This window comes from Aedes albopictus, chromosome 2, assembly GCF_035046485.1.
Source record: "Aedes albopictus strain Foshan chromosome 2, AalbF5, whole genome shotgun sequence".
Lineage (NCBI taxonomy): Eukaryota > Metazoa > Arthropoda > Insecta > Diptera > Culicidae > Aedes > Aedes albopictus.
The window spans coordinates 371461239-371605417 of NC_085137.1; the positions used below are offsets into that span (position 1 = coordinate 371461239).

At 39.6% G+C, this 144179-nt stretch overlaps 1 long non-coding RNA gene across 6 annotated transcripts; it reads left to right on the plus strand.

Moving 5' to 3' along the window:
* Positions 1-24504: 24504 nt before the first annotated feature.
* On the plus strand, positions 24505-95965 carry LOC134288354 (uncharacterized). Of its 6 annotated transcripts, none has more exons than XR_009997914.1 (4): positions 24505-24641; positions 24732-24803; positions 24871-25109; positions 94965-95965. It is a non-coding gene; the product is annotated as an uncharacterized LOC134288354 (long non-coding RNA). The 6 variants fall into 6 exon arrangements; XR_009997915.1 differs by having other exon boundaries at positions 94982-95965; XR_009997917.1 differs by having other exon boundaries at positions 95085-95965.
* Positions 95966-144179: the final 48214 nt, after the last annotated feature.

A 144179-nucleotide genomic window follows, 5' to 3' on the forward strand; every position in this document is an offset into this window, starting at 1 on the left:
CGTGGAGGAAATCCAAGAGGGTTTTCTACAGGAATCCCTGGAGGTATTCCTGGAAGATTCATTGGAAGGATTCGTGGAGGAATCCCTGGCTGAATTTGTGGAAGAATCTCTGGTGAAAACGCTGGAGGCATCCTGAAAGAATTTCTCGAGAAATTTCTGAGGGAATTCATGCACGAATCCTTGGAGGAAACCTGGAGGAATTCCTGAAAGAATTTTTGTAGATTGCAACAAGGATTTTAAAAGTAATATTTTCTATCTAGGAATTCTGACTCAATTTATGGATTCTTCTAACATTGCTAATTGTCCAAAATCTAAATTCTTTCGCAACGACATTTATAAATTTTTCAATATAATTTATAATTTTCTGAAGAGATCTCTGAAGGAACTCCTAAAAATATTTCTACAATAGTAGGAACTACTGACGGAGCTCCTAGATTAATCTCTGAAAATTACTGGAGAAGCTCATACAGAAGTTCTTGAATAAACACCTGAAGAGCTCCTAAAGTAATTTAGACGGAACTTGTGAACTAATCTCTGAAGGAACTCCAGGAAGAGCAAAATATTTTTTGAAGCAATCTATGATAGAACTTTTGGAGAGATTCTTAACCGTTCAGGACGCGCGCCTGTTTGACACCAAAACTGGCGAGGTTTTTTGGTGGTGTTGTACTTTTTACAACAGCGCGCGTCCTGAAGGGTTGAGGAAAGTCATGGAGTAGGGTCTTGTACCATTTGGGCAGGTGTACCAATTTTGGGCACTTGCCGCTATAACTAAGTCAATTTCAAACCGATTGATTTGAATTTTTGTATAGAGTTAGGCACGTACAGAATCTACCTCTGTACAAAAATTCAAATCAATCGGTTTGAAATTGACTTGGTTATAGCGGCAAGTGCCCAAAATAGGTACACCTGCCCAAATGGTGCAAGACCCTAGGTGCTGATTGAAATTTCAAAGGAATCCCTATAAAAATCCCTGCAAGAACCCATGAAGGATTCTCTGAAGGAATTTCCAGCAAAATCGTTGAGGAAATTTCAAGACAAATCCGCGAAGGAACTACTGGAGGCATCTGTGTGGGACTTCCTACTTTCTGAAGGAACTCCTAGATGATTTACGAAATCAAACATTGGAGAAATCTCTGGGCAAATCCCTGAAGGAACTGCTGATAAATCTTTACAGAAACTCCATGAGTAATCCCTGAAGAACTCCTGAGAATACCCTAAGGGTCATGGAAGAATCTCTTAATGAACTCGTGGAACCATCAAAGACTGGCAGTCTCTAATAAGGATAGGGATACCATTCCTAGAAATCCGGAAAAAGCCCCAAAAGAACGGAACTCCTGGAGGAATTCCTGGAGCAACCCCTGGATGAATCCACCAATAAATTCCAGTGAAAATCTATGAAAGTACTTGTGCAGATATTCCTATACTGCCCAACCGCTATCAGTAACACTCGAATAGAGTAGACATTGGAGAAGATGGAGTTCAAAGTTGAAACTCTTGCTAATAAAAAAATTAATAGTTTTTTTTAATAACTCATGAGTTCAAAATAAATCGTTCGCCAACGTGTGACTGCTTTCACATAAAATGTTTAATGAGATAAAATCTTGGATAAAATAACTATTTCACAAATCCTAGAACAAATTAATTTTAAATATACGCCGTATTATTTTAATAATCCTTGGAGACTACGTGTCTCCATTTATGTTAGCTAATTAAACTTCAACAAAGCTGCAAACCTTGGAACATTCTTTTTGGTATTACCATCCCTTTGTTTTTGAGACCTCAGAGCCATCATTTCGTACTCTAGTGATTAGATACTCTTAACATATTAATTACACATGTGTATATAAATTATATAATGAGCCTGATTAAATTATGGGTGTCCTCTAAATATGTCTAATTTTCACTACTTTTTACGGCCAGATGGAATGGTGGAAAAATGGTGAGGCACTGCGCTATTGTTAATGAGATGTAAATATCAGATTCTACTCCAGAAACCATTAGAAACGACCGTATAATAACATTATTTACACAATCGACTAAAGATTACAAAAATAATACGGTTCCCGTATCACCTTAATCGGAAGTGCTATGTTTTCCGATATAAAACAACCGATACAGGCAAATGAAATTAATTCATGAAATAAATTAGTTACCTACTCTTACCTTTTCGTCAACAAATGGATCAAAGCAGAATGCAGCAACTTCGACTATGCTCAACCTAATTCATTGAACAGGACTATTTTTTTTACTTCCTCGTACTTAAAGTATCTTTGTGTAAATATTTCACAAGATATACAAATTTTGCAGTTCATTGCAAGAGGAAGGTCTCAGTTAACTGTGAAAGTGCTCATATAACATTGTCAGCTGAGAAGCAGGCTTCGTCTCAATTGAAACGTTACGTCAAGAAAAAAATAATAACCAACTCTCGTTTATCATACGTTCAAAACTGGAACCATAAATTTCTTTTTGATTTTATCATGATTGAAAAATTATTTCCCATTGTTTTGTTGGTTTTGATGCAACCCCAAATGGAGCTCCTGCAGACTACATGAATATTTTGAATAATACACTAAATATAGGTACATCATTTCAAATAATTGACCACCAGCTTGCTGAACCCTGAATAATTGAATCCCTGGATACCTGATTAAGGCTGATAAGAATTTCAAATAATTGAGACACTGTGAAAGATTTATTGTTCATGTTATTTAAATTTGTAGTTTATTTAAGCGAATTTTTTTTCTGCGCTAACTATTTTGCCACTATCTGGGGGAGCGACACTAGTTTTGCAAAGCCAAAAAACCTCAAAAAAAGCCGAAAAAAGACCAAAACAATCGCTAAAACCCGCATCATCACCAGACATTATTGCCTATTACCTGTTGTGATGAAGAATATGCTGCAGCGAAGCTATTGAACAATCCAGAAATCCAGATGAACTCCAATGCACAATCAGGACACCGATGACGGCTGCTTCCGCATCTTGGATGCATAATTTGCATACCGTAGGCATGCACTTTTGCCTTCAGGCGGCGCGGATTCAGTCACAGAGGACACTATGCCGTATCAAAATAATCGATGGATAATCCGAGTTGATTGACACGGGTGAAGGCTGCTTCCGGATCTTGGGTGCATAATTTGCATACTGTAAGTAGGACCGCGTTCCTAGCCCGGCGGCACTTTTATCTTCAGGCGACGAGGATTCACTTCAGGCGACGAGAAGTCACTTATCAAAAAAAATCGATGGGTAATCCAAACTGATTCCGATCCGTAGCGAATAGGCTGCATCCAAAGATTGCGTGATCATATTTTTTCTTCCTGGAACAATGTTTCAGCGGTTTCAGCCGGCACGGGCAATGTTGCTGGTTCACGTCACGGGCGGCCGGTTCGAAGACATTCCGCAACATCATCCTATGTATCCCATTTGTGTCCAGCTGGATTATAATATTATAATTATCAAGAATGCTTTTTCGCATAAACTCGCAAACAAATTTTCGCGGCGCGGAGGTTCGAACACTGAAAAACACACAAGTTTTGATAAACAAAACTGACAAGCGGCGCAAACTGAGTGGTAATTCGTGCATGTTCGTGCAACAACACTACACACGCTACGATCGGTTCGTCAAACTGTTCGCTCCGCCCACCGTTGGTTTGAGCAAAATCAAACTGGTTTGATTTTTGCCGACCAAACCGTCAACCGTCAAATCCGTTTGACGAACTGCCAAATCGGTTCGTCAAACAGCATCACACACGGTCAAACACAGCACCAACTCAACCACCAACCTGGGGGCGGAGTCAATGTTGGTCAAACCGTTTGAGTAGTGTGTAGGGTGCCTAACAACTGCGAAAGTTGTTACATAGGAATGACCAAAAACAGCCTACGAAAACGACTATCAGGGCACAAGTCAAACATAAACAAATTAGAGAAGATGCAAAACGAAAACCACACTAACACAGCCTTAACAGCCCTAGCAGAAACAACAACAGCGTTGATCAAGCATTGTATACAGAGCCAACACAAATTCGACTTAGACCGAACAGAAATTATAGATCACAGCAATAAAACTACCACACTCCCCTTCCTAGAAATGTGCCACATCACAAATACTAACCACACAGTAAACAAACGTACAGATGTAGAGGGATTTAACACTACATATGCTGCTCTCTTGCACAGTATTAAGAACCATTACGAACACAACAAGCATGACCGAATTAGACCAGAATGATGAAACTTTTCAACCAAGAGAAAGATTTCAAAACCGCTGCAACTAACAACAGTGAGGTCCAACCAACAGAAGACAAAAAGCGCGCAAAAATAGTACAGAAACCAATTTTAAATTTTAGTTTTCACCGCAGTTAGTGTAAGTTTAAAATAATTTCGAACAAAAATCCATAACGGAAACACTAAAGATTTATAAATTACAGCATGTACCAACATTATAAAACCCCGACAGTTACAGTTCGCCATAACCCCAAACCAAAAACGAATACTTTATTGTAAGTTAAAAAAGTGTAGTATACTTAAAATATTGTAATGAAACCAATAATAATTACAGTTTCCCCTGAAGAAGGCGCCATACCTGCGCCGAAACGTCGGGTTAAATAATAAAACTCGTTTTACCAATTAAAAAGACTGCGTTGCCGATAATCAAAACAGCTATAATAGTACAGTCGAACTCTCATCCAATTGAACAATAGATGTTTTACCCGGATTAACCGAAAGGCCATATTGGCGACACCAACCCTCAACTACCTGAAGGGCGCTTTGCATCAGGTCGAAAAGGGTGGTGATACACATATCAACTAACAATGCTAGGTAGTCGTCGGCAAAACCATAAGTAGGAAATCCGCTATTATTGAGTTGCCTCAATAGCGTATCTGCTACGAGATTCCACAAAAGTGGTGACACGACTCCCCCTTGAGGGCATCCACAAACACTCAATTTCCTAATCGCCACTTGACGCAGTGTCGAGAAGAGATGTCGGTTTTTGAGCATTCGGTGACTTCATTTGGAAAACGTTGGAGATATGCCATGACCCCGTGTGGCTTCCAATATGGCATCGAAAGGCACGTTGTCAAAGGCACCCTCGTTATCTAAAAAAATACCCAAGCTGGATTGCTTTTGAGCGAATATCTTCTCGATATCGTAAACAACCTTGTGTAAAACAGTCATAGTGGACTTACCAGATTGGTTGGTATGTTGGCTCACATGAAGAGGCACATTGGCCAGATGAAAATCACGGATGTGATGATCCACAATGCGTTCTAAGCATTTCAGAAGAAAAGAGGTCAAACTGATACATCTGAAACTCTTTGCTTTTTAATACGACGCACGACCCACTTTCGGAATAAACTTCACAGTAATATCCTGCCAGGATTTGGGACGATACCTTGTAGCAAAACTGCAAACAAGTTTTTCTTTTTGCCTTTCTCGTACACTAAGTGTACTGGAAAGGCTATATGTTCACACCAAAAATGACTTTTTGATAGGAGGCCCGGAGGTTCGAGTCACATATACCAATCAACTCAGCTCGACGAATTGAGGTGATGTCTGTGTGTGTGTATGTGTGTGTGAATGTGTGTGTGTATGTGTACAAACGAACTCACGTCACTTTTCGGCAGTAAATCTCAACCGATTTTAATGACCGACGGTTCATTCGACGCAGAATCTGGTCCCATTGTTTGCTATTGAAAATGGTTCGGATCGGTCCAGCCGTTCCGGAATTATGGCCATTTAGGCGCTCCGGATCGATACCCCAGGAAGGGGCTAGATATGAAAATGCAACAAACCCACGCATGCGACACATCAAACCACGGCATTTTCGATAATATGATGAACGGTAAGCAAGAAAATAGTCTCAGACCGTATCTGAACCGGCAATGTTCCGGAACCGGTTCCGAAGGTCCCACCAGAAGTGACCAAATATAAAAGTGAACCAAACCCATACATGCGACTCATCAAATCGCAGCTTTTTCAATAACCTGATGAACGGTTAACAGGAAAATAGTCTCAGATAATATCTGAACCGGTAGTGTTCCTGAACCGGTTCCGGGCGTCCCGCCGGAAGTGGACAAATATAAAAATGAAACAAACCCATGCAAGCGACACGTCAAATCGCGCCCTTTGGGATAACCTGATGAACGGTTAGCAAGAAAATGGTCTCAGATCACATAAGAAACTACCGGTGTTCCATAACCGGTTCCGGAGGTCCCGCCGGAAGTGGCCAAATATAACAGTGAAGCAAACCCAGGCATGCGACATATCAAGTTGCGGCTTTTTCAATAACTTGATGAATGATAAGCAAGAAAATAGTCTCAGACAACCTTAGATTCTACCGGTAGTGTTCCGGAACTGGTTCCGTATGTCCCGCCAGATGTGGCCAAATATAAAAGTGAACCGAACCCATGCATGCGACACTTAAAATCGCGGCTCCTTAGGCGACCTGATGAATGGTTAGTAAAGAATAGTTTTAGACCATATTTGAGACAACCGGTGGTGTTCCGGAACCGGTTCCGGGTTCCCTCGGGAAGTGGCCAAATATTATTTTTTTGCCTTTATTGACGAGATTTTTATCTCGAAGCTAGTTCATCTCGGGACCCTTCCCTTCACTTCCGAAGGAAGAACCTACGTTTTGTGAATATCCCACACACTAAGATCAGCTCGGTATTTTTCCCATCTTTTTACTGAGTTCTCTACAGCAGATTTAACTCGGTACGCTCGGTTGTTTCTTTTGCGGATATCCTATAAATGAGTTACCGAGCTCAGATAATAAACTGTCAAAAGTTACTGATACACGGTAAAAATCGTTACTGGTGAACGGTAAATACGATTACCGAGTGTACCGAGATAAATCTGCTGTTGAAAACTCAGTAAAAAGATGGAAAAAATACTGAACTCAATGAAAAAAATACTGAGCTGGAACATCTGAATCGTAGTGTGCAGGCCCTTGGCATGATAGTCTAGTGTTCTAACCATCAAACCAGGCCCGCTCCACCGCCAAATATTTAAGTGAATCAAACACATGCATGCGACACATCAAATCGCGGCTCCTTAGGTAACCTGATGAACGTTTAGCAAGAAAATAGTTTCAGACCATATTTGGGACAACCGATGGTGTTCCGAAACCGGTTCCGAGTGTTACGTGAGCCGTAAAGTGGCCAAATATAAAAGCGAACCAAACCCATGCATGCGACACGTCATATCGCGGATTTTCCGATAACCTGATGAACGGTAAGCAGTTAAGCAAGAAAATAGTCTCAGACCACATAAGAAACTACCGGTAGTATTCCAAAACTAGCGTTGGGTGCTTCGTCGGAATTCAAAATGAGAAAAATTAAAGCAAGTGATAGATATCTTGACATAACTAAGACGATCTCATCCAATCACACCATTTCAGATTCCTGAGGTGTAATAATGCAGAAAGATGGGTTAACGTTGTATGGAAAAATTAAAATTTAATCGTAATAACTCCGAACAAACTTTTTCAATTCTCTTTCGCGTCTAAAATGACTGCGTAAAATTTTTGTGCGACTGGTTGCTCCCTCACGCACTGTAATGTAGTTGAAAGTTGAATGGGATTCAGTATGAAAAATTTCAGTTACTTGCATGTTTTCGTCAAATTTTACATGCATCTTGTAGCCAATGATAATAAAATGTAGCGTGTGTAGAAGTGTGTAGAAAATACTTTGTCGAAAATCGTTAAGGTATCTGTGTTTGTGAAAAAGTTGTATCGTCTTGGTGCTGATCGGCCTCCAGTGATAGTGAAGGAGGTCAAGCTGTTAACTGAGAGGTCTCATATTTTTCAGCTCTGCCTATACGTTGAACATAACGTCGGAATATGTGCCATCAAAGTCAATTCAATGATGGCTCTGATAAAATTCTAAGTATTCTCATGATTCAGGAACATTTCAGCTCACGTCAACGGAAACGTCATGAGTACATATTCGACGAGAAAGGCACTATCACCACTAGGTGGATCAATCCGGGTTTTTCAAAACATGTTTGAAATTATCAAATCCCTTCTGAAGTAAAATAGGATAAATCCAATCTGCCCCAGGAGATTTGAAAGGAGCAAAGCTAAGAAGTGCCCACTCAATTGATTCTATAGTTACAATACTCCGAGCCGAAGCCAGGGCATCGTAACTACAAGAAAAGACATCAGGCCCATCCGAAGATGTAATATGCACACATCCAGGGAAGTGTGTGCTGAATAAGCATTCCAGAACTTCCTCATCAGAGGAAGTCAGATCGCCATTTGGCAAACGAAGTTCGTTCACTCGGAAATCCTTAGATTTCGTAAGGATTTTATTTAACCGACTTATTTCACTCAAACTGGAAACATTTGTACAAAGGTTTTTCCAGCCGAATCGTTCAGCAGACCGGAGAGCTTTCCTGTAGGCCTTGCGAGCCGACCTGAAAGCGTCTGTTCCAACTCTTTCTACATTGTTTCCTGAGCATCGCCAGATTAGATTTCCACCAAGGGGTTCCTCTTGTAATCTTCACAGACCGTAGAGGGCATGCTTCTTCAAAAGCTTCCATGGTGAGAGCCGTTGTAATGGCATCATCTAAATCACTTGGAGTGTCAATGGATGGTAAGTATACATCCATAAAATTTGGCCGCAACCAAATCGGTGAAGATATTACAGTTTGTCGACCGGGGATTCCTGAAACGCAAAGTTTGCGAAGTAACATTTAAATGTTCAATAAAAGATGTAGCGTTTATCAGATAACGTCATCTTTCCCGAATGGGATTTCAGTTCTCTGAAACTGCACTGGAGCTGCCGATGAAATCATTTGCCGAGAGGATTGAAGCTAGCTGGTAGAACTCAATTCAATCTTAATTTACGAAACCTACCATGTTGCTCAAATGAGGTTAACAATTTGCAGAATAAAATCGTCACTGTTTCATCGGAACATATGCTGATACTGCGAATCCATCTACTGCACAATGGGAAAAACAAATGTGTCAGGCTTCTTTTTGCTTGACCTCGTAAACACCCAAGGTATATCACATTCCCTAAAAAAGTACTTCGGGGAATCTCTTGAAGATTCAGAGAAAATATCACTGAGGAGTCCCTGAAAAGAATTCAGAAAATTTTCATGAAGGATCACCGAAGTAAAATCCATGAGCATCCCTGGAGGGATTCTCTAGAGAAATCCATAATGCACCCAAGAAGAAATTCATGGTAATTTCGTGTAGAGAATTAGGGTATGTGTGCCATCTCACGCTCCCATATTCATCCCATTCGAAAACAAGCGATTACGGCACCGATTGATTCCGTTCTTTTTGTTTTCATGGGTGCTCACTTCTAACAAAAATACAAAAATAAGAAACAAAACAAACAGCCCTTCAATCCTTTGTTTTTCGTAGGATGAAAATGGGAGCCACATGCTTAATAAGGGAACCAATACGCTATGAAGAAATCATGTCATTTTGAATTATCCAAGTAGGGGGATTAGGGGCATAATGGACACCCTAAGCAAATGAGTACGTTAAGCCTGTATAACAGAGTAAAACTTAACATATTATCAGTTGATTTACAACTTTAACTTGTTTCCTACGTCTTTCAATCATTTACTGTAGGTAGAATGTCTATATTGTGAAGAAATGATGAATTGTAAACCGTGTGTTTTTTGGGGCTGGCAGGAAAGGTACGGGGCGAAATGGACACCCATCGGGGCATAATGGACACCCCTGTATATTTTATGCTGTATCTTTGATAATATCGACCAGTTAAGTAATTTGCCTACGGAGATCAATACCACAGATATAATACTCCATCTTAAACGAGTTTACATAACATCAAAGTTAATTTAATAAATTTTAGGCTAAAATAATCGGATTGATTTTTTCCAAACTCTCTAAAACGCCTAACAGTATGCAACGCGCGTACATCCATTCGTAACTGCCAGTGTTCATTTCGCCCCGAACCGACTACAACATTAAAATTGCTATTTTAAGTAAATTTTGATCAAAAATAGAATACTTCATCCATTCCTGAATCTTCGTATACATGTAGAAAAGGTGACAATTCACTTGTTTTTATGGTGGACACACTCAAACACTCGCAATACCTTATTTGATGCTGCTTCGTAATTATAAGAATTTCACCATATGAAAAACATATTTCAATTTCAATGATATTTTGGTTATTTTGGTGCAATATAAACGGTACTTTTGAAAAATAGAACCATAACTTGTTCCTTTACACTAATGCATTAAAAATTTTACATAAAAGTCAACGGTTTCAGCAAAAACAGGGGTGTCCATTTCGCCCCGGGTGTCCATTATGCCCCTAATCCCCCTACAAGGCCCGGGAGAACACATGTGGGCCAACATTTTCGGCAAAATGGAGCCTACATCCCATTGAGCGTCATTACCCTTGCACGGTATAACTGCCTACATTCACAAAACAGCGATGACATGCACTTGTATAACTCGGGGAAGCGAGGCACTAAGGTGGGGCTTAGTGGGGATGATCGTTCGCACTATGTTCGAAGGTAGGCACAATGAAGCGGCAAATTAAATTGAGTGACATAACGAGCGATAATGAGTTGAGCTGATAATCATTTTCCATTTTCGATACCAGAAAACAAAAGGACTTAATCAGGCCTCTCTAATGCTTCCCAGGTGAACGGCGAGGTATCGGCAACTGGAATGAAGCGGAAGTGGGATTCGCGATTACGTGGCAGAATAGAGTATTGCCTTGATGATGACAATTTTCGCATCAATAGCAACGGTGCAAAACGTGGAGTATCTCATCGCTTTCATTAGATTGAAAGGATGTACTAAATGTTTCGGACGTTGAAGATTGTACTCCGATAATTTATTGGATTAAAAAAAAATACCAATCTTGTACCGTTCTATGGAAATTGGGTAATTCTCGCTGAGACCGGCCCATTATTTACACCTTGTCTTCAAAAATGTTTAAGGTGTCGATTTTCTGAAAGCCCTCGCCTAAAAAGTAAGAAAAACGCATTTGATTACTCAAATTGATGGACCCCCCGTAAGTTAGAGCCACAACAATTTTTGCAGACCCCTCGATTTTAGTCAATTGGTGGCTCACTTAAACCGTTATAACTCGAAAATTTCTCCAACAACCACCTCAAAACGAATTGTTGTTGAAAAGAGGAAATATAGAGCTACTATTTACAATAATAAAAAGTTGGGTCGGCCATATTGATTTTGGCCGCCATATTGGATTTTTATACCAAAACATTTTTTTCGCCATGAGGGCAACCACCGATTTTCAAAATTATTTATTGCATTAATTGAAAGCTGGGACATTTATACATAACTTATCGAAAAATTAGAGATGTCTTTTTCTTTTTTCAAAAGTTATCTGCAGTTTTGTAAATCAGGCCACGTTTTTTCCATACATTTCCATGCGCACCGACAACGACATGCAACAGCATCCGAATTTACGCCTACATGTATACATAAAGGCGCGTGTCGCAAAATTTGGCCAAATCGGAGGTTCGTTTCCGTTTTTGACTGTTTCTCAATAATGCGGGCATTGTTTTCATAACTTTTTTAGTGTTTTGAAAAGCATAAACCTTCAGCTTTCCATTAGTGGGTTCAGAATTCAAATTCGTGTTCGTAAACACTGCTAAATAACGCTGGATTTATGTAAACGGTCGGCACCGGGCCCAGTGCGCAAAACTGGCATGATTTACAAAACGGCAGATAACTTTTGAAAGAAGAAAAAGACATCTCGATTTTTTCGATATGTTATGTATAAATGTCCCAGCTTTCAATTAATGCAAAAATTCTGAAAATCGGTGTTTTGGTATAAAAATCCAAGATGGCGGCCATAATCAATATGGCCGACCCAACTTTTTATTATTAGAAATAGTAGCTCTATCTTTCCTCTTTTCAACAACAATTCGTTTTGAGGTGGTTGTTGGAGAAACTTTCGAGTTATAACGGTTAAAGTGAGCCACAATTTGAGCAAAATCGAGGGGTCTGCAAAAATTGTTGTGGCTCTAACTAACGGGGGGTCCATCAATTTGAGTAATCAAATGCATTTTTCTTACTTTTTAGGCGAGGGCTTTCAGAAAATCGACACCTTAAACATTTTTGAAGACAAGGTCTAAATAGTGGGCCGGTCTCAGCGAGAATCACCCAATTCCATTTTTTTTAATCTTTGTACCTTGATGATCTTGAGCTGTAGGAATAAATTTCCCAAATGGAGGAGAACGTGCCTCTGCAGCCTACCTACTGAAGCCATCCCTAGGTGCTACTCCAGGAACCAATAATAAGGAATAACAGGCATCTTCAGTATGTAAGTGTTGGTGATATTTTTTTTTAGAAGGGAATGACGCCTGCTTCGTCAAGGTTGCTCATTATGATGCAATTCGATTGTCCATGGTATATCCACCAAAGTGCAAAAGTTTATGAAAACTTTGGTATAGTTGAATAGCAGAGGGTCCACGTTTGGTGTATGGCGTTAAGATAATTGATTGATAAGAGGAATCAGACAGTTTCGGAGTGGATGACACGTGGTACAGTTCGCGAATCGCATAACTTGTAGTTATGATTTTATAGATGAACACTGTGCTGTTTAGTTGAAGGGCCTTCTACATACGATTCAGAAGTGAATATCACTAGAGTCTGCCATAGCTGTGCCATGATGATCTTTAAAAAAGGTTAAGGTGTAATACCTGGTTAAATGATCAAATATTATCGTTGGGTTAGCATGAGATCACAATCCTTTTACACTTCTATCCTTTATTTGAGTAAGATTGAAATGAGCACCATGCTGAAAACTGAGGGTTCCCCTATATTGAGTTTTTCTCAAGACTAAGAATATTGACTGCTGATTTTCGTTTTACAGGAGCTGCTCCGCGGCACTAAATCATTTAGGTTCCCACCTCACTGACTTGGAAGCCAATCCTCCACTTGAACTTCCCCGTTCTGCGTTGCCAAGGCATTGGCAAAACGTGCTCCTTAGCGTGGCACAAAATACCACAATTCAAAAAGTTCGATGGGCCCCCTTTTTATTTCGTTCTATATGACGCCACAAATTTTCAGCTAAATCCGTTAACATTTGGGCGGTGCTAAACACATTCGAAGTTTGTATGGAAGTCTATATGGGGAAACGTCTTTTTTTGAATTTTTCTCGTGAGCCTACAGCCTACAGCCTTACATGTGCCGAAAAACTTTGTCGAAGACCGCAAAGTCATCCGAAGCTGAGCTAAAAATTTAACCAGAGCATCGTGGCGTCATATAGAACGAAATGAGTAAGGGCTCATCGAACTTTTTGACGTGTGGTTTCTACCATATAAGGTAGAGCCACCCTAGTGCTCCCCTTCTGATGGATTTCCATTCAACTCTAATACATATAAAACCCTAATTAATCCACCTAGCGGTGATGGTGCCTTTCTCGTGCTTTAAAATATCCTTTCAACAAAACTCGAGCGACATGTTGATGACATTGACATAAATACAAAATGAAAACTGCTTGCTAAATCTACTCAATATGGATACTTTTTATATTAGCATAACATCCAATATTCAGAAAATATAAGACAACGATCCAAAACTCAAACCAAACAAGTGTCATGAAGCCGCAAAATTTTGAAACGTCATTTTAGATTTTCCGGTCATCATTTTATGACTCCGGATATCTACCCCAACTAAACTAACCGCCATCTTGAACATTGAGACACCATCTTGGATGTTCTGGTATTCATTTTTGGACTCTGCACCTAAAATTACATAAAATAGTCGCCGTATTGAATTTTGGCATGTCGTTTATGATTTTCTGGTTACCAGTTTTGGACGAAGACCGGCATTCTTCCCCATTCAAACTATAGTCATATTGCAGACCTTGTGAAACAGCGCACAGCTTGGGTTTTCTGATTACAAATTTTGAATTCTGGACATATTTTCATACAAAATATGCCCATAAGGCAGAAATAAAAATCCTATAAAATAGGCACTAACTTGAATACTGGGCCATTATCTTGGACTTTGGACCGCTATTTTGGATACTCTGGTGGACTCCGAACATATTTCCCATACCGAATACACTTATTTTACATAGTTTTAGAGCTCAAAATTCCTTAAAACAGCCACCATCTTCTGTTGACGTGATCAAATTCTTATTTTTCCACTCAACGTTGACCCATCCTGCTATAAATTCACACCTTAGGAATCTGAAATGGTACGATTTGATGAGATCGCTTTAGCTTTGTCTATATTTTGTTCTCATATATGAGAACTTAGACCTATTCGTCACTGTTGTTCATATAATGTTTATCAGGCCATTAAACAAATCCACGATTTAATTTTTCACATGAACGTTGGTTCTGCTACACAACAGCTAGTCTTTAATGTGATCTAAGGCTATTTTCTTGCTAACCGTTCATTAGATTATCAAAAAATCTGGGATCTGATGTGTCGTATGTATGGGTTTGGTTCATTTTTATATTTGGTAATTTCCGGTGGGATAGCCGGATCTGATTCCATGAGTCATGGACCATGACACTACCGGTTGTCCCAATTATGGTCTGAGAATATTTTATTGCTATTTATTCACCTTTACCTAATCACCGCGATTTGATATATCGCATGAATGGGTTTGCTTCACTTTTACATCTAACCACTTTCGAAGCCACAGCTGAACCCGCAATACTACCGGGAATCTAATGTGGTCTGACCCTATTTTTCCATCAGGTTGTCGATAAGTCGTGATCAGTCTTCGCTCTACTGCTCGTGTTGTGTGTAGGTTAGAGGTAACGATAGCGCACGAATGTAACAAAGCCGACTGACACCCGACTGCGGCAACGAAATGAAGGTAGTAAAAAGTGTCGAATGTTTACAAGACTGGTCGTGATTTAATGTACCGCATCCATGGGTTTGGTTAAATTTTACATTTTACTACCCGGATCTGATTCCGGGTAACTACCGGCTGAACCAAATATGGTCTAACATTATTGTCTTGTTAACTGCTCATCGGTTAACCAAAAACGCTGCAAAATGAAGGTGTCACATGCAGGGTTTGACCATTTCGACGGGACTCTCTGAACCAATTCCGGACCACTACCAGTGACGTAAGGCTATTTTCTAGATAACTGTTCATTAGGTTATCGCAAAAGCCACGATTTGATGTGTCACATGCCTGGATTATTTGGTTCACTTTTACATTTTTCCTCTTCCGGCCACTCAAAACCGATTCCGAAACACTTGCTGACCTTCATTAGGTAATCTAAAAAGCCGCTATTTGATGTGACGCATGTACGGGTTTGTTTCTCTTTCAGAATTAACCACTTCGGCGGGAACCCCGAAACGGGTTCCGGAACACTACTGGTTCAGATATGATCTGAGATGGTTTTCCTGCTCATTGTCCATCAGGTCATCGAAAATGCCGTGGTTTGATGTGTCGCTTGCATGGGTTTGGTACAATTGTATATTTGGCCACTTCCAGCGGGACGCCTAGAACCGGTTCCGGAACACTACCGGTTCAGGTATGGTCTGAGACGATTTTCCTGCTCATTATCCATCAGGTCATCGAAAATGCCGTGGTTTGATGTGTCGCTTGCATGGGTTTGGTACAATTGTATATTTGGCCACTTCCAGCGGGACGCCTAGAACCGGTTTCGGAACACTACCGGTTCAGATATGATCTGAGACTATTTTTCTGCTTACCGCTCATCAGGTTATCGAAAATGCCGCAGTTTGATGTGTCGCATGCATGAGTTTGGTTCACATGTATATTTGGCCACTTCCAGCGGGACGACTAGAGCCGGTTCCGGAACACTACCGGTTCAGATATGGTCTGAGATGATTTTCCTGCTCATTGTCCATCATGTCATCTAAAATGCCGTGGTTTGATGTGTCGCTTGCATGGGTTTGGTTCACTTTGATATTTGCCACTTCCGGCGGGACACCCGGAACCGGTTCCGGAACACTACCGGTTCAGATATGGTCTTAGACTATTTTTCTGCTTACCGCTCATCAGGTTATCGAAAATGCCGTAGTTTGATGTGTCGCATGCATAGGTTTGATGCATTTTCATATCTGGTCCCTTCCTGGGGTACCGTTCCGGAACACCTAAATGGCTATATCTCCGGAACGGCTGAACCGATCCGAACCATTTTCAATAGGAAACAATGGGACCAGATTCCGCGTCGAATGAACCGTCGGTCATTGAAATCGGATGAGGTTTACTGCCAAAAAGTGATGTGAGTTTTTTGTACACACACATACACACACACACACATACACACACACACACATACACACACACAGACATCACCTCAATTCGTCGAGCTGAGTCGATTGGTATATAAGACTTGACCCCTCCGGAGGCTCTATCAAATTTTCGTTTTTGGAGTGAACATATAGCCTTTCGGTACACCTTGGTGTACGAGAAAGGCAAAAAGGGAAAAGAGACAATATAATCGTATTACACCCTCGAAATATCAAATCTGCCCAGTTGTCTGACTTATAAGACTGGTCAAAGGTCGTCGGGATTCAAGTAACTAGGTATCCCTTCTTCAAATGGGGGAAGTGAAATCCGAGTGTACCTATAAAGTCAGCAAGCGAGTTCGGGTTCGGGATAGGTCGTCGTAATAAAATTTGATTCGATTTTGATTGGTTTATTGTTCCTGATAATGGGCACGTGGTGACGCTTTGTTCGTTCCGCATCTCCGTCGTCGTATGTGTTGGCTTTCCCGGGTAGGGACCGAACGAAGGGATGCGTAATGGTTTAAGTGTTATCACCACAGTCTACATGATGGCGACGGCTATACTTTCGACGGTTGTACGGGTGGATTGTTCGTCCGGAAGGGTGATGACTCAGTTGTTGCCCGGATGGAAGAGGAATATGACTTCTCGGAAGTCAGACTTATCGCAATTTAATGACCATTGCTACAAGGGAGAAGTTCATCAAACCAATGTGGTTTTCGCTTGAGTAATTGATTTCGTTAGTCTTCTTTGTGGGATTGCTTTCAATTTACTAATTGCTGGGGGTGCTAAGAGCTTCAAATTGATGACAGGTTTAGCATTTCATGGAGTTATTGTCTCCCCTGGAGATAAAAGGTTGTAGTTTGTAGATTTTTTGCACTTTTCAATGAAATGATTGCTCTATTCAGCGTGGAATCTATCCAATGAATAACGAATTCATTACACAAAGTCATTCGAAGCAATAAAGTTGGGTATCGTTATCGTAACTTCAATTACGAGTATGGTTTCGATCAAGTTCACAATAATGGCAAATAACGAACGAAGCTCGTACTCGAGATGACAATGACAACATTGACAAGCTCCGCTGCAACTACTCTCTTGTATGGCATTTTACTTGTGTAAATGTGTAGGGAAGAACAGTCAGTGATGAGACCTTGGGAACGGAAACTCAATAGCTATTGGCGATTTATGCGAAGGTCAGAATCACGGAATCCATTTCATAAAAATGAGAGTGTTTTGAGCAAATATAGGACGTTCTCGAGGTTGGGGAGAAGTTACAGCGAACCAAAATTTGTGGCATAGAATTGTGGACTCAGTCTTATCGGTGTTTAGCGAAATAAAAGATGTTAACTTTTCAGTTAACAGTGTCCTGAACTGAAGTATGTATGTATGTAGCTCTGATACTACACTTATCAGCCAGATAAATGACATATTTTGAGAAGAGATTTGTTTCCTTCCTCTGCTACATTAACGATGTCATTTCGTACGCTGTCCATTCAGGTGTTTGCTGAAGTACTGCTTCCACTATTCGATCACCTCAAACCCGTTTGTTGCACTGCGATGCAAAGTGTTTATTGGATGTGGTTGGTAAGATTCTGTTCTCCCGAATTCAAAAACAATGTTTTTACTTTTAAGGCGTCTGTTGCATTCTGTTAAACATCTGCTATTTTTCTAAAGTTTCAATAGGTTTTTTAAACCTCCCTGTTGACTACTGCCCCTTATTTTTATCCATAAACATTCATACAACACACATCATCGAGACAACCCCACCAGCAGTCATAAGAAGAGAAACCCAACTTTTTCTTCAGCTTAAGCACATGCAGGCAGACCCCAGCGGCAAAGTTGGAAGGAAAATGAAGAATGGTTGCAACTGCTATAAAACAACCATCAGCATAGCATTTCCGGATCGAGTTTTTGCCCCCCAGTCTTCGTCATCGTCACAACAGCAGCAGCAGCACCATTGGACGAGGATACTGCTGTACGGCGATGTCTTCTGGGCGGGCGGTGCTGCTTGGTTTTTCTAACTCTTGCTCATTTCTGATAAATGTTGCCTCACATAATAAGCGAACAACTAGAGGTAGGTACTGCCGGCGGTGTACTCATGTCGCGAGAAAACTGTGCGGTGTGAAGCTTGCATAGTTTTCTCATCAAACATTCAACAATATCGCGGAAAATATTTTCGCGAAAAAGATTTCCAAAGAAACACCGACTCTAGTCAAGCAGTACAACAACAACAACAACAGCTAACGGAGCAAAATCATCTTCAACTAGTTTCCGGAAGTCTACATACATGACTTGATGCTTTTCCCGTGCTCCGGGATGGAGAGAGTTGGTACCTCCAGGAAACAGACGATTGCAAGTTTGTGGCAGAAGAAGGAAGAAACAAGTTGGTGGGGCATACTTTACGATTTTTATGTCTGCGAGTGATGGTTGCTGCACGGTGTTATAAATAATATTTGTTTTATAGTTTTGATGCTTTTTCCCGGTGATGCGTTGAGGTGAACCTATTTGATTGTTTCTGGGTGAGGCATGAAGTTTCCATCATTTGAGATATTTTTGTCAATTTTTTTGAATCATCAGCAAACATCAATAATTATTGCGTTGTAAGGCCGCAAAGCAAAGCAAAGCAAAGCAAAGATAACCGTACACATCGTAGTTGCTACTCCGTGATTGACCAGAACAATCGAAGTTGCACAGAGATCCAATGAATGGTGCTTGGGACTAGCTACATACTCTCAATGTGCACAATTCAAGAGTTCGATATTTTAAAGTCAATAACGGCGCCGGTCACGTCCTTACGGTCATCGGGAAAGGGGGAGGATTGTTAGTTCGACAACCGTTGTTACTAGAAACCGTGGAATCCACAGCATCCCCACAGTTGTCTCGGGAAGGAGTATTTGTTAGTATGGTAGGGTAAGGTGTGGATCTTGGAGCCACCTTTGGTATGATCCACAAGTTATATGAAAATACACGACACGGTCTTTATCCCGATTATGATTTATTTGATCGCGATGTAAAGGTAATGCACATATGTCAACGATCGTTCTATATTGAACGCGTCACCGCATTGATCGTTTACTACCGTGAAAACCGGCTTTCCCACGAATGTTATCACGCGCTTCTGATTTCGCATTCAAAATTCGCGTTCCCATCTCCCTACCGAGAAAACCGACCGACTCACGGAAATAGTCGCGCTTTTCCCACAGTATTTAACTTAGAGTATACGGAGAATAAACTTTCAAGCTTAGATAGCTATTTACGAATTATGTATTTTACTAAGAATAGAGTAGTCCCATGTGTTACCTATGATCGACAGCCGTTGAGGCAATTGAGCCAATAATTTTAAATTTGCTCAATGATTGTTGTGAACTGCAATCACTTTCTTCTAACATTTTATCGCTTCAATATTAGGCCTGCACCAGAACTAGATAAGTATAATTTGCAGATATTACAGACTCCAGGAGTCCTGATGAAAACGCATTGGCGATATAACCCCAACTTCTTCTAGTACTTAAAGAAAAAAAAAAACTCGGAATGATCTCACCCAGTTCCATGTTGTCGGATGACCGCAACCACTCCTCAACTCGTTCAATTTTCTGCAATACTGTTTGCTACTAAGTGAGCATCCATTTTTATCACTTCACGAGGAAGGAAAATGTGCACCTGCCCCAAACACGTGTCACTTTTTCCTTCGAACAATGCCACCCGATCGCGGTCCCCATCGAAACCAGGGTATGAAATTATCGACAAATTGAGACGAAAATGCACTGGCCTGTCCCTGCATTATTATCTTCTTTTTGTAATAAAATGTCTTATCATTGAGTATAACACTTTCAGATGAGACTTTTGGTTTATTTGAGATTGCTTGCTTGTGAACAATAAGCGGCTGTCCATAAACCACGTGGTCATTTTTTTGGGACTTCTCAACCCCCCCCCCCCTCGCGTGGTCATTAGTCCATACAAAATTTTTTATTCGTCCATACAAAATGGTCATTGGCCGAACCCCCCTCTACCCCCCCCCCCCCCCCCCCCTCATGACCACGTGGTTTATGGACAACCCCTAATGCAAATAATTACAACAAAAACAACTAAAATCCATCCCAAAAAATGCCAAATAACTTATTTTTCCCATGATGAATATTGTTGGCTCCATAGCAACTTTTTCTTGTCTCAATTAGACCTTTCGAAAATTTACACAATGAGGAGAATGCTAGCCCCAAGCATCATCTGTTGGTTCTTTGTGTAAATGCAGACGTCCTTGCAATAACCAGGGAATGAAATTATCGATCACGATCGCGATCATAGAAAACTCGCTCACACGCATTATCAGCGAAAAAAGACATGCGATAAATTCAGGCAAGGATTTGTCGCTGGAAAAAGAATCGTTGAATTGCTCGGATGCTCGGGAAACGCCAATTTTCGTCTCAATTTGTCGATAACTTCATTCCCTGGCAATAACAAAGGAGCAACCGCGGGCGGTCAATCATGCTCATGCTCTCAATTAGCACATGATCATAAATGGCATGATTCTGGAACATTTCGAATTGACTTTTCAATAACTGAACATTTGATGCGACGGTCAAAGACGCTATTTTGAACTTGTGTAGCTGTTTTCAATGAATAATAACTATTTTACAAATTGAATGTGGGCCGAATATTGAGGACATTTTTTTCACTATGTTCCCAAATCTTTGCCCATCAGTAAAGTGACGTCAAAAACATCGATAAAAAGACGTCAATAACATTTATTGCGTAAGAACCAGAAAGAACGAATAGGAAAAAAGATTTTGTGTGCGGTGACTGTAAAAATGTAACACAATAATAGGGTTGCGTTGTTTTCGTTACTAAATTAAGAAAGAACTTTAGTTTAAATGATTTATTTAGAGTTTTTTGAAAATTTGGCTTCGAAAATGTAATTTAAAAGTAAAGATTGGTGAACAAACAGAGATAATACTTCAGCAGAAATATTGAAAAAATGAGATATTAGTGGTTATAGTGCATGGAAAGCAATAGGCCAACGTTGTATCCACTAATAGGCCAATTTTTGTACCATAGACCAACGTTGCATACCATCGCATCGAATCTTTTCAACTTAATTAGGAAAATTCTTGAATATTTACGTTAGTTTACTTCCGATTGGTGAAACATGCATTGCCTAAAGTGTGTAATAGGGTCAAAAATTTATTTCTAGAGCTATTAATTCATGAGTTATGGTCAAAATTGTCAAGGCGGCTTGCAAATTAGGCCAAGGAATGGTACATACACCCTATCTTTGCATGGTTGATGAAAATACATTGTAAACTTGGATGATTGTGATCAATTCACATAATAACACAGCGCAACATTTTTTTGTCTCAAGAGCAAACATATGTGTCTCTTGACAGTTTTTGGGCCGCTGAATCCGAATCCGGGCTCAGATTTGCTCCAGCACGTCACAATTTTGAATTCTGGTAGAAATCTCCGGAAGTTAACTATAATGAATCTCAGAGAAATTATTGGTGGATTTTCTGGAAGTATTTCTGGAGCAATCTGTCAACGTATTCATGAATGAATTTCTGTGGAAAACTGGAGTAACATCTAGACAGTTTCAAACTTAACGCGTTTATGTTAAATCTTTAATATTTCTTAGAATTTAACGCTGGTTAACGTTAACGCTAGAGAAGACTATGATAGAAACCTTGCTAAATTTTAAGACTGAATCCCAGGAAAAGCTGAGATTTTCGACTGGAAATTTTATGTTTTGGAACATTTGGCTTTATTAGTCTAGGGAATCCAAACAATTAAATTGGCATTGACCGACGTTTCGTATTATTTTGTTTTGCCTTTACCCTTGAAAAAGCCCTAAAAAAATTAGGCTGAAGCGTGGGCAATACCAATTTAATCGTTTGGATTCCCTAGACTGAGAAAGCCAAATCTTCCAAAACAAATTCTAAGCAACTTTGAAAGAAACCAATAGAAGATTTCCTAAAGGAATCTTTAGTCATAATCATAGGCGCCAACTTAGGGGGGGGGGGGGGGGGCAAGCATGGTTTTGCCCCCCCCCCCCCCAATATTTGACGATTTTTCGATTTTCCCATACAAAAATTAGAAAAAAAAGGCTTTGCCAAACCCCCCCCCCCCCCCCAATAATTTGGCCAAGTTGGTGCGTCTGGTCATAATTAGATTTTTTGAAGAAATCTCCAGGGAAACTTCTAAAAGAATCCATGGAAGAATCGAAAACTTTGGAAGAGTTTCTGAAAAAGTCGGCGGGAGATTTTCTAAAAAAATTAAAGAAATTATTGAAAGAATTATTATTTTAAGATTTTAGGAGATATTTTCGAATACTATTCTGGCAGAATTTCTTGAAAATTTCTTGGATATTTTCTGTAGGAATCTGAAGAAGCAGCTGAAGGATTATTTTCGGAATCTGTGGAGGAATTTTCGAAATTATTAATGAATCCTTTGGTAAATTTCTTGAGAAATCTCCCGGTAAATTTCTGAAGAAATCACAAAAGGATTTCTGAAAAAAAAAATCAGCAGCAATATCTGGAGCGTTTCAAGCAGGCTGTTCCAAAATACTATAAATATTATACTTCTATCTCCAAAGATGGAAAGGATAAGACTCTGACGGATGGTTTGGTTATAGACCGATATCCTTACTCAGTTGCATGGGGGAAACACTCGCGCGGATGGTTAGTCGTCCACTGTCAACAGATCTGGATAGGCATAAACGAATCCGCCCACAGCAGCAAGCATTCTGATGAGACTCTGTTTCGGATACGTTCTTTTCCGAATTTCCGTTTTTGGAAAAAGCGTCGAGTGAGGACCTGCACGTAGATGTAGTCTCATTAGACATGTCCAAGGCCTACGACATGACATGAAGACTCACTAGCAACCCTCAAGAGTTGGGATATCAAAGGGCGTATCCCAGCCAACACATGATCGCATATGATGTTGAATAGGATGCTAAAGTGGAGGCAATATGCGTTCACTTTTCACGCGGTTAAATGGAAACATGTACGCATATGGCCTCCACTTTAGCATCCTATTCTCCATCATATACGACTTTGTGTTGGCTGGGATATTAACTACGTAGCAAACTTCGCATTTTCCAAGTCTTGAATGCAGAAGCAAGACTTGAAAATTTTATGGATCAATTCTGGAAGAAATCCCTGGAGAAATGCTTAAAGCAATCCTTGGAAAAAGTTCATGATGAAACCCTTTGAGGGTTTTCTGACGAATCCTCGGAGGGATTCTTAGAGAAATTTTTGAAGATATTTTTCAAGAAATTCTTGGTTAAATCTTTAACCCTCCTAAGATGTTAGGTTATTCGCTCCACGATAGCGTAGTACACGTCAGTGTGCCTGTTTGGATTATGTTTACCCTAACATCCTATTAGGTTTAATGGAATACATGGAGATATATTACAAGGGTCCATGGAGATATACTTAAATTATCCTTGAATAAATCGCTTGGAGAGATTGTTAGAGATATTCCTGAAGGAATAGTTGCAATTGCAAGTTTACCGCCAGAAATCCCTGGAGGAATTTTTGAAAGAACCCATGGGGAGCGTCTTAAAAGCTTTTTAGTGGGCGATTGGAGTCTGGGATTGAGTTACGAGCCATGTATTAGGTATGGGAAAGGACGGGAGGGAGAGTAGAAAATCGGTCAAAAAATGTTACGCCATTTATGTAAATTTTTTTGGAGGAATTCCTGTTGGAATAAATGGAGGAATTTGTTTAGATGTATGGTAAATTACTCGAACAAATCCTTTGAAGAATTCTTGAAGTAATTTACAGAGGGTTCAATAAAGAAATTATGGCAGAAATCCTTCGAAGAAAATCCTAAGGGTTTTCCTGATAAAAAAAAATCATAGAGGAAATGATGATGGATTCCTTAGGAAAAAAAATCTGCATTGTTAAATAAATCTTTGGAACATCTTGCATAAAGACTGAACTAAATTTTTGAAAGGCAAAACGCTGAAAGAAAATGGCTATGCAATGAAAAATAGAATGAACGCAATGCCATTACACAATGCTTCAATTTATCTGCACACTGACTATGTAGCAAATACACACTGAGTGAAGCAGCTTGTAACCGTTCGTCGAATTAGCTTGAATGAAACTTAAAACGCGGTGGCTTTTGCGCCACTCTCGCGTACGAGAGACCACCGGTTCATTCCAATGTTTTGCCCGACTAAATTGATGACTCTTCACTCAAGGGCTTCTTCGAACGGCCGCTATCTTGAACAAAACCCCATCGATGGCGTTAAGTAGTTTTTACGCCATGTGCGATTTAAATTTGGCGCACTTGTATATAATAGTTTGTAAATTGAATAGACGACTGCTTCAATAGCAGGAAATTTACTTGACTAGAGAAATCGACTTGACTCCGTCACTTCATAGTTGAGTCGGCTGGAGAGCAGAAGTGAGCTTCGGCGACCTTCTCCCAGTTTGTACTGTTTTAAAGGTGTGTAGTGTTTATTAGAGTTATAGTTTAGTAAATTAATGTAGTTTGAAGTGGATTTGAATTTATTTGTCTTTGTTTTTCGTTTTGTAGTTATTTGAATAGTGGATTTAGTCGCCAGGGGCAGACACTCTGTTCCCTGAGCATTTGTTTGATTTTCAAAAGGTAATTATTAAAAGTGAATTCGTTTAGTGTATATTTTTTAATCTTGTGTCTCGTCTTTGGACATCAGCGTCCAAGACGCTTTTTATTTTGGGCTTTAAGCCTAGTGCTCGTCCTCGCCCGCCAGTAACTGGTAGCTAAACGGACTCAAGGGGAATATTTCCGGCCTACCTGCGTGCAGTTTAGGCACGATCAGGCAGAGTACCGGGCCGCCGACACCCCTCCGCACCTATAATCCGGCGAACATTAAGGAGAGCAACGTCGACGATTGGCCACGAAGAAGCACTGACACCGAAAAAGCCTGCGCAGGTACGTCGTTTTGAGTTCATGGCCATGATTCTACACACACACAAACACACACTTGACGAGCATTGTGAAAAATAATATACTTTGGACAAATTTAGTTGTTTAGTTTTCTTTGTTTCTTTTGTTTTTTGTTCCTTTTATTTAAATAAATTCATTTCAAACACTTTTTATTGTTCGGTTATTGTTGTTCATTCAGTTTCTAGTCTCTTTTGGTGTAAATTTCCGTTATAGTTTCAGTTCGTTCGTTTTTGTGTGTATAAATTAGTGCGTTTTGGGTTTCAGATCAAGTTAGCGGCCGTTCGAGAAAGCCCTCGAGATAAGAGTCGTGGATTTAGTCGGGCAAACCTGAAATGAACCGGTGGTCTCTCGTTCGCGAGAGTGGCGCAAAAGCCACCGAGTTTTAAGACTCTCGAGTAAATTCGGCGAACGGTTTCAAGCTGCTATCGAATAGAATTATGCAGGAGTTTATTTTTTTGGGAAAAGGAGATAGTTCAAATACCAAAAGTCTTCCAACGTGGTGGATTGTCTTTCATGATAAAAATTAAATGCTATTCTTTTATTTTGTCCAACGTTTCAGTCCATTGGAGACCTTCTCCAAAGACTTAATCGTTACCGTGTTCAGGCAAAATATGCGATCTTGGGCTTTTTTTTACTGTAAGCCATTAAGCATGGAAATACTTTTTTTAAGCCATCAAAAGGTAAATTGATGGATTAATATCTATATTATATTCAAGGTTGCAACCATTCATTTGCAAAGATTTACATTCATTTGCTATTATCTCAGTTCAGAGGCATGCTATCGAAAAACAATGTATGGATGAATTTAACCTTGTAGTTTTAGCTGAAAGTTTGCCGAATAACATTGGGGCCGCAAACGTATACCAAAGTCGTGAGCGAGCTGTGAAGGCAACTCTCCAGGCGGTGAATGTAAATTTCATTCACGCTGTGGAAAGTTGCCTTCACAGCTCGCTCACGACTTTGGAATGCGTGTGCGACCCCAATGTTATTCGGCAAACTTTCAGATAAAACTACAAGGTGAAATTCATCCATATATTGTTTTTCGATAGCATGCCTCTGAACTGAGACAATAGCAAATGAATGTAAATCTTTGCAAATGAATGGTTGCAACCTTGATTATATTAACAACTGGAGCATTTTATGTTTATGTGACTTGTATGGGAAATATCGTACCTAACATAAATCGCTTAAAACTATCAAATTCGATTGGGTAAAACAAAATATTTTGCATGACTCGTTAATTTAGATGTTAATTGACCAATTTACCTTTTGATTGCTTGAAAAAAATATTTCTATGCTTAATGGCTTGCAGTCAAAACAGCCCAAAATAGCATATTTTGCCCTATAAATTGAGCTCAAAGTTGTGTCGTGCTGGAGCAAATCTGAGCCGGGATTCGGATTCAGCAGCCCAAAATCTGTCAGAGATACATAAGTTTGCTCTTGAGACAAACCAAAAGTTAATTTTTGTTACGCTGTGTAATGGGGCTTCGAATTTGGGCAGCACTTTTATGAAAATACGGTTAAATCATATTACTCTTTAGGAAACAAAATTTCCTTAAGCTTTGTAAATTTTTGCATCAGTTGTACCAAATGATCAACGAAGGTATTCTAGTTCATTCGGAAATATCATGGGGATGATAATATTCTGTTTTGACATGAATCTAGAACGATCATTATCGTGACATAATTATAAGTCGAAATTAGCTGTTTTTTGGCACTTAGGGTAACATGTAAATAATGATTATACGCAACCAAATATGTAATAGTTTGCATAGACAAAGCGGTAAAAATATTGAAAAATATGTCGTTTGTTTTCGACTACTGTAATCAACTTTCCCAATAACTTTAATTAAACTATTTTTCTAGCATAACCCGCATAGATGCTGTTTGTAAACAAAAAAAAAATGTTTTTATTTTGCTTATACATTTTCCAGCTCACTTAAAAAAACCCAGATTTATCCACCTAGTGGTGATAGTGCCTTTCTCGTCGAATATGTACTCATGATCTATCCGTCGATGCAATCAATCTTGCCAGTGATCAGCCCCAAATTTCTGTGCTTTTGTAATGAACGAGATGGAGGAAATGCTCATAACAGCGATCTGGAACTGTACCACTTACGAATTTCTGAATCATGAGAATACTTTATTTAGAATATCAAGAATTTTATCGAAGTCATCCTCGAATTGGGGCACTTATTCCGACGTTATGTTTAACGTATGGGCAGAGCAGAAAGTATCAGCCCCCTTCACTGGAGACTGTTTCATACCAAGATGACAATTGCTAACCATAATTAAACTTTTTTCACGGAGATCACTTTGATAAAGTTTTATCTGCACACTTTATGCTATATTTTATTATCATTGATTACAAGGTTCATGTAGAATTCGTAATGTAGTAATTTGAGTTGCCAATGCTATATCACATTCAAATATCAACCACATAACAGAGCTCGCCCTCCAGTCACATCAAAATTTTGCGCAGTAATTTTAGACGCAAATAAAGATTTAAAAGAATGTTCGGGGCTGATGCGCTTAGATTTTAATTTTTCCATACAATGTTGACCCCCCTAATAGAAAAATGTGATACAACGTGCTTAACAACCCTTTCGGGCTATCATCTTCATCATTCAGGGAATGATACATTCATTCACCCTATCAGCCGTGTATAATACATTTTTATTAGGGCCATCCTACTGTAAATTTACGTCTCAGGAATCTAAAATGGTGTGATTTGATGAGATCACTTTAGTTTTTTTATAGGTTTTTGGTTCTCTTACACATATCCATCGCTTTCATTGATTGAGTTCATTTTCGTAATTCCACTGAAGAACCCAACGTTGCTTCTGCAACACCACCTGTGGCCTCTTATGTAGTCTGAGTCTGTTTTGTATTGCTTACGAGACCCCCGGAAATGATTCCGGAACACTACCGGTATATTTAAATCTGGTCTGAGTTTATGAAAACTGTTAATCAGGTAACCCGGAACTAAAAATACTACCGGTAGTAATTTCGGTGGACTGTGCCTATTTTCTTATTATCCATGCATCAGGTTACTGACAAAAAAAGTGATTTGATGTACCGCAAGCATGGGTTTGATGCACTTTTATACATGTCCACCTCCAGTGGGACACCCTTAACCGGTTTCGGAAAATTTACATGGTTCATTTTTACATTTGACCAATTCCGGCGGGACACCTTAAACCGGTTGTGGAACACTACCGGTAGTCTCTAACGTAATTTGAGCTGATTTTCTTGAAAACCGTTCATCAGCTTATCGAAAAAACCGCGATTTGATGTAGCGCATGCATGGCGTTCAATTCCCTTCTACATTTGACCATATCCGAAAGAACACCGGGAACCGATTCCGGGACACTACTCGTTTTCCCAAGCATGATCTGAGATATTTTTTCTTGGTAATCGTTCATCCGGATACCTTGAAAACCATTTGATGTGTCGCGAATACTTTTTTGGTTCTCTTTTACATTCGGCCACTTTCAGCGAGACACCTCGAACCGATTCCGGAACACTATCAGTAGCTAGATCAGTAGTTTCAAATGTGGGCTTAGCTTATTTTCTTGCTGATCGTACAAGTTATCGAAAAGGCCACGATTTGATGTTTCGCATGTATGAATTAGGCCACTTCCGGCGGGACACCAGGAATCGGTTCCGGGATGCTACCGATTCTAATATGATCTGAGACTATTTTCCTGCTTACCGTTCCTCGGGTTATAGAAAAACCGGCGATTTGATGTGTTACATGCATGGGTTTGGTTCACTTTTATATTTGACCACTTCCGGCGGGACACCCGGAACCGGTTCCGGAATACTACTGGAACAGATATATAAATATAGGTGATTTGATGTGTCGCATGCATGGGATTGTTTCACTTTTATATTTGGCCAATTTCGGCGGGATACCCGGAACCGGTTCCGCAACACTAGCGGTTCAGATATAGCCAGCGACTATTTTCCTATTCACCAATCATTAGGTTATAGAAAAAGCTGCGATTTGATGTGTTGCATGCATGGGTTTGGTTCGTTTTTATATTTGGCAACTTCCGTTGGGATACCCGGAACCGGTTCCGGAACACTACCGGATCAGATATGGTCTGAGACTATTTTCCTGTTTACCATTCATCAGGTTACAAAAAAAAAACAGTGATTTCATGTGTCGCGTGCATGGGTTTGTTTCACTTTTATATTTGGCCACTTCCGGCGGGACACCCGGAACCGGTTCCGGTATGCTACCGGTTTAGATATTATCTGAGACTACTTTCCTGTCTGCCGTCAATCAGGTTACAGAAAAAGCTGCGATTTGATGTGTCGCATGCATAGGTTTGGTTCACTTTTATATTTGGCCACTTCCGGCGGGAAACCCGGAACCGGTTCCGGAACACTACCGGTTCAGGCATAGTCTGTGACTATTTTCCTGCTTACTGTTCATCAGATAATCGAAAATGCCGTGGTTTGATGGGTCGCATGCATGGGTTTGTTGCAATTTCATATCTGGCCCCTTTCTGGGGTGCCGGTCCGGAACACCTAAATGGCCGTAACTCCGGAACGGCTGGACCGATCCGAACCATTTTCAATAGGAAACAATGGGACAATATTCCGCGTCGATTGAAACCAATAGCGTTGAAATCGGATGATATTTACTATCCAAAAGTGAGGTGACATTTTTGTACACATACACACACACACACACACACACACACACACACACACACACACACACACACACACACACACACACACACACACACACACACACACACACACACACACACACACACACACATACATACACACACACATACACACACACACAGACATCATCTCAAATCGTCGAGCTGAGTCGAATAGTATATAAGACTTGGCCCTCCGGGGGTTCAATCAAGATTTCATTTTTGGAGTGAACATATAGCCTTTCGGTACACCTTGGTGTGCGAGAAATGCAAAAATCCATTTTTAATGCAAATGTTACTCTTCTCAACTTATAGTATGACATAAAAACATAATTAAAAATGATAGAAATCGATGACATTTCAAATAGCAAATGTTTGGCATCATCCGCACGATGATAATGTGATTTTGGGTAGCCTAGAGTAAAACTTTTTCTCATACTATCGTCTTTCGCCGATAGCTTTTGTTCTATTCGTGCAATTTACTTTATATGGTGTTAGGTTGTGCCTTCACACCGCCTTTTCAATAAAATTTGCTGTTTTTCTTTCTGCTTCGACCATCTCTAGGGATCAACAAAGCGGTAGTTCGCTGTAGGGGTCTGTTGCTCAGCTTTGTCCTTAGGGATGATCCACTAACTAAAATAAGCTTTTCCCACACTAACTTATATCTTTTGTCCTGTTCAAACTACCATTTCAATCTACTTGATATCATATTGAATTCATGAATCCCCCACTACTTGAGCACCCCTACTCAACCTAGCAGCATCATATTTGCTTTTATGTTCCAGAGTGTCAATTTCTTCCAAATTGGTGCGAAGCTGAGGAGCACCCAGCCCGAGGAAGAAGGGATCGCACCGAAACACCAAAGTATACGAGGTGGCAGCCCAAACGCAATATGACAAGTTGGAAACGAGCCGGGTGGGGATCTGTATCGAATAAAACAAGCTCATTCGAGATTTCCACCATATCGAGATGTAGGCACGGCGACGACACATGGAGCTTTCGGCTCAACAACCGACCGCGCGTCCCATGTGTTGCTTTCATGGCTTGAGCTCGACTCGGTCGATGCGTACGGTGGTCGGGGAACCGGAAAGAGGAACCCAGGCAGAAAGTCTCACAAACGTAAACGACTTCGGCTGACTGCTAACTGACAGGCAACTTGACTCCATATAAAAGAAATTTAGCAAATCTTTCTGTGGAGATCTCCCACTCTGGGCGGTATGGCGCTCCATATGGACATCGTGTAGCGCAGAGTTGGGTGGGGCGAGGGGTCCCAAATGCGCAACTGTTGGGTGTCGCTGGAGGAAAGTTGTTCGTTTTTGTCCCTGTTTGTCGCACACCAGCACAGCCACTTGACATCAATCAAAGCGACTTTTTCTGGTCGTGCTTTTTTTATTGAAAAAGAAAATATTTTCTTTTGTTCTTGAACATTCAGGCGTTTCTTTGTGAGCTGAGGTGTAATATGATTTGGGGTGTGGGATTGAATTCAATGTTGGCGAACAAATAATACTGATTGCACGAAATAGCATTCCGTGGATTCGATTCGGCATCGTGTTATTCAAATAGATTATCAATTCATACATTCATAGTTTCTGAAATTGTTGGTGACTTGAAGTATGCGTTTATGGGCAGCTAATTCAACTAGTTCTGTGGCATATGGAGAGAGGCCTATATAGCCGATGAAGAAGATGTCAGTTATTATCAAAGACAAACAGACGTAACTCCTAGCGAATTCATCAAAACATTTGCTCAATTTCTTTTTCACGAACACACTGCCACCATTTGGTATAACCGCTCGAGACGGTTTCCGCCTTGATGGATGGCGATTTGCATCATTCAGCAACGTATACATTACACTAGCAACTGTCAAAGCGATCGCCTCTGGTTGAAAGATCGTGGAAATCAAAGGGAACCAAGGAACGCATGATAATCTAACTCAAACATCAACACGTGTACTCTAAGGTGTAACTTATGTTTTGGCCCCTGTTGTCGCTCCTTACACCTTTCTTGTATTCTTTAACATTTTCAGGATATTTTTCTAAATAGATTTCAGAAAAGAATTTGTCAATGGTATACATCATAACACTCAAGTAAACACTAATATACTATGATAAATACTTTTTCGAGATGTTCAAGGTTATCTAAATTGTCCTGGAATTGTAATACTCCCGAGCAGAGGAAAATATCAAAATAATAACAACGGAATCACAAAACCTGTCTTTATATCTCGGTTTGTAATTATTAACTTATTAAGTCATCACCGTTCCACAACATGTTCTGTTGGGCAATCTTATTTTGTGATGATCGTGCTCTTGGTATATTTTCTTTACATTTCAATAACATGTTTTGTTGTAGCACATGTTCAGTTATTATTGTGTCATTGAGACTAGTACAAATATTTGATCATTAATATTACAACAAAACTAGCTTTGTAATCAAAACTACACCATTCGAGATTTTCGTTGTTCACAGCATTTCGTGAGGAACTGTAAGAGAAAATATTATTTTGTCATCAGTTCCTCTTCTTACTGATATTACGTTACAGTGCCAACTTATCAGCCTTTTGTTTTATAAGCACTTTGAAAAGTATGCCTGTTTTTTTTTTGTCCCAGTTTCAGTTAGGTATGAATACGAAAATAGAGAGTGTAATAGAGTGTTAGCCACTTTATGAAACATTTTGGATCAACTGGTGGATTTCAACGACGAACAACACATTTTCGACAAAAATGTAAAAAATAAGTCATCAAGAAGAACTCCATTGATTATTTTTAGACATTTTATTTTTATTGATTTCACTGCATCGAGCTCACTTAGATTAACTAGGATAAATGTGTCAGTCAATGAGGTAATAATGTAAATTAATCTTATAAACAGTGACCCAAGTAACAATTCAAAATCATTAATAAGCATGTCAGTTGATTAAATGTGCTACAAAGGCGCCGACAGTTGTACAAGAGTTTATGTTGAACAAAGTGGCGAATAAATGTTTCATGCAGTGGAAACTGCACGTTAGTTAAACATATTTCTGCTTATTGAATAACCAATGGTATAAAAGTTTAAAAACAGTTGCTTAAGTATTGCCATCATCTGTCCTATAGTGCTCTAATAATGATAGAATACATGCTGCTTCCAACGTATTAGATGCCGTTATTCCACATCAGATCTTCAGTGGAACAAGTAGCCTATTTGAAGTTTAACAACTTTTGCTTGATCATTTTATTCAACTACACTGATATAGCTTAACAACAAGATATTACCATGTTTCTTTAATACAAATGTGACACTTTTATTCAAGCAATGTTGATTAGCAGTGGTACTGTGTCATTTAATTATCGTTGTTCGCCATGCCCCTTTTTGTAAACACGATTGCTGATTAGGAGCCTTAAAAGAGCAACCGCGGCTACAAGCTTGAAGACCAAAAAACTTCATGCAGCAGCTCTAAATATCACACTCTTCACACTTTTAAAAACATTTTGACTCACCTTTTACACTACGCTCCAACGACAGCAGCTTCTTCTTCTTCTTCTTCTTTATGGCTCTACGTCCTCACTGGGACTTGGCCTGCCTCACTTCAACTTAGTGTTCTTTAAGCACTTCCACAGTTTTTAATTGAAGGGCTTTCCTTTGCCTGCCATTGCATGAATTTGTATATTGTGAGGCAAGTACAATGATACACTATGCCCAGGGAGTCGGAAAATTTTCCCGACCGGACGGGAATCGAACCCGCCGTCTCCGGATTGGCGATCCATAGCCTTAACCACTAGGCTAACTGGAGACCCCAGCATCGGCAACAAAAACACCAGAAAATGCAACTGCAGTGGATCCTGGGCGGCTCCTCTCTTTGGTATTGACGAGGTAGATTACCCACCAAGGTGGCACCGGTCAAACCGGGCTCAGCTTCCTAATGTTCATATTTCCAGCTGATTGGAGATATACACAATCGTAGCACATTTTCTTCTCGACACAAAACAGGAGCGGTGAAAATAAAACAAATAAGTTCACTTGTTTGGGCGTTTAAATGAAAAAAAGTTCGAAGAGTCACCAATCTTACAACACAACACCGTGAATTACTGACAGGTTGTAAACAAACAAACTAATTAGCATGCATGCCTTATGATTAAACGTTGCGGTTACAATTATTCAAACATTGATCAACTTCAATGTTTATGAAGACAATTAGTTGAATAAAATATGTAAGCAATGTTTAAGCAGCATATGTACGGTAATGTATTCGACTAGGAATTGAATATTTATATACTGCTTTAAATCTGCCGATTCATGTAATTCGGATTGAAGCAGAGCGGATGCAGACGAGTGTGAACCCAAAGATCCAGAGTTCGAGTCTTTCCATTGATGTGATTTGTCCCATAAAATGTAATAAAATAAAGATGTTGGGGGTACATAATCAGAGAGAGCTATTCCAGACACAAATGCAGAAATGTTGAAAGTTAAATCATTTTCTCATTTTATTGTTACATGATGTAACATGATGTTGAAGAAACGTTTAAGAATCGTTTTTGTAGCAATTATAAAATCATATCTATAAATAGAAATAAATTTCGTAAGTTTTATCACGGCTCCAGCATGTTTTGATTGTATTATGGTGAAATAAATATCGAAGAAAGCTTGTTATTATGCGCTATGCTGCTAGTGCACAATAACGGTTTCTAAAACCATTCTTAAATTATTAAACAAATAGCGTCATACAACATTGTTTAATAAACGTTGAAGTAAAGTTTATGATGTTTGTGTAAATTGCTGATGGTTCTAACGTTGAACAAGAGTTTCACAACCGGTGTACGATCATTGGATAAACTTTTATTTCATCGTGCTTATAGAACGGTTGACGTTGAATAAATTCTCATTTTTGGGCGAACAAGAGTTGAAGAACAGTTTCATTTTAAAATTATTCAAATATAACACGACTTCCAGTTTAATAATGTTGCTTTGAGAAACATTTCTTAAAGCAAAAATTGTTTCTTGGGGAACCACCTAATAAAGGGTTTCAAAACGACGGTAGTTTTTCATCGTAAGTTGTTTGGAAAGTAAACGAGAACTATTGTTTCTCTCTGTTTTCGATAAGAAATCGCTTGCGACATCAAAAGCGTCCCAATTACGAATGAAACATTTAAAAATAGATCCTATTGTTGCGTATCCCATTGAATGCATATGGGACTTTGGAGGTGTTCCTATCCGCAACAGAAAAAAAAGCAAATTTTGTTTTCAGATTGTTATCAATAACGTATTCATATCAAAATTTGTTATTGAAATATTTTCAAAATTCGCTGTTATTAAGTTGTTATTGAAACTAACGAAACATGTTATTAAACAGGTCTTTCAGGAACATTTTTTTTTTGTTATAATATTTGTTATTTTGCCGCTTATGACAGACAAGTTTATATCAGGATATGTTATGTAAATAACATGAAAATAACTCTTTCCGCTACTCAGTTATTTTTCCAAAATAACACATTTTATTATGCTGTTGCTTTTCCCTTCTGCTCGGGGGGAGACTCAATAAAATAAATGAAGTTTCAACGTTGCTCCTAGTAGAATATGTTGACAAAGACTCATCAAGAATCAAGAAAAGCATTTTTAATCGACTCAAAAGTATTTAAGATATTCAGGAAACTCCAAATTGTCCCGGAAAAAGATAATATGATCTACCAGATCAACATACACTATACAGTTATTTTAGGTCTTCCAAAATACATAAGATAGGTCTATAGCAAAAATCCACAGCGATCAAAGAGTTCCGGAAACGCGATTTGGTCGAAATCTTTAAACGATACGCTTCGCTCGAAAGCAAGTTTAGGAATTTGGTCAGTGCGAAGAAAAGCGGTTACTGGCGTCGGCCCATCGAGGGCTTGTCATGCGAGACATCGATGAGAACTCTTTGGAGCGTCGTCGGTTAGCGAGGATCGAGAAAGCTTTCCTCGGTGGATTCTCAAGTTCGAGAAAAAAATTTGTCCAGATTCCGTACCCGTGGAGCGAATAATTCGGGATGTTTCCGAAGACAGAGACGACATGGGAAGCCGTTTTCGCTGGTTGAATTCTCACTTGCTCTTCTTTTATTAACAATTCCGCTCCAGGAATGGATCGAATTAAGTTCAATTTGCTTAAAAACCTTCCCGATGTCTCTAAGAGGCGCTTGTTGAACTTGTTCAATCAGTTCCTGGATAACAACATCTTTCCGGATGATTGGAGGCAAGTGATAGTCATAGCTATTCAAAAACTCGGGAAACCCGCGTTGGATCATAACTCGTACCGTCCAACCGCGATGTTGTCTTGCCTACGGAATTTGTTGGAGAAGATGATTCTCTTTCAACTGGATAAACGGGTTGAATCAAATGGCATGCTGTCAGATACACAGTTTGGTTTCCGCAGAGGCAAAGGAACGAAAGACTGTCTAGCGCTGCTTACATCAGAGATTCAGATTACCTTTGCTCAAAAACAGCAAATGGGCTCAGAGTTTTGGGTAATTAAGGGGGCTTTTGGTGCAGTTTGTGTTGATGTTCTTTCCGACAAACTCCACGAAAAGGGCCATTCACCAATTTTGAATAACTTTTTGTACAATTTGCTGTTTGAGAAGCAGATGAGTTTTGCTCATGGTGACTTGACAGTTTCACGAATTAGCTACACGGGTCTCGCCCAGGGTTCATGTCTAAGCCCCCTTCTATACAATTTATATGCCAGAGACATATATGATTGTCTCATGGAAAATTGCACGTTAAGACAGCTTGCGAATGACTGTGTTGTTTCTGTAACGGGATCTGTAAAAATCCTCAAGAAGTTCCTTGGAAATATCTCCAGGTATTTCTCGGGAATTCCTCCAGGAGTTTCTTGGGGATTCCTCAACGAGTTCCTCGGGAATTTCTCAACGAGTTCTTCGGGAATTCCTCGGAAATTCCTCTAGGAGTTCCTCTAGAATTACTCCTCCAGGAGTTTCTGAGAAATTTGTCCAAGAGTTCCTAGGGAATTCCTCCAGGAGTTCCTCGAGAATTCCTCCAGGAGTTCCTCGGGGATTCCTCCAGGAGTTCCTTGGGAATTTATCCAGCAAAAGTTCCTCGGAAATTCCTCCAGGAGTTCCTCGAGAGTTTCTCCAAGAGTACCTCAAAGAATCCCTCAGGAATTCACCCAGGAGTTTTTTCGGGAATTTCTATAAGAGGTCTTTAGATATTCCTCAAGGAGTTCCTCGGAAATTCCTTCGGGAGTTCGTCTGGAATTTCTCCAGGAGTTTCTCGGGAATTCCTCCTGGTGCTCCTCGGGAATTCCCATGTAGTTTCTGAAGGTAAGGAATTCCTGGAGGAATTTCCGAGGACCTCCTTGAAGAATTACAAGGACTCCTGGAAGAAGTCTCGATCAACTCCCGGAAAACTTCCCAAGGAGTTTCAAAAGAAATCCTTGGGAATTCTTGGAGAAATCGACTGAGGATTTGATTGTACGATTCAAACGGCTACGCAGTCTTTTAATATGAGAAAACGAGGTTTACTATTTGCCCGACGATTCGGCACTGGGGATTTGGTATTGGAGAAACGTCGGGCAAATAATAAACCTCGTTTTTCCATATTAAAAAAAACTGCGTAGTCGTTAGAGTCGTAGATTCTTGGAGAAATTCTCGAAAAACTCCTGGAGGAATTCCTGAGAAACTCCTGGATAAATTCCTGAGGAACACATTGAGGAAATCCTGAGAAACTCTTGAAGGAATTTCCATTGAACTTCTGGACAAATTTCCGAGGAACTCCTGGAGAAATTTTCGTAGAATTTTCGGAGGAATTTCCGAGAAACTCCTGTGGATGTTCCTGAGAAACTCCTGGGGGAATTCCCGTGCAATTTCAGAAACTTTTTCCATGGAACTCTTGGAATACAAATCCTAGGATCTCCTTGAGGAATGCCTATGAAATTCAAGGAGGAATTACCATGAAACTTTTGGAGGAATTCCTAATGAACTCCTGGAAGAATTTCCTGGGAACCCCTGGATGCATTAGAAAGTAACTCCTAGAAAAATGGCAAGGAACACCTGCAGAAATTTTCTTGGAACTTTGCGAGAAATTCCCGAGGGACTCCTGGTGGTACTCCCGTAGAGCTTCTGGAGGTATTCCCAAGGCACTTCAGGAGGAATTTCCGAGGAACTCCTTGAATAATTCCTGGAATAATGCTCGGTCAACTCCCAGGAAAATTCCCAAGGAACTCGTGCAGAAATTCTCAAAGAGCTTCAAGAAGAATTCCCGAATATCATCTAGAGAAGTTCCTGAGAAACTTTTGGAGGAATTCCCAAGGAACTCCAGGAGAAATTTCTAAGGAATTCCCAAGGAAATCCTGCATGAACTCACGAGGAACTGCTAGAGAAATTTCCGTGTACCATCCCACACATTTTGGCCACAGACACAGGGCTAGAAGAATACTAGAAGCACCGACGAACCGACGTGACAGTGGCGATTCAAAAGTGTCCCCCCCCAAATTTAACGGTCGACCACCGAAGCAAGCGATCGCTTCTGTCAAATCAGCGCAGACGCGAACCGTTTCCTATATGAACACACGGGGGTTCGGTGTCGAGCTATCAAATCATCGCGAGCCGTTATAGAGGTGGCGACAGTGTTTGGCTATTTTTCATCATGGCGTCGCGGACAACAAATTTGAATTTATTTGTTCTAGCTGTCACGTCGGTTCGTCGGTGCTAGAAGATAGTCCAGAAACTCCCAAGAAGCTAATCCTTGCAGCATCTCAGTAGGGAGAACTGACTCCCATAAGAGTGCCTGGGAGTATTTCAGAACAAATTCTTAAAAAAAAAACACTGACGGAGCTGCAAGATACATTTTACAAGAAATTCTAAGCGAACTGCCCAAAAGATTTTCCTAAGAAATTTCAGGAGAACTTCTGAAGGAATCACTCTTTAACAAAAAAAATGAAAAAATGAAGTTTCTTTGAAATACATACCAGAATATATATATCTGGAGCAAATCCTAAAGCATGTAATAAAAATTGATTCAGTATCCTGCCCATCTTAATAATATTTTCAATAATTGAAAAAAAAAAAGAAACCACGCTGTAGCCTGTAAAACTTAAATAGAAGGCCCCAAAGCAAACAGTCCACATCTAATTGAACCAATTACACCGGAATTGGCAATCGTTGAAAGCTTCTCGCTTTCGTTGAGATAAACGTAAACTTTTTTCCCGCTTATTTGTCAAACTTCTCAAGCATGAAGGACTCTCCAGCTCGTCGATTGCTCAGGTGAAAATAATGATGGCATCATTAAGTAATCACATAAAATTCCAGGTATGAAGATTTACATGATTTATCTTATGCAATATGTCATACTCAATCACTTTGAGCCATGCTGAATATAATGAAAAACAACATGACATTTAAAGCAAGCTTATAAGGATTTTACGACATCCTATCATACTGTTTATCAACCTCGCAGACTTTTTTAAAGAAGGAAACAGGTCAACATCTTTACGCTTTTTTTATATTTTTACTTGTGCAAAAGTCTACAACAAGAGAGAAAAGTGTTATCTGATTTAAATTCGCTTTACGTGGATTGTAAATTGTCTCAATTCCAATGATGATTTCAATCTCGAAAATCAACATACCAAACTGTTAGCTTGAAACTGAATACCAACACGGAAATGCTAGCAATGATAGTCGCTCAACGGAAACACTAGTAACCCTACAACATTCCGACTGGCAGTTGATTTCCTGGTTTTATAGCTCTCATTTCTATAATACGCACATATTTCCACTCACCCCCCAAACGGAACGCTACATAATTCTCATTTACGACCCGGAGGTCCTTCGGTCCTGCATGGCTTTATTTTTTATTTGTTTGCTGCTTGACTAACAAATCACACACGCATTTGTCGTTATGAAGTGGAAATCTGTTTGAATTAAACCTTAATACCATTTGCTTTACGACCGGGGGAGATCGACCCGAGTTTTATTACAAAGTACTGTGGACCCCCATAAAGCTATCAACCGCACATCTAACATCGGGACATAGTAGGTACAAAAGCGGAAACCGTCACAACAGGCAAGCAGTGGAGTGCAGCAGTCGTTCTTCGGCGTGGTCCTTTAAGGATGATGCAATGTGATACACTTGCGGGCGATACCCATTCCAAAAATGAGTCGCTACTTGGCGCTCATGTTGCCGTCGTCGTCATCAATTCCAAGTCGAGACGATTCCTTGCCTTGTTAACCTCCCCGTCCGTTTTCCGTCTTGGGACTCGACTCCAGTGAGCTGCGATTGCGTCGTCGCGAGACAAACGATGTTTCTCTTTCCGCTCAAGCCTCCTCCACGCCAAGTTACGCTTAGCGTAATTGGATACCTGGGCTCATTATGGTGGGTTAACCATGTTACCGAATGCGCTGTAGTAGTATTGTGAGTAATTAAAATTGGCTTCGTTATTTGGAAAGCGGATACAATAGCACAGTGTTTGTCAGAAAGTGGATGGTGGGTCACACCCGAAAATATGACGTGCTTTCAAATATCTTGAATTCCTCACATACGGTTGAAATTAATTTTGAACGATGCTCAATTGATCATTCTGTTTGGGCATTTATAGCGTTGTCATGATTTTATTGCTTGTGCTGCATAATCCTGTAAATTTGCAGGTCTGTCCGAAATTGTGACCTAGTAGTTAGGGCCATGAAACTGATTACATTCTTGACTTTTATCATCATATTATAGGTTTCACTGATCCTAGATGCGAAATTTGTTTCGATGAGCACGTCAAATTAACGTAGGTTAGCTTAAGGCCCGTACTGCTGCTCTTTTTCTTTAAGATGCACTCTCTCATCTTATGATCACTTTTTAATTGTAGATCGAAGAAGGCTCGAATGTTAGGTGATTTCATAAATTTCATTTTCGACATTGCTACTTGATCCAGCTGTAGTTTTTGAGTTAAATCAGGGCAACAGGGTCAGGGTTTCCTGGCAACGGAAGTGATTTTATGCCCAGATCTTTTTTGTATTTTAGTGATCTGGAAAAATAATACATTCTTTATTAATCTGCAAGGTAAATATGTTATTGCATCTTACCATCTTGGAGCGTGTACTGATTTATCGACCGTATTCTATAATTAACTTGATGATTTTGTTGCTATATCGGTCTCTTTCTACTCATAAGTATAAGGGAGTAGAGATCAAGTGGATAATGAAATGATAGATATGATAGAATTCGCTAGGTAGCGAACAAGTGTAAAAATTTTATAGAAGGTGAAATTAGGCAAGTAGGCCATGTATTGAACGTGGGCTTCGTGGCCGTGTGGTTAGCGGCGGCAGTCGTCTAGGCATATCGCAAGCCTCGGAGTGTGGGTTCGATTCCCGCTCCAGTCGGTGGAAACTTTTCGTCAAAAACGAAAAATTCATCACTGGGCCACTGGGTGTTCTGTCTCTCGTCCGTTGTCTAGTGTAAGTAATGTGTTCTCTTATGGTTGTTTTGATCACCGTTTTCGTTATCCTTTTCTATTACGATTGGTGTTTTTCGGTGACGTCACCGAAAATCACCAATCGTAATAGAAAAGGAAGTAATGTGTTCAGTCTATGTATTCGATGTATTCGTTCAATACATGGCCTACTTGCCTAATTTCACCTTCTATAAAATTTTCACACTTGTTCGCTACCTAGCGAATTCTATCATATCTATCATTTCATTATCCACTTTGATCTCTACTCCCTTATACTTATGAGTAGAAAGAGACCGATATAGCCACAAAATCATCAAGTTAAACATCTTGGAGCGGTGACAGGGGCAGAATCATACTGAAAAATTGTTCTGCTGCGTTTCTCCGATAATTGTTCCATTGTGGGAATAACGCCTTCATCAATGATCCGCTTGAACGCTTGACTATCAACTGTTCCCTTCAAGATGATAATCTCTCCGACTCCATATTTCGTAATGACTCCCCAAGCCATGACGTAAGGGGAATGCTTAACCGTAGACTGCACGCAACTGCTATCATACCGTTCTCCGGCGCAACGACGAACTCTTACACCTCCATCCGATCCAATCAGATTGAATTTGTTTTCGTCGGAAAAAATAACATCTCCCCAATACCTTTTGGACAAATATGAACGAGCTTTCGCCCATTGCAATCGCGCATTTCACATTTTTTGAGTCCAGAGCGGAGCCTGAAGCGTAAAACAGCCTCGTCTAATCGCCGACATACTGTCCACTTGCTCACCTGAATTCCAGACGATTCGCAGAACTGAGTTGAAATTTCGGGTGATGATAGAAATCGGTCTTTAACAGCCATCGCAACACTTTCCCGATCGCCGCGGCTTGATGTTTTCCGCTTTCGGCCACTACCGGGAGCACGTCGGAAGTCGTTGGTTTCCTGGTAAATATTTTGTCCAGAATCGTCTTACCGAGGATTCATTGCAGCCAACTTGTTTCGCAACAGAAGCGTTTGAGCATTCTTGTGATTTAAGGAGCACTATTTTCGCTTTTTCCTGAACGTCGAACACAATTTCTGCACCAGGACCTTCTCAGTTGAACCAAAAACAACTTATGAATATTAAAAACACACGTGCACGTGCCTACTTTGATTCAGTTCTAGCAATGTTAAAAACAGGGCTGGTAAAAACTGAACTGAAACATTGAAAAAATAATTTAAGTTCGATTGTGACGATCGCGACGGTCACTGCAATAGAATTGAATTTACTTATTTAGTATGTAAAGTGCATACTTTCAGGCGTTTTCTAAGGATTTATGAAACTTTAGACTTGAATAATTAAAAATTTAGCAAAGTTGTAAAAGTTTTGCAAAGCTTTTCACATTGTGGGGTGGATAACTAAGGTGGAAAACATATTTTCAGAGCATACAAAGGCATTTCACTGACTGATCAATTTCACCCCGAAAGTAATTTTTCGGATTTTTAATTTCAAGTGACATTTATTAAAATAAAATAGTTTGCAGTAAAAATTTCAACCTCGTTGACTGATGGAAACGATGGTCGTACTTGTTTTGAAGCATTAAGTATAACCATATCGTTAAATATTCAAAAATTAGGTGCCGAAAACTGCGAAAAGTCATCAACTTACCTTACCGGTCAGGCTAAGGCCGGGGTGGCCTCTGCTGTACATAGTAGCCGCCTCCATTCCACTCGGTCCATGGCTGTTTGTCTCCAGTTCCGCACTCTGCGTAGGGTCCGCAGATCGTCCTCCACTTGGTCGACCCACCTAGCTCGCTGCGCTCCACGTCTTCTTGTACCGGTCGGATGACTCTCGAGAACCATTTTAGTCGGGTTGCTATCCGACATCCTGATGACGTGACCCGCCCACCGTAGCCTCCCGATTTTCGCGGTATGGACGATGGTTGGTTCTCCCAGCAGCTGATGCAGCTCGTGGTTCATTCGCCTTCTCCAGGTCCCGTCTTCCATCTGCACTCCGCCGTAGATGGTACGCAACACCTTCCGTTCGAAAACTCCAAGGGCGCGTTGGTCCTCTGCACGTAGGGTCCATGTTTCGTGCCCATAGAGGACGACCGGTCTAATCAACGTTTTGTAGATGGTTAACTTCGTGTTACGGCGAACTTTATTCGATCGTAGAGTTCTGCGGAGCCCAAGTTGGCACGATTTCCTGCCACAATGCGCCTCTGAATTTCTCTGCTGGTGTCGTTGTCGTCGGTCACCAGTGAGCCCAAGTACACGAATTCTTCAACCGCCTCGATTTCATCACCGTCGATATGAATTCGGGGTGGCGGGCGCGGTGATTCCTCCCTGGAGCCCTTTGCCATCATGTACTTTGTCTTCGACACATTAATGACTAATCCGATTCGCCTGGCTTCACTCTTTAGTCGGATGTACGTTTCCGCCATCGTCTCAAATTTACGAGCAATAATATCAATATCATCGGCGAAACCAAGCAGCTGAACGGACCTCGTGAAAATCGTCCCACTCGTGTTTATCCCCGCTCTTCTTATTACACCCTCCAAAGCAATGTTGAACAGCAAGCACGAAAGACCATCACCTTGCCGTAACCCTCTGCGAGATTCGAAGGGACTCGAGAGTGTCCCTGATACTCGAACTACGCACATCACTCGATCCATCGTCGCCTTGATCAACCGTATCAGTTTATCCGGGAATCCGTATTCGTGCATAATCTGCCATAGCTGTTCTCGATCGATTGTATCATACGCCGATTTGAAATCGATGAACAAGTGATGTGTGGGCACGTTGTATTCGCGGCATTTCTGCAACACCTGGCGGATGGCGAACATCTGGTCCGTTGTAGCGCGTTCACCCATGAATCCAGCCTGATATTGCCCCACGAACTCTCTTGCAATCGGTGATAGACGGCGGCATAAAATTTGGGAGAGTATCTTGTAGGCAGCGCTCAGTAGTGTGATCGCGCGGTAGTTTCCGCAATCCAACTTGTCGCCCTTTTTGTAGATGGGACACACGATACCTTCCATCCATTCCTCCGGTAATACTTCCTCCTCCCAAATCTTGGTAATGACCCAGTGTAGTGCTCTCACCAGTGCTTCTCCACCGTATTTTAGAAGCTCGCTTGGTAGTTGATCTGTCCCAGCGGCTTTGTTGTTTTTCAACCGGCCAACCTCCTGCTCAATCTCTTGAAGGTCAGGAGCCGGAAGTCTTTCGTCCTGTGCACATACTCCTAGATCTGTTACCACGCCACCTTCGGTACTTGCAACGTCGCCATTGAGGTGAAGTCATCAACTTCACCCGAAATCACGGTACCAATACAAAATTTCAAAAAATACCCGAGGAAATTCAAAATGTTCATGCGAAATTTGCGGGGCTGCTGCATTACACTATGGAAAAAAAATCTTCTAAAAATTTGCCAAATAAAATTGCAAAGAAGCGAATTCGGGTCCGTCCGAGAAAATTTGATTTTGTAAATGCATCAAAGATCGTCAGAATGTGCAATTAGTGTTTGACGGAAGTTAGACATAGCAAAAATCACTTCTGTACTGCCACAAGTCGCGCAGAAAACCTTACAAAAATCCTCAAAAAGAGAAGGGAACGCAAAAGTCATCCGATGCTGCAGTGTGTCATTTCTTGGCAAACAAATCATCTAATTCAGGTAAGATAGCAGTTGATTCAATAGCAACAATATGGCTTTTTTAATGAATCATTGTTCCTACTACCAACACGTTTAGAGTCGAAAGGCAATCGGCTACTCGAACAGACGCTGAAAGGCGTCAATTTTTCCAATAAATGGATTCAAGTACACCTTCAATCAGTAAAGAACGCATGAAAAGTACAGACCTGTTAAAAGTTAAAGCCAATCAATAAAAAAAATGTGGAAGACTTTTGGGAATGGGTATTGGAGATATAATTAAATACATTCAAATTAGAGTTGCTTATTGCTTAAACTATACTGCCGTGAATCGCATATCTGTCCCATTTGCATAGGAAATCCAGCAAAGATGGGACTGATATGCGATTCAAGGCAGTATATACAAGCATCATGAAAGGATTCAAGCGTGGTGGTGTTGCATTCGAAACCGGAATCAAAAACAAAATGGCAACTCTGAGATAATTTCAGCATTATTAACTTGGGAGTCTCCAGTTAGCCTAGTGGTTAGGGTTATGGATCGCCAATCCGGAGACGACGGGTTCGATTCGTGTTCCGGCCGAGAAAATTTTCTCGACTCTCTGAGCATAGTGTATCGTTGTACTTGCCTCACAACATACAAATTCATGCAATGGCAGGTAACGAAAGCCCTTCAATTAATAACTAGAAGTGCTCAAAGAACATTCAGTTGAAGAGAGGCAGGCCAAGTGCCACTGAAAACGTAGAGTCATAAGGAAGAAGGCGAAGGAGGTACTACTAGATTTATAGAAAAGTTATGAAATGTACCTAATGGCTTGCCTACTGGTGGATTGCGGAATTCGGAACGGCATGGACGAACAGATGATCATTTGAAAATGGAAAATCAGTTATTAGAGATCCGGAACATTTGTCGAGCCATTTTCCAGCCAGGCTGCTGGAGAATTTCGGTCCGCAGTCCTCAGGTGGGCAGCTGATCGGAACAGATCTGCTTGCAATCTACAATTTGATGGTAGCGAAATTTTGATGATGACCAGATCCGCAATAAAACGCTTTGACGCAGATGGTTGTGGCAAAAAATCTGTGGCGACACTTCTGAAAAAGGATCGCCCAAATTTGTTTATTCTCAAGTGCGTATGCCATTCATTGGCACTTTGCGCTTCCTACTCACGCAAGAATATTCCGAACGGAGTTAAATGGATGTGCAAATAAATCTAATCATTTCTCGCCAATAGCCTATACTAAGAACTGCAAAATTCAAACAACTCCAAAGCGTGCTGAAGATTAAGCCCTTAAAAATGCTTTACCCATCAAGTACACGCTGGTTATCATTGGAGCAAGTCGTTAGACGTCTGTTGGACAGGTTCGAAGTACTAAAAATATATTTTAGTTTTGGTGGCACCAGTATTGATGCACGTCAAGCACATTAAGCAAATATATGATGTCCTGGGTAGCTCTGCAACGCATTTCTATATAGAATTCATGTTCATTGTTTTTTTCTGTTCTGCCGAAAATAAACAATCAAAATAAGCTATTCCAATCGGAGAACCCTCAAATATACCACCAGCTTCACCATGAGTCTGACTAGAACTATTTTTGATTGTTTCATGAAGCATGAATTCGTCAAACAAAAAAAAAAATCAAGATTTTATGGAAATAGAATCACAAAGTTGCGTCGAGTTGGACAAAACAATATGTACATGGACACAAAAGTGCAAATTATAATATTCAGATGAAAACTTTTTTATTACTATCGTGAACCAAATGTCTAAACCTTCAACTTCAACATCGATGTGCTGATCAATTTGACTATAATCTACCCAAGAAACGTAATTAACATACCTTGCCACAGAATACAAATTTAACCATTTCATAGCATCTTATATAATACTCACAGCATTTATTGATCTGTGTTTTTGGAGAATTTGAGATCCTTGCATTGAGAAGACAGTCAAACACGAAAAAAAATCTCAGTAGAGGGCAATCGCTTCGTGTGTGCGCTCTTATTTAGTTTATTTCACGGTACCCAAATCTATGAATCCGAAGCCCACATGCTCATCCGCTCCGGTAATCCAATTATAGACCGATGCTACATCTTTCTCGCACGAGTTGTGACTCCAACCCCTGAAAAGCGGCTAAGCACATATTTATTTTGGACTAAATTAAATTTCACCTTTTCATAACTCACACCACCGCCGGATCCCCTCAGCAAACAGCCTAGAAAGAGTTGGAAAACCCTTCTCCAAGATGGTATCGAACAATCGGGAGCTAACTGGGTCGTAAATAGGCCGACGACGCCACTGATGGGAGAGTCCACCAAATGATATTGCTGGGCTTCGATTCGAGGTGTTGCAATAATAATAAAAATATTTTCCACCTAGCTTTCCAATCCATTTCGTCCCAACGCCATAATAGTCATCGTCTGCTTCTGGCGTAGGGATATCCAAATATTCATCCATATCTGATGGTATGAGGAAGTGGAAGTCCCCAAGAAGGAGGGTTCTTATCGTTGCTTTCACGGTCGGTTAGTTTGGTGTCCCATTTTACCAGAATAAGCAAAAGGGTCACCATTTGAATTGTTGTTGTCACACTAACACGACAACCACTGTCAGAGCAAGTATTTTCTCGGAAAGTTTCGGTTTTCAGTCATAGAAAAGTGTTTATTTTCTTACTCCATAGTCTCTGGAACTCCAGACAGCTGAACCGGTCTAAACCGTTTTTAATAAAAAAAAAAAAATAGTGGAATCAGATGAACACCGTCATCGATGTTGTTGTCACCCCGTTGAATAAACAATCGGTCGTTAAAATCGATTGAGATTATGTTCAAATAGTGATGCAGTTTTTAGTGTAAGTTACTTAACCCTCTGGGCCTTCTATCAAATAGTTATTTTTTTAGTGAACATACAGCCTTTCCAACACACTAGTGCAGCGATCCCCAAGCTTATTTTTTCAACTGTTTGTATTGCACTTCCTATATCCATTTGTGAAACATTCAACACGTTATTCTAGGTTATTTTGGGAGTAGAACAACCTCCTTAAGAAACATTTTAAGAAATTCTACAGCAACATAGAGAACTCGGCGTCACGTGCGGCCCGCGGGCCGCACTTTGGTGATCACTGACTAGTTTATCGTAATCTGGGGGGTAGTTGATCAGCGGGGTGAAGTTGATCACTATGGGATCCATGACCTTCAACCGCCGAGGATGCCAGAATTATGTTGGAAGAACTTTTGACGTTTTTTTAATTTTGTGAATATTTTTCAAGAGTTTTTGAAGGTTTTTATACCAATTATGTCAGTTTTTATATAAAAATATTGACATTTTTGGATGTGTATCAAAACTCGGTGAAAAGACTGCCTTTTATAAAATTGCTTCCCATCAAGGTCTTGTATGTCATGTTACTCACCAAATACTTCTATTTATTAGGCTTATTGAACATAGATTTGAGTTGAAATTGATGTTAACATACATACAGACATACATATATTTATTTGTTCAACATCATTAAGACAAGACATAATCAACAATAGTACGCCACAAAACTCGGTTTGTGGCTGCCGCTCTCCATCCTCGGTCGCGCCCAATGCTCGCCAAGTCACGCTCCACCTGGTCCGCCCATCGTGCTCTCTGCGCTCCACGCCTTCTTGTGCCAACCGGATCCGTTGCAAACACCAGCTTTGCAGGGTTGTTGTCCGGCATTCTTGCAACATGCCCTGCCCACCGTATCCTTCCGGCTTTGGCCACCTTCTGGATGCTGGGTTCGCCGTAAAGTGCAGCGAGCTCGTGGTTCATCCTTCTCCGCCACACACCGTTCTCCTGCACACTGCCGAAGATCGTTCTTAGCACGCGTCGCTCGAAAACTCCGAGTGCTTGTAGGTCCTCCTGGAGCATGGTCCATGTCTCGTGCCCGTAGAGGATAACCGGTCTTATTAGCGTTTTGTACATGGTGCATTTGGTGCGTGGGTGAATCTTTTTCGACCGCAGTTTCTTCTGGAGCCCGTAGTACGCCCGACTTCCGCTGATGATGCGCCTCCGAATTTCACGGCTCACGTTGTTGTCAGCCGTCAGTAAGGATCCGAGGTAGACGAATTCCTCCACCACCTCGAAAGTATCCCCGTCTATCGTAACATTACTACCCAGACGGATCCGGTCGTGTTCGGTTCCGCCTACCAGCATGTACTTTGTTTTTGAGGCATTCACCACCAGTCCGACCTTTGCTGCTTCGCGTTTCAGGCGGGTGTACAGTTCTGCCACCGTTCCAAATGTTCTAGCGATAATGTCCATGTCGTCCGCAAAGCACACAAATTGACCGGATTTTGTGAAAATCGTTCCCCGGCTGTTGAGCCCGGCTCGTCGCATCACACCTTCCAGCGCGATGTTGAAGAGTAGACATGAGAGTCCGTCACCTTGTCGCAGTCCCCGGCGAGATACGAATGAACTGGATAGTTCACCCGAAACTCTTACGCAGTTTTGCACACCGTCCATCGTTGCTTTAATCAGTCTAGTCAGCTTCCCAGGAAAGCCGTTTTCGTCCATAGCTCTGGGCGGTCGATACTATCGTATGCCGCTTTGAAGTCGATGAACAGGTGGTGCGTTGGGACCTGGTATTCACGGCATTTCTGGAGGATTTGCCGTACGGTAAAGATCTGGTCCGTTGTCGACCGGCCGTCGATGAAGCCGGCTTGATAACTTCCCACGAACTCATTTGTTTTAGGTGACAGACGACGAAAGATGATCTGGGATAGCACTTTGTAGGCAGCATTCAAAATAGTGATCGCCCTGAACTTCTCACATTCCAAATGGTCGCCTTTCTTGTGAATGGGGCAGATTACCCCTTCCTTCCACTCCTCCGGTAGCTGTTCGGTTTCCAAGATCCTGACTATCAGCCGATGCAGACAGGCGGCCAACTTTTCTGGGCCCATCTTGATGAATTCAGCTGCGATACCATCCTTACCAGCTGCTTTGTTGGTTTTGAGCTGGTGAATGGCATCCATAACTTCCCTCAGCGTGGGAGTTGGTTCATTCCCGTCCTCCGCTGCACTGGCGTCGTCGTTCCTTCCGTTGCCGTGGGCTCCCGTGCCTACGTTCTCCACGCCGTTCAGGTGCTGATCGAAGTGCTGCTTCCACCTTTCGATCACCTCACGTCCGTCCGTCAAGAGGCCTCCGTCTTTATCCCTGCATATTTCGGCTCGCGGCACGAAGCCGTTGCGGGATGCGTTGAGCTTCTGATAGAACTTTCGTGTTTCTTGGGAACGGCACAGCAGTTTCATTTCTTCACACTCCGCTTCTTCCAGACGGCGCTTTTTCTCCCGAAAGAGGCGAGTCTGCTGTTTCCGCTTCTGTTTGTAACGTTCCACGTTCTGTCGAGTCCCTTGCTGCAGCATTAACGCCCTCGCTGCGTTCTTCTCCTCCAAAACCGTTCTGCACTCTTCGTCGAACCATTCGTTCCGTCCATTCCGTTCCACGTACCCGATGGTGCTCGCGGCTGCGTCGTTGATGGCTGCTTTCACTGTACTCCAGCAGTCCTCTAGAGAGGGACCTCATCGAGCTCGCCCTCGTCTGGCAACGCGGCTTCGAGATTCTGCGCGTATGCTGAGGCGACATCCGGTTGCTTCAGTCGCTCTAGGTTGTACCGTGGCGGTCGCCGGTACCGTACATTGTTGATGACGGAGAGTTTTGGGCGCAGTTTGACCATCACCAGATAGTGGTCGGAGTTGATGTTGGCGCCACGATAGGTCCTGACGTCGATAATGTCGGAGAAGTGCCGTCCGTCAATCAGAACGTGGTCGATTTGAGATTCCGTCTGCTGTGGTGATCTCCAGGTGTAACGATATGGGAGGCTGTGTTGGAAAAATGTGCTACGTATGGCCATATTTTTGGAGGCGGCGAAATCAATGAGTCGTAGGCCGTTTTCGTTCGTTTGCTGGTGGGCGCTAAACTTACCAATCGTCGGTCTGAATTCCTCCTCCTGGCCTACCTGAGCGTTCAAATCTCCTATGATGATCTTGACGTCGTGGCTTGGGCAGCGGTCGTACTCGCGTTCGAGCTGCGCGTAAAATGCGTCCTTGTCATCATCAGTACTTCCGGAGTGTGGGCTGTGCACGTTTATTATGCTGAAGTTGAAGAATCGGCCTTTGATCCTCAACCTGCACATTCTTTCGTCGATCGGCCACCAACCGATCACGCGCCTCTGCATATCACCCATCACGATGAAAGCTGTTCCCAGCTCGCGTGTGTTGCCGCAGCTCTGGTAGATGGTATGATTACCTCTAAACGTTCGCACCATGGATCCTGTCCAACAAACCTCCTGCAGCGCTACGATGCCGGACCCGCGGTTCTTCAGTAGATCGGTGAGTATGCGGGTGCTCCCAATGAAATTGAGAGATCGGCAGTTCCACGTACCGAGTTTCCAATCGCAAGTCCCTTTTTGTTCGCTGGGGTCGTTGCCGTTGGTCTCGGTTCGTATTATTCTGTTGCTGATTTTCCGTTACAATGTTTTTGTACGGTTGGCTCGTAGGGCCTGACACCAACCCCCTACTTTCCGGAGGACCATAGTGCACAGTTGAGCTTAGAGTCCTTCCCTGGCACTCGGACGTAGATCAGCCGCCCCTAACATGGGGATCAGACGCTGTTGTGAGCCGCTCCTCCTGGAGAACAGACGCTCAGGTTTGCCGAAGCAAACCCCCTTTTCCCTGTCAGCCTATGACAAAAGTTCCCACCGGGGTTGGTTACCCGATCTTCCCTAAGTTTGCTCATAGTTTCCGGCCGGTACCGCGTGGACGTAGGGATAGGAGTTGCTGGGTAGAGGCTAGTGGATCACAATGGGATCTGAATTGCGCAGCATACCCAGCCTTTACCGTGATGTTAACATATAAATTTTATTTAAAAATATCAAAATTTTGCGGAAATAAGACGTTTTTTCGTAATTGCCTACCGTTAGGCGATAAATGTGGATCATTCTGTAACTTCCTAAACTTTATTTTATTTTAACATGCACAATACACCAGTCGTGCCACAATCGTTTTCACTAACGGTCCTCTAGATAAAAACCAAACATCATGTATTCTAGAGATCGTGGAGGGATTGTATTCTGGCATTGACTGATTTATTTTCGTACTGTTGTAATCGGGCAGGACTTGCTGATAGATAGATTTAATCATTTGCTCCCGACAATCTGGCAGGTGTTTCGAACGCATAATGCATAACGAGTCACATATCACCTTACAGCTACAAGATGTGGCCAGCCATGCCGGAGGAGCGTCGTGAGCAAATGCTTCGATCCCACGATGACGCTCGCGTTGTTGCTGCTAAAACCGATAAGGTGATTTATGTACGGAACTTGTGTGCGTTAAACGTTTGAACAACTGCTAGAAGTGGCACACCAAGATGCACAGTACTTTTTCAGATGAGTAATCTGTGGATTCGTCAGCAATAATGCCGGAATGTTGTTTCCTCAAAATTTCGCCTAGTGGCTCTTTCTGGGTTTGCCCCGTAACCAAAACGATTTTCTTGATGCCTCGATTTTTTCATCCTCAAAGTATGTAACCCCTTAATGTAGCATTTCATTTCAGTATTCTTATGACGGAGAAAATCACTGAATGCTTTCTCAGTGTCTTAATGAGCGAATTCGAATTCAGCCGCCTGTAAGCACAGTTTCAATATATAGCCTAAAAGCTTGTTTGAAACTTTGGTTTTGTTCCACAGGAGGCACTTGACCATGTTTTGCGCGAGTACCTATTTCTAAACCATGAAAAGTGCCATGACATCAATCATCTGCTTAAGATTAGATTTTAGAGAAACTGACCTCCTTCACGTTTTCCATACAGGCTAAATAATGCTAGAAAAAACCCTAGGCAGTTTGTAGGAACATCCCTGAACTTCCAGCTTCGTATGAGTCAAATTTGCCAATATTTTTACTGGCAGGAACCCGCCGAGCTCTGAAAAGTCTTCAACACTACGCTTCTGTTTTGCTGTCATTCCTTGGTTTTTTGCTTCGTTCTGCAGTTTTCTTTTGAAATATTTTTTGTCTATGTCAGTGACAAACATCAAAACATTTCTCAACTTCTCAATCCTCCTATTTTATCGCAATTTTAATTCATCCCTATATGTTTGGAACTGCAGTAGATTGTTCGAAAAGAACTGAGTACTCAGCGAAACTGTATGAGTCGTTGCTGTTCCTTCGAGAGGAACAGGGTAATCATCCAATCAATTGCCTAACCTCTTCCTCAGTGCGTAAAAGTGATATGATAGGGTATGTCATGTATTTTGGACTGGCTGAAAACTGCAGTAGACATTGTGATAGCTTTTTCAAAAGCGGTTCTCATTAGCTGCATGATGTTGTACTGGCTGATAACGTGCCATGAACGAGACATCCAACGCAACGGTTGGAGTTTGTTGCTATGTACATTGCGGTGAAAGAGAAGTATGGTCACATATCTAGGGTCTTGGTGAGGCTATCCAGCAAAAGCAGTATACGATAAGATTCTGAAGCATATTCAAAAAAGTGATCGAAATATGTACCAATCTTCTCAGCAATCATGTATCCTGAGAAGTTACTTGCGAATTTGATTCCCTATGGTGCACCATGTTAGAGACCATTATGCATTCGAGTACGCCGGAAGATGACTTATCGCAGAAGATATTGTTTGCGATGAAAAAAAAAAGAACAGGGGTTTGAGACCCAAGAAGCACAGACAAACAGACGTAACACTCCGTAAATTTCCATCATATACCGATGTAATGGTCCATTTAAGTATTTGATAGTTGGCCAACTACCCACCCGTGGCGCTCGCATCGTTTTTGTTCGAGTTTGACGTTTGCCCACTACCGCCAACTAGGGTAAAAAATATAATTTGGACATGTATGTAATTTGGACAGGCACGGCGTTGTATGTCTTGTTCCGGATAGCCTATAAAAGTAGATACTTCTCAATATCGATTATTGGATCAAGTAGACCCTATTCTGATGACTTACGGTGAAAATACGCTTAACAATTAAGAATTTACTTCAAAATTATCGAAAATGTAAATTATTTCACTAAAACCCCTCAAATGCACAGGTATGCAAGACGACATACACTTCGCAGTCACATACAATATTCGCCTCAAAATCGTTGAATTAATAATTGTAAGAAATTTAAATGCCTGATTGCAATGAAAAATGTTCAATAAAGGAACATTAGGCAGCCAATCTCTTAACATTCATCTAGAACGCTTAAAATAGGTGGTGTCCAAATTACATTACAAGTTTTCTACTGTAAATATATTTTGGACATCTGACGAACTACATGGAGATGCTGTGCGATTGCATACTTGGAGGCGTATTCTGTAGGTCTGGCGATATTTCCTCGATTTTAACAAAAACTGTAATAGTTATCAAAATAGATGCCAGTTAAGCGAAGAAATTTGATTATTTGCATGAAAATATTTCTTAATTTATGCTACTTCCATGATGTAGCAGTATTCATGGCTAAACATTGAGATAATTGCCATGTCCAAATTATATATACCTGAGGGTGTCCAAAACATATATTCGGTGTCCAAAATTCAATTCTAACAGGCGATTGGAAATTGTGATTTTCTCAGCTTAAAATGCTTTCGTTAAGTTTTTTGTCACCAGGAACGTAAAGTACAGTCATATTATAAGCGTATTAGTAACTTTGCGAAATAATCAATTACTTTCTAAGGAAGCTAGGGGATGATGTTTCCAACGTTGTCTTCAGCCTGTCCAAAATACATGAATTACCCTAGTTGATGGTCGGCCAAACTCAGCCCTTTTAGCATTGGGCGAACATGTTACTGTGATAATAATTTGAACCGAAACATGTTCGAAGTGTTACGTCTGTTTGTCTGTGCAAGAAGTATCATCATATATATAAAATCCCAGAGTTGTCTGTCCTTCCGTCACGTTTTGAAATGTTTCATTGAAATGTTTCGCAGAATAAAAACTACACCAATCATTGCACTGTAGCATTGTACCTGTGTTGAATTGGTGCGTCATTGCATTGGTGCATCATTGCATAAGGCAGCATCCATTTATTACGTAACGCTAAAATCGAGATTTTTAGACCCCCCCTCCCCCCTCCGTAACGCTTTTTTGTATGAAAACCCGAAATTTTTTGTATGGACCGTAACGCTCTGCCATACTCCCCCCTCCCCCTAGAGCGTTACGTAATTTGTGGACGGCGCCTAAGTGCATAGATGCATCGTTGCATAGGTGCATCGTTGCATAGATGCATCATTGCATAAGTGCATAGGTGCATCATTGCATAAGTGCATAGGTGCACCGTTGCATTGGTGCATCATTGCAAAGGTGCATCATTTCATAAGTGCATCGTTGCATTGGTGCATCATTTCATAAGTGCATCATTGCATTGGTGCATCGTTGCATTGGTGCATTATTGCATAAGTGCATAGGCGCATCGCTGCATTGGTGCATCGCTGCATTGATGCATTGTTGCATTATAGCATTGGCGCATCCTAGAGTGCATTAATCCTGTAGAAAGATCTAGAACTTTCTATCATTCTATGAATAAGAATCCTACAACAGTCATACACTAACCAAGGTTGGATACATAATAGCATACCTTCTGGCGCTTTACAAAGAGATGCACCATGCTGAGTGAAATATTTCACATATGCATTGATACATTAGCCTTCAATGATGCTTCTAGAAATTTTCCTTCCAGGAGATTTTAGGATTTTATTGATTGGATAAAAAACTACACTGTTGAAAATGCTTTGACATCCATGTGCACAACAGAACATGTGCTCGATGAACAAATTGAGATTTGAAATTATGAAAAGAAATCCACGTACTCCGGTGAGACTCGAACTCACGACTCTAGGCCTGCTGGCGACGGAGATAGTCGAGTGACTCCGTAGCTTGAAGGAATAGAAGCGCCCGTCTAGCGAATTGGGAGTCGTGAGTTCGAGTCTCACCGGAGTACGTGGATTTCTTTTCATAATTTCAAATCTCAATTTGTTCATCGAGCACATGTTCTGTTGTGCACATGGATGTCAAAGCATTTTCAACAGTGTAATTTCCCACATGGCTTGGTCAGCCAAAGCAAAATCAAGAAATTGACATAAAAAACTAATTTTTTATGGACGTGGCTAGCCACGTTGGGTTTGCTAGTAGTGAAAGAATATTTGACTTTACAGGTTCTGATCGAAGTTTGTATGGAGAACTTAGGGTGTTCAATTGAAATCCGCATTAGAACGCGCCGTGCATATATTTAGGCGTTTTCGGTACCGTGATTTCTGGTGAAATTGATCAGTGGGGTGAAATTGATCGATGTGAGGGTAATTCTTATTTGTCAAAAATAAAGCTTTGAACTTAAAACAATTTGTAGAAAATGACCATCATTTGGCTCAAGGGTTATTGAATGATGAGTTTACATGTTTTACAGCTAATTAGTCACATATTTCTGTATTAAATTTAATATTTTCCGAAACTGCGTGTTTGGCGAATATCAAAGACACTTTCAAACTTTTGTTACCGTAGCTGTATCAAACATGGAATGAATATTCTAATGAATGTTTATAGCTGCCAAGTGTTCGCTAAACCCGTTTTCGTCATCAAAAGTTCTATAAATATTAATATTTTTGCATAAAATTGTACTTTTTCTAAAGTAATGACTTGTTTAGTATAAAAATTGCATACTTTTAGGCGTTTTCTTTAGATTTATTCAACTTAAAATTTAAATAATTAAGAATTTACTAAACTTGTAAAAGTTTTTCAAAGCTTTTTGCATTCTGGGGTGGTTAATTCAGATGGAAAATTTATTTGCAGCACTTACAAAGACATTTCACTGACTGATCAATTTCACCCCGAAACTAAAATTTCCGATTTTTTCTTTTAAATGATATTTATTGCAATAAAACGATTTGCAGTAAAAGTTTCAACCTTGTTGACTGATGAAACCCGTGGACGTACTTGTTTTAAAGCATTGAGTTTGACCATATCGATAACTATTTAAAAATTAGAAGCCAAAAACTGTGAAAAGTGATCAATTTCACCCGAAATTACGTTATTTTCTAACCAGGGGCATTTCGTCCTTCTAATATGTACATCTTCAAGCACTTGCTTCCAAGATGCAACCGGCATCTTTAAGTATCGCTTTGGACTTAATTTTATTAAATCCAACACCTTGAATTCAAAACTTTATGCCACCATAGATTCCAATCATCAAATGCTCGCGAAAAACTTCGTCAAACAGATACCAATGTGAGTTCTAGGTTCTCATGAGCGACACACGTCCCTACATTTCGCACTACATCTGTAGTTATCAGGGTTTTCACCAATACTGCAGAACAAGTCGAAGCATCGCAAACACCAGTTCAAAGGATCAAATAACTAGCTGAAAAAACTAGGGGTGGGTAATGTCTGAGACATAACCGCATTGTTGACGTAGGACAAAGGCTGGAATGAGGTTCCGACTTTTATATATTGAAATGGGCCCTTTAATTTGAAGTCTTAAATCAGCTGATTTTTCGTGTCATTGTTGTCCGACCTCCGTAATTAAATGCATAACGAATTTATCACATAACGTCGGTTTCCTGCAATAGGGGCACAACTCAAAATATGTCATTTTTGAGATTTTGATGGCAAATGATGAAAAACTATGTAAAATTTCATCTCACAAAGACCCGTTCCAAAATTCGATGAGAAACGCGAGATTTGGGCATTTTCACCAATTTTCCGCAGTAAGGGCACAACTCAAAATCAGTCAATTTTTTCAATAGTCGTTGAAAAATAGTTGTCAAAAATTCATGAAACAGATAGTCCTTCAGCCCCTTTCAATGATACAACAATCAAAATTTGTTTACTTTTATCAAATGATGAGAGAAATAAATGAATTTGCAGGAGGTGCTTCATGATTGCCAATTTTCAAACGCTTATTCTGAAAATTCACATTTTTTGAGTTGTGCCCTTATTGCAGGAAACCGACGATAAAAGGCCTACACAATGTATGCTGGCAAAATTCAAATCGGCGGAGTGATGTGTTGATTAAAGTTGTTACCTATGTGATCCATTTCACTGAACGCATTCATAAGATGTTAATTAGTTAAACTCGCGCGGTTGGCCATCACTTGAGGGTTGAGTATTATTTTATTTTGAAGATAAATGTTCAACCGTTGTTTGAAAGAATTTTCGTCGAAAGGAAAGAATGATTATAATATTGAAAGGCGTTAAGCCATAGCTTCCCAAACATCATATTGCGATCGCAACAATCATTAACATAACTAAAATTGCCGCTATGAAATGAACAGATGGAGCCACCGTAGCCATGTGTATTTGACACAACTCAATTGCTGTTAACGAAATTTTAGATAATTTTGATTGCAGTTTCATGAAATATTCTAGATTCAACAATACGTTGTATAGTTACGCGAACAACAATTAGAGGCCGGCTATACTGTTGCTAAGTTTTCAGTCTGTCGCTTTTAATTATCCGATTCATAACTCTGGAGGAATAATTTTCACTGGTCCTGAAAAGAACCTTAAATAACAGGAGATTTCGGCAAGACAATTGAAAATTATCCGCACTGAATGCTGGAAGCCATCGAAAACTGCCATCGCTTACTGCCGTGGATGAGATTCCTGGTTCTTCTTCTTCTTCTTCTTGGCGTAACGTCCTCACTGGGACAAAGCCTGCTTCTCAGCTTAGTGTTCTATGAGCACTTCCAAAGTAATTAACTGAGAGCTTCCTCTGCCAATGACCATTTTGCATGTGCATATCGTGTGGCAGGCACGAAGATACTCTATGCCCAAGGAAGTCAAGGAAATTTCCTTTACGAAAAGATCCTGGACCGACCGGGAATCGAACCCGTTACCCTCAGCATGGTCATGCTGAATACCCGTGCGTTTACCGCCTCGGCTATATGGGCCCTGTTCCATATAGCCTGAGATTCCTGGTTCCAGATTCTAGAGATTCCTGGTTCTATCAGCTAAATAGCCGAGAGTCATCGCAGGATTGGTGCGCAGCTGCGGAGGTGACATCCATTCCCTTTGACTGATTCAACGAAAATGACGGAAGAAAACAGAGGTCACTGCTTTTATTCCCCTTGATTAGTAGATTAGGCTCCTCCCATTTGGCTGGCTTTCCAGTTTATTTCGTTTGCATGACCCGCCCCGAATGCTCCAGACGCATCAAGCAACTAACCAACCGAGAAATGAGCAAACCACCAGCGGGTAACCAAACGATCAACTTTTAAGCGCAAACCGACATTCGGTTCTTCAGATTTGTGCTCTAGAAAATTCTAGGTGTGGCTTCGTCATATATTCACCCTCGAACATTTTCGAAAAATGTTTAAACTTAATTTTAATTAAACAATGTTTCACGCAAAATAGTTCGGATAGAATAATGCGTTATTAAATTCCGGGTGGAACCATTAGGCCATTAGTGACCGGTTTCATCATTATTGCTGGGCCACCAAGTATTCAATCTTTCACTTCTCAATTGCACCACACTTTTCTCGTTCGATGGAATGAAATTAGCTGATTCACAAACTCTTAAGGAATAATTAACGGTGGTCCTGAACAAGACCGTTTGATTAATTGACGATTTTAGGAACGAAATGGCATGAATTCACCATGTCACGCAATGCGTGTTGGTTTTCTCCGTGCTGAATGATAAACGCCACCGAAAACTGGACCGCCGTGGATTACAATAATGACCAGTTTCACTATTGCTGGCAACGATGCTCTGTCTTTTGCTTTTTGGTTGCACTACATCTCGATCGATGTTGGAAATTATCCAATTAACTCTTGAGGAATCATTTTCGATGGTCCTGAAAAGGACCGGTTTGAATAATGGACGATTTTGATGCATTCAAAATGCCATGCAATGCGTGTTGGTTTTCGCTGCGGAGTGCGGAGAATGCTGGACGCCGTCGAAAATTGGCCCACCGCCGCTGCCATGGATGCGATTCAAAGTGCTATCATCAGCACGATATCCGAGAGTAGTCGCTGGGTTGTTGTGCTGCTGCCTTGCTGGAGGTGACATCCACCTCCAACCTCCTTGACTGATCCAACGAAAATGACGAAAGAAAACAGAGAACACTGCTTTTATACCCCTAGATTGGCAGATGAAGCTCCTCCCATTCGGCTGGCTTTTCAGTTAATTTCGTTTGCATGACCCGCCCCTTATGCTCCAGACGCATCAAACGATTAATCAACCGAGAAATGAGAAAATTTCCATTGAACGGATAATGTAACCAAAATATTAGATGATTTAGATCATTTTAATTTGGAAAATGTTAGAATTGAAACATTTTTCACGCAAAATGGTCCGGATATGATAATGCGTTGCCAAAGTCCGGGTGGAACAATTAGACGTCATAATTGTTGCTGGCTGAGTCACCAAGCATTCAAAATCATTCACTTTTCAGTTGTACTACACTTTTCCCGTTCGTTGGACTGGAATTATCCGATTCACAGCTCTTGAAAAATCATTTTCGATGGTCCTTAAATTAGGAGGAAAATTAAATGAATTCACTATGCCACTATGCGTGTTTGTTTTCTCCGCACTAAATGCTGAACGCCACCGAAAACTGGCCCGCCGCTTGCTGCCGTGCATGCGATTAATGACCGGCTTTGCTTTTGCTGAGAAACGCCGCTCTGTCCTTGCTTTGCACTAGGTTCACCTTTCTCGATCGAGGGTGGAAATTCATCCAATTAACTCTTGAGAAATCTTTTTCGATGGTCCTGAAAAGAACCGTTTGAATAATGGACGATTTTGATGAATTTACAATGCCACGCAATTCGTGTTGGTTTTCTCCGCGCTCAACGCTAGACGCAATCGAAAACTGGCCCGCCGCTTGCTGTTGTGAATGAGATTCCTGGTGCTATCAGTACGATAGCCAAGTGTCGTCGCTGAGTCGATGTGCCGCTGCCCAGCTCGAGGTGTCACCTCGACGGTGGTCGAAATGGAACTGACGATCAGCTCTCGCATGATCGCATTCCTTCCTGCATCGTAGTTGCCCCCACGATGCGCACCAATCAGAGAGCGTTGGTATACTGAACGAGAAAATTTGTCCGCTACCCATATTTATAGATATCAGCGATTTCAATGTCTAACTTTAAAACAACTTTTCAACTATTTATCAATGATTTTTAGGTTCACCGAATATTACAAATTGAACGCGGGAGTTTCATCTCTCGGATAACGGGACTTGTTTATCATTTCGTTCAGTGGGAAAGGTACTGTGAGCGTTTAAAATCTTTCACTCAAACGTAACGCTCTTGGTTTCATAAATTTTGAAATGACACCGGGTATAGAAAACAGAGACGTAGTCCTACGTCAAAATGTACATAGGGTCTTGTACCATTTGGGCAGGTGTACCTATTTTGGGCATTTTCTGCTATAACTAAGTCAATTTCAAACCGATTGATTTGAATTTTTGTATGGAGCTAGGCACGTACAGTATCTAAATCTGTACAAAAAATCAAACCAATCGGTTTGAAATTGACTTAGTTATAGCAGAAAGTGCCCAAATTAGGTACACCTGCCCAAATGGTACAAGACTATTTGATAAGCAGAGTTCGCATTGATTTTAAATCAGAAAACTATTTTTGTTTGGTTGTCGATAACTAAAATCAAGATCATTACAAAAAAGATTTATCCCCATCTTTTATGCTTCAAGTTATTGTTTTGAAACTGTTTTATGTGCGGGTGAGAGGTTCAGGAAAAATCCCAAAGGCATGCACGGACTGAAAAAGCCTGAAAACGTCTGTTCTAGATTTTGCGACCCCCATAACATTTTTTGACATTGTTTGGAAAACGCTGCGATACTTTTAGTGAAGATATCCATTAAATATTTAAAAGTTAACCTAGAACTTATCAAAATGACTAAAAACTGGTGTCTTAGAACTACCTTTATTTTTTTCTGATGTTATGTCCCAACTGGAACAAAGCCCATTTCGAAGTTGTTACTAACTGAAAGAATTCATTTTCAGCTGGGCATTTTTTTGATTGTTACCGTGAGGCAAGACTTAAAGGTCCATGTCAAGTCCAACCCGAAAATGTTCTGACCTGACCGAAAATCCAACCCAGATACCATCTGTATGACCTTACTGAATTGTTGTACATTTACCACCTCAGCTTTCAGAGCTTTCAGATGCCCACTTTAAATAATCATGATTTATTACCAAGCAAAACTTGTAGAAAACTGCATAATCCCTGGCCAAGCTGGAAGAAAATCCTGAGCTTTGGACTGCTGCAAAAACCTCAACACCAGCTTTGTCATCGGGGGTCATGCTTGACATAATCTGGACAAAAGCACTTTCTCTTCTCTGCCTCGCCTCTGCACTCAATACATTATGCCGCTGCACACAAAAAGAGCTTTCCCCGGAAAACGACCAACCCGTCTCGTTGTAAATTCATCGCCCGGAGGTGTGTCGGCGGGTTATGCTAAAAATGTTAATACCAAATTGAACGACTATGACAACGACTAAATTCACTTTCCCGTTTTTGTCATGTAGCCCGACACCAGCACGAACCGTCACTTTCGGCGGGCATTGCTGCTGGTTGACGAGGGAAAGCGTGAGTGAGAGTGAGTGTGTACCGGAAAATGTGCTCTGGGCGATGACGATGACACCGACGACGACGTTGATGATGATCACGATAATACTGGCTACAATTGGTGTCGCTCTCGATGATGGTTGATGTTGGTGCTGTTGTTGTCGGTCGGGCAATGATGATAGCGCAAAACATGGGGGTTATTTTCCATTACACGCCTTTTAATTATAAATCCTTTGACAGGGTGAAGGAAGGGTGCTGAAAAGGATTTCAAATCCGAGGAAAGTGCAAACAATTTGACGCAGTATTGGCTGGGAGGGATGGAATCGAGAATTAGGTGTTGACGACGTTAGAGGATGGGACAAAATGAAGTGTGACATTGGCAAAAGATGCTGATTAGAGGATGATTTTGATGGATATGTTGTCTCAAAGGCTGGAATACTTAAGAACATGCATTGCTTAACTAAGCATTCAGATTAAGGCTATACGTAGAAGTCGTCTTCATTCGAGTCGATCCATGGGTGTTCGTCTCCAGTCACACACTCTTCTTGTATGGGAAAGGTGGTGGTAGGAATGGTCAACCAGAGATCAAGGAAGAAACTAGAGAAGGACACTTACTTCGCGTCGTTAGGTCATCTGCCGAAGCCCGTTCGGAAGGTCAACATGCCGACTTAGTTTCCCTTGACATAATCAAAATGTTCAACCGAACCAGGACACCCATGGTTCTAAAGCAGCTCCGCGAGTGGGACTTCTTCGGGAACCTTTTGGCCTTCGTTAGAAATTACCTTCAGGCTCTGGGGATAGCAAACGTATCGTTCTAATAGTTTTCGGAAAAAGACCAGAATTCCCCAGGGCTACGTCTTGGTCGTCACGTAATTTCTCGTGGTCATGAAAAGTCTGATCGCCCATCCACCGCCCAACGTCCGCGTCTTCATATATGCGGATGACCTGCCAGCACAAGCCAGGGTAAACACGCATCAACATTCAAGCTGCCATCAGCGCGATAGTGAGGTGAACTGAATCTGACTGCTTCACCTTATCTGCATCAAAAGCGTTCGGGGGCACATTTTCCACTGCAGACATCAGCTTGAAAGTCCTGCGATCTCCATCAACGGAGAGTGGATGTGGACATCCCAAACAAAAAGACAGTGAAAGTTTCGGGGGTTTCCATAGCCAAACCCAAAAGATCGAACTCGTCTTCTTCATCTTCACTGGCACCTAGGTTAACCTTGGGCAGGTTTTCATACACTCGCTCATAGGCGCCAACTTGTGACGTAGTTGGGGGGGCGAAGCTCTCCGAAATTGGACAATATTCAACTTTTTTCAGCTCAATGTACTAGTTTTCACGTGAATATGTCCAAACAAGAAAAATAGCGTCGATATTTATTATTGTCTTTATCAACGAGACTTTCAGCCCTTGGCTGGTTCGTCTCGTAGCGTCGATATTTTTCGAATTTCATTGATTTTGAGAGGCTTCACCCCCCCAACTACGTCACAAGTTGGCGCGTATGCACTCGCTGGATTTCATGTTCAGCAACAGCAAGAAATATATTGTTCAGTTTCTTCTTTTTCTTTCTGCCCATGGCGGCAGCGATGTAGTCGAACTGCTTTTTGTAGTCTAGCCATTTGTTCCTGAACTCCGTAATTGGAACACTCCACATTGGTCGGGCTCCATACAAAACTCACAAAAACGAATTTAATGTTTTTAAACTTTATTTTCCAATATGATAAAGTTGATGTATTGCACTTTCATTAATTTTCAATTAATTGGTATTGTATCAAATTCAAGATAAAACTGAATCAACAATATTTCTCCATAATACACAATTCGTGGCTGCCATTTTCCATTCTCGGTTACGCCCCATGCTCGCTAAGTCACGCTCCACCTGATCCGCCCATCGTGCGCTTTGCGCTCCACGCCTTCTTGTGCCTACCGGATCTTTCGCGGACACCAGCTTTGCAGGGTTGTTGTCAAGCATTCTTGCAACATGCCCGGCCTATCGCATTCTTCCGGCTTTGGCCACATTCTGAATGCTAGGTTCGCCGTACAGTACAGCGAGCTTGTGGTTCATCCTTCTCCGTCACACACCGTTCTCCTGCACAACGCCGAAGATCGTCCTTAGCATGCATCGCTCGAAAACTCCGACTGCTTGCAGGTTCTCCTCGAGCATGGTCCATGTCTCATGGCCGTAGAGGACCACCGGTATTATTAGCGTTGTGTACATGGTGCATTTGGTGCGTGAGTGAATCTTTTTGAGCGCAGCTTCTTCTGGAACCCGTAGTAGGCCCGACTTCCGCTGATGATGCGCCTTCGAATTACACGACTCACGTTGTTATCAGCCATCAGTAAGGATCCGAGGTAGACGAATTCCTCTACCTCCTCGAAGGTATCCCCGTCTATCGTAACATTACTACCCAGACGGATCCGGTCGTGTTCGGTTCCGCCTACCAGCATGTACTTTGTTTTTGAGGCACTCACCACCAGTCCGACCTTTGCTGCATCGCGTTTCAGGCGGGTGTACAGCTCTGCCACCGTTCCAAATGTTCTGACGATAATGTCCATGTCGTCTGCAAAGCACACGAATTGACCGGATTTTGTGAAAATCGTTCCCCGGCTGTTGAGCCCGGCTCGTCGCATCACACCTTCCAGCGCGATGTTGAACAGTAGACATGAGAGTCCGTCACCTTGTCGCAGTCCCCGGCGAGATACGAATGAACTGGATAGTTCACCCGAAACCCTTACGCAGTTTTGCACACCGTCCATCGTTGCTTTAATCAGTCTAGTCAGCTTCCAAGGAAAGCCGTTTTCGTCCATGATTCTCCATAGCTCTGCGCGGTCGATACTATCGTATGCCGCTTTGAAGTCGATGAACAGGTGGTGCGTTGGGACCTGGTATTCACGGCATTTCTGGAGGATTTGCCGTACGGTAAAGATCTGGTCCGTTGTCGACCGGCCGTCGATGAAGCCGGCTTGATAACTTCCCACGAACTCATTTGTTTTAGGTGACAGACGACGAAAGATGATCTGGGATAGCACTTTGTAGGCAGCATTCAAAATAGTGATCGCCCTGAAGTTCTCACATTTCAAATGGTCGCCTTTCTTGTGAATGGGGCAGATTACCCCTTCCTTCCACTCCTCCGGTAGCTGTTCGGTTTCCCAGATCCTGACTATCAGTCGATGCAGACAGGTGGCCAACTTTTCTGGGCCCATCTTGAAGAGTTCAGCTGCGATACCATCCTTACCAGCTGCTTTATTGGTTTTGAGCTGGTGAATGGCATCCTTAACTTTCCTCAGCGTGGGAGTTGGTTCATTTCCGTCATCCGCTGCATTGGCGCCGTCGGCGTCGTTTCCTCCGTTGCCGAGGTCTCCCGTGCCTACGTTCTCCACGCCGTTCAGGCGCTCATCGGAGTGCTGCTTTCACCTTAAGATCACCACACGTCCGTCCACATTACTGCACATTTCGGCTCGCACGAAGCCGTTGCGGGATGCGTTAAGCTTCTGATAGAACTTCCGTGTTTCTTGGGAACGGTACAGCAGTTCCATTTCTTCGCGCTCCGCTTCTTCCAGGCGGCGCTTTTTCTCCCGAAATAGGCGGATCTGCTGCCTCCGCTTCTGTTTGTAACGTTCCACGTTCTGTCGGGTCCCATGCTGCAGCATTACCGCCTTCGCTGTGTTCTTCTCATCCAAAACCGTTCTGCACTCTTCGTCGAACCATTCGTTCCGTCGATTCCATTCCACGTACCCGATGGTGCTCTCGGCTGCGTCGTTGATAGCTGCTTTCACTGTCAAGCCGCTTTGCGGCGTCAAGATTCTGCGCGTATGCTGAAGCGACATCCGGTTGTTCTGGTCGGTACGCCGATTCATGGTTTTACGCCAGTAGCGTACAATCTACCGTGCATGGTTGTCCCATGTTAATAGTGATTCCCATAGAACATGGGATAACTATGCTGCACAAGGCAGCATTGTTGATGACGAAGAGTTTTGGGCGCAGTTTGACCATCACCAGATAGTGATCGGAGACGATGTTGGCACCACGATATGTCCTGACGTCGATAATGTCAGAGAAGTGCTGGTCGTCAATAAGAACGTGGTCGATTTGAGATTCCGTCTGCTGTGGTGATCTACAGGTGTAACGATAAGGAAGGCTGTGTTGGACTAAGGTACTACGTATGATCATGTTTTTGGAGGCGGTGAAATCAATGACTGGTAGGCCGATTTCGATCGTCTGCTGATGGGCGCTGAACTTTTCAATCATCGCACAGTGGAGCACCTAGTACATCAAAACTGATCAAAATTATTTTGACGCATTTTCACAACCCAAATGCAACCCAAATTAGTAATGAAACGTTTTTCATAGTTTTCGTATTTTTTTTATTTAGTCATTAGGGTGACCAATTTCATGATTGTAAAAATTTTTCAAAAAATCACAACTTTTGAACCAGTTGACCGATTTTAAACTTCTTTTTTTTGCTTGAAAGCTGTTGAGTTCTAGTTTTCAGCAAAAATACGTTCAGAGGGTCAAATCTAGACTAACGTTTGAAAAGGGCGTAACAGCCATTTTGAATTTCTGCTTGTCCCGTCCCTCCTAGGTTTACCCCCCATTATTCATGAAATCTTTTACCGGTAACAGATAGATCTGACTCCCCTCTATCTGTTAACGGAAAAAGTTTGCATAAAAATATTGAAATACGCCCAGGAGGGACGGAACAAGTGAGAATTTGCAATGGTTGTTCCGCCCTTTTCAAATGTTAGTCTAGAAATAGTGTTTTAAGGCAAATAATATTATATAATAATATAATTATCACGATTTTTTCAAAGTGTTGCAACTTTTGAAATCGGAAACATCCGGAAGGTTTTCTTTCTGCATTTGAAAGAGGAACAATAGTTTTATCATACACTAAACGCAGATTTTCCGGAAACAGCCGGAAAATCAACTTATTTCATTTTGAATGTACGGTTAAGGATTCCATGAAATATTTTTTTCAATATTTTCATATATTGTATGTAAATTCAACGTCAATTTGTTTGGGTTTCAAATTAACAGAATAACAACATTAACCTTCTTTAACAAACTGCATTGTTGAATTGATTACTATCAATTTCATTCACTTTGTACGGTCAAAACTAGCACGCGCTGTGAGTTATATCAAAGAAATCGGCTAAACTTCAGCTACACTTAACCTCTTCTGATAAGCGTAAGCAAAACATTTGTACACTGCTTAGCTGTCAAACGATTACACGATAACTACACTTGGCAAAAACACAACGGAAAACCCAATTACTTTATTTTGAGTTTTTCCACTTATGATCAGGTTTTGATGTGATTTACTCCAATGTGCGTCGGTCTGAATTCCTCCTCCTGGCCTACCTGAGTGTTTAAATCTCTTATGATGATCCCGACGTCGTGGCTTATGCAGCAGTCGAACTCGCGTTAAAGCTGCGCATAAAATGCGTTCTTGTCATCATCAGTGCTTCCGGTGTATGGGCTGTGCACGTTTATTATGCTAAATTTGAAGAATCGGCCCTTGATCCTCAGGCTGCACATTTTTTCGTCGATCGGCCACCAAACGATCACGCGCCTCTGCATATCACCCATCACGATGAAAGCTGTTCCCAGCTCGCGTGTGTTTGTGTTGCCGCAGCTCTGGTATATGGTATGATAACCTCAAAACGTTCGCACCATGGATCCTGTCCAACACTCCTCCTGCAGCGCTACGATGCCGAATCCGCGGTGCTTCAGTAGATCGGCGAGTATGCGGGTGCTCTCAATGAAGCTGGCAGATTGCGAGTTTCCAATCGCAAGTCCTTTTTGTTCGCTGGGGTCGTTTCCGTTGGTCTCGGTTCGTATTATTCTGTTGCTGGTTTTCCGTTGTTTTTTACGGCTGGCTCGTAGGGCCTGACACCAACCCCCTACTTTCCGGAGGACCATAGTGCACAGTTGAGCTTAGAGTCCTTCCCTGGTACTCAGACGTTGATCAATCAACCCAAACATGGGGATCAGACGGTGTTGTAAGCCACTCCTCCTGCAGAACAGACGCTCAGGTTTGCCGAAGCAAACCCCCCCTTCCCTGTCAGCCTACGACCAAAGTTCCCACCGGGGTTGGTTACCCGATCTTCCCTAAGGTTGATCGTAGTTTCCGGCCGGTACCACGCGGAGGTAGGGATAGAATTTGCTGGGCAGAAGCTTGTGGATTACAATGGCACTTGTACTGCGCAGCATACCCAGCCTTTACCGTGCCTATAGTACTTTCATGATTCTTGAATAAAAACTTCGATTAATTTTTTTATGCGCTTTGTCCTATGCAAGCCCGTGCGCAAGGGAGGGCATTTGGGGGTTGTACAGGGATGTACATACGTATCTCATAGTGTTTCAAAAGCCAAATCCATTAAGTTAGAATTGGCTTTTTTAACGATGTTGAGATAATTTGAAATTCTGAATCTGCATGTCAAACTGAGCCGAAATCCAAATTTTCATGAATTTTGGTGCCCGGGAACCTATTTAAAAATCAATTTGAAGTTTGTATGGGAGCGATTTGTCGAATCACCCCTCGTCGCAATTTGTACTGAGCGGAGCTGTCAAACAGTTGCCCAGCTGTCAAAAGGTGATTTCTAAAAATCTCTTTGAAATTGATTTTAGGTACCAAAACAAAGTTTTAAAAATCTGAAAAAAATCATAGTGGATCATAAGAATGTGCTCTTTCGAATAAAATCAAAAAATCAATACATTTTTGTAAATTTAAAACCCCAATTAACTGAATTATAGCAGCATGTGCCCAAAATAGGTCCCCCGGCCAAATCGTCAAAGACTAATTATTAAAAAAAGAATAAAGAGTCAAAACTTGTTCCTTTCTCAGAAAATCATTCGCTTAACTCCATATTTGTTTCATATAATGTCCTTAGTACGTAGGTTCCTAGGATGAAAGAACATAGAGCACGTACTTTCTACATGAGGGTCAGCATTGCTCCGATCAATATGGTTTAGAAAACTCAATTACGATTCATTTCCTATGTATTTCAACTCGTACAAGGGTTTCCTCCTTCTCAGCAAGTATGATCAGAATGTTTCTTTTGTAAAGGGAAATAATTCCTTGGAGAGATTTTCTTGTGTGTCGTCGGAGGAAAACATACGAACAAAACAAAACACATTAATTTCGGCGTACTTTGTAACTCCCCCGTATACATATCGCCTGCGTATTGCGATTCCCAGGTGTCACATTTGGCGCCGGCCTAGGTTGGTAGGTACATGTGTGCGATTTTCCTCGGTTTTTCTCTGGGGCAGTCGTCCTGGAAGTAACGAAACAGAGAAGTGAATCCTGAAAGGAAATTGCGTTAGCTGCTAGGGTGGCTATCGATGGGGACCACGAAACCATATGCTTTGTGCATGAGAAGTAGTCCGAGAGGGCCCCTCAGCGTGCGACGAAAGGTTGTTACCCCAAGCGTCGGCGACGAGAAGAATAACGTGACATTAAACATTTAAAAGCCGGTAACGACATCGAGGGTAAGATGAAAGGTGATGGAAAAATAATTTAGCAAATTGCGTACACACTCCCAAATCATTACAGTTTACGGTGAAAGATCGCTTTTTCCACTTGCGGCAAACCTAAGAGGCCATCGCGCGTCACAAGGCGTGCCTTGCGTGGCGTGGTAGCCTACCTGTACTGTGTGTCGATGCCGAAGAAGGAAGCCAGTAAAAGAAAGTGCCTTCGAAGGCACAAAACAAGATGATGTTCTCCCTCTGGAGGGGACCGGTCGTTTATTTTGCCGCTGTCCGTCAAAGCGTTGCACTTTATTGCTCTAATCTTGGAGTTCTCTCTCTAGAGAGTCATAGATAAAAAAGCTAAACAGCGGCAACATGACCAGTGGAAAAAGAATGTTCCCAACAATCGTAGGTTTTTCGCAAAGGAGATTTTAATTGAAATTTATGACAAATTTCTCACAGAAAAAGACATGAATTGGGTACCGTTTTTCTTTAGAAGTTTCTATTTAAATTTTCATGCAGGGCGTTCCTTATTTTAGAAACAGAACAAAAATAGACAACTGTTTGTTTCAAGGCGTGTATATCTGAATTTTTCGGCGTATGTATTTTGCTTTCATGAGGATGTCAAGAGAGAAATTTTGCGGAGAATTCATGACGATTTCAGGGGAGTTTCGAAGGGTTGTATTTTATATGGTTTCTAGATGAATTCAGATGGTTTGCATGAAAGTTTTGTAGAAGTCTTATCTGAAGTTCCCACTAAAGAGACCCCCTAAACCATGTATACTACCCGTCATAAGTATAGACTCAAAAATAGTATTGCAACAATATTGCATCACCCTGACTTACCTCGATATCTCTAAAACCAGAACACCTAAAACAATGCTGCTTTCAGAAAAGTTGTTGTTTTGCTAAAGAAAGCATCTTTGTAAGTCCTCAGGTTTTGGAGATATCAAGGTGAGTCAATGTGATGCAATATTGTTGTGCAACAACTTTTATTTCACAATACCTTTTCTGAGTTTTACTTATGACGGGTAGTGTAAAACCCCCTGAAATTTATTAAAACCCATATACACCATAACCACTTGGATGAACTTTTAAATACAACCTGAAGCTTTTTTCTCTTTTCGTACACAGTCTCGGATCCGACCGTGTTGGTTAACGCCGACAGCGACATTCTAAGGAGTCCGCCACGCGTCCACCTGTCCAAAACTCTGAGACCATCCTTAAGCTGCGAGTAACCTAGCCACTCCTCGAGTCCACGCTCCATCTTCTCTCTAGTTCCATGACGATATGGGCGATACAGGGCGATACAGGAGTTACAGGATAGCTCCCAGCTTTTGACATGCCCCCCCCCCTGGCCGACAGATTTTTTTTTAATTCAAGGCGACTCAAAGATTGTCAATAATTCAATTGTTCCAGAAAAAATATTAAAAAAAAAAACTATTCTCTAGACAGACTATTATAATAAATGAGGTTTTTATCCACAATTATCCAACCTTTTTTTTTTCTTGAGAATCACAGGAAATTTCGCCAAGTATTTCTCCAAGAGATCTACTTCAATCTTATAATAGAATTTAACCAAATAACAAGCTTGGATGAATGGTTAAATTTTATGATGTTTATTCATGGAACACAAAAATAGCATGGCAAGTTTCCGGTAGGGAAAAACAAGGACTTTGTAGAACTAGAGTGCAGTTATATGCTATTGCTACACGAATTTTCACTTGTATTCAATTCAAACAAACGTCATGCTAAGATAATAATACCTGGAATTTCTTTACAAATTCTTTCAAGGACATCTCCAGAAATTCCTTTTGGCAGTTATTCAGGAACTTTTCCAAAGATTCTTTCAGAAATTCCTCAAGGAACATATCCAGGAGTTTCTCTTTCGTGAATTTTTCCATGGACATCTTGCAGGGTTCAGATAGTTTTTTTAGGGTTTGTTCCAAGAATTGCTTTAAGAATCCCCCCCACGATTCCTTCAGTTTTTTACAAATACTTCTGCAAGGATGAATTCCTTCAGGAATTTTTCATAGATTCTTTCAGTGATTCTAGCATGGATTGCTCCAGAGAGTTTTCCAAGAATTCCTGTATGGGTTTCACCAGGCATTCCTCCGGGAATTTCTTCTGGGATATCTTTAAAAGTTCCTTCAGTGATTGTTCCAGTGCTTTTTTCGATAATTCCTCCAGAAATTTCCAGGAGTTCCTTAAATCATTGTACAAAACATTCTCCATCCAAAAATTCCAACAATAATTCGTCCAAAAAATATTGCAGACATGGATGCCTTCATTTTTATTTCCCTACAGAAATTCCTCCAGGAATTTGTTAAGAAAGCTTTCCTGGGATTTCCTAAGGATTTCATCATGGAATTGCTTCCGGGATTCCTCCAGATTTTCCTTCAAGCATTCCTCCAAGTATGCGACCGGGAATATCTTCTGTGTTTATTTCAGAAACAACTCCAGGAATTATTTAAAAAAATCCTCCAAGGGTTTTCCCAGGAACACTTTTTAGAATTCCTTCAGAAGATTCCAAAAAATAATCCAATATCTATTAAAAAATAATCCAGGAACTATTTAGGAATTCCTAAGGATTTCTCCTGGGGTTTCTTCAGGAACTGCTACAGGGATTCCCCAAGGCGTTCTTCCACGAACTCTTATTAGTATTCCTTCAGAATTTCTCCAAGGATTCCATCTGCAATTTCTTCAGAATTTTTTACTGCGAATTCTCCATGAATTTCTTCAGAGATTCCTCTAAGAATTATTCCAGGGATCCTCTGGGATTTGAAATGCGTATAGATATTTCTCCAGAAATTCCTCCAGGAATTCTTATAGAGATTCCCTCAGGAGTATTTCTAGAGATTCCTCCGTTAAACTCTACGGGTATTCTTCTAGGATATCCCCCAGGGATTACTCCAAGAATTTCTGCAGGACTCGGGAATTCCTTCTGTGATTCTTTCTGAAACAACTTATTTTGAACATCCTCCAAAGATTCTCCCACGAACTCTTTTTAGGGTTCCTCCAGCAATTCCTCATTGTATTTTTTAAGGATCTCTTCTAGGAATTGATTCAGTACTTCCTCCAGGAACTGCTTAGAGATTCCCTTAATTCTTCTTGAAATTTCTTCCGGGTTTCCTTCTGGAGTTTCTTCAGAAACTCTTCAAAGGATTCCCCCAGAATTTGTTCAAGAACTCCATCTGCGATTTCTTGAGGAATTATTTCTGGTATTCCTATACGAATTCCCTAAGAGATTCATCTTAAAATTTCTTCAGGAATTCCTCTAGAAATTACTCCAGAAAATCCTTCAGGGATTCCTTCAGAAATTCTTCCAGGAATTTTTCTAGGAATACCTTCTGGATTTTTTCCAGAAATTCCGCCAAGAAGTCTTCCAGTATTCCCTCCAGGAATTGCTACAGGCATTCCTCCAGGATTTGCACAAAAATCTCCTCCAGGAACTTTTCTAGTGATTTTTCCAGGGATTTCTTCAGAAATTCCTCCGGGAATTTCTCAGGCGATTTTTTTCAGAAATTTCTCCCAGAGCTCCTCTAGAGATTCCCCCAGAAATTCATCCACAAATTGGAATTATTACAGAGATTCCTCCTAGAATTCCTTCAAGGATTTCGCCAGCAATTCCCAAAGGATAACCTCCAGCAATTCCTCCAGGATTTTATTTGAGAATTTCTCCAAGAACTATTCCAGGAAATTCTCCAGGAATTACCACGAGGATTTCTTCAGAAATACCTCCAGCAATTTCTCTAGGAATTGATCCAGCAATTGCTTCTGGACATCCTTCAGAAGTTATGTCAACAATTTCTCCAGGATTTTTTCCGGAAATTCTTCTGGAAATTTTTTCAGACATTCTTCCAAAAAATTCTCCAGGAATACCCTCAGGAATTTTTCAGGGATTCCTCCAGGAAATCATTCCGAAGATTCCTCAAGGAAATCCGCCAGAAGTTCCTCTGAACATTATTTTTGGAAATCCTCTAGGGATTTCTTCATAAATTCTTCCAGGAAATTCAGCATTTTTTCAGGGATTCCCCCAGGAATTTCTTTATAAACTGCTTCTAGGATTCCTCCAAGGATTTCTTCAGGAATTCCTTCGAGGATTTATCCAAGAATTCCTCCAGAAATCCCGCTAGAAATTCCTCCGGAGTTTTCTCAAGGGATATTTTCAGAAATAGAAAAATAATAGAATAAAAATAGAAATTTCCCAGAATTCCTCTAGAAATTCATCCAGTAATTCTTCCAAAAATTCTTCTAGAGATTCATCCTGAAATTCCCAAAGGAATACCTCTAGGAATTTCTCCAGGATTTTATCCAGGAATTTCTCCAGGTACTTATCTAGGAATTACCCCAGGAATTTCTACATGAATTCCCCCAGGAATTTCTCCAGGAATTTCTCTAGGAATTGCTCCTGGATATCTTGCAGAAATTATGTCAACAATTCCTCTAGGTATTTCTCCGGGAATTTCTTATGAGATTCCATCAGGAATTGCTTAAGGGATTCCTCCAGAGATTTGTCCATCCCTTCAGGAAATTCTTTGAAGATTTCTCCAGGAAATTCTGCAGAAGTTTCTCCAAGGATTCTTCCAGGAAATCCACTAGGGATTCTTCAGAAATTCTTCAAGAATATTCTCCAGGAATTCCTGCAAGAATTTTTCAGGGATTCCTCCAGGAATTACACCAGGAATTAATCAAGGAACAACATCATAAATTAGGGATTGCTTCAGAAATTCTTCCAGGGTTTTTTTTCTAGGAATACCTTCTGGAATATTTCTAGAAATTCCACCAAGAAATCTTCAAGTTTTCTCTCCAGGAATTGCTACAGATATTTCTCTAGGAATTCCGTTAAAACTCGTCCAGGAACTTTTTCAGGGATTTTTCCAGAGATTTCTCCAGGAATTCCTTCAGAGGTGTCTCTTGAAATCCCTCCGTGAATTTCCCAGGGGATTTTTTTTTTCAGAAATTTCTCCCAGAGCTTCTCCATAGATTCCCCCAGAAATTCATCCAGAAGTTGTTGAAGGAATTCTTCCAGAGATTCCCTCACGGATTCCGCCAGCAATTCCCAAAGGAGAATCTCCAGCAATTCCTCCAAGATTTTATCCAGTAATATCTCCAAGAACTATTCCAGGAAATTCTTCAGGAATTACCCCAAGAATTTCATCAGGAATTCCTCCACAAATTTCTTTAGGAATTGATCCAGGAATTGCTCCTGGACATCCTTCAGAAATTATGTCAACAATTTCTCCAGGAATTCTTCCAGAAATTCTTCTGGAGATTTTCTCAGTAATTCTTCCAGAAAATTCTCCAGAAATACCCTCAGGAATATTTCAGGGATTCCTCCAGGAAATCCTCCAGAGGATTCTGCCAGGAAATCCTCTAGGGATTTCTTCATAAATTCTTCCAAGAAATTCCGGCAGGAATACCATCAGTAATTTTTCGGGGATTCCCCCAGGGACTTCTTCACAAACTGCTTCTAGGTTCCCCCAGAGATTCCTTCAGGCATTCTTTCAAGGATTTATCCAAGAATTCCTCCAGAAATTCCGCTAGAAATTCCTCCAGGATTTCAGAAACAGAAAAATAATAGAATAGAAATAGAATTCTCCCAGAATTTCTCTAGAAATTCCTTCAGTAATGCTTCCGAGAATTTCTCTTAGAGATTCCTCCAGTAATTCCCAAAGAAATACCTCTAGTAATTCCTCCAGGTATTCCTCCAGGAATTCCTCCAGGATTTTATCCAGGAATTTCTCCAGGAATAACCCCAGTAATTTCATCAGGAACTACCTCAGGAATTGCTCCTGGACATCTTTCAGAAATTATGTCAGCAACTTCTCTGGGTATTTCTCCAGGAATTTCTCCCGATATTTGATCAGGAATTGCTTCCTCATTCCTCCAGATATTTCTCCAGGGGATTTCCCTCCTGAAGGGATTCCTCCAGAGATTTCTCCATGAAAAATCTCTTCAGGAAATTCTTTGAAGATTCCTTCAGGAAATCCTCCAGAAGTTTCTCCAAAAATTCTTCCAGGAAATCCTCTAGAGATTTCTTCAGAAATTCTTAAAGAATATTCTCCAGGAATTCCTGCAGGAATTTTTAAGGGATTCCTCCAGGTATTCCACCAGGGATTCCTCCAGATATTCTTCCAGGGATTTCTTCACAAATTTCTTCAAGGAAACCACCTGGGATTCCTTCAGGAATTCCTTCGAGAATTTCTCCAGGACCTCCACTTGCAATTCCACTAGAAATTTCTCCAGGAATCTCTCAACGGGTTCTTTTAAAAATAGAAAAATAGCAGAAATAGAAACAGAAATCTCTCAGAATTCTTCTGGAGATTCCTCTAGATATTCATCCAGTAATTCTTTCGAGAATTCCTCTAGAGATTCCTCCAGAAATTTCCACAAGAATACCACTAGGAACTCCTCCATTTATTCCTCCGGGATGTTATCTACGAATTTTCCCAGGAAATTTCTTCCGGAATACCTCCAGGAAATACCCCAGGAATTTCTTTTCGAATATTCCTGGCATCCTTCAGGAATTATGCCAGCAATTCGTCCAGGAATTTCTCCTAGAAATCCTCTTGGGATTCTTTCAGGAAATTCTCCAGGAATACTTTGAGGAAATTTTCAGGGATTCCTCCAGATATTCCTCCAGAGATTCCTCCAGCAATTACTTCAGGGATTTCTCCACGAATTTTTCGAGGGGTATTTCCAGAGATTCCACCAAAGAATCCTCCAGAAATTCCTCCAAGGGTTCTTTCAGGAAATCCTCCTGGAATTTCTCAAGGGTTTTTTTCAGAAATTTCTCCAGCAATTCCTCCCAGAGTTCCTCTGAAGATTTCATCAGGAATTTCTCCTAGAATTCTCCTAGGGATTCCAAGAATTCACCCAAAATATTGCTCAAGGAAATTCTCCAGGAATTCTTCCAGGAATTACGCCGGGAATTTGCTCAGAAGTTTCTACAGGCTTTCCTCCAAGGATTCCTTCACAAATGTCTCTAAGATTTCATATATGAATTTTGAAAGACATTTCTTATGAAATTTTACTAGGGATTCCGTCCAGAATTCCTCCAGGAATTTCTCCAGAATTTCCTCCAGAGAATCCTCCAGAAATTTATCTAGGATTTCCTCATGAGATCTCTTCAGAAATTTCACTAGGTATTCCTCCCATAATTTATCCAGGAATTCGTACAGGTTTATTTTTTGAAATTTTTACAGAAGTTCCATCTGGAATTCAAAAATTCAAAAAATTCTGGAGGAATTTCTCCAGCAAACAGTATTGTAAGATAAATGGAAGCATACAGGAACCAGGAAATTCTAGGTTTATCCTCAAAAAAGTTCGTAATTTTCCAAGTAATTTCCAATAAAAGAGTTCAGCTATCATTTCTGGTGAATGTTTTGTAGACATTGACAAAAAAATCAGAGCAAAATATTGCACGAGTAAATAAAAATCCTTAATCTTCCAGAAATTGGCCATCGCTACCAGCACCACGTTGATTTGTGTAGATCAGGCGAGTTTTTGTTAACGTATTGTACAAAATACAACAGGGTTAAGGGTTAAATAAAGCTTTTAGAATATAATGTTATTATATTCAATTTCATCGTGTTGCGTTTAGTTATAAAAGCTAGTAGGTACATTTTTACTAAGGGTGCTTGCCCGCCCTGACCGAAAAGCTGGCTACGCCCTTGGGTCTATACCGAAAGGTCGGATGACCATGGGCTCTCGGATAACCAGTTTGGCTTTCGGGAAATAAGATCGACGGTGGTCACTATCAGGTTAGTGACCAAAATGGTCGAGATAGTGCTAAAAATAGCATAGGGGAATCCCCTACTGCGCGGTTGTAACGCTTGACGAGAAGAACGTGTTCAACAGTGTCCACTGGGCCGCCTTGGAGAGCACCATATACCATCTAGTTAAGAGTCCGAGGAAAGAGAGATACGCCACAGTACCATCGCGAGGGTACCTCGGGGATCAATCCTGGGCTCGGTGTTATAGAACGCGGCGTCCAACGGCATATTGACGCTCATACCACCACCGGGCGTAAAGCTGGTTGATTTTCTCGACGGCGACGACCGATATTGCAAGGCAAACAGTATTACAGGTATACCTCGATTTAGTGGACATTTCAGTTTTTAAAATGTCTATAAAATCGAATTTTACATAAAATCGAAGCAAATTTTTTTATTTTATTTTTATTTAAATTTTATACCAAAATGTACCATAACATATAAAAACTGCATGAAAATTGAGTTTTCGATAAAAGGCTCGGAGATTTTGGCAAGTTTTAGTAATTTTCGCTAAATAACGAATACACCACTATCTCGCTATTTTGTTACGATCGAAATCTTTTGTCTCCAAAACTATGTATGGTTGATTGAAAAGCTAATATTTTGAGCAATGCACACACACAATAACGCTATTTGGATAAATGTCCCAAAAATTGAAAAAAAAAAAATCAGAAATTCATTCAGAGATTCCTTTGAGAATGTCTCTGAGGATTTATTGCGACATTTGCACCCATTTAGACTCGGCCGAAATTCATTATCATCACAGTCGAATTTCGCACACGACTTCGCAGCGGCTGGCATGCACAAGTTCGGTTGAGTTCAAGACAGGGGCGTCGGATGCACAACAGGTAAACAAAATAAGCTTGATTAGTGTGAAATTTCGCTGGGAAATGATGATTCAGTGGATTCTCAAATTATCACAGTAGTCTAAACATTGATGAGAAACCCAATATTTACCCTGGAATTTCTTTACGAATTGCTTCATAAATCCCTCCAGGAATTTCATCTGAAATTCCTCAAGGGGTTCCTGCGGAAATTTAGAGATTCGTAACGAGTACTTGATAGAACGTGGTTACTGGTTGTGCTATATTTGCCGAACGATCTTTCTGTGCCGCTATCTACTCGGTCGCCTTTTGTTGCAATTCTGAGGTGTTAAGTAATATTAAGTGAACCCAGAATTTTCAACTCTATTACGACGGCCTCCGAATAAAACTTCCCACCTCAAGTCATCATGTTACAGTATATTTCAGAAAATCTTCCATGTGTCCCTCCAGAAGAATCACAAAGAATTATTTACGGAATTTGACAAGAATGGCTTCAGCAATACCTACATGATCAGAGATTGTTTGAAAATTTGCCCAGGGATTACTTCAGAAATTCCTCTAGTTATTCATCCATAAATTTCTCTAGGCATTCGTTCGGAGAATCTTTTGGAGATTTCTTTAGAAAATGTTCTAAAAATTTCTTCAGAAATTCTTGTAAAACATCTTTCTATTTTTGTTTGTGGAAACATGTCCGAGTATTCAGCCAAAAAAATCCTTCACGGATTCATTTGGAAATTTTCTTCAGAGATTTGTTTAGAAATTCCTGCTATTCTATAAATTTCACAAAGAATTCTTTCAAAGCATCTTTCATGATTTACTTCTGAAATTCCTCCATTTTTTTCTAAAAAAATATTCATGAATTTGAGTAGAAATTCCTCTAGAGATACTAACAAAAATGCTTTCAGAGATTCCTACAGAAATATATTTAGATATTTGTTCAGAAATTTCCCCAGAGATTCCTTTCATTAAACTCTAAGCGATGCCATCAGAAACTATTTTTCAGAAAATGTTTCGAAAATTCTTTTCAAATTAGGAACTGGGGTTACTTTGGAAATTTTTCCAAGGGTTTCACCAAAAATTCCCACAGCAACTTCCAATTTCTACAAAAATTCCACTGACTAGTGATTTCTCCAGAAGTTTCAGAATGAGTTGTGTAAGGTTTTTTTTTTTTTATAGGAATTCCTCCAGGGATTTCTTCAGAAAATCCTTCAGAAATTTACCTTTTTTTTCGAACCTTTTTTAGATATTTTTTTTCGAACAATTCTTTGGAAATTCCTTTCAGCATTCTCTTAAACGATCCCTTAAGGATTTATTTTAAAACATTCTCCGGGATTTGCTTTAGAAATTGCCCCAGGGTTTTTCTTAAATCTGAATTTCTATCAGAAAAACTATCTGGCATTTGTCTAGAAATTCCTCCAGGAACTCTTTAAAAAATGTGAGATTCATTTGGGATTTTTTTTGCAGAGATTCCTGTAGAAACTACCCTGGGGGTTCCTTCAGAAAATCTCCGATGACTATTGTATAATTTCTACTAATAATTTCTTCAAAAATATCTCCAGATTTTCCTTCAGAGAATTCTCTACAAATTTCCCCAATACTTCGGAAAAACTTCCACAGATTTTTCGATAATTTATTCATGGACCCTTGCTGAAATTCATCCTAGGATTCGTTTAAAAAATCTTCCACGAGTTCCTGAAAAAAATCTTTGGAGACTGCTCATTTACTTCAAATAATCATCCAGGAAATCCGAAAGAAATGCAGTCAAAAATTTCATGAACAGCCCCTTTCCTGTTGATTTGTGCAATTATTTTTCCGTGCAAACACGTCGGGGCCTTGCACGAATATAACAGCGAAAGCATTATGTCGATCTGTTGATCCGTTCCCGAGTCAATTCCAGACATACAAACACCATTCCATTTTAACTCATATAGACTTTCTTCAGATTTTTTAAATTTTTTTCTGGAATTCTTTCAACGGTACTTTCGGAAATATATCAAGAGATGTTCAATATTACTAGAATTACACCAGAAATTTCAGCAGGGATTTCTTCAAAAGTTGTTCCATGGATTGTTATAGAAGTTGTTCCAGCAATTCCTTCAAGAATTGCTCAAGCGGTTCCTTTAAAGTTTCCTCCAGGAATCCATCCTTGTTAATGTACACGTGAAGGGACGCTGAAATCGGGGAACCTTGACTAATTAGCTCTGATTCTACCATGGCAGCACTAGAAATAATTTATCACACATCTAGTCAGTAATCAGCCGAAGAATTACAATGACCTTTTCATAGAATTTGCTACAAATTTTGGAATTCACTCAGCAGGCATCTACCAAAAATATCAAGAATATAATACAACTCTCGGTGAAGAAGTCATGAGAAATGTCGAAAAAAGTTTGTTAGAAAACTTTGAGGGAAAGTTTGGCGAATAAGCAGTTTTCATGCATCTGCCAAAAAGGTTGTCATTGTTAAGGGATCTGTAAAACATATCGCCAGAAAATCACCTCATATACTCCGCTCATCGTGATCATCGACAAAGCCAGGAAAAGTCAGAGAAGAAAGTATGAGATTTTATTTTTACATACTTTTATTTGAAGTGCTCCGCGTGCTAAAAGGCTGAAAACCCCTGCATTATAAGCAATCATGATACAAACTGTAAGTTTTAAACTGATTGAATATTTAAAAAATACCTTTAAAAAAAATGTACATAAAATCGAGGTAAAATGTACATAAAATCGAAGTACATAAAATCGAGGGTCTATATAATCGAGGGTCCACTAAATCGAGGTATACCTGTAATATGACGATCATATGATGAATCGGAATTCATGCTAGAATCTTGCTAATGGCAGACAACAATATGGGTCGTGTTAGAAATGTGTGTTTCAATCAAACTATTGAAAAAGAGAGATAAATTTTTCAATCTACACTTCTCGCTGAAAAAAAAATCGATTGCAACTTTTTAGTTCAACCTTAAGCTCAACTCGCAAGATCCATGCCTGCCCCTACTCAATCACCGAAACAAGAAGCGAAAACAAAGCCCAAAGGACCAGGACAAAATGGTGAAATATTTATTTCAATTTGCGTGCTACCGCGGCTTTCCTCTGTCCTAGCTGGGGCCACCTACATAGTTGGGGGGCAGAAGTACATCCATTTTTTTTTTTCACTAGTCGACTTCTGCTGAATGCCTTATCTTATCCCTGACAGACATTGAATTTCAGTGACACTCACTCCTCAACACAAGCTCTCGTCTTCGTCTTCTCTGGGTCGTCCTCTTTGGTCGCATAATTCCTGTTCTATTTGGATCCATTATCTTACCGAAGAAGAGCTTCTGACTTTTGTTTTTGCTTCTCAGCAATTTCCCTCGCACTGACTGTTTTCCCCGCATCCATCACCGAACACGCGGCGCTCGGATGAAGAAGGAAGCCAGAAAGCCGCCACTCAACTCGTCGGGAGTCGGATCACCCAGTCGGAAAAAGCGAAAAAATAAATTACGTGAAATTAAGAAAAATATCCAATTCATTAACGGATGACATTAACATATTTTTGCTTTATCGCCTTCGTTCGTGGAGCAGCTCCCGATGCCGGTCTTTCGGGCGAGGGGAAAAAAGATTTTCCGCCTGCTTGACAGAGGTCGATCTCTGTCGGTGGAACTTTCCATTCAGAACCGTCGAGAAAAACGGAATTAGGTGTCTATGCCATCCATGGGAAGTCTGCTAATTGAATCACTGAATTGGATTCGAAGGCCAAGTAGAACGACACCTGTTTCATCCAACAAGACGGAAAGTTGGCTTATGGAGCTTTGTAAGTGAAGTCGGGGTTGATGTTGGATATAATTGATTTAGCTGATCTTGTTTTGGAATGAAGTGCCAGATCTGAGGTGTATCGTTAATAGGAAACGAGAGACGCTAGTCTTGCCATACGTTGTTATTTGAATCCACATATTTTAAATCATTTACTTAACTTAGGCGCTGTCCATAAACTACGTAGACTTATTTTTGGTCATCTCAGTTAACTCCCCTCCCCTCCCCCTCGTAGACTTTTGTTCATACAAAAATCTGGAAATTTGTATGAGGCGTAGACTTTGGCCAGACACCCCTCGTCCACCTAAGAGTCTACGTAGTTTATGAACAGCCCCTTAAGGGCAACATACTGTGAAGGGCGCCCTGGTACTCCACAAGCTACGTTTGCGGTTAGGTTTTATTAGACCCCCTAGCCATTAATTCCTAGGCACGGTAAGCATAAAGCCGCATCGCACCATGAATTATGGGTCACCTGTTGGTGGACTCTTACCACCGGAACAGGCGGTCCGTAGTGTTATTCTTAGCTAATTGAGACAATCGCTACCGCTCGATCGAGAAAAGAAGTTAATATTGATGATCAACTTCATACGGGCCCGAACAGCCTAAGGGTTCCTGTTCTCTTTAAACTGTGTTGCAGAGGGCTGGTAAGTCGTGCCGAACGTTAAAACGTGCATTACGTATGTGTCTGTAGACGGCGAATTGTTGAGTCGTCAGTGAACTTCTCTGAGACGATCCATTTTAAATCATAATGTAGATTAGCTGAACTGGTTTGGAGATACTTTGTTGCTTTGAGAGCATAGTAACCAAATAATTCGATCTTCCGTTTGCAGTTGTTAACTGAGATTCCAGTACTTGTTTTAAAATATAAAGCTATAGAAAATACTGCATACATGGGAACATATGTAGAACAACTATAAAATTTATCCCATTACACGGTCAACAGTCAACACATTTAAATTAATTGGTTTATTAGGTTTCTAATCTAATAAGGATAACATGAGAATTGTTTTCTGAAATGTGTAAACCTCATAAGAAGAAGAAGTATCTTCGAAGTTATCGAATTCAGGCCAGCTGACCTAGGCATATGAGGTATTAGTGTGAACCCCGTTTTGCGGATACAGCCCCTGCTTGTGCTTTTGAGCCTTCAATAGATAATTCGTTATGTGGTTCTACCCTCTTGGTACACTTTAGCTCTTGGGGCAAGCAAAAACGTGCATGGATTCACCTGGAGTGTTTCCGTAAAACCCTTTTCCGCACTCAACGACGATGCCCCTTCAATAGTCCAGACTGCATGTAACCCTCGGAAGCATTCAAAAGTGCCGGGGAGCCTCTCGTTGGGATACTCACACGTGTCCGAGAGCCCATTCGCATATCCTTCCTGCTATCTACGACTTTACACGGACGACCAGCCCGGTAGCATCACTCAAGTTGTTAAATCTCGTTACACTTGAGAGCCCAGTGAGAAATAGCCCGCGGCTTGGGTTGGCGTAACGATGACCAGTTGGCCAGCCGAACCCATTTGCAGACCCGTTTCCTAAACGGCCCAGAAGAGTATCGTAACTCTTTCAACGATGGCAAGATAGAAGGCGGACTTCATGCACCGTGGCTTGTGACCTGTGGCGTGGACTGGACGAACTTTGAAGGCTTAGCCTTCGTTGCTTCCTGCTTCTCTCGCTCGGTGGGTAATAAATATATGCTCGCTTTCGGATCGATCCGGCAAAACAATTGCGTTTATGAATCTCGAAGGAGCCATACATTTAGCGTGCAATCCTTGAGCACGTCTATTCCGGCCCGGGATCACACACAGTCGCTTCGTTCGGGTTCGGGAGCCATAACAGAATTATTCTTGATTGTCCGCTTCAATGAACAAACAAACCACGGTTCGTTTGCTAAAACCGAAGGGTTTTAGCTTATGGTTGGAGGTGAAAACTTCCCGAACAACAACAACAACATCAGTGCCAACGACCACAAGCGGAAACCCGGCCTGGATCCAGTTGGCTGGAGGTACCAGACCGATGGCAGGGCTTATGCGAGCAGAAGGATTGCGCGCCTGGGCACCCTCCGACGTTTGCGATGGGTTCACCTGTTAATCTTCCCACTTGCTCTTTCACTGCCTATGTTTAATTCAATATACTCTCCGGCGTTGGTCTGGCGGACTGACCACAAACATATCGAAAATGTGGTGTGAGCTAGCTGACCGTTAGGATAGTCGCTGGTTAGCTGAGCCCGGGTTTGGCTACCCGAACGTGAGGGTGGCATGAAATACGGCGATGATTTTTCTTTGGCTTGGGAAGCACATAAATTTCAATGACCGGGTTGCTATGCATAGATCCAAGTAATCGGATAGTGTTAGTATGATTTACTGATGGTGTTTTTGGGGCAAATGTGGCAGGATAAATTAAATTTTGGAAATTTTTACATGGTACCTAATCGGCTATTGGGGTAAGCCGACAAAACACTAATTATAAAGGACTATTCTAGGAGCGGACAGAGCCACGTTCGGGCATCGATTTATTTCCAACAATATCATGACTTATTTCTCACTATCCTGGTCGGGACCTATCCTTTCCCGGTCCGATGAAATGAGAAAGGACCTTTATAGTTTGTGCTTTACACTAACGGAGGTACCTGATTTCAGTTCCGTCCTCCTATGAGCTCACAAGATATGGCCTTCCCATTATTCGCGGTGCGTAAATGTATTAGGTACAATGCGTTACAGCCCCCCTCAACATTTCACTAATACAGCAGTAAAACGCATAAACATTCATAAGTCATAAACCTGACTGCCTACATCAGAACGATGATCACCAACAACTTGCCCCCAACTTGATCAACTGTAAGAAATGCAGCCGAATGTTCTGTGCCAGTCACATACTGACACGCTCAGAATATTTGTGCCTTGCGTGTACTGGAGAGCCGGCTTCACATCGAAAATCTGCAACGAAATCAATATGCTACTACTGTGTACACGGAAAAATAAGGAGCAGCATATTTTGTGCTACATGTGCGGCATGTATTTGCAAAACACATAGAGCAAAAATGTTCCATAAATATTGCGAGAATTGTTCCAATTGACACAGATTTGAATTGTTGATTTTTTTTATTTTGATGAACATTTGGTTTAAAAGACAATTACACCGTCTTCGACCTTGCGGCCGCTACAGACTGAACAATACTAACATTTGACAACGGACAACACATATAACACCCAGTGGCCCAGTGGAGAATTTTTCGTCCGACGAAAAGTTTTCCCCGACTGGAGCGGGAATCGAACCCACACTCCGAGGCTTACGATAAGAGAGTTCTAAAAGCATTTTGAAAATCGGTTGAGCCATCGCTGAGATATGTAAGATTCAAATTTTGGTTGCAGCTAAAATTTGATCTCAATTTCGGGAGCTCAACAGATGTTCAATATATTTTTCTGTGAGATTCACTATAAGCATTCGGTTATCTAATACTATTCTCATTTGAATCACATAGATGTTTGATATTTACGGAAATATTTGGAAGGTTCACAATGAAGAAAAACTGGTCGCAAAAAATCGTATCTGCTGCACTGGTATGGAGAAAATTTGACCAGCCCTAGATTATTTTTCATTCATTTATCTGAAACTAGAAGATTAGGACAACATATTACATAGTAAAAAAATAATTGAAAATCGGTTAAGCAATCGCAGAAATATAGCTGATTTAAAATGAAGCTTCAACTAATTTCGACCATCGTGCCTGGAGCGCTAGGGATGTTCAAAATATTTTATTGAATACGATTCCCATTTGAACCATACAAATTAATCATGTCTACGGAAGCGCTTGTATCGTTTACAATTAGGTAAACATGTCGAACAAATTATATCGATTGCACTGTTCTAGAGAAATTTGAACATCCCTAGAATGATTATTGTTCATTTGTTTGAAACTTGAATATTCGAACAAGAGATTGGTAAAATAATTTTGAAAATCGGTTGAGCCATCGCTGAGATATAACCAATTGAAAATTCAATTGCAACTAATCACTGTGCCGGAAGCGCTAGGGATGTTCAAAATATTTTTCTGTTAGATTAACGATATGTATCGTTATCTTATACTATTTTCATTTGAACACCTCAGATTTATGATGTTTACTAAAATATTTGGAACGTTTACAACCAGATAAACATGTCGAAAAAAGTGTATCGGTTGCACTGATCTAGAGAAAATTTGAACACCCCTATAATAATTTCTGTTCAATTATCGGAAACTTTAGGATTCGGACAAGAGACTGGTAAAAGAATTTTGAAAATCGGTTGAGCCATTGCTGAGATATAGTCAATTGAAAATTTAATAGCAACTAGCAACTGTGCCGGGAGCGCTAGGGATGTTCAAAATATGTTTCTGTTAGATTAACGATATGGATCCAGTTACTTCTACTATTTTCATTTGAACACCGCAAATCGGTCAAGTCATCGCTGACATTTACCCCTTTGGAAATATAGTTACAGCCGAATTTCGATCACAATGCCAGTAGTGCTAGGGATGTTCAATTTACTATGTAGTTCATGTATCAAGTGATCTTATGCTATTCTCATTGGAATCACAAAGATTTATGATGTTTACCGAAATATTTAGAACTTTTACAATGATATAAATATTTTGAAAAAAGTTGAACTGTTCAAGAGGCAATTTGAACACCCCTAGAAGGATTTTTTATTTAAACATTTGTAATTTGAAGATTCGTACAAGAGATTGGTAAAATAATTTTGAAAATCGGTTGAGCCATCGCTGAGATATATGCGATTGAAAATTTAGTTACAGTCAAGCTTCGGTCACAATTCAAAGAGCACTAGGGATGTTCAACATCTTTTTAATTGAGGTTTACTGCATGTATACAGATAGATCTTATACTATTCTCGTTTGAATAATGTAGGTTTATGATGTTCAAGGAAATATTTTGAACGTCCTCAATGAAGAAAAAATGGCTGAAAAATATCGTATCTTCTGCACTGATATGGAGAAAATTGGACCACCCCTAGAATATTTTTTATTCAATTATCTGAAACTAGAAGATTAGGACAGCATGTAAGGAAAATTAATTTTGAAAATCGGTTAAGCCATCGCTGAGATATAGCTGATTTAAAATTTAGTTTCAACAAATTTTCGATTATCGTGCCGGGAGCGCTAGGGATGTTCAAAATATTTTATCTTATACTATATCACACACATCCATTATGCGTACAGTAATTTTCAGACCGCTTCCAATTAGGTAAACATTTTAAAAAATATATCGGTTGCACTGTTCTAGAGGAAATTTGAACACCCCTAGAATAATTTCTGTTCAATTATCTGAAACTTTAGGATTCGGAGAAGAGATTGGTAAAAGAATTTTGAAAATCGGCTGGGCCGTTGCTGAGATATAGTCAATTGAAAATTTAATTGCAACTAGCCACTGTGCCGGGAGCGCTAGGGATGTTCAAAATATGTTTCTGTTAGATTAACGATATGCATCCAGTTATCTTCTACTATTTTCATTTGAACACCTCAGATTTATGATGTTTTCTGAAATATTTGGAACGTTTACAACCAGATAAGCATGACGAAACAAAATTTGTATCGGTTGCACTGTTCTAGAGGGAATTTGAACACCCCTAGAACAATTTCTGTTCAATCATCTGAAATTTTAGGATTCGGACATGAGATTGATAAAAAAAATTTGAAAATCGGTTGAGCCATTGCTGAGATATAGCCAATTAAAAATTTAGTTACAACAAATTTTTGATCCCGGTGCTCCGCGTAACTTTTTTGATCTCGGTGCTCCTAGTGTTAATGAGGAATTATAGACAAGTACGTAGCAGATCGTGATGTACAAGACAGTGTAAAAATACATATGTAGTAAAGTAGTAGCAGCCGCTCGTAAACCACGTAGATTTTAAAGAAGAGGGGGTAAAAATCACAAAACCTGTCGTTGGTATTGGTTCTGGAATCCCTTATTTCTGGCTTGATTTCGGTGAAAATGTTTATTTCGGAAGGCCTAATTTCTGTAACTCATTTGGAGACTCCTTCAGAGATTTCTCCAGGAACTTTTTCAGAGATTTTTCAATGATTCATCCAGGATTTTCTTTAAAGATTCCTCGTAGAACTTTTTTTTAGGAAGTTCTTCTGGAACTTAGAGGAATTTCTTTTGGAGTTTCTTGAAGGATTTCCTCTGGAATTCCTTGAGGAGTTCTCCAGGAATAACTTACAGTATTCATCCAGGAATTTCTCCAGGAATTCCTTCAAATTTTTTTTCAGGAATTCTTCAAGGAATTTCTCTGGGACTTCAATAAACCATTTTTTCTGGAATTTCTTGGGGGGTTTCTCAAGGAAATCTTTTAGGGGTTACTCCAGGAATTTCTTCAGGGATTTTCCCTGAAATTCTTTGATTTGTCCTGGAATTGCTTGAGAACTCCTCCAGGAATTTTTCATCATTCATAATTTTATATTTTTAGGAACTTTTTCAGATATTTCTCCAAGACATCCTTTGCGAATTCTATAGGAAGTGTTTCAGAGGCTTCAGCAGCTGAAGGGCTAAAGGAAAAAACTCTTTTAGAACATATAATGTCAAATGCAAAATAGCTGAATCTGAAAAGCTCATCAATTGTTGTTAATGAGTCTTTTCCAAAAGATTTACAGAGGTTTGATGAACTTTAGGATGTTTTTCAGGAATACATTCACGAGTTTCTTTTTGGAATCCTTCATAGATTTTTTTCTGGAATTCTGTGAGAAATTTCTTCTGTAATTGTTGGAGAAAATTTTCCAAGAACTCCTTCAGGGATGCCTCCAGCAACTCCTTCAGGGATTTCATCAAAGATTCCTTCGGAGATTCTTCTGGGGTCCTCCTGGTGTTTCTTCTGGGATTTCTTCTGAAATAGCTGGAAAGATTACTTTAGGTATCCATTGAAAGATTCCTCCTGGAATTCTTGCAATTCCCTCAAGGATTTTTCCTGGTATTCCTTTAGTGATTTTTTTTTTCAGAAACTCCTTCATGGATTTCACCTGAAATTTCTTTTCAAGGCTTTATTAACCCTCGAGCAGTACGTTCACGCCGTATATTACAAGCGTGCATTTTTCATGGTGTGTGTACTCAGTACACAACGCGACCGCTCCTGGGTTAAAAATTCACCCAGCAGTTGCTTTTGTGATTCCTCCAGAAGTTTTTTACGTGGTTTCTTCTGAAATTTTTCCAGAGATACCTCCAGGAGCATCGTTCAGGCGTTCATTCAGGAATTCCTCCAGAGATGCCACCAAGGATTCCTCCTCGAATACACTCTGGATTTCTGTAGAAACCCCTTCAGGGACTCCCGCAGGAGTTAAAGAGTGTTTTGTAAGAAAACTGGTATTTGGAGGAGAAAAGTGTACATACCTACAGTAGAAATTTTATATTATTCCATAAACATTTTAGTAAAATTCTGGCGAAAGTTCTCATAATCATTGTTTAATTTGGATGTGTTCAATTTTATCGAAATTTCGTCTGAAAAGCTAAAATATTCTTTTATTGTGTTCGTTCCTTTTTGGATTCCATCAGGTGATTATTTTGTAATTGCTACAGAAGTTTTTTGTGGGCTTCATCCTTGTGCAATTTCTTAAATAGTTTATTCTGAAATGCTCCAGTTTTGTGATGCTTCTGGAATTCTTCCAGTAGTTCCTTTTGGAACTCCTCTATTTGTTTCTTTGGGGATTTCTACAACAGTGCCTTTTGAGATTCTTCCTGAAGCACTTTCTGGGTATCCTTTTAGAGTTCTGTCCGAATCTCTTCTATGATACTTGTGAGAAACGATTTCAAAATTTTCTCAAGCAGTTGCTCAAGAATTCATAAAAGTTTTCCGGAATTTTCTCCATAATAACCCTGAGAGTTTCTTCAGAATCTACACAGCACCCCCCGGGAAGTCCTTCAGGATTTCCACAAGAAATCCTCTAAAAGTTCCTAGGAATTTTTTACAGGATCCCCCGGGAATACCTCCATAGCTTCCCCAGGAATTCTTCCAAGAATTAAACAGGATTTTTTTTCTAGAAATTCTTTCAGAACTCCTCCAGAAATTTTGATCAAATTCCTCCAGAATTTTACAATCTATGGAAATTCCTCAACAAATAAACTCCATAATTTCTACTATTTCCACAAAATTTGTTTTAGGAGTTCACCAACAATTCTTCCAAGACTTCCTCAAGAAATCCTCTAGTAATTTTGGCCAGAAACTCTTCCAGCAGTTCCCCTGGAAATATTTGCACAAGTTTCTCACAAAAAATCTTCCAGAGTTCCCCAGGATTCCCTCCAGGAATTTCCAGAGAACTCCTCCAGGAATGTCCTGAGAATTGCTCAAGGAGTTTCCCGGCAATTTCTCCAGAAACTCCCCAGTAATTACATCAAAAGTTTTCAAGGAACACCTCCAGCAGTTCCTCGGGAATTTTCCACGAGTTTCCCGAGAACTCCTCCAGGATTGTCCTGAGAATTCTCCCAGGAGCTCCCCGGCAGTTCCTCCAGAAGGTCCCCGGTAATTCCCCCAAGAGTTCTCCGGAAACTTTTCCAGGTGTTCCCCGCGAATTCCTCCAGGACTTCCCCGAAAATTCCTCTAGGAGTTCTCCGAGAATTTCTTCAGGGGTTTTATGAAAATTACTCCAGGAGTTCCTCGGGAATTCCTCCCGGTGCTTCCCAGGAATTCTCCATGAGCTCCCCGGGAATTCTTCCAAGAGTTCGCCAGGAGTTCCTCCAAGAGTTCCCTTCTGGAGAATTTCTTAAGAAGTTTTCAGTGAATTCCTCCATAAATTCTCCGGGAATACCTACAGGAGTTTCCCGGGAAACCTCCAAGTGTTCTCCGGGATTTCCTTTATGGGTACTCTCTGGGAAATTATCTCAAGAGTTCTTCGTGAATTCCTTCATAAATTCTCATATTCTTTTGCAGGAGTTGCTCGAAAATGTGTCCAGGAATTCCTCGTCAATTTCTCTAGGCGTTCCTCGAGAATTCCTCCAGGAGCTCCTCGTGAGTTCCTCAAAAAGCTCCCCGGGAATTACTCTCACCCGGATAATTCCTTCTGGAGATCGGAAATATCTCCACGTTTTCAATGGAAAATTCCTCCAGAGGTTCCCTCTGTTGAATTCCTTCACGAGTTTTCTTAAATTCCTCCATAAACTTAATAAATCAAAAACCAAAAAGTGAGGAGATGGATCCAGTTTCAACTTAAAGAGTTTTCCGGAAATTCCTTCAGAAGTTCTCCAGAAATTGCTCCAGGAGTTCCTCGGTAATTCATCCAGGAGTTCCTCAAGCATTTCACATAAAGTTCCACAGAAATTTCTCCAAGAATTCCTCTGGAATTCCTCCAGGCGTTCCTCTGGATTTCCTCCAGGAGTTAATCGGAAATTCCTCCAGGAGTTCCTCGGGAATTTCTGCAGGAGTTTCTCAATAATTCCTGCAGGAGATCCTCGAGAATTCCTACAGGAGTCCCTCGGGGATTCGTCCAGGAGTTCTACAAGAACTCCTGCAGGAGTTCCTCTGGAATTCCTCCAGGAGTTTCTCGGGAATACCTCTAGGAGTACCTCGGTAATTCATCCAGGAGTTCCTCAAGCATTTCTCCAAAAGTTCCACGGGAATTTCTCCAGAAGTTCCTCGGGAATTCCTCCAGGAGTTCCTCGGGAATTCCTCCAGCAGTTTCTCGGGAATTCATCCAGGAGTTCCTCATGAATTCCTTCAGGAATCCTTCGGGAATTCCTCCAGGAGTTCATCTGGAATTCCTCCAGGAGTTCCTCGGGAATTCCTCCAGGAGTTCCTGGAGGAATTCTTCATGAAATTCCACAGGAGTTGCTCGAGAATTCCTCTAGGAGTTGCTCCGAGATTCAACCAGGACTTCCTCAATAAATCCTCCAGGAGTTCCTCGGATTCTTCCAAGGGTCCTCCCAGAAGATTTTTTGAGGAATTCCTGAAAATATTAATGTGGAACTTCTGAATGAATTCATGTGGAACTTCTGCAGGGTTTCTCAAGTTACTGCTAGATGCCTGTTAAATAAAGAATTTTTATTATTTACAAGAGAATATTTTCCATAATTTAACAGTATTCATGGAAAAACAAGATAATGACCCTGTCCAAGGTTGCGACCATTCATTTGCAAAGATGTACATTCATTTGCTATTATCTCAGTTCAGAAGCATGCTATCGAAAAACAATGTATGGATGAATTTAACCTTGTAGTTTTATCTGAAAGTTTGCCGAATAACATTGAGGTCGCAAACGTATACCAAAGTCGTGAGCGAGATGTGAAGGCAACTCTCCACGCGGTGAATGTAAATTTCATTCACGCTGTGGAAAGTTGCCTTCACAGCTCGCTCACGACTTTGGAATGCATGTGCGACCCCAATGTTATTCGGCAAACTTTCAGATAAAACTTCAAGGTTAAATTCATCCATACATTGTTTTTCGATAGCATGCTTCTGAACTGAGATAATAGCAAATGAATGTAAATTTTTGCAAATGAATGGTTGCAACCTTGAGTCCCTGTCCAAATTTTACTTACCTGAGGGTGCCCAAAACATGTATTCGGTGTCGAAATTGCATTTCTTACAGGTGATTTAAAATCGTGACTTTCTCAGCTTAAATTGCTTTGGTTAAGGTTTTTGTCTTAAAGAACGCAAAGTGCAATCACAGTGCAATCATATTATTGAACATATTAGTAACTTTGCAAAATATTCGGTTGATTTCTAAGGAAGTTGTGAGACATTTTTCTCTATGTTTTCCACATAGCCTGTCCAAAATACATGATTTACGATATATCTGGCTTTTTTATGTTTCAGGCAGCACTTTTAAAAAATGTACAGGTCGCACTCGATTATCCGGAGTCGGGCACCGATGCTTCTCAAACACATACCTGTTAAACGGAATGCTCTACAAAGCTGAAATTTTGTCAGTTTGTCAAGCTAACGTTGGTTGTTTATCAGTAAAAATTCCAGCTTTTCACAGCATTCCGTTTGCGAGATATATTTTTGGGAAGCCCCAGAACCCGACTCCGGATAAACCAGTCCGACCTGTATAACGATTGTGAATCGCACCAGAATTATAAAAGTCTTGAGTATGAAATTCAACTCTGGAATACCATTTTGAATTAATTCAGTGATTTCAAACCATAAAATGTATATAGTAGTCATGCCAAGCACGAATTTTCGAGAATGTATCTCATTGCAATGTACATGTAGACAGGACATTATCCTTGTTCATATAATTTTATATAGTTTCGGAGTTTATCAAATATTTCATGATGTGAGGCAATATTTTATATCGGCTGTAGATTTTTACAGCATATCTACTTTGAAACCCGCTCAAAAGTGCGTTTCAGCTAACCAGTACGATCTCGTTTTTATTTTACGATTACCATAAACCACATCCCGTCTCGCTCGGTTTCCTGCTTAGCACTTCCTCTCCCTCGCTCCAGCCAAATCGAACAGCTTGACGCTTGATATAATTGACTAGATTTTATCGCGGATAGGAAGCAGCTTCCCTTACGTCCTCCTACAGTATGCACACCCCCTGTTACGCACCGAATATTTTCTCAAAAACCTCAGCCGACCGGCAACGTTTTGTGGAGTGGGCGACTCTTGGATCACAATATTGATTTCCTCACCCAACAGTCAGTGCACTTCTTCGTTTCCCTTATCCAGGGGTTTAAATTTTCATGGATTCAACAAATTGACCGACTGAAAGGCAAACTTTGTCAGAACGGTGACAACATTGAAGTTGGTCGTTGAATTTGTATCCTTCACAGAGAAGCCACTCGATATCGATCTGCTGCACGTTTCTAACGAGCTCCGATTGAAAACGGTAACAACCTCCGGCATGAGGTATGCTCTCTGCTCACCAAGCACTCTCCACGACCGTTTCATAAAACAGGGATAGGACAAAGTAATTATAACTTTTTGATTACTGCCATTACTGCTGGCTGCCACTGCTACTGCTGTTGCAACATAAATGTTCCATTCTTTGTTGTGAATATTTGATTCTTTTGCAAGTGGGAGGAAGAAACGGCCCAGTCAAATGTCAATCCATGTCGATTTGTTGTGGCCCTCCCTTATTTCCAGTCCCTCACACACTCGGGCGAACAATTCAATTAAAATTTGCAAAATTGAATTACGCACGTCAAAACAATAAATCTTCTTGTGCTAACGAATGATAGCGTTTCGAAGCAATAGGTATCCGGTATGGGGTAGGTTAAAGGTAACATAAGGTTAGAATCGCATTAGATAGAGGGGAAGAAATACTGTTTCTCGGAAGGGGGTGGTGTATGGCGTGCGAGGGGAAACAGATAAGTTGTATGAAAAAATGAACGAAAAAGATAACGCTAAACTGCGATTTTCGATAACAGATTGTTACGTTTGTAAAGTAGTTGTGACATAGGGGAAATTACCTATTCTCGCCCGTTTTGTTCTCTTCGTCTTGGGGGGTTTTTTGAAACCTAATGAACTCAGAGTTGGCCTCAAACCCTTCCCAACCAATATGAATTAGATGGCCAAGTTTCAGGCAATTTAGCTGACAAAAAAACCCTCATGACGAAGAGAACAAACCTGCCGATAATACCCAATGTTACCCTAGGTAATATAATTTTAAGAATTTTCCATGAATGGAGAATGCAATTCATGTAAAATTCTTCGATTGTTGCATGGAGTGTGTTACGTTTGCATTTAGTCGTATTTTTTGTATCGTGTGCTATACTGTGGCTTGTGAAACTGTCCCTAAATTTAATGTGCATTTGTAGCGCTTCAAACATTTCAGGAGCGTACCCAGTACAAAACACGCAAGCCGTCCCCTAACACGGACATCAAATTGTAGACGATCTTCGTCTTGTGTTGTTGCTCAAATCAAGATGTCCCCTTAGGATTAGAAATTCCAGGGAGGAACCAGCACCCGCCACCCTGAATTTATATCGACGGTGATGAAATCGAGGCGGTTGAAGAATTTGTGTACTTGGGCTCACTGGTGACCGCCGACGACATCAGCAGAGAAATTCAGAGGCGCATTGTGGCAAGAAATCGTGCTTACCTTGGACTCCGCAAAACTCTACGATCGAATAGAGTTCGCCATAACACGAAGTTAACTATCTTCAAAACTGTGATTAGACCGGTCGTCCTCTATTGGCACGAAACATGGACCCTACGTGCAGAGGACCAACGCGCCCTTGGAGTTTTCGAACGGAAGGTGTTGCGTACCATCTACGGCGGAGTGCAGAGCTGCATCAGCAGCTGAGAGAACCAACCATCGTCCACACCGCGAAAATCGGGAGGCTACGGTGGGCGGGATACGTCATCAGGATGTCGGATAGCAACCCGACTAAAATGGTTCTCGAGAGTCATCCGACCGGTACAAGAAGACGTGGTGCGCAGCGAGCTAGGTGGGTCAACCAAGAGGAGGACGATCTGCGGACTGTGAGTGAGTGTGCATGTCTAGTTTTACAAACTATATATTACTTCGTCTCGCATCTCTTCAATGGCTCTTTCAAACTTATTTTTCAAAATCTTCCTCTCTGTAAAAAAATAAAAGAACAATTACGATTTATATTAACTATTGAAACAACAATAATAAGAAAACATACACAACTATAAACTCTTACCTACTTCTTTTAAATGGGCGGCATTGATTTTGTTGATAATATTCAAGCCCCTTTTCGTAGCATTATGTAACTGCTTTAAAAAAAAAGATTGTTTGCTTGTGCTGAAATGATATTTTCTTCATTAATAATAAATTATAACTATGTTCGCAGCTTGTCTCGTATTTGCCAGAATAAATAAAATTGCGAAAACTCCAGTTTAGTTTAAATAGATACATGATTTATTTCCTTCTGCAAAATTCTACACCAGCAAATCCTTACAAAAAAGTTCTAGTTGAAATTTAAAAGATTTTTCTACACGCATAGTGTGTACCAAATCAGCACATAACTTGTCAACACTGTTGGTACAGCCTGAACCGTTCTCGTAAAACACTATTGTTAAACTACTTATTTTTGGACTGTCATATCTCGGAAACCAATAAACCGAATTGAATGAAATTTCAAGTACCGTAAAATGGGGTATCTTTGATAAAGCGGGTAACTTTGATAGTGCGACAGGTATGGTATAGATTACCTTATAACTATGATTCCTTTAACCAGTTAAGAAAAAGGCAAACGTAGAGCAAAACTATACATATGAAAGTTCATCTTAAACGAATTTTCATTAAAACCGAGTTTATATTTAACTTTTCGGGCTAAAAATAAAAATTGATGATAGGGTAATTCATGTATTTTGGACAGGCTGAGGACAACGTTGAAAAAATCGTCCCCTAGCTTCCTTAGAAAGCAATTGATTATCGTGCAAAGTTACTTGTACGCTTATACTATGATTGTACTTTGCGTTCCTGGTGACAAAAACCTTAACGAAAGCATTTTAAGCTGAGAAAATCACAATTTCCGATCGCCTGTAAGAATTGCATTTTGGACACCGAATATATGTTTTGGACACCCTCAGGTATATATAATTTGGACAGGGCAATTATCTCAATGTTTAGCCATGAATACTGCTTAATCATGGAAGTAGCATAAATTAACAAATGTTTTCTTACAAATAATCAAATTTCTCCGCTTAACAGGCATCTATTTTGATAACTATCACAGTTTTTGTTAAAATCGAGGAAATATCGCCAGACCCACAGAATACGCCTCCAAGTATGCAATCGCATAGCATCCCCATGTAGTTCGCCAGATGACCAAAATATATTGACAGTAGAAACCATGCAATGTATTTTGGACACATCCTATTTTAAGCGTTCTGAATGTTAAGAGATTGGCTGCCTAATGCTTCTTTTTTGAACATTTTTCATTGCAAAAAGGCTTTTAAATTTCTTACAATAATTAATTTAACCATTTTGAGGTGAATATTGTATGTGACTATAAAGTGTATGTCGTCTCGCATACCTGTGCATTTGAGGGGTTTAGAGAAATAATTTACATTTTCGATAATTTTGAAGTAAATTCTTAATTGTTAAGCGTATTTTCAACGTAAGTCATCAAAGTAGGGTCTATTTGATCCAATAATCGATATTGAAAAGTATCTACTTTTATTAGCTCTCCGGAACAAGGCATACATCGCCGTGCATGTCCAAATTATATACATGTCCAAATTATACAGGGTGTTTGCTTCCTGACTGTACATATTTTAGGGGTAGCTAGAGGACCTCGAGTCATGAAAAAGTGCCCAAGGAACATGGGGTCGGAAATCACTGCTAAGTGAGTTATTCATAATTCGATGTTTTTAAAAATGCCAAATTTCAAAGACCTGTAACTCAGCGATCTTTGATCAAAACACAAAAGTTTTTTTATGAATCGAAAGCTTGAACCTTTGGGAATTTATGCTTCTTGGACAAAAACTTAATCAAAAGTCTTTTTCATTCATAAATTTTGAAATGTTTGTGGTGTAAGCCCACAAAACAGCTTCTTTTTTAGCTATTATTGATGTTATTTATAGGGAAATAAACATAACTTGAAAAGTGTTCTTCTACAAAAGGTTGTTTATGAAATTATCTAACAATCTCTCTTTGGGACCAACATTGAATAATTTCTAGTTTAGCCACAAAAGTTAATTAAAAGTTGTGTAGAAAAATCATCGAATTGCGAAAATCATCGCACCGATTTCACTGAACCGTGCTTTGGCAGCACTTCCCTTTTGGTACTCAGACGTACTCTCCCGAAAGGCAGGCAAGAGAAGCGGAGGCCAACCCGCACACCAATCGAACGGTTGTCACACGACCAACCAACTCACTCAGATTGGTGCTATGTGTAATCATGTATGATAAACATTGCACCAATCTGAGCGGGTTGGTCGTTCGTGCGGAAAGTTGGCGTAGTATGTAAATAGCTCATCGCCGTGGTTATCGTACATGCGAGTAATGCGCGTGGCTTAGAAAGCCGCATCGAATCCCCGCTAGGGAGAAATCGGTGGCGCGGCGACTGTGTGGCAAAGGAAGCGCACATAATTGTAGCAACTTTGTGCTAGCCGCAACAGTACTAATGACGGCCGTGGTGGACTGGTGAGACTGGTGAGAGGAGAGCAAATGGTGAACGAGCAACGCGGGGTGTTTAAAATCCATTGCCGTTTTTGGATTCCTCGCACTCGCAGTCATACTGCGGTGCTGATCGGGTGGGGTGGTGTGCGCTGCCGAGTTTGATTAGTATTTTTTCACAAATTTGTGAGAAATCAAAAACATTTTGCTCAAATTTATCATTTTATTCTTGGGAACAAATAATACTGGGGGCAATTTGAAAGAGGATGGGATGTTGTAAAGGGTTAAATGGATTTTAAGAAAATTTCAGGGTGCATTCCAGGGGATGTTGGGAATTTCTAAGACCATGTTGGGATTTTTATGAGATACTGTAACTTGGGGCAGTTTGAAAAGGCTGGGAATAGTTTTGAGGATTTTTTGGGAGATGGGGTGCATCCCAGCGGATGCCGGGGGTTTCTAAGGAAACTTCAGTGTTTTTATGAAATACTGAAGGTAGTTTGAAAAAGGCTGAAATGTTGAAACGAGTTGAAAGGATTTTCATGTCGGGACAAATTTCAAGTGACTGTTGAGATTTCTATTTTTTTTGTTCGTTTAAGACGATTCATGCAGTTTTAAAAAGCTGGGATCCTTTGAGAGTTTAATGGATGTTTAAAAGATGTCGAGGAGCATTCCAAATGTACTGGGGATTTGAAGAATAAGTTAGGATTTTTATGCGATACGGGGACAGTTTGAAAAGGGTCGGTAAATTCGGAATTATACGGTATGACGGTAAATTGTTTTAGGAATTTTTAGCAGATGTTAGGAAGCATTTTTAAATTGCTTGGATTTTTAAAACATACTGTTGACAGTTTAAAAAAGCTTTAATGTTGAAAAGAGTTTTATGGATTTATTAGTAGTTTCATGGAATTATGGGGGAAGTGGGGTTTGTATGGCGTCAGTTTGAAAATGGCTGGGATCTTTGAGATTTTAAGGGATTTTTGGAAGATTTCGGGTGCATTCAAAAGGCATTTTAGGACTTTTGAAGTTACTGGGAGCCGTCAGGAAAAGGCTGGGAAGTTTTTAAGAATTTAATGATATCAGGAGAGTTTGAGCTACATTTCAAGGGATGTAGGGAATTCCTAAAGAAACTTTGGATTTCATCAAATGCTAGTGGCATTATGAGGAAAGCTGAGAACTGGGAAAAAGGTTTATGGATTCTAGGAGATATCGAGGTTCTTTTCATGGAATGTTGGGGAATCCTGAGGAAACTTTGGATTTTTATCAAATGCTAGGGGCAAAATGAGGAGAGTTGAAAGCTAGGAAAAAGTTTTAGGGATTTTAGGAGGTTTCGAGGTTCATTTATGGAATGATGGGGATCCCTGAGGAAACTTTGGATTTTTATGAAATGCTAGGAGGAAAATGAAGAAAGCTGAGAATTTGGAAAATGTTTTAAGGATTTCAAGAGATTTCGAGGTTCATTTTAAGGAACGTGTAGGATTCATAAGAAAACTTTGGATTTTTATGAAATGCTAGGGGCAAAATGAGGAAAGCTGAGAACTTGGAAAAAGTTTTAGGGATTCTAGGAGATATCGAGGTTCTTTTCATTGAATGTTGGGGAATCCTGAGGAAACTTTGGATTTTTATCAAATGCTAGGGGCAAAATGAGGAGAGATAAGAATTTGGAAAAAAGTTTTAAGGGTTTTAGGAGATTTCGAGTTTAATATTTAGGAATGTTGGGGATTCTAAAGGAAACTTTGGATTTTTATGAAATGCTAGGGCCAAAATGAGGAAAGCTGAGAACTTGGAAAAAGTTTTAGGGATTCTAGGAGATATCGAGGTTCTTTACATGGAATGTTGGGGAATCCTGAGGAAACTTTGGATTTTTATCAAATGCTAGGGGCAAAATGAGGAGAGATAAGAATTTGGAAAAAGTTTTAAGGGTTTTAGGAGATTTCGAATTTAATTTTAAGGAATGTTGAGGGTTCATAAGGAAACTTTGATTTTTTATGACATGCTAGGGGCAAAATGAGGAAAGCTGAGAACTTGGAAAAAGTTTCGAGGTAAATTCCTTAAATGTTGGGGATTTATAAAGTAACTTTGGATTTTTATGAAATGCTAGGAGGAAAATGAGGAAAGCTGAGAATTTGGAAAATGTTTTAAGGATTTCAAGAGATTTCGAGGTTCATTTTAAGGAACGTGTAGGATTCATAAGAAAACCTTGGATTTTTATGAAATGCTAGGGGCAAAATGAGGAAAGCTGAGAACTTGGAAAAAGTTTTAGGGATTCTAGGAGATATCGAGGTTCTTTTCATTGAATGTTGGGGAATCCTGAAGAAACTTTGGATTTTTATCAAATGCTAGGGGCAAAATGAGGAGAGATGAGAATTTGGAAAAAGTTTTAATGATTTTAGGAGATTTCGAGTTTAATTTAAAGGAATGTTGGGAATTCATAAGGGAAACTTTGAGTTTTTATGAAATGCTAGGGGCAGTATGAGGAAAGCTGAGAACTTGGAAAAAGTTTTAAGGATTTTAGGAGATTTCGAGGTTTATTTTATGGAATGTTGAGGATTCATAAGGAAACTATGGATTTTTATGAAATGCTAGGGGCAAAATGAGGAGAGATGAGAATTTGGAAAAAGTTTTAAGGATTTAAGGAGATTTCGAGTTTAATTTTAAGGAATGTTGGGGGTTCATAAGGAAACTTTGAATTTATATGAAATGCTAGGGGCAAAATGAGGAAAGCTGAGAACTTGGAAAAAGTTTTAAGGATTTTAGGAGATTTCGAGGTTTATTTTAAGGAATGTTGAGGATTCATAAGGAAACTTTGGATTTTTATAAAATGCTAGGGGCAAAATGAGGAAAGCTGAGAACTTGGAAAAAGTTTTAGGGATTCTAGGAGATATCGACCTTTTTTATGGAATGTTGGGGATTCCTGGGGCAAAATGAGAAAATCTGAGAACTTGGAAAAAGTTTTAAGGATTTTAAGAGATTTCGAGGTAAATTCCTTAAATGTTGGGGATTTATAAAGAAACTTTGGATTTTTATGAAATGCTAGGGGCAGTATGAGGAAAGCTGGGAATTTGGAAAAAGTTTTAGGGATTTTAGGAGATATCGAAGTTCTTTTCATAGAATGTTGGGGAATCCTGAGGAAATTTTGGATTTTTATCAAATGCTAGGGGCAAAATGAGGAGAGATGAGAATTTGGAAAAAGTTTTAAGGATTTAAGGAGATTTCGAGTTTAATTTTAAGGAATGTTGGGGGTTCATAAGGAAACTTTGAATTTTGATGAAATGCTAGGGGCAAAATGAGGAAAGTTGAGAACTTGGAAAAAGTTTTAAGGATTTTAGGAGATTTCGAGGTTTATTTTAAGGAATGTTGAGGATTCATAAGAAAACTTTGGATTTTTATGAAATGCTAGGGGCAAAATGAGGAAAGCTGAGAACTTGGAAAAAGTTTTAGGGATTCTAGGAGATATCGAGGTTCTTTTCATTGAATGTTGGGGAATCCTGAAGAAACTTTGGATTTTTATCAAATGCTAGGGGCAAAATGAGGAGAGATGAGAATTTGGAAAAAGTTTTAATGATTTTAGGAGATTTCGAGTTTAATTTAAAGGAATGTTGGGAATTCATAAGGGAAACTTTGAGTTTTTATGAAATGCTAGGGGCAGTATGAGGAAAGCTAAGAACTTGGAAAAAGTTTTAAGGATTTTAGGAGATTTCGAGGTTTATTTTAAGGAATGTTGAGGATTCATAAGGAAACTATGGATTTTTATGAAATGCTAGGGGCAAAATGAGGAGAGATGAGAATTTGGAAAAAGTTTTACAGATTTAAGGAGATTTCGAGTTTAATTTTAAGGAATGTTGGGGGTTCATAAGGAAACTTTGAATTTTTATGAAATGCTAGGGGCAAAATGAGGAAAGCTGAGAACTTGGAAAAAGTTTTAAGGATTTTAGGAGATTTCGAGGTTTATTTTAAGGAATGTTGAGGATTCATAAGGAAACTATGGATTTTTATGAAATGCTAGGGGCAAAATGAGGAGAGATGAGAATTTGGAAAAAGTTTTACAGATTTAAGGAGATTTCGAGTTTAATTTTAAGGAATGTTGGGGATTCATACGGGGCAGTATGATGAAAGCGGAGAACTTGGAAAATGTTTTAAGGATTTTAGGAGATTTCGAGGTTTATTTTAAGGAATGTTGAGGATTCATAAGGAAACTTTGGATTTTTATGAAATGCTAGGGGCAAAATGAGGAAAGCTGAGAACTTGGAAAAAGTTTTAGGGGTTCTAGGAGATATCGAGGTTCTTTTAATGGAATTTTGGGGAATCCTGAAGAAACTTTGGATTTTTATCAAATGCTAGGGGCAAAATGAGGAGAGATGAGAATTTGGAAAAAGTTTTAAGGGTTTTAGGAGATTTCGAATTTAATTTCAAGGAATGTTGATGGTTCATAAGAAAACTTTGGATTTTTTGAAATGCTAGGGGCAAAATGAGGAAATCTGAGAACTTGGAAAAAGTTTTAAGGATTTTAAGAGATTTCGAAGTTAATTCCTTAAATGTTGGGGATTCATAAGGAAACTTTGGATTTTTATCAAATGCTAGGGGCAGTATGAGGAAAGCTGAGAATTTGGAAAAAGTTTTAGGGATTCTAGGAGATATCGAGGTACTATTCATTGAATGTTGAGGAATCCTGAGGAAATTTTCGATTTTTATCAAATGCTAGGGGCAAAATGAGAAAAGCTGAGAATTTGGAAAATGTTTTAAGGATTTTAAGAGATTTTTTGGTTCATCAGAACTGAGAAAAAGTTTTATGGATTTTAGGAGAAATCGATGTTCTTTTCATGGAATGTTGAGGATTCATAAGGAAACTTTGGATTTTTATCGAATGCTAGGGGCATTATGAGGAAACCTGATAACTTGGAAGAAGTTTTAAGGATTTTAGGAGATTTCGAGGTTTATTTTTAGGAATGTTGGGGATTCCTAAGGAAACTTTGGATTTTTTTGAAATGCTAGGGGCAAAATGAGGAAAGCTGAGAACTTGGAAAAACTTTTATGGATTTTAGGAGATTTCGGGGTTCATTTATGGAATGATGGAGATCCCTGAGGAAAATTTTGATTTTTATGAAATGCTAGGGGCAAAATGAAGAATGCTGAGAACTGGGAAAAAGTGTTAGGGATTCTAGGAGATATCGAGGTTCTTTTCATGGAATGTTGGGGAATCCTGAGGAAACTTTGGATTTTTATGAAATGCTAGGAGCATTATGAGGAAAGCTGAGAACTTGGAAAAAGTCTTAGGAATTCTAGGAGATATCTAGCTTTTTTTTATGGAATGATGGGGATTCCTGAGGGAAATTTGGATTTTTATCAAATTCTAGGGGCAAAATTAGAAACGCTGAGAATTCGGAAAAAGTTTTAAGGAGTTTTTGAGATTTCCAGTTTAATTTTAAGGAATGTTGGGGATTCATACGGGGCAGTATGAGGAAAGCGGAGAACTTGGAAAATGTTTTAAGGATTTTAGGAGATTTCGAGGTTTATTTTAAGGAATGTTGGGGATTCCTGAGGAAACTTTGAATTTTTATGAAATGCTAGGGGCAAAATGAGGAAAGCTGAGAATTTGGAAAAAGTTTAAATAATTTTAAGAGATTTCGAGGTTCATTTTAAGGAACCTTGTCGTTGTTGGAATTTTTATGAAATGCTAGGGGCAGTATGAGAAAAGCTGAGAACTGGAAAAAAGTTTTAGGGATTCTAGGAGATATTGAGGTTCTTTTCATGGAATGTTGGGGATTCCTGAGGAAGCTTTGGATTTTTATGAAATGCTTGAAGCAAAATGAGGAGAGCAGAAAACTTTGAAAAAGTCTTAAGGTTTTTAAGACATTTCGAGGTTCGTTTTTAGGAATATTGAGGATTCATAAGGAAACTTTGAATTTTTATGAAATTCTAGGGGCAGTATGAGGAGAGCTGAGAACTTGGAAAAAGTTTTAGGGATTCTAGGAGATATCGAGGTTCTTTTCATGGAATGTTGGGGATTCCTGAGGAAACTTTGGATTTTTATTAAATGCTAGGGGCAAAATAAGGAGAGCTGAGAACTTTGAAAAAGTTTCAGGGATTCAAGGAGATATCGAGGTTCTTTTAATGGAATGATGGGGAATCCTGAAGAAACTTTGGATTTTTATCAAATGCTGGGGCAAAATGAGGAGAGATGAGATTTTGGAATTTTTTTTAAGGATTTTAGGAGATTTCAAGGTTAATTTTAAAGAATGTTGAAAATTCATTAGGAAACTTTGGATTTTTATGAAATGCTAGGTCCGAAATGAGGAAAGCTGCGAACTTGGAAAAAGTTTTAAGGATTTTAAGAGATTTCGAGGTTAATTTTAAGGAATATTGGGGATTCATAAGAGAACTTTGGATGTGCAACGCATGCTAGGGGCAGAGGATTTTTACGGACTGCTGGGGGCAGTATGAGGAGAGCTGAGAAAAGGGGTTCAAGGAAATATGGAGCTTTTTTTATGGAATGATGGGGATTTCTGAGGTAAATTTGGATTTTTATCAAATGCTATGGGGAAAATGGAGAAAGCTGAGAACTTGGAGAATGTTATAAGGATTGTAAGAGATTCTGAGGTTCATTTAAAGGAATGTTGGGGATACATAGAGAAACTTTGGATTTTGATCAAATGCTAAGGGCAGTATGAGAAAAGCATTAAACTTTAAAAAGGTTTTGAAATTAAAGCAGATGTTTAGCTACATATCAAAAAATGTATAAGATTTCCAAGGAAATATTGAACTTTCATCGAATGCTTTGGACATTAGAAGAAAAGCTTGGAAAAATCCAAAGTTTCCTTTTGAATATCCAGCATTCCTTAGAATGAACCTCGAAATCTCTTAAAATCCTTAAAACTTTTTCCAAATTCTCAGCTCTCCTCATTTTGCCCCTAGCATTTCATAAAAATCCATAGTTTCCTTATGAATCCTCAACATTCCTTAAAATAAACCTCGAAATCTCCTAAAATCCTTAAAACTTTTTCCAAGTTCTCAGCTTTCCTCATTTTGCCCCTAGCATTTCATAAAAATCCAAAGTTTCCTTATGAATCCTAAACATTCTATGAAAAGAACCTCGATATCTCCTAAAATCCATGAAACTTTATCCCAGTTCTGATGAACCACGAAATCTCTTAAAATCCTCAAAACATTTTCCAAATTCTCAGCTTTCCTCATTTTCCTCCTAGCATTTCATTAAAATCCAAAGTTTCCTCAGGGATCCCAATCACTCCATAAAAGAAGCTCAATATCTCCTAGAATCCTTGAAACTTTTTCCAAGTACGCAGCTCTCCTCATACTGCCCCTAGCATTAAATAAAAATCCAAAGTTGCCTCAGGAATCCCAAACATTCCTTAAAAATAACCTCGAAATCTCCTAAAAATCTTAAAACTTTTTCCAAATTTTCATCTCTCTTCATTTTGCCCCTAGCATTTGATAAGACTCCAAAGTTTCCTCAACATTCCATGAAAAGAACCTCGATATCTCCTAGAATCCCTAAAACTTTTTTTAAGTTCTCAGCTCTTCTCATTTTGCCCCTAGCATTTCATAAAAATCCAAAGCTTCCTTATGAATCCCCAATATTCCTTAAAATTAAGCTCGAAATCTCTAAAAATCCATAAAACATTATAAATTCTCAGCTTTCCTCATTTAACCCCTAGCCTTGCATAAAAATCCAAAGTTTCCTTATGAATCCTCAACATTCCTTAAAATAAACCTCGAAATCTCTTCAAATCCTTAAAACTTTTTCCAAGTTCTCAGCTTTCCTCATTTTGCCCCTAGCATTTCATAAAAATCCAAAGTTTCCTCAGGGATTTCCGTCATTCAAAAAATGATCCTCGAAATCTCCTAAAATCCTTAAAACTTTTTCCAAGTTCTCAGCTTTCCTCATTTTGCCCCTAGCATTTCATAAAAACCCAAAGTTTCCTCAGGGGTCCCCAACATTCCTTAAAATTTTACTCGAAATCTCTTAAAATCAGTAAAACTTATTCCAAGTTCTCAGCTTTCCTCATTTTACCCCTAGCATTTCATATAAATTCAAAGTTTTCTCAGGAATCCCCATCATTCCATAAAAAAGGTCGATATCTCCCAGAATACCTAAAACTTTTTCCAAATTCTCAGCTTTTCTTATTTTGCCCCTAGCGTTTGATAAAAATCCAAAGTTACCTTATGAATCCTCAACATTCCATGAAAAGAACCTCGATATCTCCTAAAATCCACGAAACTTTTTCCCAGTTCTGATGAACTACGAAATCTCCTAAATTCCTTAAAACATTTTCCAAATTCTCAGCTTTCCTCTTTTTTTCCTAGCATTTCATAAAAATCCATAGTTTCCTTATGAACCCTCAACATTCCTTAAAATGAACCTCGAAATCTTTAAAAATCCCTAAAACTATTCCCAAGTTCTCAGCTTTCCTCATTTTGCCCCTAGCATTTCATAAAAATTGAATGTTTTTTTCAGAATTCCCCAACATTCCATGAAAAGAACCTCGATATCTCCTAGAATCCCTAAAACTTTTTCCAAGTTCTCAGCTTTCCTGATTTTGCCCCTAGCATTTCATAAAAATCCAAGGTTTTCTTATGAATCTTACTCATTCCTTAAAATGAACCTCGAAATCTCTTAAAATCTTTAAAACTTTTCCAAGTTCTCAGCTTTCCTCATTTTGCCCCTGGCATTTGATAAAAATCCAAATTTTCCTCAGGAATCCCCAACATTCCATAAAAAAGGTCGATATCTCCTAGAATCCCTAAAACTTTTTCCAAGTTCTCAGCTTTCCTGATTTTGCCCCTAGCATTTCATAAAAATCCAAGGTTTTCTTATGAATCTTACTCATTCCTTAAAATGAACCTCGAAATCTCTTAAAATCTTTAAAACTTTTTCCAAGTTCTCAGCTTTCCTCATTTTGCCCCTAGCATTTGATAAAATTCCACAATTTCCTCAGGATTCCCCAACATTCTATGAAAACAACCATGATATCTCCTAGAATCCCTAAAACTTTTTCGAAATTCCCAGCTTTCTTCATTTTGCCCCTAGCATTTCATAAAAATCCAAAGTTTCCTTATGAATCCCTATCTTTCCTTAAAATTAAACTCGAAATTTCCTAAAATCCTTAAAACTTTTTCCAATTTCTCATCTCTCCTCATTTTGCCCCTAACATTTGATAAAAATCCAAAGTTTCCTCAGGATTCCCCAACATTCCATGAAAAGAACCTCGATATCTCCTAGAATCCCTAAAACTTTTTCCAAGTTCTCAGCTTTTCTCATACTGCCCCTAGCATTTCCCCCAACATGAACCCCCAACATTCCTTAAAATTAAACTCGAAATCTCCTAAAATCCCTTAAACTTTTTCCAAATTCTCATTTTTCCTCATTTTTCCCCTAGCTTTTGATAAAAATCCAAAGTGTCCTCAGGAATCCCCAACATTCCATAAAAAAGTCGATATCTCCTAGAATCCCTAAAACTTTTTCCTAGTTCTCAACTCTCCTCATTTTGCCCCTAGCACTTCATAAAAATCCAAAGTTTCCTTATGAATGCTTAACATTCCTTAAAATAAACCTCGAAATCTCCTAAAATCCTTAAAACATTTTCCAAATTCTCAGCTTTCCTCATTTTGCCCCTAGCATTTCATAAAAATTCAAAGTTTCCTTATGAACCCCCAACATTCCTTAAAATTAAACTCGAAATCTCCTTAAATCTGTAAAACTTTTTCCAAATTCTCATCTCTCCTCATTTTGCCTCTAGCATTTCATAAAAATCCATAGTTTCCTTATGAATCCTCAACATTCCTTAAAATAAACCTCGAAATCTCCTAAAATCCTTAAAACTTTTTCCAAGTTCTTAGCTTTCCTCATACTGCCCCTAGCATTTCATAAAAACTCAAAGTTTCCCTTATGAATTCCCAACATTCCTTCAAATTAAACTCGAAATCTCCTAAAATCATTAAAACTTTTTCCAAATTCTCAGCTTTCCTCATTTTGCCTCTAGCATTTCATAAAAATTCAAAGTTTCCTTATGAACCCCCAACATTCCTTAAAATTAAACTCGAAATCTCCTTAAATCCTTAAAACTTTTTCCAAATTCTCATCTCTCCTCATTTTGCCCCTAGCATTTGATAAAATTCCAAAATTTCCTCAGGATTCCCCAACATTCTATGAAAAGAACCTCGATATCTCCTAAAATCCCTAAAACTTTTTCCAAATTCCCAGCTTTCCTCATACTGCCCCTAGCATTTCATAAAAATCCAAAGTTTCTTTATAAATCCCCAACATTTAAGGAATTTACCTCGAAATCTCTTCCTAGAATCCCTAAAACTTTTTCCAAGTTCTCAGCTTTCCTCATTTTGCCCCTAGCATTTTATAAAAATCCAAAGTTTCCTTATGAATCCTCAACATTCCTTAAAATAAACCTCGAAATCTCCTAAAATCCTTAAAACTTTTTCCAAGTTCTCAGCTTTCCTCATTTTGCCCCTAGCATTTCATAAAAATTCAAAGTTTCCTTATGAACCCCCAACATTCCTTAAAATTAAACTCGAAATCTCCTTAAATCCTTAAAACTTTTTCCAAATTCTCATCTCTCCTCATTTTGCCCCTAGCATTTGATAAAAATCCAAAATTTCCTCAGGATTCCCCAACATTCTATGAAAAGAACCTCGATATCTCCTAAAATCCCTAAAACTTTTTCCAAATTCCCAGCTTTCCTCATACTGCCCCTAGCATTTCATAAAAATCCAAAGTTTCTTTATAAATCCCCAACATTTAAGGAATTTACCTCGAAATCTCTTAAAATCCTTAAAACTTTTTCCAAGTTCTCAGATTTTCTCATTTTGCCCCAGGAATCCCCAACATTCCATAAAAAAGGTCGATATCTCCTAGAATCCTTAAAACTTTTTCCAAGTTCTCAGCTTTCCTCATTTTGCCCCTAGCATTTTATAAAAATCCAAAGTTTCCTTATGAATCCTCAACATTCCTTAAAATAAACCTCGAAATCTCCTAAAATCCTTAAAAATTTTTCCAAGTTCTCAGCTTTCCTCATTTTGCCCCTAGCATTTCATAAAAATTCAAAGTTTCCTTATGAACCCCCAACATTCCTTAAAATTAAACTCGAAATCTCCTTAAATCCTTAAAACTTTTTCCAAATTCTCATCTCTCCTCATTTTGCCCCTAGCATTTGATAAAAATCCAAAATTTCCTCAGGATTCCCCAACATTCTATGAAAAGAACCTCGATATCTCCTAAAATCCCTAAAACTTTTTCCAAATTCCCAGCTTTCCTCATACTGCCCCTAGCATTTCATAAAAATCCAAAGTTTCTTTATAAATCCCCAACATTTAAGGAATTTACCTCGAAATCTCTTAAAATCCTTAAAACTTTTTCCAAGTTCTCAGATTTTCTCATTTTGCCCCAGGAATCCCCAACATTCCATAAAAAAGGTCGATATCTCCTAGAATCCCTAAAACTTTTTCCAAGTTCTCAGCTTTCCTCATTTTGCCCCTAGCATTTTATAAAAATCCAAAGTTTCCTTATGAATCCTCAACATTCCTTAAAATAAACCTCGAAATCTCCTAAAATCCTTAAAACTTTTTCCAAGTTCTCAGCTTTCTCATTTTGCCCCTAGCATTTCATATAAATTCAAAGTTTCCTTATGAACCCCCAACATTCCTTAAAATTAAACTCGAAATCTCCTTAAATCCTTAAAACTTTTTCCAAATTCTCATCTCTCCTCATTTTGCCCCTAGCATTTCATAAAAATCCATAGTTTCCTTATGAATCCTCAACATTCCATAAAATAAACCTCGAAATCTCCTAAAATCCTTAAAACTTTTTCCAAGTTCTCAGCTTTCCTCATACTGCCCCTAGCATTTCATAAAAACTCAAAGTTTCCCTTATGAATTCCCAACATTCCTTTAAATTAAACTCGAAATCTCCTAAAATCATTAAAACTTTTTCCAAATTCTCATCTCTCCTCATTTTGCCCCTAGCATTTGATAAAAATCCAAAGTTTCTTCAGGATTCCCCAACATTCCTTAATATTAAACTCGAAATCTCTTAAAATCCTTAAAACATTTTCCAAATTCTCAGCTTTCCTCATTTTCCTCCTAGCATTTCATTAAAATCCAAAGTTTCCTCAGGAATCCGCAACATTCCATAAAAAAGGTCGATATCTCCTAGAATCCCTTAAACTTTTTCCTAGCTCTCAAGTCTCCTCATTTTGCCCCTAGCATTTGATAAAAAAACCAAAGTATCTTCAGGATTCCCCAACATTCAATGAAAAGAACCTCGATATCTCCTAGAATCCCTAAAACTTTTTCCAAGTTCTCAGCTTTCCTCATTTTTCCCCTAGCATTTCATAAAAATCCAAAGTTTTCTTATGAATCCTCAACATTCCTTAAAATAAACCCCGAAATCTCCTAAAATCCTTAAAACTTTTTCCAAGTTCTCAGCTTTCCTCATTTTGCCCCTAGCATTTCATACAAATTCAAAGTTTCCTTATGAACCCCCAACATTCCTTAAAATTAAACTCGAAATCTCCTTAAATCCTTGAAGCTTTTTCCAAATTCTCATCTCTCCTCATTTTGCCCCTAGCATTTCATAAAAATTCATAGTTTCTTCAGGATTCCCCAACATTCAATGAAAAGAACCTCGATATCTCCTAGAATCCCTAAAACTTTTTCCAAGTTCTCAGCTTTCCTCATTTTGCCCCTAGCATTTCATAAAAATCCAAAGTTTTCTTATGAATCCTCAACATTCCTTAAAATAAACCTCGAAATCTCCTAAAATCCTTAAAACTTTTTCCAAGTTCTCAGCTTTCCTCATTTTGCCCCTAGCATTTCATAAAAATTCAAAGTTTCCTTATGAACCCCCAACATTCCTTAAAATTAAACTCGAAATCTCCTTAAATCCTTAAAACTTTTTCCAAATTCTCATCTCTCCTCATTTTGCCCCTAGCATTTGATAAAAATCCAAAATTTCCTCAGGATTCCCCAACATTCTATGAAAAGAACCTCGATATCTCCTAAAATCCCTAAAACTTTTTCCAAATTCCCAGCTTTCCTCATACTGCCCCTAGCATTTCATAAAAATCCAAAGTTTCTTTATAAATCCCCAACATTTAAGGAATTTACCTCGAAATCTCTTAAAATCCTTAAAACTTTTTCCAAGTTCTCAGATTTTCTCATTTTGCCCCAGGAATCCCCAACATTCCATAAAAAAGGTCGATATCTCCTAGAATCCCTAAAACTTTTTCCAAGTTCTCTGCTTTCCTCATTTTGCCCCTAGCATTTTATAAAAATCCAAAGTTTCCTTATGAATGCTCAACATTCCTTAAAATAAACCTCGAAATCTCCTAAAATCCTTAAAACTTTTTCCAAGTTCTCAGCTTTCCTCATTTTGCCCCTAGCATTTCATATAAATTCAAAGTTTCCTTATGAACCCCCAACATTCCTTAAAATTAAACTCGAAATCTCCTTAAATCCTTAAAACTTTTTCCAAATTCTCATCTCTCCTCATTTTGCCCCTAGCATTTCATAAAAATCCATAGTTTCCTTATGAATCCTCAACATTCCATAAAATAAACCTCGAAATCTCCTAAAATCCTTAAAACTTTTTCCAAGTTCTCAGCTTTCCTCATACTGCCCCTAGCATTTCATAAAAACTCAAAGTTTCCCTTATGAATTCCCAACATTCCTTTAAATTAAACTCGAAATCTCCTAAAATCATTAAAACTTTTTCCAAATTCTCATCTCTCCTCATTTTGCCCCTAGCATTTGATAAAAATCCAAAGTTTCTTCAGGATTCCCCAACATTCCTTAATATTAAACTCGAAATCTCTTAAAATCCTTAAAACATTTTCCAAATTCTCAGCTTTCCTCATTTTCCTCCTAGCATTTCATTAAAATCCAAAGTTTCCTCAGGAATCCGCAACATTCCATAAAAAAGGTCGATATCTCCTAGAATCCCTTAAACTTTTTCCTAGCTCTCAAGTCTCCTCATTTTGCCCCTAGCATTTGATAAAAAAACCAAAGTATCTTCAGGATTCCCCAACATTCAATGAAAAGAACCTCGATATCTCCTAGAATCCCTAAAACTTTTTCCAAGTTCTCAGCTTTCCTCATTTTTCCCCTAGCATTTCATAAAAATCCAAAGTTTTCTTATGAATCCTCAACATTCCTTAAAATAAACCCCGAAATCTCCTAAAATCCTTAAAACTTTTTCCAAGTTCTCAGCTTTCCTCATTTTGCCCCTAGCATTTCATACAAATTCAAAGTTTCCTTATGAACCCCCAACATTCCTTAAAATTAAACTCGAAATCTCCTTAAATCCTTAAAACTTTTTCCAAATTCTCATCTCTCCTCATTTTGCCCCTAGCATTTGATAAAAATCCAAAATTTCCTCAGGATTCCCCAACATTCTATGAAAAGAACCTCGATATCTCCTAAAATCCCTAAAACTTTTTCCAAATTCCCAGCTTTCCTCATACTGCCCCTAGCATTTCATAAAAATCCAAAGTTTCTTTATAAATCCCCAACATTTAAGGAATTTACCTCGAAATCTCTTAAAATCCTTAAAACTTTTTCCAAGTTCTCAGATTTTCTCATTTTGCCCCAGGAATCCCCAACATTCCATAAAAAAGGTCGATATCTCCTAGAATCCCTAAAACTTTTTCCAAGTTCTCTGCTTTCCTCATTTTGCCCCTAGCATTTTATAAAAATCCAAAGTTTCCTTATGAATGCTCAACATTCCTTAAAATAAACCTCGAAATCTCCTAAAATCCTTAAAACTTTTTCCAAGTTCTCAGCTTTCCTCATTTTGCCCCTAGCATTTCATATAAATTCAAAGTTTCCTTATGAACCCCCAACATTCCTTAAAATTAAACTCGAAATCTCCTTAAATCCTTAAAACTTTTTCCAAATTCTCATCTCTCCTCATTTTGCCCCTAGCATTTCATAAAAATCCATAGTTTCCTTATGAATCCTCAACATTCCATAAAATAAACCTCGAAATCTCCTAAAATCCTTAAAACTTTTTCCAAGTTCTCAGCTTTCCTCATACTGCCCCTAGCATTTCATAAAAACTCAAAGTTTCCCTTATGAATTCCCAACATTCCTTTAAATTAAACTCGAAATCTCCTAAAATCATTAAAACTTTTTCCAAATTCTCATCTCTCCTCATTTTGCCCCTAGCATTTGATAAAAATCCAAAGTTTCTTCAGGATTCCCCAACATTCAATGAAAAGAACCTCGATATCTCCTAGAATCCCTAAAACTTTTTCCAAGTTCTCAGCTTTCCTCATTTTGCCCCTAGCATTTCATAAAAATCCAAGGTTTTCTTATGAATCCTACACGTTCCTTAAAATGAACCTCGAAATCTCTTGAAATCCTTAAAACATTTTCCAAATTCTCAGCTTTCCTCATTTTCCTCCTAGCATTTCATAAAAATCCAAAGTTACTTTATAAATCCCCAACATTTAAGGAATTTACCTCGAAATCTCTTAAAATCCTTAAAACTTTTTCCAGCATTTGAAAAAAAAAACAAAGTTTCCTTATGATTCCTCAAAATTCCTTAAAATAAACCTCGAAATCTCCTAAAATCCTTAAAACTTTTTCCAAGTTCTCAGCTTTCCTCATTTTGCCCCTAGCATGTCATAAAAAATCAAAGTTTCCTTATGAACCCTCAACATTCCTTAAAATTAAATTCGAAATCTCCTAAAACCCTTAAAACTTTTTCCAAATTCTTATCTCTCCTCATTTTGCCCCTAGCATTTGATAAAAATCCAAAGTTTCCTCAGGATTCCCCAACATTCCATGTAAAGAACCTCGATATCTCCTAGAATCCCTAAAACTTTTTCCAAGTTCTCAGCTTTCCTCATTTTGGCCATAGAATTTCATAAAAATCCAAAGTTTCCTTTAGAATCCCCAACATTCCTAAATATTAAACTCGAAATCTCCTAAAACCCTTAAAACTTTTTCCAAATTCTTATCTCTCCTCATTTTGCCCCTAGCATTTGATAAAAAAACCAAAGTATCTTCAGGATTCCCCAACATTCCATGAAAAGAACCTCGATATCTCCTAGAATCCCTAAAACTTTTTCCAAGTTCTCAGCTTTCCTCATTTTGCCCCTAGCATTTCATAAAAATCCAAAGTTTTCTTATGAATCCTCAACATTCCTTAAAATAAACCTCGAAATCTCCTAAAATCCTTAAAACTTTTTCCAAATTCTCATCTCTCCTCATTTTGCCCCTAGCATTTGATAAAAATCCAAAGTTTCTTCAGGATTCCCCAACATTCAATGAAAAGAACCTCGATATCTCCTAGAATCCCTAAAACTTTTTCCAAGTTCTCAGCTTTCCTCATTTTGCCCCTAGCATTTCATAAAAATCCAAAGTTTTCTTATGAATCCTCAACATTCCTTAAAATAAACCTCGAAATCTCCTAAAATCCTTAAAACTTTTTCCAAGTTCTCAACTTTCCTCATTTTGCCCCTAGCATTTCATCAAAATTCAAAGTTTCCTTATGAACCCCCAACATTCCTTAAAATTAAACTCGAAATCTCCTTAAATCCTTAAAACTTTTTCCAAATTCTCATCTCTCCTCATTTTGCCCCTAGCATTTGATAAAAATCCAAAATTTCCTCAGGATTCCCCAACATTCTATGAAAAGAACCTCGATATCTCCTAAAATCCCTAAAACTTTTTCCAAATTCCCAGCTTTCCTCATACTGCCCCTAGCATTTCATAAAAATCCAAAGTTTCTTTATAAATCCCCAACATTTAAGGAATTTACCTCGAAATCTCTTAAAATCCTTAAAACTTTTTCCAAGTTCTCAGATTTTCTCATTTTGCCCCAGGAATCCCCAACATTCCATAAAAAAGGTCGATATCTCCTAGAATCCCTAAAACTTTTTCCAAGTTCTCAGCTTTCCTCATTTTGCCCCTAGCATTTTATAAAAATCCAAAGTTTCCTTATGAATCCTCAACATTCCTTAAAATAAACCTCGAAATCTCCTAAAATCCTTAAAACTTTTTCCAAGTTCTCAGCTTTCCTCATTTTGCCCCTAGCATTTCATATAAATTCAAAGTTTCCTTATGAACCCCCAACATTCCTTAAAATTAAACTCGAAATCTCCTTAAATCCTTAAAACTTTTTCCAAATTCTCATCTCTCCTCATTTTGCCCCTAGCATTTCATAAAAATCCATAGTTTCCTTATGAATCCTCAACATTCCATAAAATAAACCTCGAAATCTCCTAAAATCCTTAAAACTTTTTCCAAGTTCTCAGCTTTCCTCATACTGCCCCTAGCATTTCATAAAAACTCAAAGTTTCCCTTATGAATTCCCAACATTCCTTTAAATTAAACTCGAAATCTCCTAAAATCATTAAAACTTTTTCCAAATTCTCATCTCTCCTCATTTTGCCCCTAGCATTTGATAAAAATCCAAAGTTTCTTCAGGATTCCCCAACATTCAATGAAAAGAACCTCGATATCTCCTAGAATCCATAAACCTTTTTCCCAGTTCTCAGCTTTCCTCATAATGCCACTAGCATTTGATGAAATCCAAAGTTTCTTTAGGAATTCCCTACATCCCTTGAAATGTAGCTCAAACTCTCCTGATATCATTAAATTCTTAAAAACTTCCCAGCCTTTTCCTGACGGCTCCCAGTAACTTCAAAAGTCCTAAAATGCCTTTTGAATGCACCCGAAATCTTCCAAAAATCCCTTAAAATCTCAAAGATCCCAGCCATTTTCAAACTGACGCCATACAAACCCCACTTCCCCCATAATTCCATGAAACTACTAATAAATCCATAAAACTCTTTTCAACATTAAAGCTTTTTTAAACTGTCAACAGTATGTTTTAAAAATCCAAGCAATTTAAAAATGCTTCCTAACATCTGCTAAAAATTCCTAAAACAATTTACCGTCATACCGTATAATTCCGAATTTACCGACCCTTTTCAAACTGTCCCCGTATCGCATAAAAATCCTAACTTATTCTTCAAATCCCCAGTACATTTGGAATGCTCCTCGACATCTTTTAAACATCCATTAAACTCTCAAAGGATCCCAGCTTTTTAAAACTGCATGAATCGTCTTAAACGAACAAAAAAAATAGAAATCTCAACAGTCACTTGAAATTTGTCCCGACATGAAAATCCTTTCAACTCGTTTCAACATTTCAGCCTTTTTCAAACTACCTTCAGTATTTCATAAAAACACTGAAGTTTCCTTAGAAACCCCCGGCATCCGCTGGGATGCACCCCATCTCCCAAAAAATCCTCAAAACTATTCCCAGCCTTTTCAAACTGCCCCAAGTTACAGTATCTCATAAAAATCCCAACATGGTCTTAGAAATTCCCAACATCCCCTGGAATGCACCCTGAAATTTTCTTAAAATCCATTTAACCCTTTACAACATCCCATCCTCTTTCAAATTGCCCCCAGTATTATTTGTTCCCAAGAATAAAATGATAAATTTGAGCAAAATGTTTTTGATTTCTCACAAATTTGTGAAAAAATACTAATCAAACTCGGCAGCGCACACCACCCCACCCGATCAGCACCGCAGTATGACTGCGAGTGCGAGGAATCCAAAAACGGCAATGGATTTTAAACACCCCGCGTTGCTCGTTCACCATTTGCTCTCCTCTCACCAGTCTCACCAGTCCACCACGGCCGTCATTAGTACTGTTGCGGCTAGCACAAAGTTGCTACAATTATGTGCGCTTCCTTTGCCACACAGTCGCCGCGCCACCGATTTCTCCCTAGCGGGGATTCGATGCGGCTTTCTAAGCCACGCGCATTACTCGCATGTACGATAACCACGGCGATGAGCTATTTACATACTACGCCAACTTTCCGCACGAACGACAAACCCGCTCAGATTGGTGCAATGTTTATCATACATGATTACACATAGCACCAATCTGAGTGAGTTGGTTGGTCGTGTGACAACCGTTCGATTGGTGTGCGGGTTGGCCTCCGCTTCTCTTGCCTGCCTTTCGGGAGAGTACGTCTGAGTACCAAAAGGGAAGTGCTGCCAAAGCACGGTTCAGTGAAATCGGTGCGATGATTTTCGCAATTCGATGATTTTTCTACACAACTTTTAATTAACTTTTGTGGCTAAACTAGAAATTATTCAATGTTGGTCCCAAAGAGAGATTGTTAGATAATTTCATAAACAACCTTTTGTAGAAGAACACTTTTCAAGTTATGTTTATTTCCCTATAAATAACATCAATAATAGCTAAAAAAGAAGCTGTTTTGTGGGCTTACACCACAAACATTTCAAAATTTATGAATGAAAAAGACTTTTGATTAAGTTTTTGTCCAAGAAGCATAAATTCCCAAAGGTTCAAGCTTTCGATTCATAAAAAAACTTTTGTGTTTTGATCAAAGATCGCTGAGTTACAGGTCTTTGAAATTTGGCATTTTTAAAAACATCGAATTATGAATAACTCACTTAGCAGTGATTTCCGACCCCATGTTCCTTGGGCACTTTTTCATGACTCGAGGTCCTCTAGCTACCCCTAAAATATGTACAGTCAGGAAGCAAACACCCTGTATTTTTTACCCTATTCCTGTCATTTGTCAAACCCTTCAAACAATCTGCTGTACAGCTGTGTTTCAAATATTTTTCTATGAATGGACTCTTATTCTCGGTAGATCCATCATAGTAGATTCCAAATCTGGCCTTGAATCTCTTAACAAAGTGCGTTTTTACAAACTGGACTAAATTTTGTAAATTGAGACACAAATCTCCATGCACCAATAAACGCCTAAAAGTATGCAATGCCCTTTTAATTTCATGTAGATAAATCTGTGTTATTCTAAATTTGTTAATACAATAAAACAATAAAAAACAATAAAAAATACCCAAAAAAAAAGAAAACTCACCATGAATAGCATGCAATCATATGTTGATGTACCGTTTACAAAGATATTGATTTTTGACAGCTAAATTCACTGTGTTTTTCACTCAGTACTCCACAAACTCATTTTCATATGTAAAATTTAGTAAAAAAACAATGTTTTGATATAAAAAATCTCTGATATTTTTCACAAGGCTTCTCTCATCATGTTCATATTCCTAAGATTTCAATCTGTGATATTTTTGTAAGATTTGATGTGTTTTTCAGGCCACTATCAAAGTTATCCCAAAATGAAAATCTGATTTTCGCTCATATGGAAAACTCAAAGTCATCCAAAATATTAAAAACCATCAAATCTTTCAATTGCAATTGATACCCCAGTACTTGTTTTAAAAATACAAAAGTAAGGAAAATACTGTTACATGGAAAAATATTCAGAAAATTCGCTGAAAAACTGTCAAAGTCACCCCATTTTACGGTACGTATTTCGACCTCTTCTGTAAGGTAGGTAATCTTCAGTGTCTCGTACTTGACTCGACGTTTGAATTTAAGTTAGCATGCCATTTAAAACGTTCTCACGTCTTTCATAAAAGAGGCTTATTCTGCAGAAAAGTGATGTTTAAAGGACCTCCGTTTAACCTGATGGACAGTCGCAATTTCGTCTGTTTTGATGCAGGAATTTAAAAATAGGAAAATCCGACGATGGCTTACCAAGTACATGGCCGAGTCGCCTCTCTGCGCAAGCTTAGGCCGCCATCGATCATCGGCCATTTGCTTGATGATAGCATCTTGCCGTACTAGCATTTCCATGTAAGGTGCCTGTGCCAGCGCCTGTGCCTGTGCGTGGGCCTGCGCTACGGCCTCCGCTTGCGGAGAGGGCGCCACTGCGCCGGCATTCGGTGGTAGGGAAGCCGAAATCCTAGCCAGGAAATTCTATTTAAACATTTTTGAATAGTTAATATAAATATAATTTAGAAATACTCTACATTTAGATTTATTATAATCTTCTTTTTAAAAGGGGATTGCCAAACAATAAACAAATTCAGGCAACTGTGTCGCAAAGACAACACTAAGTTTAGCTAAGTTGCAATGAAAGCGAAGAGCCAGAAAAAAGATATTCATATTGGTATGATGTCTTAGTATTATAACAGCTTGATCATTTGCACATACCAAGGAAGAAATTATGGTAACAGTGGTCAAAAGAGAGAATAAGTTGAAGAATGTGTTCAAAACTGAATGAATTTATGTTTTGCACAAACATTAATAAATGTGACAAAAAAACTTCTATCTTCAATCTTCATTCAAACTAACGGGTTTAGAAAGCTATACAAAAAGTTCATCGCGTTTTTTCGTTTAACTCTTCTCAAGAAAGTTAACTCAAGTGATTAAAAATCTACATTGCTTTTGTTTCTAAATGTTTTTCAAACATTAAATTGTCAGTTGCAATTGATTTTTTTCCATTATATTTATTTTCAATAGGTACCGTAATACGGGGTATCATTGATCAGCGGGGTAACATTGATCGGCTTGACCGACCTCATGAAATGTACAAACAAACATTTTACAATGAATCGGTTTCTACTTTCGAATGGTATATCGTAACCTGTTATTATTTAGCTATCAAATGACATGTAATTCATGAAAATTGAATTACATAAACATTGAAATAAATCTCTTTTTCCAAAACTGTGGTTCGTAACAGAATGAGATACATTGTCAAACATTCATACTTGGCATGAATACTAGATACAATATGAGATTCGAAATCACTGTATTACTTCCATATGGTCGGTGTTAAGTCAGAGGGGACCAAGTAACAAAATTGACGAAAATTAGATTTTTAGGGCATTTGATTAAGAATTACTTAAGCTACTTGGAACGTTCACCCAATTTTATTAATGTTCCAATTAAAGAGAGTTAGAGCACAATTTTCTTTTGATTGAACTGCAAAAATCGATAATAGTGTGCAGTCAGAGTGAACCATATGCTTGATGTCAAGAGAGTTGAAAAAATGTGTATTGGTTAAAATCCAATAAATAAAATAGTTTATCATCAAAATGTGATACGTTTCTAAATCGTATGACTCCCTAACGCATTTTCTGATGATGATTGATCAAGAAAGCACGTGAAATTCCATTTTATTATGTTCAATATCGTATTTTACAGATCATCGTATTGAAGCATATTGTGGCATTTCGCGTGCAGACAGAGTAGACCATGTGACTCTAAGAAAAATAGTTGAAATTACCATATTCTTCGTAATATTTTCCAAATCAAAATATGTTTGTTTAGTAGCTGTTGAGCATCATACTGAAATGTAACAATACCCGTTTCATGAAGAAATTGATTTTACCGATTGTTTGAGAATTGTGTACTTGGTTCACTCTGTCTGAACGAATTTTTGAAATATTCCAGACCTCTGAATAAATTATTATGAACTGTGTAACTACATTATTTCAAAAACGTACCGAACTATGAAAAAACATTCAAAAGTTGTTGGCTTTGAAATGTTCAAGATAAGAATTCTTAAATAGCTCATTTATTGACTACTATGTGATATTGAACTGTTGTACTTGGTCCACTCTGACTGAACATAAAAATTGAAAATGGTTATCAACAGTGTAATAACAGAAATATCAAATTTCAAACATCCTGCTCGCATTATACACCACTCCTATTAACTGTTGTCCTACTTGTGCATTATTTTTTCATCAAATATGTAAAAACTTGAGTGTGAACTGTAATTGGTTGAAGATTTTCCAAAAACCGCTCAGTCAGAGTGGACTAAGTACAATCAATTACTTAGCAATTTCTCGGTTTCATGCTTTATTTTACGTTTTTTTTCGCGATCAATACAGAGCGATGCTGCGATGAATAGTTATTAAGATTTATGGCAAAAAATCAAGAACATTTGTTGAAAAACTCAAAACTTATAGAGTTGCAAACTTCAAAGCCGTTTTTCTAGAAATTAAGTAAAAGACACATGGTCCTCTCTGACTTAACGCCGACCATATGATATCCAGGAGTTGGATTAAATAAATGAAGCTTTTATGAAAGTGCTCTTTTTCAATAAAATATACGATTTTTGAAAGAAAGCATTAAATTTCTTAAGCCATTGCCTACCTTTAGGCGTTATTCGCTGTTTAGAGGATTTTATACTTTAAATAACTTAAAAAGTACATAACTTGTAACAATTTGGACAACATATTCGAAATCAGCGACCTCGAATTTAGTAAGTAAGGGTATTTTCTACACAAACGAACATTGATCACTGACATGACCAGTGTTACCCCAAATCAACAAAATCAAAAATGAGATTAAAAAGCCAATTAGGCTTTTAAACATGTTTAAAAGTTTTACAATAGTTTTACGAGTAGCTTAACACATACTCAGAGGGCCAGTACTTGTTTTAAAAATATAAAATATGTAACGTTTGCTTCAAGAAAGATCGGAAATTCTGATCAATGTTACCGTAATCCGGGGTATCATTGATCAGCGGGGTAACATTGATCGGCTTGATCCACCTCAGGAAATGTTCAAACAAGCATTTTACATTAAATCAGTTTCTGCTATCGAATGGTATATCGTAATATGCTATCATTTAGCTATTAAATGACATGCAATTCATGAAAATTGAATTTCATAAACATTGAAATAAATCGATTTTTCCATAACTGTGTATCGTAACGCAATGAGATACATTGTCAAACATTCATGCTTGGCGTGAATATTAGATACAATATGAGGTTTAAAAACACTGTATTACTTCAATATGATATCCTAGAGTTGGATTTGATAAACGAAACATTTATGAAAATGCTCTTTTTCAGTAAAATATACGATTAATTAAAAGTCGGCTATACTTTTAATAAATCGGCACGGTAAAGGCTGGGTATGCTGCGCAATTCAGATCCCTTTGTGATCCACTAGCCTCTGCCCAGCAACTCCTATCCCTACCTCCACGCGGTACCGGCCGGAAACTATGAGCAATCTTAGGGAAGATCGGGTAACCAACCCCGGTGGGAACTTTGGTCGTAGGCTGACAGGGAAGGGGGGGTTTGCTTCGGCAAACCTGAGCGTCTGTTCTCCAGGAGGAGCGGCTCACAACAGCGTCTGATCCCCATGTTAGGGGCGGCTGATCTACGTCCGAGTGCCAGGGTAGGACTCTAAGCTCAACTGTGCACTATGGTCCTCCGGAAAGTAGGGGGTTGGTGTCAGGCCCTACGGGCCAGCCGTAAAAGAAAACATTGTAACGGAAAATCAGCAACAGAATAATACGAACCGAGACCAACGGCAACGACCCCAGCGAACAAAAAGGACTTGCGATTGGAAACTCGGTACGTGGAACTGCCGATCTCTCAACTTCATTGGGAGCACCCGCATACTCGCCGATCTACTGAAGGACCGCGGGTTCGGCATCGTAGCGCTGCAGGAGGTGTGTTGGACAGGATCCATGATGCGAACGTTTAGAGGTAATCATACCATCTACCAGAGCTGCGGCAACACACGCGAGCTGGGAACAGCTTTCATCGTGATGGGTGATATGCAGAAGCGCGTGATCGGTTGGTGGCCGATTGACGAAAGTGCAGGTTGAGGATCAAGGGCCGATTCTTCAACTTTAGCATAATAAACGTACACAGCCCACACTGCGGAAGTACTGATGATGACAAGGACGCATTTCACGCGCAACTCGAACGCGAGTACGATCGCTGCCCAAGCCACGACGTCAAGATCATCATAGGTGATTTGAACGCTCAGGTAGGGCAGGAGGAAGAATTCAGACCGACGATTGGTAAGTTCAGCGCCCACCAGCAGACGAACGAAAACGGCCTACGACTCATTGATTTCGCCGCCTCCAAAAATATGGCCATACGTAGCACCTTTTTCCAACACAGCCTCCCTTATCGTTACACCTGGAGATCACCACAGCAGACGGAATCTCAAATCGACCACGTTCTGATTGACGGACGGCACTTCTCCGATATTAGCGACGTCAGGACCTATCGTGGCGCCAACATCGACTCCGACCACTATCTGGTGATGGTCAAACTGCGCCCAAAACTCTCCGTCATCAACAATGTACGATACCGGCGACCGCCACGGTACAACCTAGAGCGATTGAAGCAACCGGATGTCGCCTCAGCATACGCGCAGAATCTCGAGGCCGCGTTGCCAGACGAGGCCGAGCTCGATGAGTCCCTCCTAGAGGACTGCTGGAGTACAGTGAAAGCAGCCATCAACGACGCAGCCGAGAGCACCATCGGGTACGTGGAACGGAATTGACGGAACGAATGGTTCGACGAAGAGTGCAGAGCGGTTTTGAAGGAGAAGAATGCAGCGAGGGAGGTAATGTTGCAGCAAGGGACTCGACAGAACGTGGAACGTTACAAACAGAAGCGGAAACAGCAGACCCGCCTCTTTCGGGAGAAAAAGCGCCGCCTGGAAGAAGCGGAGTGTGAAGAAATGAAACTGCTGTGCCGCTCACAAGAAACACGGAAGTTCTATCAGAAGCTCAACGCATCCCGCAACGGCTTCGTGCCGCGAGCCGAAATATGCAGGGATAAAGACGGAGGCCTCTTGACGGACGGACGTGAGGTGATCGAAAGGTGGAAGCAGCACTTCGATCAGCACCTGAACGGCGTGGAGAACGTAGGCACGGGAGCCCACGGCAACGGAAGGAACGACGACGCCAGTGCAGCGGAGGACGGAAATGAATCAACTCCCACGCTGAGGGAAGTTAAGGATGCCATTCACCAGCTCAAAACCAACAAAGCAGCTGGTAAGGATGGTATCGCAGCAGAACTCATCAAGATGGGCCCAGAAAAGTTGGCCACCTGTCTGCATCGGCTGATAGTCAGGATCTGGGAAACCGAACAGCTACCGGAGGAGTGGAAGGAAGGGGTAATCTGCCCCATTCACAAGAAAGGCGACCATTTGGAATGTGAGAACTTCAGGGCGATCACTATTTTGAATGCTGCCTACAAAGTGCTATCCCAGATCATCTTCCGTCGTCTGTCACCTAAAACAAACGAATTCGTGGGAAGTTATCAAGCCGGCTTCATCGACGGCCGGTCGACAACGCACCAGATCTTTACCGTACGGCAAATCCTCCAGAAATGCCGTGAATACCAGGTCCCAACGCATCACCTGTTCATTGACTTCAAAGCGGCATACGACAGTATCGACCGCGCAGAGCTATGGAGAATCATGGACGAAAACGGCTTTCCTGGGAAGCTGACTAGACTGATTAAAGCAACGATGGACGGTGTGCAAAACTGCGTAAGGGTTTCGGGTGAACTATCCAGTTTATTCGAATCTCGCCGGGGACTGCGACAAGGTGATGGACTCTCATGCCTAATCTTCAACATCGCTCTGGAAGGTGTGATGCGACGAGCCGGGCTCAACAGCCGGGGAACGATTTTCACAAAATCCGGACAATTTGTGTGCTTTGCGGACGACATGGACATTATTGCCAGAACATTTGGAACGGTGGCAGAGCTGTACACCCGCCTGAAACGCGAAGCAGCAAAGGTCGGACTGGTGGTGAATGCCTCAAAAACAAAGTACATGCTGGTAGGCGAAACCGAAAACGACCGGATCCGTCTGGGTAGTAATGTTACGATAGACGGGGATACTTTCGAGGTGGTGGAGGAATTCGTCTACCTCGGATCCTTACTGACGGCTGACAACAACGTGAGCCGTGAAATCCGGAGGCGCATCATCAGCGGAAGTCGGGCCTACTACGGGCTCCAGAAGAAACTGCGGTCGGAAAAGATTCACCCACGCACCAAATGCACCATGTACAAAACGCTAATAAGACCAGTGATCCTCTACGGGCACGAGACATGGACCATGCTCGAGGAGGACCTGCAAGCACTCGGAGTTTTCGAGCGACGCGTGCTAAGGACGATCTTCGGCAGTGTGCAGGAGAACGGTGTGTGGCGGAGAAGAATGAACCACGAGCTCGCTGCACTTTACGGCGAACCCAGCATCCAGAAGGTGGCCAAAGCCGGAAGGATACGGTGGGCAGGGCATGTTGCAAGAATGCCGGACAACAACCCTGCAAAGCTGGTGTTTGCAACTGATCCGGTTGGCACAAGAAGGCGTGGAGCGCAGAGAGCACGATGGGCGGACCAGGTGGAGCGTAACTTGGCGAACATCGTGCGCGACCGAGGATGGAGAGCGGCAGCCACGAACCGTGTATTATGGAGAAATATTGTTGATTCAGTTTTATCTTGAATTTGATGTAATACTAAATAAATGAAATGAATAAAAGTCGGCTACCAATTCCTTAAGACATTGTCTATTTTTAGGCGTTCTTCGTGGTTTAGAGAATTTTAATCTTAAAATAACTTAAAAAGCACATAACTTGTAACAATTTGAACAACATATTCGAAATCAGCGACCGGTATTTTTAACACAAATGAACATTGATCACTGACATGATCAATGTTACCCCAAATCAACAAAATCAAAAACTAGGTTAAAAAACCTATTTAAACATGTTTTAAAGTTTTACAATACTTTTTCGAGTAGCTTAACAAATACTCAGAGGGTCAGTTCTTGTTTTGAAAATATAAAACATGTAACGTTTGCTTTAACAAGAAAATTATTCAAGGAAGATTGAAAATTCTGATCAATGTTACCCCGGATTACGGTACAGTCAGCAATAATTTCCTTTGGAATACTGTCGGTGCTGGCCAACTAAACTAAACTAAAATCATTCATCTCCAACGTTGTTCAGGTTTCAACTGATTCTAATCCCAGAAGTTTTTTTTAGGTTTTGTGCTAACAAAAACTCTTACAGAGGGATTGGTAATATGTTCAAACATGTGTGAAACTACCTACTTCAGATGTTTGTAAAACATTCTGATTTTTTTTCTGCGAAATCTCCTCAACCGTGACTCGTTTTCCAGAATCGGAAGAAGAGAAGCAACAAGTAGCGACTGGTCTCAAAGGAGTAACTCAACCAACATATGTACACTCACTTTACAAGCACCTTTACGACGAATTAATTTCAGCATGATGCTGAACAACATTTGGATAATTTCCATGCACAACTTTTGTCCGGGTTTTGTTCACACAAATTTGGAGAAACTATAAAGCATAGTATTGTGCACCAACTGAATTGTTTGTTGTTTAATCGTTCTACAACAATATAGTAAACTAGCTAACCCGACGTGGCTAGCCACGTTTTCACAATCCCGAGAATGATGACGATGGCTCAAAAATGTTAGTATGCATTTTTGCTTACCTACAACTATATTCAGAAACCATATTTATTCCTCTGAAGTGTTCTAGAATTTCATTCTTCTTAATCTCTTTGCAATGTAAGGCTCCGGAAACTTCTCCGAATTCTAAACAGAAAGTTTTTAAATATGCTATTATTAGTGAAAAATACTCGAACATGTATGTTATTGGTTTGATGCCTACGAAGAATGTTCGAGAATGTTCATGAATCTTCGATTTCATCTCCTCATTCTCATAGGAATGTTTCTATTTTTTTAGAATTAGAAACAGAAAGCTTCTAAAGAATCCATTATTTATCGAAAATTCACGAAAATTTTTAGTATTTCCTGCATCAGAGAATGTTCTTGAATATTCCAAAAACATGTGTATCTTTATCTTCTTCTCATTCCTCTTCTCCAACTTCTTCGCCCAGGAATGTTTCAGAAATTTCTTTTAATTCGAAACAAAAAGTTTACGAATATTTAATTTATTATGGAAAATTTTGAAATACGCCTGTCCTTCCTTCGGAATATGTCCTAGAATATATTCTTTTCCTTGTTTTAGTTCCGGAAAATTTCTTCCAATAATGAAAAAAAGCATATTGATTACTTCAAAGAATATTCTAGGATGTTCCAGAAACTTATTTTTCTTCTTGATAAAGTTTTCTTTTTTGTATTCCCAGCCGAGAATTTTCATTATGTTTGGAAAACTCTTTAACATTTGAATGAATAGTTTCCGGGTCATACTCAATGTTCTAGAATATTGTTCTTCTTTTCTGATTCTTCCTATTTGCCCAGGAAAGATAGAAAAATAACTTCATATTCGAAACAAAAACCTCTCGAATTACATTGACTTTCTGGTAGAAAAGGAGTTTCTTTGAATTAAATTCTTCGACTCCGATTCGACTTCAATCTCGAACACTCAGATCATGCTGGCCTGACCGCAATATACGTGAAATATTTCAGTCAAACTTTGCTAAGCGTGACGGGAGGATAGATAGACAATACCTGGATTCACATGCCGTTTTTGATCTCCTTAATTTAGATTTAGAAAATGTTCATCCCTCAAGGAGATTCTTGAGCATTCTGGAATAACAATTTTCAGAAGTTTCCTCAGAAACCATTGTAAATATGCGAAACGTTTCACTCAGCGATGGACTCATCAGAAGAGCGCCAAAAGGTATACTATCATGTATTAAGAAATGAAAAACGCCAGAAAGTATACTTCCAAGTACACACCTTTAACTGTTACAGGATTCTAATCCCTGAAATGGTAAGAAACTTCTAGAAGCTTCTCAGGAACTGCGATTTTTTTATTTGATTTCAGTCACCGTATGCGTTTGGAGCGCATACAGCCGAGCAGTAAACTCGCGGGTATTCAGCAAAATTATGCTAAGGGTAAGAGAACTTCCAGAGACTTCCGGAAAGTTCTCGAAAATTAAAGTAGTTTAATAATTCAGAACATCCCAAAACGTTCTTTTTTTCTGAAACTTTCCGCATTTTCCACAAAATTAAGCTGAGAAGCATGCTTTGTTCCAATTGGGATGTTATGCCCAGATGAAGAAGAAGATATTTCATAATATTCCATCTTCTTTCTGGAGCGCCCAGAAACTTCTAGATGTTCTCGAATATTTTAAGAAATTCAATACTCCGGAAAATTCCAGAACCTTCTTCTTTTCTTCTGGAGCTTTCAGTGACTTCCAGAAAGTTCTTGAAATTTTCAGAATATTGATGTTCTAGATCATTCCAAAAAGTTCTTCTTATTATATCTGAAATGATACAACTATGGTGAAACATTTCGATGAAACATTTCAAAGCGTGACGGAAGGACAGACAACTCTGGGCTTTTATATATATGATATGTTATTCAGCTGCAAAAATGAGTTAAAATAAATACAATGAAATTTTTTTCAATTTCCACAATAACAAGGCCCTATTAGTTGGAATTCAAATGACTTCATCTGAAAAGTGGTTAGTTCTATATGTTATTGTACATTACGTCAGTCCGGGGGTTAAGAAGTATACAAGTACCGTGATTTCGGGTGAAATTGATCGACGTGAGGGCCATTTTTATTTGTTAAAAATAACGCTTTAAACTTAAAACAATTTGTGGATAGGGGGATTAGGGGCATAATGGACACCCTAAGCAAATGAGTATGATAGGCCTGTATAACAGATTAAAACTTAACATATTATCAGTTGGCTTACAACTTTAACTTGTTTCCTACGTATTTCAATCATTTACAGCAGGTAGAATGTCATTATTGTGAAGAAATAATGAATTGTAAACCGTGTGTTTTTTGGGGCTGGCAGGAAAGGTACGGGGCGAAATGGACACCCATCGGGGCATAACGGACACCCCTGCATATTTTATGATGTATCTTTGATAATATCGACCAGTTAAGTAATTTGCCAACGGCGATCAATACCACAGATATAATACTCCATCTTAGACGAGTTTACATAACATCCAAGTTAATATAATAAGTTTTAGGCTAAAATAATCAGTTTGATTTTTTCCAAACTCTCTAAAACGCCTAACAGTATGCAACGCGCGTACATCCATTCATAATTGCCAGTGTTCATTTCGCCCCGAATTGACTACAACATTGAAATTGCTATTTTAAGTAAGTTCTGATCAAAAATATAATACTTCATCCATTGCTAAATCTGCGTATACATGTAGATAAGCTAACAATGCACTAGTTTTTATGGTGGACACAATCAAACACTCGTAATACCTTATTTGCTACTGCTTCAAAATTATAAGAAATCCACCTTATGAAAAACATACTTCAATTTCAATGATATTTTGGTTGTTTTGAAGAAATATAAATGGTACTTTTGAAAAATAAAACAATGACTTGTCCCTTTACACTTATGCATTAAAAGTTTTACATAAAAGTCAACGGTTTCGGCAAAAACAGGGGTGTCCATTTCGCCCCGGGTGTCCATTATGCCCCTAATCCCCCTAATGGTCATAATCTGGCGCTGTGAAATGCGCAAGCAACCGGGCACCGCAAGCAGTCATTTTTTCAGTGGCAATACAAGGAGGGGGGGGGGGGGGTATACTTGCACGCAAGTACGCAAGCAGTCGAATTTCACGCAAGTGACATTTCGATTGCTTGCGTACTTGCACGCAAGTGTTATTGCTGTAAACTTAAGCCGGAACAAATCTCATTTTCTTGTTTTGTCATTTTACCAAAACAATTAGGCAAAATCGTCAAACTAATTGGATTTGTTAAGAAATTTTTTCGACGACCCTAATTTCACTTAGGGTGAAATCAGAGTGAACTTTCAGCAGGAGGCGGTGCACTCGTCTATTTACATGATTAGGGTAATTCATGTATTTTGGACAGGCTGAGGACAACGTTGAAAAAATCGTCCACTAGCTTTCTTAGAAAGCAATTGATTATTTTGCAAAGTTACCAATACGCTTATAATATGATTGTGCTTTGCGTTCCTGGTGACAAAAACCTTAACGAAAGCATTTTAAGCTGAGAAAATCGCAATTTCCGATCGCCTGTAAGAATTGCATTTTGGACACCGAATATATGTTTTGGACACCCTCAGGTATATATAATTTGGACAGGGCAATTATCTCAATGTTTAGCCATGAATACTGCTTAATCATGAAAGTAGCATAAATTAACAAATATTTTCTTACAAATAATCAAATTTCTCCGCTTAACAGGCATCTATTTTGATAACTATTACACTTTTTGTTAAAATCGAGGAAATATCGCCAGACCCACAGAATACGCCTCCAAGTATGCAATCGCAGTGCATGCCCATGTAGTTCGTCAGATGACCAAAATATATTTCCAGTAGAAAGCTTGTAATGTATTTTGGACACCACCTATTTTAAGCGTTCTAGATGAATGTTAAGAGATTGGCTGCCTAATGCTTCTATATTGAACATGGTTCAATGCAATAAGGCTTTTAAATTTCTTACAATTGTTATTCCAACGATTTTGCGGTGAATATTGTATGTGACTGTGAAGTGTATGTCGTCTTGCATACCTGTGCATTTGAGGGGTTTTAGTAAAATAATTTACATTTTCGATAATTTTGAAGTATATTCTTAATTGTTAAGCGTATTTTCAACGTAAGTCATCAGAATAGGGTCTATTTGATCCAATAATCGATATTGAGAAGTATCTACTTTTATTAGCTCTCCGGAACAAGGCATACATCGCCGTGCATGTCCAAATTATATACATGTCCAAATTATATTTTTTACCCATTACCCAACCACAAACGCTTCAACCGGGGGAGCGTGCAGCCTGCCCAAAAAATACTCTATTTACACAGAATTTCTGTTGAATTTTATTTTTATTCCTAGAATCATGAAAGCGTGCATGCAAAAAAACATTCGCGATAAAACTTTTGGTAGTGTTTGCAGCTGGCAAAAATATCTATTGCAAATTTCTAAATTTGGAAGTTAGAAGTGTTTTTAGCTCCACATATTTTTGTGATTTGTTTGGTGATTATATCACACATGAAGTGTTTTAAGTGAAATCGGAAGCAGCTCTATTCAGGTTAGTAAATAGTTTCTATTTTCATGTACAGCTTTCGCTCGATAACTGGGCTCCGACGACAGTCCAGTTAGCGAGCTCTATTCGATAACTGGACTGAGCTTCCGGAGCCGGAGGCTATTGACCTCCTAAAGCATAGTTTCCCAAACTGTGGGTCGCGACCCCCCTTTATCCAGATGGTCGCGAGGGACAGTAGAAAATTTTACTGTAATAGATAGCAAATGAGGAAATTTCTATGGTCCTCCTCTCCTCTCCTCTTCTTGGCGTAACGTCCTCACTGGGACAAAGCCTGCTTCTCAGCTTAGTGTTCAATGAGCACTTCCACAGTTTTTAACTGAGAGCTTCCTCTGCCAATGACCATTTTGCATGTGTATATCGTGTGGCAGGCACGAAGATACTCTATGCCCAAGGAAGTCAAGGAAATTTCCTTTACGAAAAGATCCTGGACCGACCGGGAATCGAACCCGTCACCCTCAGCATGGTCATGCTGAATACCCGTGCGTTTACCGCCTCGGCTATATGGGCCCTTTCTATGGTGAGTCGCGAAAATTACGTCTGCTGGCAATAGGGGGTCGCGAACCCTGAAAGTTTGGGAACCTATGTCCTAAAGAGAGGTTAGGTTAGGTTAGGTGATCTGCTTGGAAATCGATTTGTGCTGCCGATGGGGATGGCCGCGAAATCGCATTGCTTGTTTGGGAGGCCCTCTCGATGTACGTTAGGGTGGGGTGAAGAAGTGTAACTGGAATTTTAAAAACAATCTTTTTCTGGCTAACGTGGCTAGCCACGTAGGGTCAGCTAGTAGTTTAATGGAAGAGAAACTAGTTACGACTACCAGTATCTAGACTGCCCATAAATGGTGAACCAAGAAAACCCAGTGCTGGGTTAGTACAGAGGTTTAAATAGTTCTGACGTTCGATTTAAATAGGTCGTATCTGTATATTTAGGAATCCCAGAAAATTCACGACCTATTCAAATTGAACGCCAGAGTTCATAAGGAATGAATCTGATCGAAAATAATGATAAATAATAAACTCCACTATCAATCGCCGTCTACAATCAAACTAAACCAAACCGAAATTTCGCATCACAGTCTTTATCAATGTTAATACAGCATTCAATAATCGAAACTGCATGAACGGACGTTATTCAACGTCAGACTTGCGGTCGTGTCTAGTATATAACCCCTCCAACTTTTTTAAATTTCCTAAAATTATTAATTCAACCATTTTGAGGTGAATATTGTTTGTGACTATGATGTGTTTGTTGTCTTGCATACCTGTGCAATTGAAGGGTTTTGGAGAAATAATTTACAATTTCGATAATTTTGAAGTAAATTCTTAATTGTTAAGCGTATTTTCAACGTTAATCATCAGAATAGGGTCTATTTGATCCAACCATCGATATTGAGAAGTAGGGTCTAGTACCATTTGAGCAGGTGTACCTATTTTGGGCACTTGCTGCTATAACGAAGTCAATTTCAAACCGATTGATTTATTTTTTGTATAGAGTTAGGCACGTACAGTATCTAACTCAGTACAAAAATTCAAATCAATCGGTTTGAAATTGACTTAGTTATTGCGACAAGTGCCCAAAATAAGTACACCTACCCAAATGATACAACACCCTATCTACTTTTATTAGCTCTCCGGAACAAGGCATACATCGCCGTGAATGTCCACAATTTTTACATGTCCAAATTATATTTTTTACCCTAGGTATTGATTAAAAAAATAAAATTTAAAAATAAAAACAAAAAACAGTTGAAAACATGTTTCAGCAGTTTTCGGAATTATGTTTCAGGAATAACGTTGAAAGAAACTTAAATTTTCTTCTACAGTTCCATCAATGTTGTTTAACTGGTCAAGCTTCTCCATTTTTTCTTTGTCTTTGCATTTTTAGCTTCTTCCTGTCAGCTTCCCGAGTTCTTCCCTGTACTCGGTAAGAAGTTGCGCATTCTGATCGTTACCTCCACCTCGTTTTGCGTATGAAGTTGATGGTGTTGGGTTTGCCGGATCTTCGTTTTCAGTTTGCGTGTCTGACGAACCTGATTCTGTTTTATGCTTCTTCGCTTCCGGAGAGACGTTAGAGCTAGATTTACGTCTCATAAAAGCTGGCGTCAAAATTATATCAGGCTCAATTGAGTCATCCAATGCTGTAATTTGAGACATCTTCTTGTCATATGGTGTTTGGACGATTGAACTTTTGCCTTCAGAATCAATGAAATTTCCCCGGGAACCCCGCAATCACACCTAGATCACCGAATTGCCCTCAAGAATCACCAAATTCCCAATGAAATCCCCCAATTCCTCTCAGAATCACCGAATTCCTCCTAGAATATCACTTGCTAAGTGTTACACTTACTTGGTGTTTTCTCAGCTCAGAAGCATGCTATCGAGAAACGATATGTATGGACGACTTTTGCCTTGTCATAGGGGTCACACACGCATACCAAAGTCGTGACAGAGCTGTGAAAGCAATTCACCACGAGGTGAGTGTTATTTACATTCACCTCGTGGAGAGTTGTACAAAATTGAAATATTTTCCAGAAACAGGTAGCCACATGTATTAAGGTGAATATATAACGAAGCCACACTAAGAATTTTCAAAAGCACAAATCTGAAGAACCGAGGGTTGGTTTGCGCTGAAAAGTTGATCGATTGGTCACCACCAGCGGGTTACCAATCGATCAACTTTTCAGCGCAATCCGTCTGTTGGTTCCTGAGATTTGTGCTCTTGAAAATTTGAGGTGTGGCTTCGTTATATATGCACCTTAAAAATATTTGTTTAGAATTATAGCATTGTAACTGATTTTATTGAAAAGAATAGAGGAAAAGTGATCAACTTCCTGATCACCGATCCTAAAACTTATATTGCGGAATCCGGCGAAGTAACTTACGAAACCAGCGCAGCTACAGGGAACTGCTAAGTTTTATGCTGAAATTTCATAGGAAGTATGTGAGTGAGTATCGTATATGATGTTTGGCCTATTTCAGGTTCTCTATTTCACAATCATTTCGACGGGCATTTCGACAAGATCCCCCTTATTGGAAATCAAGATTTTCGTTTCACTGTTAGACAAAAGTTTACAAAATTTGGTGTTATGGGATGAGAAAAAAATAACAGGGGTTTGGGACCCTAGAAGTGTCATAGTGAAAGATTTTTTGAAAAATATTGGGGTTGTTCAATTGATATGTGCATTACAACGTGCCGTGCATATTTTTAGGCGTTTTCGGTATTGGGCTAGTTTTGTTATTGTCTAACGCCTAAATATATGTACAGCGCGATCTAATGCACATATCAATTGAACACCCCAAGTTCTCCATATTACAAACTTCGATTTTTAACTGTGAATGCACGGTTCAATATTTTTCAAAAACTTCTTTTACTCTGACACTTCTAGGGTCCAACACCTCTATTCTTTTTTTTCTCATCCATAACAAAATTTGGTGTTGAACGGTTGTATTCTTCAAATGATTGTGAATTTCTAACGACGGACGTGGCATACGAATTCATCATTGTGGTGTAGTCAAACGAGTGGGATTAGTAGGATGCCACAGAAAGTGACATATTAAAATCTGCTAAAGGGGTATTTCTGGGAGAATTTTAAGTACTACGAGGCAAAGTAATCATCTGATAAACTAGAACCTCCCTCAATTGATGCTTAGCCGACCATCTTCAACACTGGACCCGGAATCGCCAGCTTTGGCTGTAACTGATGTAGAACAACGTTGGGATGAACCTAGAAAAGCAGTTCCTGGAATCCTGCGAATACACCTTGGAGATACTGACTTAGATTATAGCAGAGACTCTTCAGATGATGCGTGCGGAAATGTTCCAATGTTTTGGTTACATGATTTCCTCGGAACCAAATTAAATGAACTGCAAAGCGACGGTGTTGGGTGCAGTGCATTCTGTAACGAATGAATGCTTTAAATGTAAAGACAGCAAGTTTGAATCGTTTTATGAAAGTCTTGATGTGCTTTTGAATGCGTTGTACAAAGAGAGTCTTAGAGATGTTCCACTTTTTAACTCTTGAATTTAAGATTAAATAGAACGTAAATGGGGAAGCGAATTGAGTTGTTTCCAAAAAATTATGCCAAACGCTGTTTGTATCAAGATGTTGGATAAGTGGCAGTTATTTGTGACAAGAACATGGAAAAAATGTAGAATCAATCAAATCTGAGAAAGTTATTGCACAAAACCCTTTTCAAGGGGCTGATGATAAAAAAACGTAACGTAGGTATCTTGAAAAAATAACAGAGTTACAGACTTGGCGACTTCAGACTAAGTTGCTCCAAACAACATTTCCTACAACTCTTGTGAAGACACCAACCTTGTATCATGAAAAATATTATTTTACAGTTCCAAAGAAATTTCTTATCGCAGTGAAAAACTTTGTCAAAAAACGATAACGTAGGGGGATTAGGGGCATAATGGACACCCTAAGCAAATGAGCTCGTTAGGCCTGTATAACAGAGAAAAACATAACATATTATCAGAGTTGGCTTACAACTTTAACTTGTTTCCTACGTATTTCAATAATTTACAGCAGATAGAATGTCTTTATTGTGAGAAATAATGAATTGTAAACCGTGTGTTTTTTAGGGCTGACAGGAAAGGTACGGGGCGAATTGGACACCCATCGGGGCATAATGGACACCCCTGCATTTTTTATACTAATTCATTGATTACATCGACCAGTTAAGTAATTTGCCTGCGTAGATCAATACCACAGATATAATACTCCATCTTAGTGGAGTTTACATAGCTTCAAAGCTAATTAAATAAACTTTAGGCTAAAATAATTGAATTGATTTTATCCAAATTTTCTGAAACGCCTAACAATATGCAATGCACATACATTGCCAGTAATTACCAGTGTTCATTTCGCCCCGAATCGACTACAACACTAAAAATGCTATCATATATATAAAAGCCCAGAGTTGTCTGTCCTTCCGTCACGCTTTGAAATGTTTCATTGAAATGTTTCACCATAGTTGTATCAGTTCAGAAATAATAAGAAGAACTTTTTGGAATGATCTGGAACATCAATATTCTGAAAATTCCAAGAACTTCCTGGAAGTTACTGAGAGCTCCAGAAGAACAGAAGAAGAAGGTTCTGGAATTTTCCGGAGAATTGAATTTCTTAAATATTCGAGACCTTTCAGAAGTTCCTGGACGCTCCAGAAAGAAGATGCAATATTATGAAACATCTTCTTCTTCTTGGCATAATGTCCCAATTGGAACAAAGCATGCTTCTTAGCGCTAATTTTGTGGAAATTACTGAAAGTTTCAGAATAGAAAGAACGTTCTGGAATGTTCTGAATTATTAAACTAACTTAATTTTCGAAAACTTAGCATAATTTTGCTAAATACCCGCGAGTTTACTGCTCGGCTGTATGCACTCCGAACATTCATTCACGGTGACTGAAATGAAATGAAAAATTCGCAGTTCCTGAGAAGCTTCTAGAAGTTTCTTACCATTTCAAAGATCAGAACCCTGTAACAGTTAAAGGTGTGTACTTAGAAGTATACTTTCTGGCGTTTTTCATTTCTGAATACATGAAAGTATACCTTCTGGCGCTTCTGATGAATCCATTGCTGAGTGAAATGTTTCGCATATCAACAATGGCTTCTGAAGAAACTTCTGGAAATTGTTATTCAAGAATGCTCAAGAATCTCCTTGAGGGATGAACATTTCCTAAATTTAAAATAAGGTGATCAAAAACGGCATATGAATCCAGGTGTTGTCTATCTGTCCTCCCGACACGCTTAGCAAAGTTTGACTGAAATATTTCACGTATATTTTGGTGAGGCCTGCATGATATGATCTGAATATTCGAGATCGAGATTGGAGTCGAATCGAAGTCGAAGAATTGAATTCGAAGAAACTCCTTTTCTACCAGAACGTCAATGTAATTCGAGAGTTTTCAGTTTCAAATATGAAGACATTGTTCTAACTTTCCTGGGCAAAGAGGAAGAAGCAGAAGAGAAGAACAATATTCTAGACTAGAACATTGCGTAATGCGTATGACCCGGAGGGATGAAAATACTATTTATACAAATGTTCAAGAGTTTTCCAAACATAATGAAAATTCTCGGCTTGGAATACAAAAAAAAACTTCACGAAGAAGAAAAATAAGCTTCTGGAATATCCTAGAATATTCTTTAAAGGAATCAATATGCTTTTTTCATTATTGTAAGAAATTTTCCGGAACTAAAACAAGGAAAATAATATATTCTAGGACATATTTCGAAGGAAGGACAGGCGTATTTCAAAACTTTCCATAATAAATTAAATATTCGTTAACATTTTGTTTCGAATTAAAGGAACTTTCTGAAACTTTCGTGGGCGAAGAAGTTGGAGAAGAGGAACGAGAAGAAGATAAAGATACGCATGCTTTCGGAATATTCTAGAACATTCTTTGATGCAGGAAATACTACAAATGTTCGTGAATTTTCGATAAATAATGGAATATTTAGAAGCTTTCTGTTTCTAATTTAAAAATAGGAGCATTTCTGTGAGAATCAGGAGATGAAATTGAAGATTTATGAACATTCTCGAACATTCTTCGTTGGAATCAAACCAATAACATACAAGTTCGAGTATTTTTCACAAATAATAGCATATTTAAAAACTTTCTGCTTAGAATTCGGAGAAGTTTTCGAAGCCTTTCATTGAAAAGAGAACACTTCAGAGGAATAAATATGGTTTCTGAATAAAGTTGTAGATAAGCAAAAAATGCATACCAACATTTTTAAGCCGTCGTCATAATTCTCGGGATTGTGAAAACGTGGCTAGCCACGTCGGGTCAGCTAGTTTTTAGTTAATTTTGATCAAAAATAAAATACTTCATCCATTGCTAAATCTGCGTATACATGTAGATAAGGTAACAATTCACTTGTTTTTATGGTGGACACACTCAAACACTCGTAATACCTTATTTGCCACTGCTTCGAAATTATAAGAAATTCACCATATGAAAAACATATTTCAATTTCGATGATATTTTGGTTATTTTGGAGGAATATAAATGCTACTTCTGATAAATAGAACAATGACTTGATCCTTTACACTTATGCGTTAATAGTTTAACATGAAAGCCAACGGTTTCGGCAAAAACAGGGGTGTCCATTTCGCCCCGGGTGTCCATTATGCCCCTAATCCCACTAATATTCATAAAGTTAATTAAGCGCGCTAAAATTACGAAATCAGCCACTGTTCACCGTAGTCATTCATTTTCGGCTGAAATGGGAGTTTTGTGATATTTTAAAAACTATTGTTTTGGAATATAATGTAATATAATACAGGGTGTTAGGTCCCTGAGTGCAAACTTTTCAAAGGGTGATAGAGGACCATGAATGGTGAAAAAAAATTGTTCTACACATATGGTCAAATCTCAACCGTTACGTAGTTACTGAACTTTCCGTGTTTTTGTCTATTATTACCTTAACTGGCTATAATTTGAAAATGGTCAAACTTATCGCAGTTGTTTGACTCTTATTCGAAAGATTATTGTATTTTCTATCAAATAGCATTTTTGAATCGATTGGTTTAGTTAAATAACTAAGTTTTCTAGAACAAGTAGGTCAAACATAGTGTGTTTTAATTAGTTTTTGTCAATTATCTTTGAAAAATGCGTCCTGGCTCGTCCTTCTTCTCCTACTTTGTATCTTTCTATCTACTTTCTCTCTCACTCTCTTTCTTCCTTCCAACTTTCATCACAGCACAGTGTCAATCTATCATAAAACGCCTACAAGTTATGCAACCAAGCGGACTGTGCCGCTTTCCCACCAACACACAAACATCCGCAATGACCTTGTGCAGGCGCAGAGGATTCAACGGGGCAAGCGGTTGCAATCATCACTTCCTTCCCCTTCCCCATTTGACCTGCAACCTGACGCAGCAGGCGCCATTGTCGCCTAAAAATACAAGACCACCAACGCTCACACACTGAAGATGCCTGTTAGTCCAAAGCAGCTATCTCATTGGTTCCTTGTGTGAGTGTAGATGATCTGGCGATACTGGGTAGCAACTGCGGGCGGTCAATCAAGCTCAAGCTCACGCAATTATCTTTGAAAAATGCGTAATAAATTAAAATTCTTTCTTAGCCAAAGTTGTGGCCCCTGTTCCATTCTACAATTTGTTCTTTGACATCAAACTTCTACCTTTTATCGTTTTTTTTTTTGCAATTTAGATTTAAACGTCGCATTGTAGGTCATAAATTTGCAACTGTACGAGTAAGCACTTTTTTGTGCACTGTGCCGCTGGAGCTGACGTACGTTTAAATCGAAATTGCAAGAAAACGATAAGAGCTAGAAGTTTTGTGTCAAAGAACGAAATGAGGAACATTGGCCACAACTTTGCCTAAGAAAGAAATTTGGTTTATTACGCATGTATTGAAGATAATTGACAAAAACAAATTTAAACACACTACTTTTGAGCTATTTGCTCTAGAAAACTTAGTTATTTAAGGCGCCGGCTGGACAACGGAATCAGCAGGAACGACAACCAACATTACACCACAACGACCCTCCTGGTGGGCACTTCGGACCTCTCGGGCTTTCCCGGGATCCGAGCGGTAAGGCCTACCCCCAAGCCACAGATCAGCACTCAGCTCCTTGAACCACCCGGTTCCGAGATTGCAGCGACCCTCAAGGTCGGCATCAGCAACAGTCCAAGACTCTCTCGACCCTCAAGACCACAACGACCCTCAAGGTCGGATTCAGCAGCGGAAGGAGTATTGAAGCAAACCAACAACCACATCGACCCTCAAGGTCGGACATTTGTAGCGGCAGGAGAAAGATCAGCGGGCTACTCTCTGCAACCTTCGGGGCGCCGTCCAACCGGAAGCCGGTAGGGGACCAGCATGGACGGGTCGACCTCGGCGTTGTGGGGAGGAACCGCTGACACAGCGAATCCTCCGGTAGCCGGGGCGCCTCCAACCGGAAGCCGGCAGGGGACCGGCATGGATGGACCGACCTCGGCGCCGGATGGACAACGGAATCAGCAGGAACGACGACCAACACTACACCACAACGACCCTCCTGGTGGGTACCTCGGACCTCTCGGACTTTCCCCCGGGATCCGAGCGGTAAGGACTACCCCCAAGCCACAGACCAAGCCACGGACTAACCCTTAGCCCCTTGAACCACCCGGTTCCGGGACTATAGTGACCCCCAAGGTCGGCATCAGCAACAGGAGAACCGCAGGCCACCGGTGGGCACCTCGGACCTCTCGGGTTTTTTCCGGGATCCGAGTGGTAAGCTCCACCCCCATTTGATAGAAAATTCAATAATCTTTCGAATAAGAGTCAAAAAACTGAGATAAGTTTGACCATTTTCAAGTTATAGCCAGTTAAGGCAATAGTAATCAAAAACATGGAAAGCTCAATAGCAACGTAACGGTTAAGATTTGACCATATGCCTAGAACATTTTTTTTACCATTGATGGTCCTCTATCACCCTTTAAAAAGTTTGCACTCAGGAAACTAACACCTTGTATAGTGGGCACTTTGTTCTGTTCAATACTGTAGTGTATTTACTCTCGGCAAAGGAGAAACAAAGTGATGACATCTTAACGTTGGATTTTGGTTGCTGGCCTTCAAAAGTGTATGTTTTTCCTTTGTTTATGCGAACTCTCAGAACAAGTACACCGACATGTCTTGAAATTATTAACGATCTAAATTGGTTCTCAAGAGGCCAAAAGTGAATCAATTGATTTAACCAGGTGAAGCTTTCAACTTTGTAACAACGTTGTAGTGCATCGCGGTCACCAAAATATTTATTACCGCAGGAATTTTCTTTGCAATTAGCTGGTTTAATCAAAACTAAAACTCTTAATTAATGATTTTGGGTAGCGTGGTAGGACCAACTAATACATATACAAACATCACGTTAGCAAAATGTTTCCCATCTTACAGTCTGCTATTTATGTGTACGTAATCGATCAAGTTTTTCTACCAAACATAGGAACGGCCTAATGGCGGCATCATAAGATGCTTTTTCGACATACTTTTGTTTTGGAAGAATCCCAATAGAAATCAAATGACCGTTTACATTTAAAGACAAAACCCAAACTGGATGAATGGTGTCCAGAGGTAAACACCGAGACTAGTAGAACACCTACACATTAGCCTTCATAGTACATACAACGTTTCGAATTTAGAATGTTGTAGGTATAAGCAAGTCATCAAGGACATCAAAATGGATATCACTTTCAGGCATTGAAACGGCAAGTTTCTAACGATTGCTTCTCGAGTTTGGAATGAAAAACGAAAAACATTCCAATTGCTCAGACCCATTCTTCATCTGGCCGGAAACGCCACTTCCACCCCTATACTCTAAACAAATTACAAAGGAATCTATCATTTTGCTCACGTTGCTGGGATAAAAACTCCGGAAATCTATTTGTACGCGATAGCAATATGGGGAGAAAAAGACTTCCACACGAGCTGTATGTATACATCGGCCGCACAATCATAATAAGCAGCACACAACAACAGCCAGTCATTTCGCCTACAGCCACCGCCAAAGTATTACGGAGAATCGAGCAGTTGGAGGTAAAATTACATCCTGTTATCGAAAACCAAAACCACTCGGCACTACCACAGCCAGTTTTGGGTTGTTGCCGGCGTGATGAGCTCGAGCGGCTCTCCTAGGCACTTCGCTTCAATGTCTATCTATACCTCTACCTATAAAGTGCTAGGGTGATTGTACAGCGGCAGAGGACCGCTTCGGATGTACGCTTTATGAATTATTTATTCGCCAGTGGCTTTTATGCTTTTCTTTGTTCCTCACCTTAGTTTTCCTGCACTGAAAATTGTTGCTTTCCCAAAACTCTGCAACAAGCTGCACAAAGGTATGTGAAGCTATCGTTCCAATTACGCGAAGGATTCTGAGATATTACACACAAAATAGTTATTCTCTTACGAAACGACGCTTTTCGAACGATGTCTGTATCCTTTCACCACTCTGCTCCGGTTACGGAGGATAACAGCAAGCCGCAGGGTGTCTATCCCTCTCTGGTTGGGTTCGGGCTCCAATATTGGGGTAGCATCTTCATTTGTATTATTTATAAAATATTTATTAGCTGTAATATATCTGAACAGGAGCCTGGGGTTCTGTTTCTGGGAGGGTTTTCCACCCCCGTTCGGCATCCAGTCAGTCGGAGTCGTGCCAAAGGGCGTCGGTGTCTTATCACACGAGGGAAATCTGATGATCCTATCTGACAGCTGTTGTCTCGGCGCGGTACCATTCTGCTGTCGATCGTCGACGTGTCTTTGATTTGCTGGAAACTGAAAAAAAGTTACTGAAGAGATGAACGTCGAAAAAATATGAAAGAATAAATTAACACTTGAAAAGCAATATAATTGTCAATGTCGATTTATTTAAAAGAATAGAAATATTATTGAATTATTGGATTACATTGTTTTTTTTTTGTCAACTTCCAACGCACCCGTCCGGCGACCCAATGTTGAAACCTCTTCTTCTGCACCAAGCAAAACAGCAGCGGTTTTCGCCAAAAGATTAGCCTAATATGCCATAACTAATACACACGCAGGACCAGGGAATTATTTCAAATGTCAAACAACTCTATATCAAGCAAACACATACTGGATCAAACGGAGAATGATTATTCCATGGCCATGACAGCAGCGGTTTGGAAGAACTTCACCATGTGCGAATGTATGCGGTGTATCGGGACTGTGTTGAACTCTATGACACCGTTTAAACCAAACGCACGCTGGAAACCACTGTGGTCAGAGTGCGTACTGGGTCAATCTCCGAAAGATTTCGATGATCGTGAGTTGATATCTCTGGCCCACGCTGTAGGTGGCAAAGGCTACGACGATTTTACGGCGTAAGACGTCAACGAGTTGCTCGACGACTCCAGCATGAATGACGATAATCTTGGTGAATGTGTGGAAAACGACGAAAATACGGAGTACGAAATCGTTGAAATTGATCAGTAGCAGCTAAAGAAGAGCTGTGGATGGAAGTGAATCACTTCATCGAGGTCGATCCAAAGGCCGCATGGAAGATGTCGTTCAAGAACAATATTCAGTACTCATCGTAAGATACCGTGATTTCGGGTGAAATTGATCAGTGGGGTGAAATTGATCGACGTGAGGTCAATTTTTATTTGTCAAAAATGAAGCTTTGAACTTAAAACAATTTGCAGAAAATGACCATCATCTGGCTCAAGGGTTATTGAATGATGAGTTTACATGTTTAACAGATAATTAGTCACATGTTTCTGTATTAAATTTAATATTTTCCGATACTGTGTGTTTGGCGATTTTCACACTTTCAAACACAGACACTTTCAAACTTATGTTACCGTAGCTGTATCGCACATGGAATAAATATTCGAATGAATGTTTATAGCTGCCAAGTGTTCGCTTAACCCAATTTCGTCATCAAAAGTTCTATAAATATTGATATTTATGCATAAAATTGTACTTTTTCTAATGTAATAACATGTCTAGTATGGAAATTGCATACTTTTAGGCGTTTTCGTTAGATTTATTAAACTTTAAAGTTAAATAATTGAGAATTTACTACACTTGTATAAGTTTTACAAAGCGTTTCGCATTCTGGGGTTGATAATTCAGATTGAAAATGTATTTCCAGCACTTACAAAGACATTTCACTGCCTGATCAATTTCACCCCGAAACTAAAATTTCCGATTTTTCATTTTAAATGATATTTATTGCAATGAAATGATTTGCAGTAAAAGTTTAAACCTCGTTGACTGATGAAACCCGTGGTCGTACTTGTTTTAAAGCATTGAGTTTGACCATATCGATAACTATTCGAAAATTAGAATCCAAAAACTGTGAAAAGTGATCAATTTCACCCGAAATCACGGTACCACAAGGAATTGATTTTTTTTTTTGGAATTTGAGAGGGCAGGCCTATTGCAAACGGAAAATTTGGATGATGATGTTTTTTGCCTTTCTCGTACACCAAGGTGTACCGAAAGGCTATATGTTCACTCCAAAAATGAAATCTTGATAGAACCCCCGGAAGGCCAAGTCTTATATACCAATCGACTCAGCTCGACGAGTTGAGATGATGTCTGTGTGTGTATGTGTATGTGTATGTATGTATGTGCGTGTGTATGTGTGTATGTGTACAAAAATGTCACCTCACTTTTGGATAGTAAATATCATACGATTTCAACGCTTTTGGTTTCAATCGACGCGAAATATTGTCCCATTGTTTCCTATTGAAAATGGTTTGAATCGGTCCAGCCTTTCCGGAGTTATGGCCATTTAGGTGTTCCGGACC